The sequence below is a fragment of the Electrophorus electricus genome, chromosome 1 (assembly GCF_013358815.1).
Source record: "Electrophorus electricus isolate fEleEle1 chromosome 1, fEleEle1.pri, whole genome shotgun sequence".
NCBI lineage: Eukaryota > Metazoa > Chordata > Actinopteri > Gymnotiformes > Gymnotidae > Electrophorus > Electrophorus electricus.
The window spans coordinates 3,542,325-3,667,838 of NC_049535.1; the positions used below are offsets into that span (position 1 = coordinate 3,542,325).

Sequence of the window (125,514 nt, forward strand, 5' to 3'; positions counted from 1 at the left end):
CTAAATGTCATGATGCTGTCTGCACTACAGAGGGGACTGAACAAATCATGTCCGCAAATATGTATATAGGCTTTTTTTTGTTTGGTTTCAAGTACCCTCAAAGGCAGAAAATGGCAGCACTGCTGCTAGGTAATCTTGGCGTGTGATTGTAGCTCACCCATGGCTGTGTCTGTTCTGGAGTTTGCCTGGCTAACTTTGCACAAAGGGATGGTCCTGCACTCTCACAGAGCATGAGAGACTAACCCTAAATTAATCTCAGCCCCAGACAGCTTCATCGGTGACATCCCTGCAAGTAAGACAAGCAAGAAAACATTCTAAAGGGAATTAGTTTCTTTCTTCATCTCAGGCTAGACTGCTGTGGGCTGAATCGGTGGGGATATGTAAATGAGTTTATCACGACATCAGAGAAACGGATGTCAAAATGGGTTGTTTTGCATGGACCAGGGACGTGAAAGGTGGGTTTTGAACGGTGAACAGTATTTACATATTGCTTCAAAAATAAAGCAAAGGAAATTCAGAGGAGGGAGCCCTATTGAAAGACTGTAGCTCATCATTGGTTTACGTTCTGCATGGTCACATGGAAGTACTTCTTAAACTGTCAATCTCACTAGGCTGAACAAAATATTATGGCTAGGTTTCCCAAGTGTCATAACACAAAGATCATCATTAAGTGAAACAGGGCATGGGTTTCACCCAGTTTGACCTTTGTAGGTTTGATCAGATGTGATGGTGTTTTTCACTTGCATTCACATCAACTGGATCTAAAAACTGACATGTCAAACTGACATCACTTTAACTAGCTAAAAAGGTTACAAAATCCTGCACCAGGACTGCCCCCATTCGTCACTCACGCCAGATGAGAGAATGGTTAGTATGTCTTTCTTTAATTAACTTAATGAAAAGGTGAGCTGGTTATTATAATAAAATAAGCATCCATTATTACAAGAGTTATTTTTTTTTTATATCAAGTGAAGAGTAAATATGAGGTCCATTTAAAAAAAAAAGGCAAACCACACCTTGTTTCAGCTTTGATTTAATGCTGATAGGTTTTGTTCAAAATGTTTTTACAACTGCTGACATTTTCAATTCTGATAAGAAACATCTCAAATACTTTTCTCTCACTCACTCACACACACACACACACACACACACACACATATGCGCGTGCACACACACACACACCTCTGCCTAATGGATTGGACTGCTGAGGTGGGAGCATACACCTAATCTGGTTCTGCTCCTATCAGGGCCATCTCCAACAATGAAAGATTATATTTTAAATACCGTATGAGAATATAATTGAATACAGCTTGTCATTTTCCCCACATATACTGTTGTGTACATGTAAAAGCCAAGCCTTGTTCGCTGACAGGCACGCCGTCTTTAGCAGAACACCACAATGCCATATAATACCTTCAGGATAAAGCTTCAAGAAGAGCTTCGGTTAGCTCAGAAAAGCACAGTGGAGGTTCTCTGCGACTGGGACTGCGTAGCCAACACTTTGCTACTGCGCTGTGTGTGTGTGTGTGTCATTTTTCTGATATACAGACTTTAAAAGTCTGTTACCACAGTCTGGTAATCATACTCGTCAGCTGACAGAAAGCAGATTAAGATCTACGTCCCTTTGAGAACAGTGCTGCTAATGTAATCTAAATATGTAACACATTAATGGTTGACAGTAAATGACAGTAAACATCACTTTGTTCTTCACCCTCTGGCTCATCGGAGGCAAATCTGCATATCAACGTGAGAGTAGAGGGTAGGCCAGCTTTAGCAAAGCCACACAGGCAAAAGCTCAGTAAAATGATTAGAGGCTGGAGCATGTTATTAACTCCCACCAGTCACACACCGTAGTTAGTTTGTCTCTTTGCTCCGGAAAAAGAGTTGGGCACATACTAAACGCGTCAATGACTCATCAGCTTACACAAGCATGAACGAGAACAACACTGAGTTTTGCTCCAACACCAGTGCTCAGGGCCTGGCCGATGAGAGGGGATTTACAGTAGGCAGTATGACTCAAACACTTCTGATTTAAACACTTCCGAGTCTTCATTTAGCGGGATCCTCTGGCATTAAAACGCCAGCTTGCTTGGACCTTTTGATGCCAAGATTAACCCCCCCCCCCCCCAAAACAAAAACAAAAAGCAGCGAGAACTTCAAACACGTTAAGTGGTTCTCTCTCACACACACACACACACACCTTTCTAAAGTATTCTTAACAGGAAAAAAGATAAATACATGAATTTAACAACCCAGAAAAATCACTGGTGTTCCGGCTTTATACATTTTATGTCACATAATATTTATATAGAGATTTATACATGTAGCATGTAATTAAAATTTATTAAATAGGCTGGGGAACAAAATACATCCATGTAATTATAGAACACGCTGCTTACTTGGTTATAAACTGTAAACTTCAGAAGCAGCCAATGGTTTAGCTTAAGTTCAGTGGGTCTGCACGATCGATGGCTTTGTCTCCTGTGTCTGCAGCAGGACGTCCAGAGGCGGCGTTGCGGAGACCAGAGTGTTCAAGCTGGCTTCCCTTCGTCCTCCTCCACACCTCCCCACTCCACCCAGCCTCCAAAAGCACAGCCCTCTAAGCTGCGGCTTGGAACAGCCAAACTCGGTCATAGATCAGACAAGCAACCAAAGGGTGTGGCCCCCATTTGGGGTGGAGCCTCAACACCCCACCCCCAGCCCCACCCCTCTGTGGAAATGGCACTTGCGGACTGTTTTGGCTGGCGGGCGAACGCGGACAGGGTACTGTGGAGCGAGCTAGCGTAGGAGGGCAAAATCTCGGGACGGAGGGGCCGTAATCTCACACCATGAACTCGTTGGAGCCATACAACACTAGCTGCTGTGGTGGCAGGTCTGGCTCCCTCTTGTGGCTGCCGCCGTCCGGTGGCTCATGGCGCCTTTGGGAGGAGTGCTTGGTGCCGTGCAGCCTGTGTTTGCCCTTCTCGGGGCTGAAGGTGCCGTGGCTGGTGAACCGCGGCCCTTCCTCGCCATCCGGCTCGGTCGTGTCCCGCCGGTCGTCAGCAAAGCTGGAGCAGAGCGGTGTCTGCGAGGGAGGCTTGGAGTGCGGGCGGCCGGCGGTGGCCAGCAGGTGCGAGCGTGACGGCGACGAGACCGAGGATGTGATGGAGTCCGCAGAGTCCATCGAGTCAGGCTGTCGTTGCAGCGTCCGCCGGCTCTTCCCCTCGGGCCTCCGGCGTCGGGCGCCAGCCTCCGCCGGGCCTCTCTCTGTTGGCACAGGAGCAGGAGGCGGTCAGTGACAGGCGCACAGAAACGGAGTGAGCAAGAGACGGGTAAATCCCCCCCCCCCCCAGGCGGGCATGAGGACACGTACCGGAGAAGTCAGAGGTGGCTTCTTCGGAATCCACGTTTAGGTTCTCGGAGCTGTCCGCCGTCCCGATGGACGCCTCGGACTCGAGGGTCTCGTCGTCGGACGCCCGCGGTTCCAGGGACAGCATTTCAAACGTCAGCTCCTCCCTGCGGACGCAAGCAACCAGCAATTAGGTGGTGCCCCCGCCCGTCTGCTCATCAAGGCCCCTGCCTGCGGCGTTCAGCCTAGTCGGGTCACTCACTTCTCTTTCTGCAGGCTCTCGATCTGTTCAGTCAGCTCGCGCGCCTCCTGCTGCATGGCCTGCTGCTGCTCTGTGACGCGGGGCTCGCGCCCTGCATCTTCCTCGCCACTCTCCTCCATGGCCTCGGGCGCAGTGGGCGAATGAGGGCTCACCGGAGGGGACGGCGTGTGGTACCTCGCCTTGTGCACCTGCCCCTTGCCCTGTGGACAGCAAACACGCACAGTTCAGCCTTACGACGTGTAAGGAGCGGACGTGGGCGGCTCGTGGGTCGCTGGAGTCCAGCTCAGCGCCAGAGCTGCTTTCGCTGCGAACCATGCTGTCCAATGGTATGGTTTTATTCCGAGCTCTCACGCATTCTCGCTACAGACTACAAAAGCAACAGCACAGACGCACTTCTGAGCATTCTAGCTGTTACCTTTCTGGCCGCGTTCGACTGCATGTGGCCAAAATCGAGAAGGGAAAGGGGGGGGGGGGGTTACATCATATCCTGTGGACTTGAGACGGGACACCTATGACGGACAGGGTGGGGGACAGGCTGCGATGGAACACGGCACCATGAAATGGAGGCGTGGCCAGCGATGGACAGCCACCTTCAGAAACCAAGGTGCCCGTGGTACAGTGCCAAGTTACGGTAAACAAATCGGCTCTCGGTCAGCACCGGTGTAGATCCGACAGGGTGCGACACAAACAAAGGAGCCAATCACTGGCGTGCCGGTGACGGAGAGGGAGCACACAGACATGGGCGGACGGCACCCACGGGACGGCTGAGTGAGGCTAGGATGTGAGGGTACGTACCGCCACTGCAGTGCGGGCTATGCTCATAAACCTAACTGCAATTACTACAGGCTTCTGGATTAGAGAGGAGAAAGGAATGGAGAGAGGAGAACATGGAGTTAAAGAGAGATACAGGAAGGAGAAACACACGGGGTTCAAAAGTGCAGGCGCAGGGTGGGAGACGTGCGTTGCTATTACGCAAAAAGGTCTGGAGGTCCCATGAGCGCCGCTTCACTCTCCTACTCACCATGGAGCGGCGAATGAACGTGAGACGGCTCTTGGCTTTGTTCTCGGCAAACTCCAGGCTGTTGATGTCCTTCAGCCGAGCTTTGTACTTGTTCATCTGCTCACAAATGATCAGCTCCACACATCTGAAGAGCACGCACACACACACACACACACACACACACACACACACACACACACACACACACACACACACACACACACACACACACACACACACACACACACAGAGAGGAGACATCGGATCAGTAATCCCCTGCCACCTACATCAATCTTGTTGGCCCAAAGCAGTGGGATGCTGGGAATGACATGTAGTGTCTCGTCACTCCTCATCTAAACCCGTAGTCTAAGACTTGTGTCATACGCTGTGGTTTTGCTGATGTCCTGCACGCTCTGTAGTGGGTCAGTGCTATCGGGGCAACGCAAGATACAGGGTGCAAAGACGATGGCCAGGGCGTTGGCGGACATGCGGTTGGTCTCCTCTTGCAGGGCAATCCTGGACAAAGCACAAACATGTGACAATGTTCAGAAACATGAGCGATGCCTGCTGGAAATGAGACCAGGAGATCAGAGCTGATCTCTTACCTGACCAGGTGGAACACGAGTCTCTCCAGCGTGTTCAGGTGGGTTCTGCTGAGCTGGTCGATCACAGAGTAGACCCCTCTCAACACCTCCTTCTTCTCCTGGAGGCCTGAATCCATTAGCAAAAGGTTAATTCTGTTGCTTGTATAGCAAATCCTTAACACTATCAACAGAATGGCCATTTTTCTCCACTCTGTGCTCAACAGTTAGTGTTCAGTTTTGTGTTGTATATGTGCTGAGCCAGGCTAACCGCTTACCCATAGCTCTCAGGAACTCCTCATAGAGTTCAAAGGTCATAAGGGGATTGGGCAAATCACGCAACCACTGCTTGAAAACGCTGGCGATGACGTGGATGCTGTACTCATCCAGATTCATACTGCTCACGTCTGTGGGCACGCAACAGGGAGATCAGACACGATCCGAGGGCACGGCCGTGCCACCGCTGTGCCTCTGACCGCCTGTTTGAGGGCCCTACCTGTGTCCAGGCCCTGCTTCAGCTCCTTAATCTTATTGGTGGAGCCTGACTTCCTGTAGATGCCCTCCGTGTAGAGGCCATGCATCTCGATGTAGTTAATGAGCTTCTCCACCACCAGGGGGACGGAGCGCTCATCGGTGATCAGACGAGACACCTCCACGCCAAACTGCCTCGGGGACAGCTCAGGATCGTACTATAAATGACACGCACACTCGCACTTGAAAATGCTGTAGCTCCCCTCTGTTCAAGAAATTCAAGCAAAACTGCCCAACTACTGCACTTTATTGGCTTTTCTTGTATGACAGGAATTACACGGGATGCTTACCTTCTTGCTGCATTTGGTGAGTGTCTTCAGACAGCATTTCTTGTGGCAGGCGTAGCGGCACACTGCACAGGAGACAGATATCTTGGTGAGTGTCGTTTATTTGCTCACCCTCAGGTCTCGGATACGTCTCATGGAAAAGCAAAGACGACGCATAGGAAACGGCTCGTTAAATCTGCCTGAGCCAAAGCCAGCATTCCCGGCATTGTAATGGGAGCGCGCGGGAAACATCCCGCCTAATAAAGCCAAGCTGTTCCAGAATGGAGCGGATTGGCCGGAAGAACCGCGGGTTTGGCCGTAAACGATGTGTTTACACTGGCCCGAGGGCGGGGCCGCTTTGGCGCATGGCGGGAACTCACGCTTGCAGACGCACGCCCTGTCCATCATCCAGATGAGGGACGAGCAGTGCTCGCAGTACGTAGGAATGCTGTACTGCGTGGACTTGAAGATGTGGCCATTGTGCTCCTCCACCTGCAGGCAAGAGAAACAAGCCGCACAAACAAAAAAAACCAACCATCAACCTTGCATCCGTAGTTCATTTGTCGCAATTGCATAACGCGCAGTTTGCGATTGCACTCACAATGTCTGAATCCTTTTTTCTCCTCTTTTTGCGATCCGGTTTGGGAGCCTGCGAGAGACACACGTGCATAACGGGGAGATGAGTGAAGGAGGCTTCAGTGATTGGTTCTGGCGGCACGTGAAGCACGTGACCTACCTTGCTCACGCCGCCGTCCTGCGGCTTGTGCTCGGTCATGAACTCGTCCAGGAACACCTTGAAGGTGTTCACCCACACCCTGACAGGCGACTCACTCCAGTCCCTCTGCTCCTGGCGCATGGTCTTCTCCAGGATCTGCTCGAAGAGCGCGTGGAGGTCCTTGTAGCGGATGCTCTTGCCATCGTCCATCTGCGTCAAACATGGAAGATGGTCAAGGCACAAGCACAAACAACTGCCAGGAAGACATATCCACGTCTGTAGAGGAACGGTAGGGTTGTGTGTACTGTGTATCGGTAGCGGAGTTGTGTGGTGTGCTCGTGCTCACGGCCAAGGCTGTGGAATAGGAGTTGAAAATGTTGACGCGGAACTCTTTGAGTGCCTTTTTAAAGACAACGTCCACCATCGTATCCTTCTTACTGTTCTCCGTGTCCAGATCGGTGATCTGTGGAAATGCCAGGTGAGACGCACCGAGTCTGGATTTTTCACATTTATTTAAACGCACGTCAGCCGGAGAAAGCAGACCGAGGAAAGCCTGTGCCCACCTTCCTCATCAGGAACTCGTTCATGCTCCTGTAGTCGCTGGCGCAGGTGAGGATCTGCAGTTCGTCATTCTGCCACTGGGCGGGCTCTAGAGCCACACTGCTGATCTTCACGCTGCGGCGGCGCTTGACTTTGGGTGAGGGTTCCTTGTTCTCCTTGAACTCCCGTTGGGCGCTGAAGTCTGGGCTCCGGGGGGGCGACAGCCACTCACCTGCGCACAGCAAGAAAGGTGAGCAGGCTCTCTAGCCTGGGAATGCACTCGGGATAACGGCCAGCACGGTCGGCCCTTCCGCTCACCCTCGGCCATGAGGAGGGCGGTGTCAGAGTAGTCCCCGTCCGGGGCGTCGGCGGCACACGCCAGCCCCTCCCTCGACGGCTTCTTTTCTCCCTGCCTCGCCTTTGACCAGAAACGTATCTTAGCCCGAACCCTGAGAGCAAGGACGTGTTTGTTTATGCGCAAAGCCAAAGGACATTGGTTTAAAAAGTTTGTACTGTTGATTCAATAGTGATTTCTCTAACTCAAAAAAACAAAAAAAACAAAAACAAAAAGCAGGCATTAAGTCATAAGCACCTTCCATCTGCCAGTGCAAACGTTCGGAGAGTTTCGCTCTTTCCGAGGTCCCCAGACGACATGGTCTTGTGCTTCAGCTTCTGCTCTTGAGTGGACGTGCACGGCTGAAAACAGAGTAGGTGGTTTAAAAAAGGGAAGAGAAGATCACCACGGTTACTCCTTCTCAAGCATCGTATTAATTAAAAGAAGGCAGAGTCACGTCACGTCAAACACAGGAGCATTCATTCTTAACCTGCCATTTCAGCAGGAAACTCCATGTGCCAGTAGGTGGTGCCATAGCACACTGAGAAAAGACCTGCATCTCTCTTCATCCACTTTAGTTACTGCCAATTGTTTAAAAATATTACAAATGTGCATCTGAAGACCAGAAACATTAAAAGCTTCTATACAGCATAAAAGCAAGGAGAGCTCTTGTTGGCTGTGGATGGAATGTGCGAGGGCCGTAGACGAGGAGATGAGGAATGGTGAAATGGTGAAACGGTGACAAAGACGTCTGCAGGGTGAGGGGGAGGCTCGCGTCGCAACAGGGAGCTCTGCCGGTGTGGACAGAGGAAGCTTTAGTCGAAAGCATGCAGCAGTGACGAAACCCGAGGCAGAACCTCCGGACGCCACGGGCCCGAGCTGCACGGTGCCCGTCGCAGTCCCGCCTAGCTCAGTGATCGGGGTGGGGTGGGGGGGGGGGGGGAAGCACGGTGCAGGGTTAACGCACGGAGCGGACATTCACGTTGAGAAGGGGAAACACGCTTGTGAAAGGCATCGTCCAGGTCCGTGTGGCTGAAACCTTTAAAGCAAAGGAACTTCCGTGTGGGTACTGAAATGAATCCCATCAGTGATGCGGACTAATTATCATTAAAAAAAACATTTAATAATTTGAAGTATTAAATGTTACTACTACTACTAAATCCAAGATATATTTGCTGGGCCTATATTGTAATAAAATAGTTCAAATATATACCAATAAAAAAGTTCAAATATATATTGCAGATTTTATATATATTATATTAACTTATCCATCTACTTCTTTTCTTAAATGCAGAAGCAGCTACATGGAAGTAGAACACAAATATGGCTGCCATTACAGATGAGGACCAGTTTCAGAAGGTGTTTCCCAAACCTTGTAAAACTACAGTGTTTGGAGAGGCAAGCACAGAGGTCTGTGAGGAGCTTCTGGAGAGGTTAGAGGCAGAGAGGCGCCACATTGTCGGGTCGGGCTCCATAAGAGGGCTTGCTCAGGCCAGCGTCGGCCATTTCATTACCATTTCTGAGTCACTGTGACAAGCCTCTAGTGACACCCCCTCCAAGTCCTGCTTGGGGACGGGTGGGCCAGAAGCCAGAGGGCTCTCATCATACTCTTCCTCCTCTGACTCCCCCTCCCCCGGGGGATTTGAACCACGGGTCAGGAAGTCTGAGCGAGTCCGAGCCATGCGGGCTTTTTTATGGCCTGGTCTGGCAACCTGATCAACCAAACAATAACACCACAAGTAAAAACGCTCCTTGGACAAACCCGTATGCAAAGGCGTTTACCATGTTGGCGTGTCCAGGATCCAGAATGCTCGCATATTACAACATTATAATGCATACACAAATGCACCAATACAATAAAATAATGTAATATACTGAGTCCTTGTAAGGATTTACAAAGCTGGTAGGACCAGGTGGTGTTGAATGCAAGATCAGCTTTGTCTACGGTTTATTTCTCACCTCACGACCTTTCAGTGCTTTTAAGGATGTGAAATCTGAAGGGGTGGCCTCCTTCTGAACTCCCGCTGACTTCCCTGGGCTGGTGAATTCCTTCTTAAATCTGGAATACAGTCAGTTATTAAGTTTCCACTAAATTCATTTCCAGGTAAAAATAGAGTTCTGAATGACACCCGACTGAGAATCGAAACTCAGTTCTTACTCTGAGTGGTAACCCTTGTCTTTAGACGAGAAGAATATATTTCCAGGCTTCTCAGTCACGTGGATGTTAACACTCTTAGCAGGGGGCTTCTTATGTGGGAGCCCCCTTACTCCAACTAGTCGAGACTCCAGGGTGAGCTTCGGTGCCCATCCGTCGGGCAAGTTGCGTCTGTCTTTCGGCCTGTCCCTGATGGTGGAGGGAGGGCCACGAACGTCTGGAACCCGGAGAGCAGAGGTCAGGCTCTGGGTGGGCGGAGAGCAGAGGTCGGGCTCCGGTTGGGCTATCGGGGCGAGCCCCGTGTCCAAGCTGGCTCCGTCCAGCGTGCCCCTGGGGCTTCCCTGCCTCCTCCGCTCAATCCTCTGCAGGGCCTCATCCCTCTGCTTCTCCAACATCGCCTTCTCGTACTGGGCGAAGGACTTCCGCTGCTTCTCCAGGATGTCCTTCTGCTGGCGGATCTGTTCCATCATCACCCGCTCGTTCTGCTGCTGCTGTTGCCGCTGGCGCTCGCGCTGCTCCTCGTTCATCCTCTCCAGCCTCTCCAGCGTGGCCTGGACCGGGCTCGGGGACTCTCGGGCTTCCGGGGAACTGGCGTCCCCTTTACCCCGGGACGTCTCCTTCTGCATGCGGATCGCCACTGCCGCAGGCCGGCGGGAGGACTCCCTCGTGTCCCAGGTAGGCTTTGCGGGACTCCCGGGCAGCACAGCGGAGACATCCACGCTGGGCCTGGTGACTGAGGGGCTGCCGTCTGCCGGAGGGATGTAGAATGTCGGGAGTGTGTTCTCCAGCCTTGGCAGGGTGGGCTGGGCAGCTGCACCTGCTTTCGGGCTGCTAGAGAGGACGTCGGGTACAGGAATGTTGGGAGGAAGGGATGATTTACTGCAGAAGTCTTCGAGTTGGTCTGATGCGGAGGTCGGCGAGCCCAAGTCCTCGGGCTCGGCGTATGGCGCCCTGTCTTTCGGATACTCATCCATGCTAAGTAGCTCGAAACTGCCTTTGGAGCTCTGGCTGTCCGGTGTGCCCTGAGGAGAGTGGACGCCCTCGCAGGACAGCTCCAAGGACCAGCGCCTCTCTTCGGACGGGGACACCGTGCCCGTGGAACGCACCTTCAGCAGCTCCAGGCTGAACTTGGCCTGCTCCAGCTCCCGCATCCTGCGGCTTTCTCTCTTGGCTCGGTTCTTCAGGCTAGGCTCCTCCAACGTCCGCGTCCTCTCCCTGAGCACCGGCTCGGTCGTCTGTTCCCCTCTTGCCTCCTTGTCACCGTGCTGCGTCTCCTCCTGTGCCTCCTCCCAAACCTCCCTGTGCTCTTGGTGTCTCTCCTGTTCCTTTCTTTGGGGCTCTTCCCCTGTGCCCAGATCCAAGCCCATGATCCTTTGTTTCTGCTCCTGCAGGGATGGGCCTGCCTGGCCATTCAGCAACTGGGAGGCTTTTAACTTCTGCTGTCTTAGTTCTCTTAACCTACAGGAAGGAAACCAAGAAGGCTGTGGATAGAGAGAACTCACTGCCATGGTTTGAGACTGCACACAGGCTGTTCACAATATACAATGAAATACTTGAAATACAAAACTAAACCTTTAGCTAACAAATATCCACAATTTAACAGCATTTAAGCCATTATAAGGCTACTGTACACCAACATACTGCACCTCATTACTGCCAGAGCGTTTGTGCGATATTAGCATGAACCAATCAGGTGATAACCTGTTATATCTGGGCATGAACAAGTTTAGGTTATGGACTCGAGACGTAATCCATTTCAACTTCCCCTGTTACTAGGCAACAAGCCTAAACAAAGTGTCCCTCCGTAGTGAGGGTAGTATCTCACCTCTGCTTTGACAAATAACTTCGGCACGCCGCTTGGAGTAGGATGACCGTGTGCCGTTGCTGGAGGTAGCGTTCCCGGGCCCTGTGGCCCCTCCAGGCAGCCTGGATGACTGAAGCAGCCCGTGCCCGCCGGTAGAAACACAGCCTCCAGTTCCTCTGGATGACCACTGCTGCTGCTCTCCACAGCAGGAACTGCCGCCCCTCTCGAAACCCTCGCCAGGCTGACTGGATGCACACCGCTGCCTCCTGCTGGACGCCGGGATCACACCCCAGCTGCTCCTCCCCCTGTCTAGTCCGACAGCGGCGCCACCAGTCCTGCGTGCGAAGGCGTATGCAGCGCGTAAGAACCGGCAAGTGAAGCAGCAGAAATTTGCTTTGCCACACGCAAAATGTTATAAATGTCACAATATGCTAGAATGAACTGATTAAAATGAACCAGCCCGAGTGAAAATGGAATATTTTTAAATGATTTCACTGCCTCGTGGGAACAAGATTATAATAACACTTCACTCTGAACTGCTTCTGCAGCTTTCCCAGTCAGCATTTCTCGGAGCGTTTCACTTCAGTTCTTCATGGAACAAAAATAAATAGGTTCAATCAGGAAATTTTCTGTGTACTTTTTACTAAGCCAACAAGCTTTCAACACAGAAAACCGCCAGTGTAGTCAGATCCCCTTCAATATCAGTCAAAGACACTTGCCAACAAATCAACAGAGCGGAACAAAACGACTGAATAAATAAGAGCGCGTTACAGATCTGGGAAGAATGACCCTTAAAATACAATCATTTACAATCATCTGCCTGGGGGCTCGGAAAGGCGCGTGGTGAGCGGAACCGTCAGCAGCGTAGAGCAAGCTGGCGCAGGGCTGCGAGGCAGGAACCGTACCTGTATGAGGCAGGCAGCCCGTCTCATCCTCAGGAAGTTCTTCCTTTCCAGCAGGGCTCGGAAACGGTGCTGGAAACAGACGATCCTTCGCAACACCTCCTGGTGGAGGAGGTCTTGCAGCTGCTGACGTTCCACCTCACGCAGGAACACCTGAGACGCACACACAAGCGTGCGGTGATGTTCTGGGCTGTGCACACCACCACGTGGTTCAGGACCTCGACTTATAAGGCGAGGGAGTGCGTCATCCTTCAGGTATCAAAGAGCTAACCAGAAGCCTCTACGGTTCGTTTTGTCTATGCGACGGGACATTTTCGCAGCCCTCAAAAGCCGGACGGGGGTCCGGGTCATACCATAGTGCGGCCCACTTGGAAACCATCGGGAGACAGGTCCGCCTGGCGCAGGTAGCAACGCATGCCGTCCTGGGTGGGTTTCAGGTCCTCCGGTAGCATCACATGAAAGTGACGGACAAACTCCTGATAGGCACATGAGGGCAGAAGAGGGGAATATATCAGAAGGACTTGCACACCTGTGACGTCTCATACGTGCCTCTGGAATATTAGGTTCATTCAACGCGGGCAAGATCACACAAAAATCCTATTTCTCTCATTCCAGAAGGAACACAAGCTTGCTTATGTAGGCCATCGGGGCGGAAGCAGGGGAATCAGACGCTCTGTGTATGTAATTATGCCACGCCACATTCATTACAGACAAAAGGGAGGCTGTGTGGAAGGCCAGACTGCCAAGGTGAGCACACTGTCCAGACATTCACCAATAAAGACTGCGTCCCACTTATTTGCCGGGAGAATTACTGACCGAGATGACACTTTAATGCAGTCATTAAGAAGTCCCTTGCTCACAAGGTTGAGGGGACTTCCAAAATTGCTAGAATGGCAAAATGTACTACACAGAAAGTTTAGGAACTCCAGTATACTTACCATTTCAAATCATGACATTTTGCTATATAGCATAGGACAGAATGAATCATTGGCCCTTGCGTCATTTGAATTATAGCCCATATTTTGAAAGTAGAATTCAGGGAGCCCTGTGAACCGATGGCAACAGTAACTCTCAATCGCTCTGACCACACCCAGGCGAGCAAGGGGACACACTGGAAACAATGAGTTCAGCCTTGGATACTACAGCCACGAGCAAACACAGGAAATTATATAACGCACAAACACCCTTCCACAAAGCGGGAAAAAGTGAAGCTCACTCTAATAAAGTCCTAGAAGTGAATCTGTGCTCATACTAGAATGTGGGTGTGTGTTTAAATACCTGAAAGGTATACTTGATGCTGTAGCCTGACTGTCGAATGCGCACGGTCTCCAGCATACCTGTGTAGCGAAGCTGCCTCAGCACCAGGGGGTCATTAAACCGCAAGGGCAGCTTAAGGCCAGAGAAGACAGAGAGCAAGAACATCAAACTCATTCTTGTGTCCTCCAGGCTGTCTGAGGGGTCAAGCAGTGGCATGTTTGCATGCGGGCTGGACGCAAACATACCTTCTCCGCGTTGGACCGGATACACTTCACAAAGAAGGGCTCCGACTGGCCGAGGGTCTCCATCAGCTTATTAAGGGAAGCCTTAAGAGAAAGCCAGCACAAACATCTCAACAAATGTACCTGAGATCAAGCATTAATCAGTGTGACCTTATTTCAACCCATATTGTACATTTTTCTTTGACTTTTTTATTTATGTCCACTTACATTGATTGCGTGGCTTTATGTTCCAAAACAATTTACACAACCATTTCCCACTTTTTCTTTATCCCTTAGAATTAAACAGAATGTTTCTGTCACTGTGCCATTAAGATAGATGGAGAAAAGTTCAATTAGCACTGTTCTGACTGGCTGCTTTGTTTTGTACCTCATTCAAAAAGCGATCTGAGCTGAAACATGCCTGCGAATGTAAGTGGGCGGGGCTAATGTAGCGTAAATTAGTTTGTTATTGAGGCAGCAGAGAAATTGATTTCAAAATGGATTAGATTTCAGTTATGGCCCTTATGGGCTGGAGGAGTGAAGGGGTTTCAAACCCCATTTACACAAAATGCTGACTTCAAAATGATTTCTTTTTTAAAAAATTTAGGAAAAATTCACTTTTCCAAGGTGGGGTCCCTTTAAATGTGAGGCAAGTTTAGAGCTTGTTTGCAATCCAGGATCTGTTGCATTATGAGCTGAGACGGAGCTAAAGTTGGAAAACAAATTCAGGCCATAGCGGAGGCCATGTGTGTGCACGTGCGCATGCATGCCAGTGTCTGGACTGAGGGAGGAGAGGCATCTATTTTAGTGGTCAGGAATTCACTTTCTCCTCTCCCAAACAAAACAAAACAAAAAACACCACATCAGGCCTACGACAGGATGTGGGGGGAGTGAAGTCATCTGCAAATGTGTGCGGGCATGCTGCCAGGGCTGCACAGACGCAGACGGCGTGCAGGCGTTGGGGTTTTTGCCACTCCCTCGCCACTGTGCAAGCCTGATGGAATGCATGTTGGAACGCATGTGTGCGGAATGGGGCGGTTTCACTCTAGGTTTAAGACCAGGGGCCGAGAGAGGAGCGTCTTGTCCAGCGTGTGGCGACGACCAGTTTAACCAGTGACTATCCTAATGAATGAGGATGTCTGTACTGGACAAAACACAACAAGCAAGCCATGGACGAGATCCATTTTCTGAAATCTAGATACCATACTTCGAGAAAAACACTGATCTAAAAAAATAAATGAATAAATAAAATAAACACCGATCTTCTCCCCACATGTTCAATAAATATAAAAAAAAAGAAAAAGAAAAAAAAAAATCCTTGTTTTAGCCAGGAAAGAGCATCATTTCCTTAAAAAAAAAAAAAAAAAAAAAAAAAAAAAAAAAAAAAGGCAGACATGATGTAATTAAGCTGCACTTTTGTTAGTGAATGTGAGCTGGGTGGAGAATGCTGCAGTTGGCCAAGTGCACAAACGGCAAAAACATCACGCCATACCCGTGACATACCACACCAAACCCACGCCGTAAACACGGATGAAGAGAGGCTGTCCTGACCTGGAACTGGGCGCTAATACTCGGGGGTTTCTTCTTCTTGTGCAGATGCAGCAGTGATTTGGTGATGCGATCCTGTAGGGTCAGCTTGCTCAAGTACTTCAGGGACTTCACGTCCAACAAGTGCTGAAGCACACAATAACGCACGTGAACAGGCACTGAAGGAAACAATATCAACGTTCACACGAACAGATTCATCACCACACAGGTGAACAGGTGCTATCCTGAATTACAGCCAAGTAATAAATCTGTGCTTCTGGAATATTTACCTTTGGGAGACTGGGCCTCATCTTGTAGTTTCTGTTCCTCCTTGGTAGGGAAAACAAACACAACACAGGAGCAGGTTAAGAAGGACCCAACACTGGCGAGTGCGCCGCTATGACTGCAGTGTGTAAGGGAGTCTCACATGAGGATGCCATGGGCGCGTTCCAGAAGCCTGCTGCTGGTGGAGTTGATGAAGATGCCATCCTCGTCGGAGGTGGACAGCCGGCTCAGTCTCACACCACGCAAGTTCCGGCCCTCCCTGCTGAACACAGCACGCGCGCACACACACACACACACACACACACACACACACACACACACACACACACACACACACACACACACACACACACACACACACACACACACACACACACGCTCAGAAACTGATGCACACGTGCAGGCAGGTGGAGTCCTGATCAGATCCAACACTGGACTCGCGTGCACAGAGTTCATCACAGACTCTTTGAGCATGACTCAAATGAGCAAGCGTCATTAGCGCAACGCACAGCGGGGATTGTGGGAAACGGACTGCAGATGATTATGCTTTTGGGCAAATATGCACCTCTTCTATTGCCATAGAGGACAACAAAGTCTCAAAGTCATACTTTCATTCACTCTTTTTAAAGCTGGATGTGTCTGATCCGAGTTCGGAAACATTCCTTTCGTTAGGCAGGGCTGGATGACTGCACTGCGAGTTGATGGATGTGGAAGTTGGAGCCTCAATTCTGTCCGACCACCCTCGAGCTGCAAGGTAAAGCCCGCCCGCCCAGCGAACCGGAGCCCCTGTATCTGCTTGAGAGGTTGGGATGGTTAACCCCAATCCCAGAGAAAACCACTTAGGCCTGCGCAAGAGTGGGGAGTGGGAGCCTTTGTGACGACCTAGCTGGGGAAGCGAAGGCCAGACGCCCTTAGCGACGAGGGCCGGCAGAGGGGCCGGAGGTGTCGAGAGGTTTACTTTACGGCCGCTTTACACTTTAAATTACAAAGATTTAAAGGATTAAGTATTCCAAGCATTTTAAGGACAATTTATCACACACATTTGGCCCTCCGCACCACAAGGTGACGAGAGCTGTTCTTTATTTTCACCCGTTTTGGCATCACATTTTGGTCTCCTTAACTTGGAGTATTTTAAAACAGCCAAACATTTTTTGAACCCAACAAAAAAAAGAGTGCATTTTTAAACAGTCAGATGCAGTGGTCGTCAGTAACCAGACTTCTGGGTTCAATTGGTTGACTGAAAATAGCGGCTCCTCGTAAATGCTTGATTGAAGTGGCACAGTAGTTTCCCTTACTACAGAGCAAAGGGGTGACCCGCACCCTGGAGAGGTCTGTGCGGCGAGCCTGTGCTGGACGCCGTTAGGCCCAGCATGCCGAGGAAAAAACGTCAGGCCCGAGTGAGCAGGACCAGAGGCTTTCTGACAACAATAACAGCTGGTCCAGTACCTCTGACTGATGTAAACCCTTGGCATGCACAGACACACTGAGCACAGGGGCTGTAAATAACAGAACTTCCATAAAGCAATACGAGCCAAAAGCAAATAAATTGGCTTCGCTCAGAGGCAGCGGTGCAGTCTGGGCTGATAAATACGCAAGGCAGAGACTACCACCCCTGTCCTGCTCTGTGTCTACAAACTAGCAGTGAATCTGGATGTAATGAGCTTTAGTAGCATATTATCGGTCTCCATGGATACCAAGATAAGAGCTGGGCATACCTACCACACTTGGCTTATGCTATTTTGAAGGAAAAAATATTCCAAACACTTGGAATGAAAACTTTACATGAGCTGCCCGGCGTATTGCCATGGAGTTCTTCCAGTGTACTTTCACTGCAAATACTTAACAACTCCCCCCCCCCCCAATCCTTTAGTGGTAATACTATAAATTCAGATTACTATTTACAGTAGGTTAACGTTAACCATAAACCATAATAAACCAAACGCAACGTTAACAAGGTAATTAATGTCTTCACTGTGCCCTGCTACATGAGCTGTGAACTGCTTTTATTTTGCCAACGACAGACTCTCCCTTGATATGCCTGCACAAGAACCTGCACACTTGAAACAAGAAAGACTATTTTGTATGTAAAAAGCTGATAAAATGGCTAGCTGCAGAACAAACCGAAGCGGGGTGACTCCGGCCTCTCGCATCGCCGCTCACTTGATCAGAAGCAGATGTGGTGCGGAGCGGCGTGGGGCCCGTTTCCAGAGCAAAGCCCACTCGCTCCGGCACGGGGAGGCTGTTAAGTCCATGTGTGGCTGGGAGTAATTTAGAGGCTCCGGTGAGCAGCGTGGGCGGGGCGCGGGACCCAGGGGAGGGACAGTGCGGCTCTCCGGAGCAGGGCCTTGCGGGGAGCACGTATGCATCAGGCTTCCGGGGTTGACCTCCGGGTGAGCACATAGCTGCACTCTGACATCACGCAGGAAACAGCTGCGTGGGGTTTAGCTATCACCCAGTAACCCGGTGTGCGCGGTTGCAAATCACATTAGGAGGACTTTAAGGGGAAACAAAAGGGCCATTATGAGCCTTTCGCAACAGCCCAGTTGCTGAGGACTCTCGGACTAATCTCAGGGCAGAGAAGAGGGGGGCTCGGGGTCACTGCGCTTATCGCTCCCCACAAAAGGACAAGGCTGGGTGCCCAGCTAGAGCAGCAAGCAGGGTCTCATCCTTGACATTTTTTTTTTCCATTTCTCACAGAAGAGACATTATCCATTTCTGAGTCACAGATGAAAATCAGTGAGGGCTACATAGCAAAGGGTTGCATCATGGTATTGTCGCTACGCAATGTTGAACTTAACGATGAGTATCTGAGGTCAGATGGAGGCGTGCAGCGTTAAGACTTCGCGTGTGTGTCCCGCGGGGGGGGGGCTCTTACCGAGGGGTGCACTCGTTGTTGCTACCCTGCAGGTCTGAGAGTGGTGTGCGAGGAATTCTTCTACTCATACCTGGGACAGAGCACAGAGAACAGGCCTTACAGAGGGCACCACATCTCACTCACACACTCACACACACAGATGACAGTGAGCGATGGGGTTACAGCCAACATGACAGATGACATGAGGGTCATGTACGTGATCAGGACTGAGCCGGTGTGGGCCGGACGAGCCACGTCACAAACCATGCCTTCTGCCGAGGAGGGATTTGACTTCATGCCTGCTAAAGTAGAACCACCCTGCTTAAGTTAAAAAATAAACGGCACTGCACAGCTCTTAAACTATATGGACCAAAGTATGCTGCCACTGGTACATAAAATTGTGCAAAAAGAAAATTTATATATAATTTTTTTTTTTTTCTTCCCCACATTAATGCCCATTTCATCACTGGTGAGGCAAAAGTCAGTTTTATAGTTTTTTTTTTTTTTTTTTTCCCCTTTTTATTGTCCAGCACTTGGGTTATTTCTAAGCGCTACAGTCTCATGCTAGCAGCAAAGACACTTGGCAAACCTTTTTTGTAAAAATCATGAAAAATAGAAAGGCGTGTCCCATCAGTTTTGCTAAAACATAAAATGTAGTTAGTAACAAACATGCTACAAACATTTTATACAAATTAGATTTACACAGTAAATGTATCTGACAAACTCCACAAGAAAGCGGCAACTAACAACACAATTAATGGCCACGTCATGCATGTCCTAAAGAGTGTCTAATGCGTGCCACAGCAAGACTTCTCCCGGGGGAGGAGTGTAGAGAGCGTACCTCGCGTGGGAGCAGGCTCCAGGTGGGCATTAGCTGTGGGGTGCTGGAGCAGCATGCAGATTGCACTGAACCCACACATCACACAGACACACACACCCACCCACCCACCCACATTCACGGCTGTTAGTGAAAGACCAGACCAGCCCAGGGTGACATCATGCAAGAATGCATATGGACACACAGACAGGTGCAGGGCTGAAGGGCTCAGACAGAAGGGAAACACCAGCCAAGTGGAAAAACCCAGACTCAACGGCGACGGATGGGACACAGGAAAAATCACACCGGTGCCGAGAGACCGTCTGCGGTCAGAACTCGGAGCCGTCCAGGTACGATCAGGGTCGGTGAACTAGCGCAGCCTGGACGCCGGGGTTTGGCTGGACTGCTCGCCCAGCGCCGAGGCCCTCGGGTGCGTGGGGGAGGGGAGCCTTACTGTTTCTCTCCTCTTTGCATCTCTGCAGGATCTCTAAGCTTCGCTGGTGCACAGGGTGATGCAGAAAGCTAAAACTATCCACGCTTTTCAAGGCCGCACACGGAGCCGCATCACCGTGCCCTTGGGAGGGAAGAAATAAACCAGAGAGAGATGGAGACAGAAAGGCAGATTAAACAGGTAGGAGCTGCGCAATTACTAGAGAATCACCTGTAAGGCGAGAGACAGACAGACAGAGAGAGAGAGAGAGAGAGAGAGAACCCATACCCTGCAGTGGCTAAGCTGGGTCTACCAGAGTCTGACGTCTGGCCCCAGGTGCTCTCCCTGGGGCCGTGGCCCCTCTGCCTGAGTGCTCTTTTAAACATAACTGCTGTTTCAGTGATAATGATGTCAACTATAATTATCTCTTGCTTCCATCCGCCCTCCACACAAAGATGAAATACGGCTTTGAGAGCCATTTCATTAAATTAAACGAAGCCTTCCCTGGGAGCACTTTTTTTTTGGAAGGGAGAAAAAGTAATCAAGACCCAAATATCGGGCCATTTATCTCTAGAAACACATGTCTTGTGATAATGCAGTAACGGTGGGGGTGGCACGCACATGTGCAGGGGTTAAGAGGCCACGTCTGACTGGGATCTCTCAGAGGGCGCTCTGGAGCGAATGCCATTACTCAACTGAAGGTGGGTGACTTCTGGAGCTGAAGACAGCACTCCCCTGCCTCTACTGTTGCACTTAAAGCACCAAGCCCCTGCGTTCCGTCTCGCCGTTAGCCTACAGGCTGCCTTCGAATCCCAATACAGCGAGAGGGGAGAGAGCTGAAGCTCTAAAGAGCAGCAGAGCAAAGGTCCAAGCGATAGGAGCTGGGTAGTATGAGCAAGTTCAGAAGCTAAGCTACCACAGGCCGGCTTGGATGCGCGCACACAGACACAGGATCGCACTGCAAATCACTACTGACCCCCAGCTGTGAGCACGCGGCAGCAAAAGTGCCTCAACATTACACCGATGACTGAAGTTACTGTGCTGCGTTGAGCAATGAGTGCTAAACCATCCCACAATGCTACTCTGTGCTGGGTGAAGGGACTGCCATCAGTGACTGTCCTAACTATCGTTCAAATGCAAAATCACAGTATATGCCAGCGGCTAGTTCCTTTTCTGGTGTCGGGGCCCCATGCATCTGTGTTTGGCTCAGCACAAGTCTCACCACTCCTCTTCTCAACACGTCTCCTCCCCGCCTCTCGGAAGGCCACAACGGCTCGGAAGTAGGCACGCAGCACAGCCCAGCGGAACGTGGCCACAGGGTCAATGCCAATCAGGCCACCGATGAAAGCGTTCCGGCTGCTCTTCAGAAGGGCCACGATGTCCGGCCGCATGTGGTCCGTGTTCTTCTCCCGGAAATCCTGCCGGAAGAGGAGACAGAGGTGAGACGAGGGCAGCCTCGCGGGGTCCGAACACCAGTGACGCAACCTGGGGTTGCGTCAAGGAAGCACTCTGAACGACTGTCATCACCATTGTGGGGGTTCATGCCTAGTGCGGACCACACAGTGACATTCAGAGACATGGTGATTAAAGGCTTATTTACAACCCAGACACCTCAGGTCACACAATGAAAAGCAACAATATCAAATTATCGTACTGACAAACATCGTCATCTCCCAGTTCAGCACATGGCTGGACATGGGACACTTTAAACCAAGGTCCATCCACAACCCCAAATTATAACAGGGTTAGGGTTCACTGCATGTAATGTAACATTCAGCATAATCATCGAGGAGATTGAACAGACTAAAAGACGGAAAAACGTCAAAAAACAAAATACTAATCTAAAAATCAACACTCACAAATACCACTTTTAAAACAGGCTCAATAATTAATATATCAAATAACTAAAAATAGATTCTCACAGTTGGCTGTGCGCTTTTAAAACATAAGGCCTGCAACAGATTGCACGGTGACCCTTGCAGACTCCTGTTATGCTGCTCCACATTTTGGTTTGTAAACATATTACTCAAACAGCGGCACATAAACGTGTCTACTGCCTTCCGAGCGATTGCTACGCGGACTACTGCACGGCACCAGGCGCTGCGTCTTAAAGATGAGAGTCCGGCAAACATCCACTGCCCCCAACATAACGCTGGACGTGCTGGCATTGGTCAGGGCCTCGCGCTCAGTTTGAGGACTGCACGTTTGGTGAGGTTGCATCAGCGTTACTGATGTTTGTAGTCTGCTTTGCTTCGACGGCCATCATGAATTTCAAAACGCTTCCCGGCCGCAGACATTCCACACGCTCCGTCCGCGACGTCTATGCCTACGCAACGTGACAATCGCATGACATGACAGGACGCCATTCAAGCGCGAGCGCGCGAGCGAGGCGTCGGACGAATTACGCGTCCGCCGTTGAGTTGTAGCGCGTGACGCGAGGCTCCGCTCCGCTTACCTTCACGCCGTACTTGACCTTCCCGGCGTAGTGCCTGATGATGAAGGCCGGCTCCATCACGGCGGGGAACTCGATGTAGCTGTTTCCCTCATGCTGCCGCTTGAACTTGTCCAGCAGCGTCTGGTTGGTGGCCTGAGGGAAGCTGCGGTAGGACAGGCAGGGAGAGCGTTAGCGCCGGGCCTGCGTGCGGGCACGGACGCGTGGGCTGGAGTGGTTTGGACGGTGCCTTGCGCGGGCTGCGCGCTTGGCGCTGGCCCTGTAAATACAAAACACTCCTGTGTCAGCGCCGGGTTCCTCCAGGAGCAGCGTGGCCTGGCCCGGGTAGCACTCATGAGCACGTCCATTGAGGAAGTGACACGCTGCATGTGGCAGAGTTCATTAACACACACACACACACACAGTGCTGATTAACCCAGCGGAGACAAAACGCCTCAAAAACTACAGCGGAAGGACATCAGCTGTACGCAGAAAAACCCACCAGCCTGCAGAAAAACGTGATGCTTTTGTTTGAGTTCATTTGAATATTTTTAAATACGCCTCATCTGAATCACCGGAGAAGTGTCCCAGTGGTAAAGAGCGCTTCAAATTGGTATCGTGGAACTGGGTCTCAACACCGGAGAACGCGCAGGCTTGTTAAGTCTGGTCACCTGGGCGGCGGGGCATATGACAGGCACACAGTTCCTCTGGCCTTGAGGGGATGACTAGTGCTGCCAACACACGGAAAAGCAACAGGAAGAGGAAGAATGTGCCACCAGAGAGCCGGGCTATGAGCCGCGCAGACCAAGATTTCCAGCCATGTTAAGGGGAGGCGACTTCGCCTCATTTCATCCCACAAAGGAAAAAGTGCGCAATAAAAAAAAAAAGGCTCCAGTTTTTATCTTTGAAATAAAACGGGCTTGTCTCCTTTTTGACGGAAATGCAGACATAAAATCACTGAGACCGTCAGGGATAGGTGAGTCCCCGGTGCATCGTTTCTGGAAGCGTCACTCACTTGCATTCTTCGTCCAGTAGGTGGAAGAGCGCCGTTGGTTTCTTGCTGATGAGGTTGATGCAGCCCGTGTTGTCGATGTAGTCGATGTTATGCCAGGTGATGCCCTCTGCCCTGTACTCTTCCTGACGACAGAGTGAAAACACAAAATAAACATGCCCCTGAAAGAAGGCGGGACAAAGCATCTTACTGTCTGAAAAGTCCCCCCCCCCCCCCCCCCCAAAAGCGTCTCAGCTTGACAATACGCTAAACAAGGCCCCGCTGGAATGAAAGCTACAGCAACAAAACGCACAATATGACTCGTTCTTCACACACACACACACACACACGAGTATCGATTACACGGATTATTCAGCCAATTTACTTTTAATATGCGTCGTTATGCAACCCACACGTCTCCACCCGGACCCTGGCATTTCTTTCATATCACCTTTGCAGCTAGATCAACAGCCTGCAGGCCAGGGAAGCGCTCACGGCTCTCTGGCCGCGGCCTTGCTACTTTAACATAAAGGCATTTTTCACATTTCACTGGCTTTAAAAAAAAAAAAGTTTTAATGTATTTCACGTGTCCGTAGATTTCGGGACACATACATAGAACAGTCAAACCCGTAATCCAGTAAAGGTTTCATAAAATCATTTTCTTCTTAAACGTAAAAGTGTAAAATTAACAATGTAGTTTAGTGTTACAGCTAAAGTACACGTACAGTAGGGAGTATGCCTGAAGAATCAGAAGATCGCCGCCTTCTATGTGCCAAGATTGATACAAATATTTAGGAAAATAATTACTGAATAATAAATGACTAATAATTCTTCAAACCATGGTCAATAAATATCATAAAGAAATACATCCACGCACAAACAGTAAAACAAGAAAGGAATTATAGGACATATTGACCAATTAAAAGGTTACATTAAAGAAAGTAGAACATTGATTTATTTGTTCTTTATTGCTATTTGGAGTACAATAAGGGGTCTTGAGGCAGGGGGCAGTTTATCTGATCTGTTTAGTCTTATAAAGACAAATGACGATCCAACAAGCTCCATCCCCCTTGGCCCCCCAAGTAGTGTCCAGGCAGGGGCAGGGGGCCGCCAGACCCCAGCTCCCCACCCGTGCACAGCGCCGGGACCTCCGACTTCAGCTGCCACTTTTCACTCGGGGCCCCTTTTGGCTGTCGCGAGGAACAGGCCCCAAACCGCTGCCAAAGGGAGACAAATAAAACAGGGCTAACTGCATCTCCGTAAATGGCATGAAGGTGGAACCGAAGGGCGGGAGGGGAAGAAAAACTGCCATTAAATGGCCTGCGGAGAGAGGGCACGCACACGTGGCACGCCCGCCTTTTTCCAGAGACACTCCAGCATGCCGGGATTTATGGGCGGCAGGTGGCACGCATGCCAGGCGTAGCCGAGGGACAGGCAGGAGATCTCGCAGGCGAGGCCGCAAGTCAGCTACCGTACGGGAGGACTGTTAGTGCTATTAAAATGACTAATCGCTGCTCTTATTACTAATGCTACTGCCATTACAAAAACAAAATAACTTCGTTAAGAATTATGCAGATATCCTGTCTGATCTTAAGTGTGACAAAGGACAGTGGTGTTTGAACATGCTGTGGTTGAACCATTGAAAGGAAAAAGTCTGCAGTAGCCTCAAGAGTTCATTCAAGTTCGGAATGCGGTACATTTGGGAAAGCACTGCAGACTCATTCCTGACATTTGAATCTAATATTTTCCATCTTTCTCCACAATTAATGCATGGAGCTTGGTGTAGCATCCCATAGCCGGTATCTTAGAACCCAGGGGTGCTGCCATCATCACGTCATCAGGAATTCTTCCCCTTCTGGACATACAGAACAAACTTCTCCCCTTTTCTCATGAATAAGAGAAGCAGACTGCCTCTGGTCCTGCCGAGGCCAGTGAGCAAGCACACAGCCTGGCTAAAGCACAGGGCCCAAGACAAAGCGCTAGGCTGTTTCTGCAGAGAATTCTCACTTGCACATCGAGTCTCTTTAAATAAAGGCAAGGGTTAAGTTGATACTAGATAAAAACACCTAATGTCCTCATAATAGAACAGTGTAGTACAGCAATCCAATATCCAGCCTTGCTGGGCCTCAATTTTACTCATTCCATCCAAAAAAACAAACAAACAAAAAAACCCATATATGGCTCGACCCTGAAGCCATTCTCACAGGTTAAACTCAGACCGCCAGCGAGCGCGACAGTTCCCACCAGGGCCGCCTCTTGCATAAAGAGCTTCTCTTTTATGGGCTGCTGGCTGCAACTTCTCCTGTCTGATGGGATAATGGAAGCAGTCTCTGATGCAGGTCAGATCTGATCTGGCACACAGGCGGGCGGGGCGCGCCTCGGCCGTCCGAGCGGCGCGGTCTCTGGATCTCCGGAGGGAGACAATACCACTTCAGTCGGGCCTACGAGACACGGCAGGGACGACAGCGCAGTTGGGGCACACAAGGGCCCACAAATGGACACTTACTCCAATGGCTCTTTTAAAAGACAGTCTGAAATAGCACAAGTGGTCAGCTGTGCGTCTGAGCGTTCTCGCCGTGTGCACAGACTGTTCGACCAGGATTTGAAGGGCTGCTTATTTGGGCTTGATGTTCAGGCCTGTGAGCACTGCCAACCTGGTTCTGCTCCTCACATTACGAACTTCTTATTGCAAATTAGTGAAAGAATAAAGGTTGTTGGTGATCTTCAGTTATCTGTATTTTGACTTGGCGAAAACGAAGGTGAACCCGTCAGAGGAGACGCTGTTCAAGTAGGTGCCCGCGGAGAAAACTTAACATGCCTTCTCTGAACCAACATGTGCTTTAAAAGGTGACTCACAAAGGCACTGCTTGGACAGGCTGTGATTACAATGATTTGTGGGCGCTGTAGTTAACCAAGGGGAACAGCAACACTGGGCAAATGATGTTATCGAGTACAACAGAGCTTCTCTCTCATTGTGCCGTCATGTGTTTACAATTCTCAGAACATTTACAACGACAATGCCGTTAACCATTAGAAGTCACCCCATGCCAACTTCTTGCCACCATGTAAACCAAGAAGCACACTTGAGATTTTCGGTCATGAGGCATGCACTCCGTGATGGCCAAACGAAAAACCGTCCTCCCTAGCAGGCACTCCTGCTGATCCTGAAGACAAACAGCCATCTGAAGTGGGGGAAAACTGAGACAATAAAATGGATCAAAAGAGTGAGAAGAGAGAGAACTCTAGAGGAAAAGTAGTTTGCTCGTCACATGAAGCAAGAGTACAAGAGCATCCAGGGGAAGGTTCCCATACAGAGAACATAGCATTACTTTTCACTCTTTTTTTTTTTGTTGTTGTTGTTTTTTTTAAGTCAAAGCAACTTAAGGCTATAATTGCTGGCCAAAAAAATAATCTGTTGTTATTAGCAGGTAACGTTGAGCGGAGTGTGTGAAGTGGGAGTGACGACATTCCCTGAGGTCCAGATGGAAGCCTGGGTGGAAAAAAAGGCCCACCTGTTCCAGTTTAAAGATGTGCTGGTTAAAGTAGTGCTGAAGCCTCTCGTTGGCAAAGTTTATGCAGAACTGCTCGAAGCTGTTGTTCTCGTAGTCTTCAAAGCCAAAGATGTCCAGGACCCCAATGGACAAGATCTGGGAAGACAATGCAGGAGTCATTATAAACCATGCAAGCCAACAGAGTTTTCTCTCCTCTCTATTTGCTCTGTGAGAACACAAAAAAGAGAATTTTATGTAAAAGTAAAAACAACCAGCTGCATGCTTTGTGGCTGAAAAGATCCAATTACATAATGTCTGCATCCATAATTCCCAGATTAATACAGCACTCTCCAGCAGAGAGGGAACAGCGGAGTAGCATGGAAAATCGGCTTCAGATGTGCTCGTGCTGCGTCTGAACCGAGCTGGCAGGGCAGCGGCCTGGAGACCCGACCCGCGGCCATCGTGCGCCAGACTGCTTCCAGCTACTCCTGCACCCTCTGCCCCGCTTTCCCTCCTGTAGTCGCAGTAACGCAAACTTCTGGGTAATCCCGCATACCTTGACCGACTCCTCCAGGTCTCGGGTGTTGAGCAGGGCGTGATTGATTCGGAACACGATCCAGTCAAAGAGGGCACTGTAGAGGGACTTGGCCATAGAGTCACGCACTGTCCCAGCCTGCAAAGGAACGGCAGACACTGGTCAGCGTGAGCCCGTCTGGCGTGATCTGGTAGGACAGCACTGCGCTGACCACCCTGGGCCTGCGTTCCTGGGGGGCCCCCTGCAGCACCATCAGGGCGTTATACGTGATGTGCCCCGGTCCTCTTAAATCACAGTAACCAGCTAGTGGTTAGCTAGTGCTGTAACAACAAAAAAATAAATAAATTACATACATACAGTTATAGTGATGAAGCCTCTGGAGTAAAGAGAGGAAGAGGAGTGAAGCGTGGTGGGCAGTCATCAGCCACATCCACTGGCATTCTCTCTTACACCTTCCTCCTCGGGGCCATGAATAGCAGCATTAGGAGCTTAGATGCTAAACCGCCGGCACAGCGTAGACCATACAGGGATTTGATTTGTGTAAACTACTGACAAACGGTTCCTGATGAGCACACCCCCACAGCTGCGCCTGTAGACAACAGCCACTACAGCAGTGATGGAGAGAGTCGAAACGAACCGACATGTTATTGTTCCATGGCGTAAAACAGAAGAGGTACAAAGCTTGCAATGCAGGAACATAGTTAAACAGATAGCAAAACTGTCTGTCCCTGGGCTGTTAGAAGCAATGATCCTAAAAAACGGATGACTGCAAGACAAATATTTTGTGAAGGGCCACCCAGAACACACTCCCGAGTGATTAGTTGCTTCAGAATTTGATGAGCAAAGAGAAGCGTCTGCGCTGGTTTTGATTAACGAGTGTTTAACAGCCTCAGTGACAGGCTCTTTGGTGGAAAATGTGCACGCACACACTATTATATATATAAAAAAATCAGCAGTAAGACACTTAGCCGTTTGTAAGCCTTTGTGTTTGGGGTGTGTATGCACGCATGTGTGTGGTCAGTGAACGTCAGCTGGAATGTCTCCGGCAGCCGTGCCTTGTGTTTGTTTTTCAAACATGCCCTAATGAAAACTGGGTTAGCGCAGAGCGTAAAGACCCCTCAGCCTGGCATTCAGCCCAGTCCCTCCTCTACGGGCCCTTGGCCAGGGGCCTCCGCCAGGGGCCCTCAGCACACCTTGCCCTGCCTGGGAGCACCTGAGAGCCTACTTATGGGGTCAGTCTCCTGCTCAAGTGGCCTGATCCCCCTGAAACCGGACACGGTGCACACAAAGGCTGGACAGAGGTCGTCCCGGCTGCCTTCCCTTCAGAGTGCTTTCCTTTGTAACTTCTCAAAGTTGTGCAACCACTTTGTAATTTCTGTCTCACTTAGACCAGGGGAAGAAAAAAAAACAAAAAACCCCCCCAAAAGTATCCCCTCCACCCCCGCCCCACCCCACCCCGCCCCAAGGGGAGCTCGGGGAATGCAACAAGTTTCAAGTAGACCTACTCAACATTTTTTTCTCTCTTTCTTTCCTACATGAAGAGATTTTGAGAAGCCCAGTGGGGAAGGTGACCGGAGGGGGTGGAGAAGTCTCCCACTGAAGCGTGCAGTTGTTCGGCACGCAGCACGGCCGTCTCGGACGCGCAGGCTGGAGCAGGGACACTGAGCATTCTGTCCGTCTGAACGCTGCCACGTTTGAACTTCGTGGCCTCTGTGTGCGCGCGTCGAGGGAATGCTGGCATTATGCAAGCACTCCGTCTCTGTGTACACTAGACGCATGCGAGACGCGTCACTGAAAGGCTCTGTTACATTACGCTGACCTATTGACCCCTGAAATGTCCATAATCATGCACCGCTTTTCAAGTTTGTGTAATAATTGCATACAGCCTAGCATTGTTATTGTTTTTATTAGCTTTTTTTGGGGCTGAGCAACAGAATATACTGGATAAACAGGCAATGACTGGTCACACCAGGCCAGACAGGGGTTTTGTTACCATAGAGTGAGAGGAGGGAGAATTAGGACCAAGATCCAAAGCTGGCGCCCGTGTCTGATGGGGCAACGCCGGCCACGACGCAGTTGGATTTCAAGTGTGCTGCCTTACCTCAGCCAGCTTGTAGGGCACGATGAGCCTCTCCCCGACGGTCACCGTCTTCCGCGTGGTCAGGGCTTCGAACAGCGTCTCCTCCTTTACCTGTAGCAGTGGAGATGAAGGGTGACCAAGTGACGCGGTTTATCTGATCGACGCACAGCGATGGCTCCTAGCAGGACTGCGCACAGGACTGAGAGGCAGTCTACTCAGAAAAAAGACCTCTCACTCAGGCAGTGCTTACATACACGCATGGAAAAGGGCCGTGAGAAGTTACACGCACCATTGGTCGTGAGAAAGATTCATTTCTTGGTATATACTTTGGGGTCTGTGATTGTGATCATAGAGCTATAAAACATCTGACAGCCCGCTGCTATGGTGGGTCCACAGTGACCAGAAAATTACCCTCATCATCTATGGCACAACGGAGCACAGCGATGCATCGATACTGTACCACACTACATGCATACGTGACAACTGTGAAACTGGATTTGTAACAGAACCCTGTGTTCATGTTCAGAGCCAAGGGCAATGTTTACAACAGAGGGCCCAAAATCAAAAGGATCAGCACAACAAAGCTACTGTTCAGCTCAGAACGTTTGACAGCTCTGGAGCGCAAGAAAACATGCTATAGACACTACAGTGTGCTTCTGGCGCAGAAGCTCACAGACTTGCAGCATCCTACAGCAGGCCACTTACACACACAATCAGAATCACTCAATGGGCCGAATAAAACATACGCCAAAAGACTCATTCTAGGCAGCATGGAGGGAAAATAAATGTGTAGTGCATGATGGTGAGAGCCAGAGGTGGACAGATGCCCTCCACTCCAATATCCTCTGCCCACCCCAAGCCCCCCCGACATCCTTAGCCATGCTGTCACAGCAGGAAGACCTGGGCTGATAAGATTTTAGGCCCGATCCCGTTCTTCCTCATGGATACGCTCCCAGGTGTTCCCTGCATCAGGGGAGATTCCAGCTTACGTTCATAAATGTACAGCACAACTCTAAATGGGGTAAATCAAGCCATGTGTGGGGAATAAAGTCAAACTACCTTGTTATATGCCGCAACGTGCACATGAAAAGAAATTCCACCATCTGCATATTTCGAGCTCAACAGTCTCTACTTTATTGCATGGACTGTATTTTATAGGGGGAAAAGGATTAAATGAAACAGAACAAACTTCCTGATGTCACACTTCTCGTCTTCTGCTTTCATTCTCCACACCCTGGAAGCCTGAAACTTTCTCCAACAGCGGTTTAGCCATCAGACGTCTGACAGCTCCGAGAACTCCGACGCCCGTCTACGGAGCGGAACCTGCCAGCCTGGCAGCGTTGGCACGGACAAACACATTTTAACGTCACGTCCCCTTCGGCGGATAGATTTACACCTGGAAATCTCCTCTGCGGAGAACGGGGGGGGCGCGCAAGCCTTCTCCAGACTAAGGAGAAGTGCCTTAGGCAAAGATGTACCAGGCTGTAAGCTCAGGGGTTTGGGCCCGGACAAAGCGGGTGAGCGGGAGAGAAGGGGAGCAGTGCGCCTCCATCCTGGGGAAGGTTGCTAACAGCAACACCTGACAGAGGCCCTGGAACACACTGTGTGTTTATTTGTGTGTGCGCTGCCAGAAAGACGATACATCGGGAAAATTTTGGAGCGTGTCTAGAGCCGGAATAGAAGGGGAAACGTGTCAGACTCTTTACCTCCAGCAGCTCGGAAACGACGGGCAGGACATCAGGATTGCAGATGTCGATGGAATCATCGCGGTACGTCTTCTTCTTATAACGGATGTTCCCTAGATGAAGGATGGCTGACAACAGAGAAAAGATCCTGCAAAGAGGAGAGGAAAAACCATACAGGTTAAAAACGCGCACACACACGCAAAAATGACATTTACCTTGTGCTCGTTCCTAAAACTAATCGGCACATGAACGAGTGAGTGTGTTCACGAGGGCTGTGTTTGCAGACCTTTGTGGAGCAGGTTGTGAATGGACTCACTGTTTGCGCGTGGCAGGCAGGAACCCCACCATCTCCATGGCCAGCTGCAGCCGTTCAAAGTCGTGCTTCAGATCCTCCCCCTCCACTGTGAAGCCATCCTGCTGGGATCAACAGTGAAGAGCACAGAGTCACTGGCAGTTAAACGCTTCTCCCAGCGCGCTCCAGCCGTGGAGCGACTCTCGTCTGGCCAGAGCGCGCGTTAACTCGACGCGGACGCCGCGTAACGGGACGGACACGTGCGGGAATGCAGAGGCCACATGGTTCTTAGGGCCAGAGCAGAGGGACACGGAGCAGTCACGGTCCCCTGGTCGCAAAACAAGGGCCCCGGTGAGAGTTCTGTCCACACAGCAGGGAAGAGGCCCGCGGGGCTTTTTACACGCATGAAAACGACAACGGGAGATGAAACCACCTCATCAGGAAGGCGAGATGCTTACTGAACCTGCAGCAGGGCAGGGCGTCGTCTGTACAAGAGCCATCAGACAGCACCAACACGACTAGTGGCTCAATGCCATGAGTTCGACGCCCTCATCTGCATCAAAGTCAAAGGTGGCAGCTTCGTCTCATCCGAGCAATTGAACAAAAGTAAGCGCAACCCCTCTGACGTGTTCAGGTCGGATGTATTAAAGATACCACGCGCACAGCCGAAGACGCAACGGCCCTGCAGTCTGCGCTAGCATCTCTTTTGGATGCAGGGCTTCTTGGAGAAGAGTGGGGGTGTTGGGCGCGAGCGAGGCAGGTGCGGGAATGTTGGCAGGGATTTGCTGGAGCTGGCAGAGCCTGCAGCTTCCTGCCTGGGAAGATGCGGACAAATTTACACGCGTGTCCTCCCTTTCATGAGGCCCCATCTTCGTCACCTAGCTTCCATGGCCAGTGCCATAATTCTAGCATTCCAGAGCAATGGAAAGGCAAATGGCGCAGAAACCGCCATCTCCACAGCCAGCGTGCACACGCCAAGCAAGTTTGCGTCGGTCCTCCCATGTTTCAGTGGAGAAAATGTACAAAGGGCCATTTCTCACGTTAAACGCCGAAATCCTTCCCAAGCAAAACGGGGTGGACGACGCGCAAAGGTGCTGGGCTTTATAGAAAGAGCACAGCTACTGCGGAACAGTTGAGGCCTGTAGACCCACGCGCTGTTGAGGCTACTGCAGTTCCGCCCGTGCCTTATGGCGCTTCATGCAGTAACGTTGCGCGCTCGCCCACGTTCAACTGAAAATTAAAAGTGAAGGGGTGGGGGGAGGGAACACTCACCTCTTCATCATCATCATCTCAAATATTCATGAGTGCAACCACACCGATATGCTACACGCTACATTCGTGCGTGTGAAATTACTGCACATGTGGCACAGACTGCACAAGAGGAGCATGAAAGCCCACCCCAGACGGGCAAACTGCCCGGTGCCCTTTTTGGGCATCGACATGAGTCCCGGGGGCACCGCACGAGGATCTCGGTGTGGCGTGCGGAAACGGGCCACTGTCTGACTGGATCAACAAGCGTACAGCTCTCCCGACGCAAATAAGAGTGTGTTTGTTCTCTGGCTTATCGGCCTCTCGTTCAATCTTGAGTGTTTGCTGCTAGACAGGGGTCATGCCCACATGAGAGGGGGTGGGACGTGGGGAACAGGGTCAGCTTAGTGAGCTGCGAGCTCTAGGTTCAGTTTAATACACAAAGGAGCACAGTGACCAAAACACAAACAGCCCAAGACGGCCCTGTGGACGGACAGTCATCTGCCGGGCAGACATACAGATCACACACACACACACACACACACACACACACACACACACAAATCACTCCCCTGCTGCGTGCACTACAAAAAAGGGGTCACAAGGAAGCCAATAGCCCATACACCATATCAGTAGTACAAACTCACACACACGTGCCCCCTACCCAAACACATATCTCTCCCCCCCCCCCCCCCCCCCCACACACACACACACACACACACACACACACCACGTACTGTTTACATACTGACCGGATCACTCTCATAGTAATTTTCCCAGTGAAGTCTCTGAGGTTTCTTTGTCATCTGGAAGTAAGGTAGAGGGGTTAGGCAACATTCCTCCTGCCGTACAATGAACACATAAGGCATGCTGTTAGCTCTGTGCGGGCAGGTTAACATTTAACATAGACGCATGCACACTACACTATAACTCACTCCAAAACATGCTCACACACGCTCACACACGCTCACACACACACACACAGGACTCAAGTAAGATTTGTAAGATTAGAATGAGTAAAGCGAAACTGACCTATTCACTAACTTGATGCCATGATTATCCTGTTGTTTAAAGCCTTATCTTTGTATTTAAAAAGGACACGAACTTAAAAAAAACTAACAGACACTCAAGTATGGTGGAGTGTGTGTGTGTGTGTGCGCGCGCATGCGTGTGTATGGAACTTTGGGTATAACTCTGCTCCTTTCGGCAGGGCCTTGGAATACAGGGGGTTAGCTGGAGCATGACTGACAACTAGCGAGAAAATGGCTTGTATTCACCTCCAAACACTTCGATGCCTCTACACCTGCTGGCACGTTTCCACAGAGGTGTAAATATCCTTTATGATCATTTTCCCCATGAAAAACCTTCGAGAGCAAAAACACTACTGCGAAACACTCGACGGGCGAAAGGTGGCTCTCACTGGCCGAAGAAGCGACGGCAGCAGAGATGGGGTGTGAACACGCGTGGTGAGTGTGAGCTGAAGTCTGTGTTCACACTGCTGAAACCAGATGGCCGGTGAAATAAGGAGGCAATGAACAAAGGAGACCCACGCCTACACTCCCACATGCACGTGCTCACAATCTGCAGTGTGCACAAGCTGATGCGCTTACAGCCAATTAAAAATGAACATATAAAATACATAAGTAACTAAAAAAAAAAAACATCACATGTACGAGTAAACAGGTTACAGCACATGGCATGCGTGTGCGTTTGAGAAGCTCCCACAGAAAAGGGAGGTGAAGCAGGGATAGAAAAGCATGCATGTTTGTGGGTGTGTTCTGGGGAGCGATAGGAGTTTAGGAAGGCGGCGCTGCTCTGCCGTTATGCTGGAGCTTTCATGTGGCCCTGCATGCCATGCTATGGGATCTAGCGGAAAGGAATGTAGAAGGGAATGCACTTCCTCTGTACAACACTCATCCCCTTCCTGTCGGCCAGCGAGAGAGAAAGTGTGCCTGGGCCTCGGGGGGCGCACACACACACACACACACACACACACACACACACACACACACACACACACACACACACACACACACACACACACACACACACACACACACACACACACACACACACACGAAAGGGGCCCTAGGAGCAGCATCTCATACGGAGCTGCATCGACCGTCCTTCGCTGCTCGGACACAGCACTGAGGACACAGTAGGGAAGAGGGTGGGGTTTTGGGGGGTGTTTTTGGTTCAGACGCGCGCTCCTCCCTGCCTGCAGGGGCAGGTAACCAGAGCTGGCCTGTGAGCTGCGAGCCCTACCTGACTGAGGTAATGGTACTCTTCTGGCTTAAGGAGATGGAAAGCCACCTTCTCCTCTTCACTCGCGCCTGCCAGCAGGTAGTAGAAGACGTGATAGTTCCTGCAGGGGAAGACCAGCTGGAGTTAGGGACACACGCGCGCATTTTCCACTGATGTAGTGTTGCGGGTTCATTAATGTCTCCCAGGAGTGCAGCATGCAAGATGTGTTGCTGGAGGTCAGAGTGCATAGAGGGGTCACAACTGAGGGGGCCCTAAACACAACAGTCTGGAGTCTGCGGTCCACAGTTCATCTCAATAACGGGTCACGCCAACACCCAAAAGTGTACACACAAGCACACGCAAGAGAAAAGACGACAGCAAAAACAGATTTGCAACAGGCAGCCCTGCCAGGCGCAGCCTTTCCTTTTCTTTTTAAATTCTATATCTAAAAGCTTTCGAAGTTTGATGAAGATGAGGGGGAGGGGACACGCCGAGTGCTGTCGCTCACACTAGGCTGAAGACCAGTGCTGAACGCTTTCTGGCCTGGGAGGCACCTACCAGCGGCGGCTCAGATGGGACGTGAACCAAAGACCCTTGTTGTCATGAAACTGAAACCTCACACTGGAAAATCATGGTCTGGTCTCGCAAATTCCTTCACCACTTCCCAGTGTCCTGGCTCGCTAAAGCCAAGGCTGGCCTTTTCTCTGACTGCATCGAGTGGCAGTTGTGTGTGCGACTGGGAGGCTGTGGTATGTCTGGCAAAGGCTGCTTAGACAGCACTATCATTCCCACACACGACCTCTAGATTTTTTTATATAAATATATATAAGTCAAGTACAGTGTTTGGTTAATACAAACTAATAAATTGCTCCTTTTGGCAGTTCACTACTGACTTATGGTTAATAAAGGGAGATAAAACAGTCAGGCATATTTAGGGACAGCCACAAGGGGGCCTGTAGAAAGCACTCCTGCCTTTCGTTGTGCTCCTGATAGACGAGTCGGGACTTCTCCAGCAGGTACTTCTCCACGTACGCGCTGCGGAGGAGAAGGGAGAAAAATCGGTCAGAGCCCCACACCCGTTCTCGCATGCTCAGAAGCCGTGAGCGCAGTGCGGGACGGCGACGCTCGCTCACCCTCGGACGGTGCCGCTCTCCTGGTAGTTGACCTGGATGAACTTGCCGAAGCGGCTCGAGTTGTTGTTGTGGGCCGTCTTCGCGTTGCCAAAGGCCTGGGAGGAAGAGAGGAGAGGAGGACACCATTATAACGGCACAGGGGAGGGGAAGCAGGGGCCGAGGCGCAGGTGCGGGGCCTTTCGTTTACAATCATAGTCCCATACAACGAGAGCAAATGGATGCACGGACAGGCTAAAGCAAAAGGGCAAGTGGTACTCCGTATGAGGATGGTATTCCCTATATCATGGGAACAGCTAACGGCATCCATCCCAGGCGGCGCTGCTGTTCTTTTCTGAAGCCGACTGCTGCACACGACAGGGCTCTGCTCACTGCAGTGAAAGGACGCACATCTCTGCATTACGCGCAGGCCGCTCAATAACTGCTGCTGGATCTTGCCGGCGAGAAATTCGAAGCGCGCACCTGAGACCATGTCCTGCCGGACTCCCTCCCAGTACTGCCCTAGATCTGGTGACCGTCCAGCAGAAGGGGGGGGGACGACTGACACTGCTGTCCGTACTGTGCAGGAGTTTAAGGGTTTTAATGCTGACTATGTTCATGCTTTGAGCATTCGCAGTCGCTTTAGTTTACACTTCTAGGCATTCTCGGAAACGGGCCTGCAGGTTAAACGAGAAACAGCAGACAGTGACTGAATATAAATGGAATACTTTCAGATGGACAGAGCACACGTGGGAGCAGCTCACGCAAGACCCTGCATAAACCTGCAGCAGCTCCACGGCAGCTAGCCAACACCTCAGCGAGCCTCCCCATCTGCGCACTTGGGGGAGGGCCGCCTGCCCCCAGACGCCCCAGCCATGGATCGATCGCATGGCCCAGCGGACCTCTTCGCCGCCAGCCGCACCTCCCCGTTTGCGCTTCCACAGTGGGTTTTGGGCAAGGCAGGAAAAGCCAGGCCGCTCGGCCCCGCCACAGCTGCTGTGCATCAGGCACTGTGGGCACAGCCAGCGACCGTGTGCCTCTCCTCCTCCCCACCATGACGCATCAGTGAGGCATCACTGACTAATCCCCTCCAGCGGTGGCTTCCAGACAAAGGTTACGTCAAGCGCAGAGATAGTTACAGATGGCCACTGGATTTAGCCTGACATAAAATATATAATTCCCTCTTTGTGGTGAATTGGAGTATCCAGAAAAACTCACAGGGATGCTACACAGTTCCCTCCCGGACATGTTAACACAGAAGCTCAGGCAACGGCACCTCCAGTGGGACGGGCCTGGCTGAGCTCGTCCACCAAAGGCCTGTTGGAGTCTGGGGCAGGTTCCATTAGTGGCTAGGTACAGGCTTCAGGCTTCTGCCACACAGCCGTCCACCAGGAGCCAGCTGAAGTCTCGGCAGGCCGTGCATCTGAAGCTTTAAGCCGGATTTGTGCCGGAGCGGGAGTTGCGGCGGATTTGATGCGTCGTGAAAGGTTCATCCTGGTCCAGAAGGAGAGAACAAGGGCGGGAAAGGGGAAAAAAAAAAAAAAAAATCACGCAGGAACAGACCACAGCAGGACGGGTTGGGGCAGGCGTGCTGGCAGGCACATGGAGCAAACTAAAATGATTAAAGCAGAAAGATAACGTTTGACTTCTCCCTGCGCCGAACACAAGGGAATGTTTAGCAAACATTTTTGGAAGAGAACCAGAGAGATTTTCTGTGGTGAGAAGAGCAGTTGAAGGACTGGCAATCACTCACAGGGGATTTTACATGATAAAATATTACAGCTTTCTCTCGATCTCTCTCTCTCTCTCTCTCTCTCTCTCACACACACTTTGCAGTGAGCATGTGCCATGTAACCTAATGAACTTTAATAGTTCTATCTCCTGGCCAGAGAACTGAGGGTGGGAGAAGAACCAGTGTGTTGACAACATATTCATCTCCACCTGCGCTGCCACGCCAGGACATCCTCATTCAAATCAGCAGCGCCAGCACTGAACAGGGCGGACCCGGAGCCGCGGCACGTGGAGGGCCATCAAGCGCAGCGCCCACAAGTGAGGAATGCTTACTCCTGTATCCCAGAAGGCCAAAACCAAGCAAAAGCCATGGAAAAAGGCCCTGGCGTCTGCAGACGGCATCTACCAGGCTCCAGAGGGCCGCTACGGCAGGTGAGGAGAAGAGCAGCATGCAGCATGGGTAGTGCACGCTACTGGCCAGTCAGCACGCCTGGAAACTTCCTCCCATCTTATGGAAGGTTTTTCTTGGACCTGTGACAAAACACATCTACCAAGTACAAAGCAGGCGAAGTTTCAGAGGCGCTGGGGCCTAAACCCTGGCTTAGTATCAACAGGAGATTATGCCAGGTATTCTAAATCAGCAAAAGTCCTTCTGGACCCGAACAGCTGGAAAGCAGCCCGGGACCAGTGGAAAAGTAGAATGTCGGGGGAGGGCACCGGGGTTCCCTGGAAGAGGACGAAGGCCCAGAGGCTAGGCAGGATCCTGGCCACAAACCACCGCCTGGATCATCTCGCCGGGCTGCTCCTGGACCTGCACTCATGAATCCGACAACCTAGAAAGCTACAGCAGAGATAGAACCCCATTCCCCCCCCCCCCCCCATTTCTGACACCGTTTTCTGGATTCCAGCAGGGGGGAGCGCAAAAGGTGATGGTTTGTTTCACTGTGATTAGCGTTCTACATATGCAACCACATAGCTCATGGTCTCTTTTCCGCTCGTTCGTCAAAATGTGCATGGTGGGCTGCGTTTTGTCTGTGTTTCTCTCGCTGGCTGACCGGACCGGTGCAGGATCGGCCCAGCAACAGCTCCGGTGCCAGCCACGCCCAGCCACGGAACAGAGCTGTGCGCAAGCAGTCCCGCCCTCCGCCCTTCTGCTGAAACCACTTGAACTGCAAGGGCATTTCCATGTGGACACCCAAACGGACAAAGCTTCATTCAGTGGATAACGAGTCACGATTTTTGCTTCACAGCCAAGTCTCGGAGCCGTTACCTATGGCAGCACAGACCAAAGCAGCTGTCTGTTTCAGAGATGCTGAAAACAGAGGGAACGTTAGAGAGCGATAGAGGAGGCGTAGACGGCTTTGCCGCACTGCAGGAACAGACTCCGGTTTCTTAGTGCGTCATGTCTGAGCATGGGACCTTTGAGGAATTGGGCAAGGATTTCAAATGAAAGTCGGGAGTTCCGAGAAGCTAAATTACAGGCTTTGCAAACTGACTAGACAAGCAAGGTGTCAGATGCATGTTTCGTTTTGTGTTCGCTTCTCGGTAATAGACCCTAAAAGACTCACCGTCATACCCGGCTGCGTGCATACGGCAGAGCCTCCCTCTGATACAAGCAGAACAGCAAATGGAAAAAGCCATTTTGAAAGCTTTGGCTCAAATAAGTGCAGAATTCAGACTAAAGAAAGGTAGTGTTTCTGTGTAGCAAACACTCAAATACCCCACAAGACAAAGCACACTGCCCCTACCACGAAAAACAGTCAACTCCTCATAAACATCTTCTGCATGTGAATAGCAGTGATAGCATAGTAAGTTTGTGAAGCCAGCTGAAACAGTGCACCGTGTTTCGCGTGCTGCAGGAGCAACGGCGAGCAGAGGGGTAGAGCTCTGGTGAAGCTGCCAGCGACAGGAAGTACCCTTTCCCCTGAAGTAGGTGATGCAATCCCGTAACTGCCCTGGTTATGTAGTTGTGGCAGCTTGTTGGGCACTTCTGGGCCGTGAGCTCGTGAGTCAGCTCTTAAGCCCAACCCGGCTTGACACATCCTTCCTGTCCCTTTTTTCATTCATTCATTCTTTCCCTCTGATGGCCTCATGCCCATTACCATGTGTACTCATCCGTTTGTATCGCTTTCCTTTTGCCCTTTTTCCTGCAGCAACGCACACACACACACACACACACACACGTACGTGACGTCTGTCTTGTATCCTGGCTGAGCTAGAAGCACCAGAGCGGAGGCCTGGGCCTCCTCTCCTGCTCCGAGGATGCACGACCCTGTCAGGCCAGCTGCTGCTTTGCTGGAGAAAACTTCAACAGCCATGGTGCGCGCACACCCACACCCACACCCTCTCTCCTGCTTTTTTTGTTTTTTAACAAGCACGCGTGTTTGTCGTGTCTGGCCCGTAACGAGTGGACATAGCCAAGCAACTCCCCGACACAAAACATCTTTCTAAGGAACACTGAACCCCATTCTACACACATCCACACCGCAGGAGGAACAGGTGTGAAACGCGTTCAACAGAGCCGTAGCACCGCACGGTGGATGTGCATGACATCTCAGACATTGCGACTGTTACGAGCAGCACAAGTTATACTGCAGGTTCTGGTCAGGTTTTGACCAAAATTAATTACTGTTAGGCTTCCCCTTTGCTCTTCTGAGCCAGCTTGACTTATAACTGTAGTGGGAAAGGGGGAGTCTCATTCCTTTCTTGCCGGGCCGACCTGCAAAGGTAAAGGAGCAGAACTGCACTTGAATCGCCATTAGCCGTCTCTGCTGCGACACTCCCATGAAGCAGTCACGTGTCCCAGCAGGGTGGGGGTTTTGGGTGAAGCTGCAGCCCTGCCGCGGGCGGCCAGGAGCGGGGGGGCGCGCGGTCGCATACGCTGTCCACGCAGCCGCCGGCCAGCAGGCAGAAAGTAAGAACGAACACAGGCTTCCTTTCTGAGGTCCTGCCAGGAAGACAGGACCCCTGTCAAACCTGCCGACTGATCTGAGGCCAGTCCATAACCGAGCAAAAAGCTCTTCCTGATCGTATCGCAGAATAGAGCAGACGACCGGCGTCGTAAGCTCCGGTGGCTTATCTGATTCAGAAAGCTCTCCAGTCACAGGTCAAGCTATCATGGTGGCTTACTTGCACTGTGGATGGAACCAATTCTATTTTTCTTGCTGTTCTGTAGACACAGTGAATGCCGTCTGCAAAATACAAAGTTTCAGATTTCAGATTGCATGCGATACAGAAACTCAAACTTTCGACTCGTTACATAGGAACATTTAGTGTCCGGGCCGACGGAAGCCATCGGTCCTGTGAATTCTCTCCGACGAGAGACTTCCTTCCTACCTGGTGCTAAAAAGCATGGATATCCAGCACAATGCAACGCGACAGGCCGAAGAATCGCAGCGTGAACGGGAACGCTGAAGGACGATGGCTCTCGGATGGAGCATTCCACAGCACACAATGGGAGAAAGCTTAGGGGCAGCTCCTTTTCCCGGGAGAGGGCTTCACGGATTGGAGGCCAATCCGTGCAGCCGAGCGTGCCGCAAGAGACGAGCTGGAGCCGTTTTCCTGGCCCACGCTGCATGCCGGCAGGAAGACAGCCACTCCGATTGGGCATCTCTGGGAGGCGGCCATTTTGAGTGGATTCGCGTCCTTGGGCCTGGTGTTAACGCACCCGTTTTTTTTCCCATCATTTTCACATTTCTCCCCTGAATGCAAAGATTACAAAGTGTTTCGTCATTACGATCACTTAAAAAAAAAAAAAAAAAAAAAAAAAGGGGAGGGGGGGGGATGAAAGTTTTGGCTTTTTATTGGTTGCAGTAATGACCTAAAAATTGGTTTCATGGCACTGCACAGCTGTAGTAATAAGCTAATGAACTTTTCATAGCATTCATATCACAGCTGATCTCCTGGGTGTGTTCCAGTCATGAACAGGTCCCAGTTTGGGCCAATGTCGGGCTCTTAATACTCCCTGGAAATCTCCACGAAATCAGAGTTTATTATCACTAGGATTTAATGAGGTCTGTTGTCCATATCTAAATGCCTTAGTATTAGTGTGGAGATCAAGGTAGCAAGCGAATCTTACGAGGAACCAATCAAACCACATGAAACTCCTGCGATGAGGCTGCGCCGTTTCACTGGGCTGCTCTCACTGGTGTTCGCTTTGCATTGCCGTTACAGCACGAACTTCTCTAGGCCTGCAGCACCGATGAACTGTACACAGTGGAATAACTCAGCACAAATGAAGACCCACGGAAACGGCCACTCAACTCACAGGCTCTCCGAGAGACCAAAGCCTGTCCGCAGCTGCCAAACTACAGCACAACACCAGCAAGCCCCTCTAGGACTTATGATATCTAAATTTCTCACTACTGCAGACGATGGCTCTGTAAGCCTGCCTACCTGGGTTTGACACATCAGTACTGGATCACACTGTAGTGGAATGTGTCCTCCACTCACACGGCACATCATGTCAGCTGGATAAAGTCAAAACACTGACAGCATAGCCAGCCCACCGTCTGCCATATAAGCAGCATTTTCCCCCCCGCTCAAACTCCCAGCATGACTACGGTGTGTGTGCGGCAGGCTGGACGGGGCCACTGAGCCAGGGAAGCTGCTCTATTATGTCCCTGGGTGAAGGCGTGCGGCGTGGGACGTCCACGCTGAGGCAGGGAGACGAGATGATGGCGGGCCGGACCGAGTGCCAAGCGGCAGCAGGAAGTGGGGGAGGAGAACATAGCTGAGGAGTGATGCGCTGGTGGTGAGCCCACGCACACGGAGCAGAGAAGAAAGGGACCCTTTCAGATGAATCAAGGCTGCCGGCCTCTCCTCTGATGGGACCCTCCATGCTCACACACACACACACACACACACACACACCCGCCCGCCTGACCAAGTCACAAGGGACAAAAGCACATTGTCCCACGCAGCAGTTCCATCTGATGGGACCGAATGTCTTTCAAACTACTGCTCAGATAAAAAGGCACGTGAAGAGGTTTCTAAGAGGCACCATAAATAACTGCTTATTTAAGGCAGATCCACAAGAATCGTTTGCTTCCCCCCCCATTTCAGCTGCCATAATGGTTTCTTAACGCAGCAAACCTCAACCAAGCAGTAAAAGTGCTAAATCTTAAGACATGAAGACTGAACTGGGTAGGAATGATGGGTGGGTCCCTGAGCGTCCTCGTCCATGGTCCCTGCGTTGGGAGTGACGTTCAGAGACTGCCCGGGGCTCGGGACAGGTGAGGCCAGAGGCTGGCCTCTGCAGGTTCTCACACGGACGTCCAATCATGCCCTGCAGAACCTTGTGTGTGTATACACGTACATGCCAGCTTCGGCATGGTATTAGTGGAGCGCCGATTTGCAGTTTGGCTCAGCTCCAGGGAAGGCCTAAACCCACTGAACCCATGACCGTGCAGAGGCTCAGAGAGGCTTTTGTCTCTAGGTTTGGCAACAGTTCCTTCACACTGACACAGTTGCAGTACAAGGTGGCGGAGTGAGGGGGTAGGATCTGTTAGCAGATGACTGAGCGGACACACAGACATGTCATTTTACCGTTTGCCATTTCCATATAGAAGACAATTTCACAAATACTGCCATAGTTGCACATGCTAAACTGAACTTCCCTATGCCTCAGTGGACAAAGGTCACCTTTTCTTAGTGTGGTAACGCTAAGCCCGAACGGGAAGGTGCTCTCGAGGTCTCTCACTCCCTCGGTTTTCCAGGCCACTGTTGGCACAGCTAACTTATTAGGGGCGTGGACATGGAGTTTCTTTACATACCATTTCTGTAGAAGCTGCTTTGTGACAACATGCGTCTAACAGTGCTATACAGCCGAAAGGTTAATAAGCCTCATCCCCAGCTGATGTCAATTTTAATTGTACAGCATTTCTTTATTCCCACCCCAATAAACATTCCCAAAGAAGAAAAACTGCTTCACACAAATCCTGGCCAGTTGCCAAAACAAGAAGCCATAAAAGTCCTCAGTCACTAGCTCCATCTCCTCCGGCGTTTCAGCAGTCTCTGCACTTATCTAGCTCCTGAAACTTTAAACAAATCTGAGAGAGAAAACACTGGAAGAAAAAGGCTAAACTTGGGCAAACATCGTCTCAGATGCATTAGCTACATGTAAGCAAGGTCACAGTGCCAGAAGGACAGCATGTCCCCAGCTACAGGAGACGAACCGCGGTGTGAGCAACGGCCCCGTGGAATGTAGAGTCAGAGGGGAGGGTTTGTGGAAACTGCCACTCACCACAGTCTCTATCCACACCCACACTATATAGTCCACATGAGTTTGAAGGAAAAAGACCGCCCAGAGGAATGAGTGTGGGGAATGGGAATTTTACTACGAAATTCCCCACTTGCCCTTCTCTGGGTGATATTTTTCTTTTAAGTTTGGGTCCTCTATAAGAGGCCTGGGAGCTTGAGGGTCCTGCATAGCAACTTGGTTGTTCCCAGGACTGCACTCTTTTGGACGGAGATCTCAGATGTTGTTCCTGGAATCTGCTTGAGCCATTCTCTCAGTTTGGGGGTCACAGCCCCTAGTGCTCCGATTACTGCAGGAAGCACTGGTGCCTTCGCCCTCCACATCTTTTCCAGCTCTGCTCTCAGCCCTTGGTATTTCTCGAGCTTTCCGTGTTGCTTGGTTCTATTCTTGCCATCAGTCGGGATTGCAACATCTAAATCTCCATTTCCCTCTTCTGCAGTTCTGTTTATCCATCACTGCCATGTCAGATTGGGAACTATGCACATGCGCGCGCGCACGCACACACACACACACACGTTTGTGTGCGTGTTCGAGCCTGTGCATTCCTGGTGCACTGCTCAATGGCTCAGCTGTTCGTCAGTTGGACGTGGCTGAAAGGACATCAGTGCCCAGAGTGACGGCGTGTGACCATCCTCACTCATTCAGAGCGGGGCCACCACGGCAAGACGGACCTCGGCCTAGAGGAAACGCCTTTCAGGAGGGAAAAAGCCCCGACTTGGATACCCCTCGAGACCTGAAGTAGATACCTGCTTTCGCCGAGCAAGACTGGGAATGGGAGAGAGATTACTCCAGCTCAGAGGCCTCGTTTTCCTGGAACCAAATGAAAAGAGCAGGCAAACTACTTCACCTTGTTTTCCTTTCATATTTTCCTTTCATACAACATATAACGGGGTGAATTCCGCCCGCGACAGGGTGGCTGGATGCCCCAAAATCATCCAAATCTCATTCCCCAGGAGGAAGATACAGGGCATAATGTGTTAAACATGACACTGCTCTGTTCATGCAATCTCCTTTACAAAGAAAAGGCCCTTTCCCCTGGTGACGCGTTAGCCCAGAGAACAATCCCCTTACAGAAAAAGTCTGTGCTCTGATTGGAGGAGACAAGGCTGCATATTGTGATTGTTGGACATAACAATTGGATGATTAAGAGAAAACAGATGATGATATTGTTGGATGAGTTGATGATTTAGTTGGAAACCCACTGTAACCCACAGGAAGAACACTACTGAATAAACACACTCCAGGTGCTTGCATGTTTGGTTAACCTACAGTGTTAATCACTTTAAAGTTACAAAGAACTTGTGGGTGTCACAATCACCAGAACAGGACAGCCGGGCAGCTTAGCTAACTGAAGCTCACTGTCCAGTATGCCAGAGATAACAGTGAACAGCATCACCTTGACTGAATATACTTTCTACCATCTAGCCCTCAGCAATAGTATATAGTTATGAGTGATGACTGTCAGCATATCACAGAAAGACCAGATGCGAGGACCAGGTGAAGTGTTGGGGGTCAAAGGAGACTGAAGCACCAAGGATGCAAGCCTCGCTCCCGTACCGTCAGGCCTCACAAGACTCAAGTGTAGGAAAAACACAAAAGCTAGAGAAAAAAAAAAAGAAAAGAAAAAAAAAGAGGAACTTCCACATGAAGTTGGTGACAAACAGGTGAGCTCCTAAGAAGCCCAAGATTAAGTGTCAGTCCCCCCCATATGACAACTTCAAATGTCTGAACTTTTCATACTTTCCTGAGCCACCTCTACCTTTATACTTATCCATTTATTCTTTCATATCTTTTGAATTTTCCCCTATGAGAAAAATATTTAGACATTGCTGTCAAATCTAAATGTACCTTATCAGTCCACAATTCTGTTTTGACTTGCCTGCTGCATGTGGTGAAGTTAGAAGGTTTACGTCTTCCCTTCACCTTTATCAGCTATATTGCATCCTTATTAGAGCATTAAGGGACGTCTTGACTATCGGACTAACTGCTTTACGGAGGACAGGCACCTCCACCGTGCTCACCATCTCTCTCGCCCACCAGCAGTTCCATGCTGTTCCCTCGCCTGGGCAAACACAGCGTGGTTTACCTTGGATCAGGTCCCACGCCTACTCCAACCTGACTGTTTACCAAGCATTACGCGACTGCACTCGCTGCCAACATTCCTATGAGGCAGGCAGGAGCCACTCCACTGCCAGCTCCATAGGATCTCGCAGCTTCATCTGGTCCCCCCTTTCACCAACGGTATTTGAGCGTTTAGCAACTGAACTGGTCTTTTTTGAAGCGAAGTTCTTAATGCTTGTAAAAGAATGCCAAAGAACAGATGGTTATCAAGAGAGCTAGTCACAAGAATTATAGCCTACTGGCTGGCTGGGTAATCTCAAATGGTACTTGATATGGGACACTACAGTGAAACTGATAGGTTTGTTAGAAGAATTAAATCATACAGTAACCAGCCACGTAGTACACAACACAGAGCCGCCCATCCAGTCAGGATCCTGATTGGTCAATGTTACTATTTTTTTGTGATATGGTGGGCTTTCATTGCGGTGGCTAAAAGGGATTGCCAGAGGTGTTCCCAGTTATGCCGAGCTACCACCTGCTGCTGCCACTAAGTGTGGGGGGTGCAGGCGACGGATGTCACTGACATGTGCCACCTGGAGCTCGTAGAAAGGAGGCCAATCTGATTAGCCCATGATGCGGGGATTCCCTCCCAAACCCTCCCCCGCCAGGCTGGGAATCTCCGAAGGCATTTGCCCACTGCAATTTCGCCAGCACAGCCTGGCTGCGGAAAGAAAGAGCAGAGGGCCGTGCCAAAACAAACATGGCGTGGCGCAAATATTTTGCTATGTCATACAGATCACGTGGACCGATACTCCACCCACAGAGAAAAGGGAAAATAAACAAGTTACCATAACAAAGAAAGAGCAAATTATTACCTAGCCACAACCTACTCAACCTAAGTGCTAAAAACAAACAAACAAACAAACAAAAAAAAGCTGCAAAAATAACCAGCACCAATTATGTCCAGGCATCTATTACATAGCGCTATGTCCGAGTGACACAGCCCTACGAGCTTTTACTGAGTTGCACGTCAGGAGACGCCTAAAAATCACAGCGCGCACAAAAGCTTCACACCACAGCCCAAACAGGAAGTCCTTCAGAAAGCACCGGCGGACAGAGCTCCACGAAGGCTTCGCGGAGGGAGGAGCCAATCTAAGCAGCCATCGCGGAGCTGCTACCGCCCGTCTTTCAAGTCAGTGTTGTATACAGTGCACAAGTCATTTACTCTGCCGCAGGCAACATTCCAGAGAGACGAGCGCTTTATTCTTAGCACGGCCGTGACACCGATCCCCTTCTAGGCCGAGTATCAGAATGCGGCTCAAACAGTCGCATGCCAAAGTTAGGCAGGGACGTACACGGGGGGTCAGGCCGAGGGCTGCGTGGTGTGTGTAAGGGGGGTGGGTTGGGGTGTCAAGTCCAGCAGTATCAGCACCAGACTTGTCTGTTTCAAAATGTGCTATATGCTTACATGGTTACCTGGCCTAAATAGCAGTGTGCGAACTGGCTAACTGTGCTATTCTTAATCTGATGTAAAGCAGCAAGCGAAAGCGCGCACACACACTCTGGTTAAGAGGGACTAAGACTTCCACGGCATGCAGGAATGAGCTCAGAGCACACCGCAATCACCCAGAGAACACTTACAATCGAACCCCTATCGTGAACAATTTGAGCAAAACGACTCTGCCAATTACACTGATGGTGCAGAGCAAGGCTCTTAGCATAAGGGCTTGTTAAAAAGGAATTGTTCAGTGTGAGGGATGTGTGTACAAGACTGACAATTGCTTGGTTGTGAGGTCACATGGTGGTGCTTGATGGCGTGTGTGTGTGTGTGTGTGTGGGGGGGGGGGGTGTTGAAACAGCATCTGGAGTCACTCTCTTGGCCTAAATAAAGAGTCTGCAGGTCCCTCCCATTTGAAAGCACACTGAGGCGCAGAGGAGAAGAGCATCAGTGATGAAGGGCTGGATAAGAGCTAATTACTGCAACACCGCTCCAGGTCATACCAGTCCAGAACCGGGTCGGTGGCCTGGAACTGTCCAGGCAACATCGAATCCTTCAAAATATTTAATATTCAATATCAGAAACAAGCTAAAAGGAATCAGCCATGTGTAAACGACCTGATTCTCCGGGTTACAGGGCTTGTAAATCATTTATGCGTATCCAGTGCAGGTGTCCTCTAATGCTTCAGAGAAGTCGAGAAATGTCTGTCTAAACGTAGGACCTTCTACCAACGTAGGGGGGTTGTAAAGAAATGCAGTATTACTAGCGCAAGAACGGAATGTTCCAGAGACACCCTAACAGTCCGAGCGAGGCTCATTACTAGTCCCACTGTCTGGGGCTCTGACTGGGCTCGGCCTCTCAGCATGGAAGATAAGGCATTCCAGGGAAAGAGAAAGAGGATTTACAGAGAGACTTTGTAATGCTACAGCAAGTTGAAGAGCGCCATTGATCGGACTCGGCCGGGCAGAGTGAGTCAGCGCCACGTGACCCACAGTGGAAAGTCATGCGAACTGTTATTTAGCTTTAGCACAATTATGAAAAGCAGCGCCAACAAAGAGGCTTGTGACCCTGGCCGGTGCACGCTCAGCAGCACGTGAGGACCACAACGCCCTGCGCAACTGACCGACTCGTCGCCAGCTTTTGGGACTGTTTTTAAAGGGACGATAAGTGTGGCGGCTCCACTACTGTCCTTGGCATGCAGAGAGGAGGCAGGCGAGGAGGAGGTGCTCTGCGTCAGAATGGCGTGTCGGAACCGGCCGGCTCTGGAGCTTGAGCTGGGCTGATGGTAGAGCAGAGGCCAGCGCGGAGGCCTCTGGGAACTCCATCCCACCCGACCAGTGAGGATAAGGTCACCCTGCCTCCTTAACGGACCACCAGTGCTACCTGAATTTAATGGCAGTGCCATTGCGAATGACCCAATTACTATTTAAAAACACCCTACATACCTTAGAAAATGAAGCAGCTTCTTAAGTAAGCCGGCATAGCCCATGCACCACAGCGCTGGGGAGGTTTTTCCAAAGACGTGTGTAAAGTTTCCCCAGTCGAAGCTTCATTGCATCGTCAATGACGCTCGTCACAGAAATCCCATCAGATGACGCTCGAGTAGCCTGTGGTGTCAATCAGTTCCTACTTTCATCCGCCAAGACCATGAAAACTGCAGTTTCCCTCTACGGCAGATCCCTCGAGCTCTGCTCACCTGCACAACACTGGCCTTCGTTTACAATAACCCCGCTAGCACATCACGGCTAACGCCAGGGCTGGCCGCAGGGCTTGCAGGGGAGCACGCCAAGGATGGGGCCGCGCTCCCGGATGCTCCCGGCTGGAACGGTTCGGCTGGTGGGGAGCACACCAGAGCCTTACTCGGAATTGGAAGGCCACCGGAGAAACCTGCCAAAGCCCTGGAAGATGCTTCGCACTCACACATGCACACACGCTTGCAGCATACACACTTTCGTGTCTTTCCTTCTGTTCAACTGCTGTGTTTTTTGAGAACCATTTCAAAAGGTATGTCTTATAGTTAAGACATGTCTTATAGTTAAGCATTTTATATGGGCAACAATGACTGGGAAAATTGTAATGCCTCATAAATAATCCAAAATGAACTTAATTGAGAAGGCAGGAAAGGAAATCAAGGGTTCCAGAGTCTCTTCTGTACGAGAGAATAAAACTCATCTGACACCACAGACCTGCCAACCGGGCACCGAAAACAACGTAGATCTGCTCTACACGCAGCGGAGTTTAGCAACATGTCGGCTCGTTCCCACCAAACGAAATCCTCTTTTCTTTCCTGGAGACCCAGTGGCTCATCAGTAACGAGGTGCGTTGACCTGACAAAAGCCCTCCACCGCACCAGCATATGCACAGTGCCAAGGATCCTCCGAACGCCACACCGTACCGAACGGTACGCTGGCTGTAGACGATTCCGCCATGCGCATTACTCATTGCCCGGCTTCGTTTCCGTACATAGAAGACACCACCATCGAAGCTACCCCGCTGGCAAAAACCCAGGAGGGGCATCTTTGGAGCGAATATTCTTCATTGTTAACATAAATGGCCTCCAAGTAACTTTAAAAAAAACAAAACTAACAAAAAAAAAAAAACTTACAAAATGCCCTGCAGCAGTTTGCAGTGCATGTGGTTGGACGGGATATTTGCTGCAGATTATTTCCGTCGCGTTTCCTTAATAGTAGGGTAGTCAGTCAATGGCAGAGTGCTTGGACTAAAGGCCTAACTAACCATCTGTGTAATTCACACATGCGCCATTCTGCAGAACTGCAGCACACGAGTGTCAACTCTCAATGACGCGGAAAAAGAAATGAAAGAGCTGAGAAGTATGAAGTGTGAAAAAGAACAAAGAAGGAGAAATGAGACCTCCTCCTCACTAGACAGGGAGCAGCTCGCTCACGACGCAAAGCTCTTCATGTGCATTTCCCAGGAACATCGCTCCAGTCCAGCGTGTGTGTAGACTTTGGCAGCGCGGTGGCAGGGAGGGGTGGCGAACACGTCCCCTCCAGTGTGCATGGTAGCTGCCGTACAGGGCTGCATCCGCTGGGCTACGTTAATCAGTAAAGGTCCGATACGCAATCTCTCTCTGCAAACAATTATGGATGGTCCTCTCAATGGGAAAACCACTCAATTAAGCCCCAGGAGTTGATCATTAACCCCAGTGCTTAAATATAACCTTTTCTGACAGGGCATGCGCATCAGGAGTGAACGACAACAGAAGCTTACCAATGTTATCTACAATGACATGACATCTACTTTTAATGTCAACGTACAGTATCAGTAATTGTCACTGTCGTCCTTCAGTAAACAACATGCATAAACTGAAAAGCTAAGCCGAGGGAAGCCCCTTTCAGCAACTGCTTTGGGACCGGGAGAGATTCAAGCAGCTCAACCGCCGCTGCAGTGCTGTGTAAGAGCGAAGGTATCTGCAGTGCTATCAAAACAGGACTGCCTGTTTATACGTGCTATGCGGAATTTCCGCCGTCACCGACATGGCAACCCGGCGTGAGAACTTCTGAAACTGCACGGCACAGAACGTGCCGCGATCGTCAAGACTTGAGCTTCACGGAAACGGAAGCCGCGGCACGCGTGAGTCTGAGGAAACCCAAGCGTGTAAAATCCCGGCATACGCACAAGATGTTTGATATGTAAAGACAAACATTCCACAGAGCTGGGTATGAGTGGTGGGCTTGCCCTCAAACTACACAGCTGGTGCCTCAGCCCACAGCAGTCCTTACACAAGAAAATACCCGGCACCTTTAATCCTAGCGCAGCTGAGTTTAATGGCCGAGGGGCTGTCTGCACAGCAGCTGTCTTCTGTAATCTGTTTGGAAACAGTCACTCCTCCAGTACCAGGCACCAGAGAGCGCAGGATTCCTGTCGCTGTCTGTGGCTGGGATGGGCTACACACCCCAGAGCCGGGCTGTGCGCCAGGCAGACGACCTCACCCGGCGTCCAGCCTTTAACCTTTAGGATTCTCCTGCACCAACGCTGGCGCAACTGGAGCTCTGAAAGGAAACTGGTTCTTTTTGAACAATTTAAAAAGACTGACGCAGGAACACGTAGGCCAGCGCAGGCGGCCTCAGTTCTGAATGCCCGCCGTCTCCCTACCTCCAACACGGGTCCGGCTCCGAGAATGATTTGCTCCACACCGCTGGCGAAGCCCTTCTGGCTGAGCGCCGTCAGGTGGTGAATGAGGAAGTTGGTGCTCTGCGTCTTTCCTGAGCCGCTCTCGCCGGAGATGACGATGCACTGGTTCTGGCGACGCTGCAGCATGGCATGGTAGGCCACGTCGGCCACGGCATAGATGTGCGGCTCCAGCTTGCCCAGCTGGTGGTTGTCGTACATCTTCACATACTTGGGGTTGTAGATGGGCAGGAACTTGAAGGGGTTGATGACGATGAGGATGCTGCCCACGTACGTGTAGATCTTCTCCTGCTTGAAGCGCCCGCGCAGGTTGTCCAGCAGCGTCTTCTCGTTGAGGTCGGGCAGGCCGCACAGGTCATCGTGGTCCTTGGGCGGTGGCTGAGGGAGAAGGCCCCGCTCCACCAGCCTCCGCCGCTCCTCGGTCACGCGCAGCCAGCGCTGTAGGTTGCCATAGTGGATGGAGCCGTCCACGTTCTTCTCGCGCAGCAGGAAGCGATAGTCCTCACCGCCCAAGCGGTTCTCCAGGGCCACGCGCGGCCACAGCATCATGCGCTGGGCAGGGCAGTCGGTGGGGTTGAGAATCCACTCCTCTCCGCCGAACTCCTTCACCTCCGCCAGCACGTAGCATTTGGTCCGGTCCAGATGCAGACGCTCAATCACCTGCTCGATGGCCTCGGCAGCCGTCGTGTTCTTGCGGGCGGCGACCGGGCAGTAGATGGTGCCCTCGGCGATGACCCCGGGGTAGATGCGCAGGGTGAACTCGGACTCCTCAAAGCGTCGTCTCCCTCCAACATCATGCACACTCATATTGGAACCACGGTTCCCATCAGCACTCGGTGCACACGCTTCTGCGCCTCTGGACGCCGCTTCAAGACATCACAGCTGCCGGGGGACAGAGATGGAGAGACAGAAGACAGTAAAGACGGGGTTGGAACAGACATACTAGCCTAACCAATCAAATGATGGGACGCTACAAAGGCCTGATAAGAACAAGAGCTAGATTTCCATCTAGCGTAATTCATATGTTAATCATTCATTCATTTCCTACTTCATAATGGAACGAATGCGCTAATAAAGATAAAGCACGCTGCTTTGTAAGAGATAAAAACTGACTTGTAAAGCAGCTTCTGTTAACCAACACGAATGGTCAGCCTGGGACTGGGAGCCCACACTGGGCTACTATCTGATCACAGCCAATCAGCCGCCTGCCAAGATAAGCAGCCGCCGGCTCCTGCAGCAGACACACAGTAACCCGATTCAGAGTCATGAACTTAATAAAGGCCAAGAGCAGCGGCTGCACGGGGGACACTTCATATATCTGTACATCTATCCATCTCTATGAGAAGCAGTGTGGAAAACAAGAAATATAAGTGAACAAGTCCCACAAAATTGAAATTAGAGATGGTCTTTTTTTCCCCCTTCACTAGATCAGTCAAATTCTAAATAAACACAGGAATTATATTAACTACTATTACAACTTAAATATGCAGAACATGAGGATAAGCAGTCTTTCAAACAACTGCTTGGGGGGGGGGGGGGGTTACGTAATTGGCTGCGTAGAACAAACAGGCTTGGGCGCTCTAACGGAGCGGCTGGTGCACGCCCTGGCAGAGCGCTGCTCTAGTTATTTACTCTTGTAAGGCCCACTGTGCCTGGCCACACACACTCTGAATAGCGCACACCTGGCTGAAGAGAGCCTCTAGGTAACAGACCTGAGTTTAGACAACAAGGAGATGAACACGTCGGCCTTACTGCAGCCCAGGGAGGTGGGCTTTCACTCAAATTTGACTCCTGCAATAAATATTAAGCAATAACCGTGCAAGCACTATTAATGTTACAAACCTGAAGAGAAATCGGGAGCAAACAATGTTACAAAAAACCCCAAACGAAACACAGTAACTGAAATAACAGGTTATTATAATCCTTGTATCCAATATTTTCTTTTATGAAAAACACTTATTCAGGCCTCAATTTCCTTAGTGTGCATGTGTGCGCAAGTTTGAAAAAGAGCAAAAATCAATACTGGCAAATGACACCAGGGAGCATGACGATACAGCTAACCAATCAGCATCCAGCTCTCCTACACCCCGCCAGCCTATCCCTTACTGTCCAGACATATTGCTCTAACAGACCGCACGCACGCACGCACGCACACACACACGCACAGAGAGAGAGAGACAGCACCAGCCCTACCCAGGCTGCTTAAGGATCTTGTGCCCGGAGCACTGCCCTCTGCTGAGCCCTTGCAGGATTTGGGGGCCTCGTAGCCGAGCAGATGGCCAGTGTTCTGCTTAAAGGACGGCGGGAGACTTGGAGGAGGAGTGTGGGAGGAGCCCAGCCTGCTCAGTGCTGCTCCTCGCTCACCCCCCCCCGGGACAAAGGACTGCTGATCCACTGCTCTGCTGTCAGCCCCTGGAGGCCCTGCCTGAACATGGCGTACCTTGCAGAAGCCTCGGGAGCTTGAGAATGAGGAACGCTTTTGCTCCTTTGCCTCTCAAAACACAAGTCGGGCAACATTGCCGGCATTCCAGGCCTCCTCGGGAATGATGGACTTGGCACTGGCATCCGCGTGCTTTCTGCCCGAGTAGCTGTGCGTGCAAGCGCTACAGAAGCGCCGCAGTGCACACGTGCCCGTGTTAACAAATCACCCTCGTCTGGCAGCGGGACAAAAAGCCCATTAGCGGAGCGTCTGAGTGAAGTGGACGAGCGGTGATGTCATGGTGCCGCAGGGCAGGCGGAGGAGAAAGCCGGAACGGCGCTCCTGGGGAGCTGATAAGGAGGGAGGCGCGCCCTGCGACTCCGACTCCCCCATGGCGGCCCCGGAGGGAAAACTCCCGCCAGCCTCCCCAGCCTCTGCTAGAAATGACTTATTTACCCGCCAACAAGATACAGAGGTCCATTCAAGCAGCGTCTGGGGCATGATGAGTGTGATACAGAGAGTCAATTAGTGAAATGGGGCCATTGTTTCGACATCCAACGTGCGAGATCTCTTGCAGTCTATCTGCCTCCAGTGTACTCGGCCTAAGCCTTTTTTGAGCAGCACTGCCTAATTATAGACAATAGACACTCTGTTGGGAAACCAGGGACAAGTCTTCGCCATGGAACCACAGACCCAGACCCCCCCCAGCCAGTGAGGCTGAGCAGTACAGCGAGTACTGGCCTTGCAATGTAGAAGGCTACAACTGGCTCTGTAATGAATCAAGGCAACCCTCAGACTAACAGTCAACAGGACTGGTCTGAAAGTGTTCTGATAAAGTAAGCCATCTCAATGAATCATATATAATCCATGTTACATTAATAATTTGCTGTTGCAATTTTTTTGCAAGGCTCGTCGCAGTTGTAATACGTGGCAAAATAATGTATTTTAATAATGTACCGTTTCATCTAGACCACGTAGCCGGTGTGTAGATTTCGTCTGTCAAGGTCTCGGTTATGAAGCACTGGCCACCTCCACAGACGTGTATGGATGTAATGGGCCATGGAAAGACAGACTTCCCAGGATCTACGTACCCAAGCGCATTCCCCACTGCTTTTCCAAGGGCTCAAAAGCCACCGCAAACAGCCTATGATGCTCAGGAGACCCTCTAAGGAAAAGGATATTTATGTATGCAAAGTTTTTTAAAAAAAAAAGCAATGTATGAACAACTACCATCTCAAAAATGGTTGCTGCATTCTTCTTCTCATTATTATGACAAAGAAACAGCTTTTAAAGTAAGGGGAGTATCTTTTGGAATTCATATAACAAAAAGCTTTAAAAATTATTTGAAGACAAAACAAAAAACAAAAAAAAAAATGCTGAAATGTATCTGGAAGGAATTAAAAGCCCAGGGCCCTTAAACCTGCCAATAGGCACTTCACAACACCACTCTGAGCCAGCTGGCAGAGGCACGTCATGGGCACGGCCTTACTCAATCTCAGGGGACAGCATCAGGCCGAGGGGAGGCTGGGGCCCTGAGATAACACAGGCCTGCAGGGCGAGATGACTGCACAGATACGCGCTGGCCGGCAGCTGCGTCTCCGGCTGAACTGGGCTGGGGGGGGATACCAGTCCAGACTTTGACATGGCCTGCGGATTACGAGCCAGAGCCAGCAACCCCCCACCCCAACAGACATGCGTGTGCTCGGGGAGATCTCAAGCCACCCCGGGTGCTGCTTGGGCCGATCAGCCTTAACGTCACCTGTGTGAGAGGTAGCGAAGACCTTCCCAGACTGGCGGCTCAGCATGCCAACCTGCAAGTCACCTTACGAAGGACTGTGGCAGCAGATGGACTAGACAGCCAAAGGATCATAGAGGACCCCATGCAACAACAACAACAACAACAAAAAAAAAAAAAAAAAAAAACCTCAGGTACACTTGAAGAATGATAAGGAAACGACAAATCATTCATGAAATCTGACATAGCATCACGGTTACCCAAGTTTGTCATTCCACTGATAACTACAGAGACACACAGCGATACAAGGAAAAACATCTGCTCTGAAAACTGATGAAGCAGACCTGGGTCATTCCGTAGCGCGACCAACGGGGTGTTTGTGCCGACTATTACAGACGGCGTTGTGTTTCAGAAGGCCCGTGGGTCAGGGCTGATGAAGAACAAGACATTTCCTGTGGAGAAAATGAAAAACAAAACCCGTTTCTGGGTTTTGATATGTTTTACATTCCTCTCGTTTATCTCGGCCAACGTAGTCCTGTCCCTGAGAAGCAACCCCCCCCCCCCACCCCGAAGCAAAAAGATGAGAACACTTCAGCTGTGGGTATCATGGTGGCTTTGATTACCAGCCAAATCCTCCTACTGATGTGCTCACTCTTCTTTTACTTGCAGATATCTAGTGAGGATAGGAGTGGGAAACACAATCAGTGTCTCGGGGAGTTAAGAGCACTACATCTGTAAGGATGGTACTCAGTGGTGCTAGTGCACTCACAGGACGTGAATCCTCTGATTAAAGCTTGAATACCCTGCAAACAGCTACCAGATCTGTGTACATGTGTCTGAGCAAACAAGCTCTTCCTAACTGCAGCACGGTTACAGCATGCAGAGCTCAGAAAAGATTCAAAGTCATGCGTTTCTCCTTTTGTGCCAAATTGGTCACTGCAGCAGTCTCTGCTTTTTTCTGCGATGTATGCTACACGTAGGTGTTCACACAGTGATTTTACTGCGCGTCCTTCCCGGCGTCAGCCTGTGACATTTCACTTTCGGAGACCGAGCCCTGGGAACATTGCCATGATGTCCACCCTGCAGGCAAGCCAGGCAACCCCCGGAGAAGCGCAGCCAGCTGTTCAGAGCGCCTGACCGCAGTCCGGCGCAGAGGCGGTAGAACACTGCTGCACTCCTGCTCTGGGTTCTCTTCCTCTTATAGAGTCAGCCCTTTCGACTCATGTGCTCAGCACCCAAGTGGCAGTGTGGGCGGACCCAAAGGGGCTGAAGGGAGGATACAGGATAGAGAATGGAAGAGAGCAGGATCAGGAAAGAGGTGAAAAAAAAAATGAGAGGAGGAGTGGGGGTGGGTTTTAGGGCCTGTCTAAAGTCAGTCAGCAGCTTGTCGAGGAATCACACACACACACACACACACACACACACTCCACACTCTATAAAGGGAGAGTAGTGACATCACTCCTCGCTGCTACTCCCATCACCAGCATTGGCTGCTTTGCAGACTGCAGAGAAGGATTTGCAAGGCGAATGCCCCCCCATCAGGCCTCAGCTTTGGCAGGCCCGTTAGCGAGCAGCACTTATGAAAAGCCCTTTGTGGGATATTCCCGGCTCTCCTGATTCTCCTGCCTCTCCAAGATTACCATGTCACAACAAATCTATTCTCGACATAGCGACGTCGCTAAGTGCCACGACGGAGAAACCCCCGCCTGTTAAACGACAGTCGTGCCCTGGAAGCGTTTTATGATGAGCCAACAGCATTTGGCCATTTCTGCCACAGAGGGGCAACTCCAAACCTGCTGGCTGTGCATCAACAAGTGAGACTACCCAAGATTACCAAGAAGTAAATATAGGAGCTATATTTAAGCGTGAACTGGCTGGGGAAAAAAAACAAAAATACATTAGTTCTATAAATATCCCCGTGACCACATGGTCACATGACCCGAGGACCTGTCTATTCATCATTAGCTTAAAAACACCCCAGGGTGTAGAGACAACAGCGGAGGCAAGGGAATATTACTTACTGATACCTTTATGAAACAAAGCCAACACATATCCACAGCTTTTTCCTGCATTTCCTGCTTCGAGCAGGAAACTGGGCATGTTTTCCATTGCCGATGCCGACACATAAAACGGCTTCAGCACTGGAAAGATGCTTTCAAATTAATTAAATGTAGAAATAAAAGCCATCTGTTCTGGAGACGTGTGGCCTACAAACAAGGGTCACGCTGAAAGAATCAGACTTGGCCATGGAACATACTGGCCCAAAGCACGCACCAGTCCACCTCATAAAAGCGAGAGCAGAATGCACGTTCATTACATGTCACCAGAGAGCACGCGGAGAAACCGATTCAGGCTCCAGAAAGGAATGAGTGGGCCATGCTGCAAAATACCTCCTTCTCCATCCGTCCAATACTCCATTCAGCACAGGGCTGCACATTAAGTGAACAGTTTGATGAGCAGACTTTAGCAGACCGCAGAACCAGACAAACACACAAGCCAGGCAAACGGGGTCAGATGGCCATGAGTGTGCGAGCGCTCGCCTTTTGGCCATGTCCCGCTAGAAAGCCGTTTATCTTCACTGCTGAGACCATCCCGGGGGGTGGGGGGCTAGTGCGGCTGATTGGGGGTCCGGAAAGCAGCCACACGCCACGGCCCTTGACCACTACGCGCGCTCAGCTGGGCCTGGCGGCGATCCAGCCTCAGCGCCGGTTATGCCGCACGCCGTTTTGTAATTGAAGAGGAGCGTGGGGGCCGAGGGCGGACCCCTCGCTCCACGTGTAAAAAGAAACCGCAGGACGGCGTGCCGAGCGCAGAGCTAAATGCTGCCAGGTGGGAGCCACGATCGTGAAGCCATCCAAAATCCAGCAAGGCTCCCCATAAAGTCTACAGGGCCATGGCGCGGAGGTTCGTATAGCTGAGTCTACAGGTGCAGAAGAATTAAAAAAATTATTCATGCTCAGCTCCGCTTCAAAACACAAATAACTGCCAAGGACGACGCTGAAACGTTTCCAGATCAGACTGGGCATGCTGGTCTGTGTAGTCCCTGTGTAGTTCAACATGACCGTTATTTGGACAGGCATCATTCTGGCTACACTATTATTTTTCTTTAACAGATTGAATTACCTGATGAGCCAAAAAAATAATAATTTCAGTATTACAGATAAAAACATTACGGCACACCAAATGATCAACTAGTCTCCAGAATAGACACTAGAAATTCCAGTGCTCCTGTGGAGCCGAGAATTCCTGCAGTGGTGCTGTGTTTGTTGACAGCAGTCATGCAGAAGGAAAAGGACTCGTGAAACTGAGGACTGAGGCAGTTCTGCCCAACGTGACGCTTTCACGGCCCGGTGAACCGAGGCTCTGAGAGTAACATCCAGGACTTTTCACGACAAGTCAGGACACAGTGTCATGAGAAAAGGATCGAGAGGACAAATCGAACCAGAGCTAAGGCTAGGGCTATGCATGGTTAACATTGTATGGGAATATAAACTAAAGACTGTCGCTTTGACTGCATCACAAAGTTAGCTGGTCCCCTCCCCCCAAAAACACTGTTCATGAAATCAGAACAGCGGTTCCTGAGCGGAGCTGCTATTATTACCGCAGGCTGCACCGGGGAAAGTGGTGTCGACAGGGCATGAGCAGCCGGGGCCATCTGCCCCTGTCTGTGGTGGAGCGTTTCCCCACCCCAGCATGGGCGCACCCACTGCCTGGACAATGACCCCAGCATGGGCGAAACAGGAAACATGACTAAACCTTCTCCGCAACCAAAATAATCACCAGACTCTGGCATTTCCGGGTTTGGCAACTTTAGAGTTGTACACCTTAAACCATCTTGCTTTACTAATATATATATTATATTATATATATATATATAAAAATAAAATTAAATGCATGGTATCAAAGTGATATCTTAATAGTGCAGAATAGGCTGCTTCTGAATGATCAAGGCTGACCAAGGCAAGCTGCGAAACATATGGAGTCGCCCGTAGCCGTGCGGCTGGGGCCACGGTCGCCTCGTCACCAGCTTTAGGCACACCCAATTTCTCCTTTACTCAGGGCCGGCCGCCAAGCCGGGCAGCCTCAGGCCAGCGGGCTGCCAGAGCAGTTGACCCAGTGTCTCCCTGCGGTTGCCCGGAGAAGGAACAGCTTGAAATGTGCCGTTGAGGGTTCAAATAGGTGGAGGTCAGCTGTGACATGAAGATGGCCCCGTGTTCTGGCTAGGAGGCAAGAGTGAGATGGAGGGTTTGAAGAGGGCAGTTTTTGGGGGGCTACGCCATCAATCTGCAGCATTTGAAAACAGTGGAGAGAAGCAGATGTTTCCAAATAATGCTGCTGTTGATTTTGCTCACCTCAGGGGGCTCTCCTCTCCGAGTGTTAGGTCACAGGCCTGCGTTACATGATCCCATCCACAGTATATGTGGAGCAGACAGCAAGATCATATATTATAAAGCCAGAGAAATCAAACCCAACATTTGAATATGGAAGAAGTGCGTAAATAGAGCATGATGTTCATATTTAGTTGCCGTCTGAAGACTGTAGCCAGTGCCGTGAACACTACCACATGCTGATCAAAACAGCTTTCCAAGGTATCAACAAAAGGATGCCAGATGCCACGTACATGAGGTCATTATTATTGTAGCAATATTTATAAAACCTAAACCACTGACCATATGTGTAGTTCAAAAACAATCTATACATCACAGCACTCAAGTTTAAGGAGACCCTTGAAAATGTAATGAAACTGGTCAGTGTCTGACTTCAATGAAATCAACATACCTGGTGGTCAAGACTGGCACCAAATTTCATCTAATGGTCACAAAGACGTTTCTGGTTCTAGATTTTTCTCCAGCCATCATCTTTCCTTCAATACTGAAAACACACTAGAAATCCAGGCAATTCAAAACAAAACTAACAAAACTATCGTAATGGCATCTTTTTCAACTGTCCTTCGTACCTTGAGTCCTTTAGAGTGGAGCGGTAAAGCAGAGAGCCATACCACAAACAGGCAGAGGATGCAGGCGACACAGGGCACAGTTGGATGGGGCAGTGCCTGCTCCTGTTGTCTTGAGAAGCAATGCCTTCTCCATGCCTGTTCTTCTGGTACATGTCAATCAGACCCATCTACCCACTTAGGCAAGAGATGCAATGAATTTAGATTTGTCTCAAAAAAAAAATTAAATATAAAAAAGTTTGAATTTTTAAGACGTTCTAAAACAGTTCTAGCTTGACACGGAGGTGTTGGATAACACCAGCATTATCTAACTATTACTGTAGCACATACAAGCAACATTAGGCCCTGAATCTTTTTCTTTAATTAACAATGAGGAAACAACTGAAGATTAAGGAGCTGTCTGACCAATATGCCAAGTTAGCGGACGTCTCCCCAAAAACTAGCAAGAGACGGAGCAGCAGTAGACCATCCTAATGACTCAGCTTTTTGGCAACAGGAGACATCACAGCAGACAGTCTGAAGTAAGCCAAGATGAAAAGTACAGGACTCCAATTGATTTACCAGATCCCCTGTCTAATTCACAATACAATCTGATTGGCTCATGACAAATCAAAGACCCATACAAAAACAGACCCAAAACCCAAGGAAAACGGATAGAGACCCTACATATTAACTGTAAAGAGAGAGCATTGTGAGAGCATTGTTTGGAATAACTGACGACCAGGTCTGGCATGACACGTTACTGACATCCTTCCCCATCTCAATTAGAGCTCTGGTTAGCAGCTGACTAACTGGCCGACTAAATACTATTTTGAGAGAATCGATATCGGATGACATTTTTTCTGGCATCAGCTGAAGGTTTGTTGTTTTTGGGTTTTTTTTGTTTTTGTGATTGTACAAAAGTTGAGTTTTTTGTGGACCTTTAGATTTCGTGGATACATTTTTTTTTTTAAATATTTAAAATGGGTGCACTGCAGAAAGAGTGCAGAACTTAAAGCGAGACAAAACAGACAATAGTGTTAAATGTTCATTTAAGTTAAGCAATTGTGTCTCATTTGTTATTAATATTAAATTGTTGAAGTTTACAAGATGCAATAATAAAAAAAAAAAAAAAACAACAACATTGGCATTATATACATCAGCCTCACTGCTCTCCAAATATCGGCCATTAAGAAATCTATATTAGTCCACCACAAGCGCTGACAGCAAACATCACTGCTACAGGCAGAGTTCAGAGAATGGAGAGGTAGTTCAGAGAACACCACTAGAGAAGGAGCGCTGCATTTCAAAGGGGCACAAGCTTTTGAAGGATATACAATGAATGCTACAAATCAAGCAAATTCACGCCAGCAAAGGAAGACCGTCTCTGGTAAAAGCAGGATGTGCAAGATTCTCACTACTGTGTGCAAACACAACCACCTGCCAGCTCCAACAGGAAATTAAAATGTTTACCTGGAATTGTATCAAACAAGAGGGCTAGATGAATGGACATGCAAATTTACAGTGATCAAAGTTATCCTGCAGCACACAGATTCACGATTTAGTTAAAAGTGCATGAGGAGAGTAAAATATAAAATAAAAAGGATACAATGCCAACAGGAAATTCAGATTCAGTAGATAATTTTGAACTCTGCTACCTTTAGAAGCTTAATTTGAGAGAAACATTTTCAGTGCAGTGGCGCTAAGCCTCTTTATATGGAAATCTGCTAATGTAAACCCAGCATAATAATGGCCTGTCCATTAGCGCTGAAGCTGGATACTGAACACCAGCATGTCTGATCGAGCCCTTCAGTACTTGTGTGAAGTTTCGAACACTTATATAAAGGAAGTGTTCAAGTCATAGCCCTTCAGCACAGTCCTGTCAATCTTAACAAACAAACCCTACCTCTTAGAAAGCAAGTGGGAAAAAGAAAAAGAAAAAATTCAGTACAGAGCACTTTGAGGTTAAATAAATGTAGCATTCTGAGTCCTTAAAACAGAATCCTCCCAGACCACACAGAAATCTTGGTTCCACAAAGCCTTACTAACTTTCTGTATAAAAGTTAGATGTCCAATATTTCCCTCCCCCAAAGGTCTTGTTATTGGAGTTATACAGCATTTTTCATACCAAGAATTTTGCACGCAACATTACAATTTTATGAGATGGGTTAAACTTTAGATACATAGCAACAGCAACCATACTGGTACATTGTGTGGCTTATCACTGCGGCGTGCAACTAATCAGCACGCACAGTCCTGATGGCTGCGTGCAGCGTCTCTAAGCCTGCCCGTCACGGACCTCCACGAGCACACCCCGTTTGGCGCGTTCTCTGCAGGCATGGAGGTCAGGCGGCAGCATCTGGTCCTACACCATCTAAATATTTGATGCCGTTTCAAACATCAGAGGATATTATGCACGGGTTCTTTTTTTGCTGTGTTTAGACTGCCCCAAGCATGACGTTACTTCACATTCTCTAGGTGTTGAAACCCGGGCTGGGCGCATGCGGAGCCACTGCTGGCGTGTTCGCAGTGGACAGCTCTCAGGGCGGTTCTCTGGTCTGATGTCGAGAAGCTCAGCTGTCGTGCTGATGTCAGCACCCTGCACCAGCTCTTTCAAACCACCTAACAGCTGAAGCACACCAGCGGGATTCTTCTGGGGTGACTCTTGTCTCCTGGTGTGGGTCTATTGAGAAAGACTGACACTGGGGTTGCAGAACAGCGCTTCATTCTTTTACTACACACACACACACACACACAGGGCAGAAGTGAAGACACATATTGACCTGGATCAAGTGGGCCTGGACACAAATTATGAGTTTGGAATGATTGACCTGGATCAAGTGGGCCTGGACACAAATTATGAGTTTGGAATGAAAGTTATCTTACATAGTATGAGCCGGGAAAGGGAACGTGCATTTGTTCCTGTCAAACAAATTGTGCACCAAATAAGGAAAACTGAATAAGACTTGGGATTAAAGTCTTGAGAACTTGCAAAGTATTTTAATAGCATTTTTGAAAACCAGAATTAGGTCACCGTTGAGCTCACCAGCACACAGTGCAAAAAAAATAAAAATTCAATTACTTCAGACAGACGCTACTGGGTCACTCAAAACAAAACGGCAGCCGGCCGGATGACTAGGCAGTTTTGGCACATCTTTACAGCACTGCCCTTACGGGAGATGCACCAACGCATCATCTAAGAAAAGTAGGAATACACCGACCTCTTCTAAATAATACATCATCTCCTCCGCTCTGGACATCTGTCACAAACTCACAGTTTCAGACATCAAAAAGCATCACGCTGTCAGCAGTTAACACGTGTGCTCATTCTAAAATTTCCAGAAGTCTAATATTCTTATTTCATAAGAGTTTCAGTGGTTAGGTTACACCCTTCATGGCAACGCTGTTACCTGTTGACAAAATCCAAAAATAAAATATTGGAAAGTAGCCTAATTAATAGGCATATTTTAAGAAACAAGATGCTGTCTACACATTGAAACAAATAAACGTCCCTTGTAAAACATAAAACCAAATTGAGATGAGATTAACTATTTAAAGGCATCGTGGCAGGGTAAATTCAGTCACTACTGAGACATGAACTTTAGCTGTTCATCTGGTCAGCTGCAGAACTAAATCAAACTTCGGCACAGTAAAGGAGCAATACCCACCTCCTAGAGTTGAAAATAATCCAGTTTTACTGACCGATGGCGGTCCTGGTTCCGGACGGAGAGTTCTGCTTGCGCCCAGGACAAGCTCACAAGTCCGCTGTTAAATACCCCGGCGTTCGATATTTTGCCCCGCTGTACCTCTCAAACTGCCCTTCACACGAACTTCCTTCTGGCAAAATGTTCATGGCACTGGGCCATTTTGTTTCACCACATAAAATGAGGAGGATCTCTTCGCCACTCACAGTCCGGGAACTGCGAGCGTCAAACTCCGCTCTCGGGCTTTTTTTTTTTTCTACTGAATCACTGCTGCTTCTCGCTTCATCGTGAACGCGCAGCGCCCGTACCCGCGACCACAAAGGGAGGGGGGGCGGAGCCAACTCGCGGCGGTGGGAGGAGGCCTTTTGAAAGGAGTCCGAGACGGTGATTGGTCGCGACGTTTGGTAACGACCCAGTCATCCTCGTGGACGTTTGAAGGCTGTGAGGGAGACTGAGTTCTGCCCCGCAGTGCTGTCGTAAAATTGTTTTGTACGACAGCTGCTGTGCGCTGCCGGCTCTGCTACGTCATTGTTGCGCTGAGAGGCGGCCGTTATGACAGCTAAAGTTGGTTAACCGTCCCTTCACAAGGTAACAGACAGTGACTGTTATTCGGATATTTGCTTTTAGACTTTTTTGAACAACTAACGTTAAAGAAATGTAAAAAAAAGTTAAGGTTTCCATCCTTTCAGAGCGTTGGTTGTTTCTAAACGGTGGCTAGCTAGCTTAGCTGGATCGCTAAGCTAGCTGGTTAGCAACGCATTGCAGCAGAAGAGATATTTTATATCTTATATATCTTACTCTTGTTGAATCTGTTTGTACCGCTATCGATGCCCTGGAATTTAGCCAAGAAAGGGCTTTTGTCTTTTTAGTGACATAAACTGACTTCTTAGATTTAGTTGCGTGTCTAGCGACTTAACTCTGATGTGTTCATGTTCATCCTCTAGTGAGCTGCTGCCTTCGGGAAGGAACCCTTGGAAATGGACCCGGTTGTGCTGAGTTACCAAGACAGCCTGCTCAGACGCTCAGACGTGTCCCTCTTGGATGGCCCACACTGGCTCAACGACCAGGTAATTGGTTTCGCGTTTGAGTACTTTGCCACAGAACGTTTCAAGAGCCTGGGCGAAATGGTATGTTTCATCAGCCCTGAGGTCACCCAATTCATCAAGTATGCATCCTGCCAAGAGGAGCTCGCCCTTTTTCTGGAGCCGCTGAGACTTGCATCCCGTCACTGGGTCTTCTTGGCCGTTAACGACAACTCCAACCAGACCGCTGGTGGCTCCCACTGGAGCCTGCTCCTCTATCAGCGCAACACAGGCCATTTCTCTCACTACGACTCCCAGAGTGGAGGCAACTCCTTGCATGCACGGCGCATCGCTGCCAAGCTGGAGACATTCTTGAGCACTGGAATTAAAGTGCCCTTTGTGGAAGAAGCGTGTCCCTCTCAGCAGAACAGCTATGACTGTGGCATGTACGTCATCTGCAACACAGAAGCTCTCTGTGAGAGTGCTCGGCGAGAGAGCTGTGCTCACCTTCCTGCCCAGACAATCACACCTACTTACATCACAAGGAAACGGACAGAATGGCACTCCCTCATCCAAAGATTGGCTAAGGACTGAATTGATACCCTCTAGTTTCACCTCGCCCCTCAGTGGGTAGCAGCAGTGAGTAGCTTTTTCTGAGCTGCTTTTGGTAGTGAGCAAAGTGAATACTTGCAGTAATAATTTTCTCCTACGTCTGCGGCGCAGCAGTCACAGTAGTTGGAGGTTTAAAGCATGCATCAATCAGAGGAAACTCTGCCTAACTCATCTCAACACAAATGCAGTGCACTTATATTCATACATCCATGAGAGGGTGGAAACTGATGGTAAATATAGTCAGCTAACAGCACAATAACAGACTGTGAACATAGACTGTTAAATACAAGTAGATGAAAGAAGTGAGTATGGCCACTTCTGTGACGTGTTAAAATGAATGTGATGCTTGTTTACAAGACCTTTTGCTCAGGGTTATTTTAAGAAGAAAAAAGCGAGAGAATATGATCTGTGTTCAGAAACAGGTTCGTACTGTTCGAAACAATGTTCATCAATTCCTTGTGAACACTGAGCCTAATATGTGAGCTCAAGTGCTAGCTGCAATGCAGAAACAATTTTCTGCTGCCAAAAAATGTGTGCATTTTAAGCCTAAAAAGTATAGATTCTTACATTAGAGTACAAGTGCATTGATGCTCTCAACAGACAAAATGCTTTCTGTCTTCACACCAGCAAATGCATGACCTTTTGTACTCCTGGTTGTTCTCATCAGCTCACCATTTCTCAAAATAAACCATCAACTGTATAGAAGGAAACAAAAGCTTGTATTGTGTGCATAGAACCATAGTAATAATGACCATTTAAGATGTTTTTGTTATTAATTCTAGTTGCAAGTTGCAACTAAAGTCTGGAATGGTGTTTGGATTATTTGACAGACAGCATAAACAATGGAAGAATAAATATTTGATTAACTATGACAATTTAATATTGGACTTTATTCAGTTTTTTTAAATTAGGAGTTGACTTCTCAGATTTAGAATTTGAGAAGTTTTGGGTGTGTGAAAGAACCTGCATAGTAAGACTGAGGGATTTGAAACAAATCAATGGCTCAGAGCAGAGACAGATATTCTGTTTCAAAGCCTGCAGCAAGCGAAGGTCAGTGGAAGCAGGGATTTTTCCATCAGGCTTGACCTTCTACTTGGACACAGAGAGCGAGGAGAGATTACTGTGTCAGCGATGTAGTGGTGCTGAAAACTAGCTCTGACACTGAACAGGCCCCTAGCTTGTTGCAGGCAACATTCTGCAGATAACTCACACTTACCAATACCTGAGAGGGGATATCAGCATTTTCAGGTAATGGCCATCTAATATATCAACGTCCCTAGCTCCATATTAGCTGAGCAGGAATAGCAGGACGATTAAGACTAGGAAGAAGACAGTCTATTGAATGACAAATAGTAATGACTTTATTAGGTTTTATTAGTCTCCCTGGCTTTACAGCGCAACATGCAGTAAGGTGGTGCATTCGCATGCCTAGATCGATGCTGCATAGTACAGTGATCATTCTCTGAGCTCATCCCCCCACAAGGAGCCCCCTGTGACTTCCCAGGTGTTTCACATTATCTCTTTGAAGGAACACTGACCTTGTTCCTGTGCTGTCAGGCCAGGACTCCTTCATACACATCCTCTCAGGCTGTATTGTAATATGCTGCAGATCTCTCTGAAGTGTAAACATATTTACTGCCTTGCCATCTCTCCCAGTGAGCCACTGGGACATCTAACTGTGGCCCTCCAGCACACACAAGCGCCCTTGATCCATCTTGGGGTGATGGCATGTTCATGTCTCTAGCAAGCAGCATCTGAAACCCACTAGACCCATTTGAAATCATTTATAGCTTATTTACTAAGGAGGAAGCCTCCATCAATGTAATGGCAATCCGTTGGCTGAAAGTCCCTCAATAATTTTTTCATCATGCATTTCTGTGTTCCAATGAAGAAAAGAATGCCTGATGCCACAAGACAGACTCACTCTTTGTAACACATACACTTTTTTTTGGCACCTTTATCATAAAAATATACTATTACACTGAGGTTTGTAACGTGAGGGCAAGTTTTTGAACTGCTCCAAAGACTATACATAGCATTTGCACACTGTCCTTGGCTTTATGATAAAAACATCCATGACTGACCCCAGTCTCAGTTACTACAAAGAGAGAGAGAAAACGATCATAAAAAGGGCTTCATATGCAGCTGGGCGGAGCTGGCCGCATCAGCAGGCTGCATGGATTGGCTTAGAGCGTTGGGCCTGGCATTCACATTACTACCCCCCCCCCCCCCCACACACACACGCACGCACGCACAGCGCAGACCTTCCGCACACGGCTGAGAGGACAGACCATGACCAGCCAATGAGATCCCTGTAGCCTTCCCCTGCAAATGCTTGCCACCGGGGTGTCCACATGCCTGGAGTATATTTAGCACTAGGTGACACAGCACGTCCCACTCTGTGTAAACACAAACATTCTTCTTTATTAGGTTTCCTAGCTAACAAAAATCACTGAACGTGCATCACATTAGCAGCAGACCAGGTAGGACCGCAGGTCTTTTAGCATTCCAGTGAGAAGCTGCAGGACTTCAGACGTCATGGAAATGATCTCTGGAGGTTATGGCACTATTCCCCACGAGAGCCTTTCAGGTTCGGGAGATAGATGAGGCAGACTGGGCCTTTAGGTCAAGTACATAATCATTATAGTCATGACTGCTGTTTTTGAAGACAACAGTGCACATGTTCACATAGAGGCTAGAAACCTTACAGTAATGGCGGTACCCTTTAAAGATGACTTGCATAAGATGCCATTCAAGTTTTTAATTTGCTATCTTGGTATTCCCACAAACGTGAAGTTGAGCCTTCTCATCTTAAGAAATCACATCAGCACACCAGTCCATCTTTAGCCAATTATCTGCTCTCAGCAGTCATCAGTAGGCTCAACCGATTCCCAGAGGTCACTGGGCTTCTCCAGATAACCCCCTTCCTGCACAGTCAGTCAGGTGCCTGTGTGGTTCAGACCTGCCTTATTACCAGTAACACTACCCTGGCGTAGACAGAGTCAGGGTGTAGCTCCATCGTTAAACTCGCATATGCCCCAAAACCTTACAAGGGGTGTGGGGAGCAGTCCGCTCAATACTACAGCACACAGTGCAGGACTTCTGAAACACCATTAATGAACAAATCCATATAGCTTTTTCATAATTAACAGATAAAGAACACTTGTGAACTAGAGTACCGATGAGGCCTGGGGGATGTTGAGACTGATTAGTGGTGTTTGTCTCCTCTAGGTGTCAGTGAGCGGAACTGCAATTTTCAAATCTGACACACTTGCTGTGCTTGTAAACTGAAACAGCTGATACATTTGAAACATCTTACTGATAATCCCCATTGCAAGGATTATTAGAAAATCCGTGCTTTATGCGGGTGTTTGGCAATTACATGTTAAGGCAGATTTGAATAAAGCTCAGCGGGAGTACACCAAGATCCCTTAAAGTGTATGGTTGAGATCAGCAAGGCTGCTTTAGCCTGGTCTAGGCTGCAGTGAAACCGCCACTGCGTTTGCTCCTTAGGACTCCAAGACAGCTGGAGCGGCACAAGCTGCTAGGGTCACAGCCCTACTGCGCTCCACATGGAGGGATAGAGAGGACCTGTGCACTGCTTCATCGCGGGTGGACGAAAAAGCACCGCAGCCTTTGAGCACTGGATTAAACCACACATTTTCCAACCAAATGCATCATTAAAACATGCTTTTAGTAGTCTCGACACTACTCGGGAGACAGTTTTCTAGAGCCGCCGTGCGCCACGGGTCCTTGAGATGTCCGACCAGGGCGTTACTTATGAATAATGAATCCGGCCTGAAGTCCATTAAGTCTAGAGCAGCCAGGAAACTGCGCAAATCTCAGGGGAAAATTCCTGCAGGAGTGCACAGAGAAGAGACATTAAAGGCCTGTGGGGAGAACAGCGATTAGGAGCAGCGAACCGTTTTGCTTATGTGTAGTAAGAGAAATTATAAACCATTCTTTTACAGAAACTCATGTTTGAGACCTACGGAGTTTCTCTCATACATCATGCAAGGCCTCTTATTATATGGATGCACTGTAGGGGACACCATCAATAATACAAATCAGGGAAAATTCTCTCAACATTTCATCTTTGGAACATGAAATACGCTTTGGGCCAAGTTATTTCATCATTGCGTAATGGGGCTTAATTTGTCACTCACTCACAGTTGATCTTTTTACTTCCCTTGATGCTCAGCTGTTGGACCAAGAGCAAGACTGGTTATTCATTGCAACATGGTGATACACGCAAGATTTCTGCTGCTGTGCAAACACATTTCCAGTAAACAGCCAGTTCCTCTATGGCATTAAAATGATTATAGGTGCAGTAAACATAAAATTATAAAAAAAAAAAAAAAAAAAAAAAAAAAAAAGCAAAACGATGTGCTTGAGTCAATTTACCTGTTCAAATTAAGCTGGTTAAGTTTTGCACAACCTAATTTTAAGTATCTGTGCTATATTATATACAGTATACACATTTTATTCTTTCAGGCATTTAATCAAATAAATATTATATAATTTATTTGCCTATATAATACATTTAATTAAGGTTAAATAGTCAAACTGGAGAGGGTATTTACCCAGATGCACAAGTATCAATTTTTTGAACAAGCATTAAAAATATGTTCATTTAGTTTAAAAATGAAAAACATGAATACATCACGTTACAGTCATAATCTCCTAATAACATTAAAAGACATCATGATGCATTTAGATTTGAATAGTTAATATTTTTTTTTGCCATCAGTCCTCTAGTTCAGATGTTCAAAATGACATACCTTAGTAAAGTTTCAGCCCTGACAACAATAAAAGAACCCTGAATACAATTTTTAAGAAATGCATATACAGTGTACATTATCTACAGATTCAGTCATTTGTTATACAGGTGTAGCAGTACTGGGACAGTGTTTACATGGTGTTTACCTGGACAACAGTACAGTACTGCAAGAACTCCTTCATGACAACTTCATGAGAAAGGAGTAGTGTTCCTGTGTTGCCAAGATAAGCTCAAAGTGCATTAGCATCTCATTTTCAGTCTGGCAAACATATAATGCTATCAACCCTGGTTATGTGATTCAGCTTAACATTGTAAAACTACAAGTTTACTATTGCTATTGTCCTGGATGATGGTATTTGTCCTGAGAGCAAGTGATTCAGCCTACAGCTTGAGGATGTTATTCATTATTGTTTTTTTAAAGGCCAATTCAATACAAATAAAGTTATATTTCTTAACTGAAATACTTAATTCAAACTGGGACAGAAGCAGAAAGCAACTCGCTTAAACCAAATATTTGGTTTGGCTTCTCCCCACTACAACTCCCATGGTGACATAGGGTAAGTCTGTAATGGGCTGTGTAATTACTTTGCAGGCAGCAGTTGACATGAACATACAAACATGAATACATATTGCTGACTGAATGACCAAAGTCTTTCATAACCTTGTTTGCTTTAAGAATCAGGGCTCTACCCGTTTTCTGCCTCCACGGTCAATCTGGCCACTAAACATCCCGCAACAAACGTCTGCAGTTTTTAATGCGGGTGAGCGAAAGGCGGCGTGTCCACGACTGCCCCCGTCATGAAGTCATTACATGTGGTGGGTGAGCGTGGTGCATTCTGCCGCGGGCAGGGCCATGTCTGTGCTTCACTCCCTGCAATGCTGGCTGGGCAGCCTTGCCTACGGCTCTGCTTCCCGTCTTCCTTCAGCCCCTCCATCCCGGAGGCCTGGGCTTCAGCACAACAATAAACAAGAGAGTCACTTCACGTGGACTCCAGCTGACCGCCACCGGCCAGGACATCCGATCTGCCCCGGTTACCTGCATGAGCAGAGTGTGGTATGGGAGAGAAGGGTTACTTGTGGATGGAACGTGGGTGTGGGTGTGGGTGTGGGGCATCGCTCACCTCTCGTGCACAGGGAGGGCTGTGTTACTGTTGAGGAAGGAGAGCTGCTGTTCCAGACTGCACACACGGAAGGCCAGATAACAGGAGGAGAGGATGAGGATGAAAAGTCTGCAGAAGACCAGCAGCAAGAGAGTCACATACGGAATAAGGACGGCCCATCTGGATGTCAAAAGTGCGCAAAGATTGGTCGAGAGTTTTCCCCTCTACAAGCATAACACGCAATATTCTGAGACAGACTTGTGTCAAATGTTCATATCGCTCATCTTTTCCAAACATGGATGTTGGAGTGAAATGAATATGCACCTTGTGAACACAAGAGGGCAGCACTAAAGGGGAAACGAGCTTTCAACTACAGGTATCTCAAATACAAAACAAATAAATCCAACACTCAGATGCAAGGAAAGTGCAGCCTCCCGTGAGCCGCCCGTAGCAAGCAGACGGTCGGGGAGGTGCGACGGCGAACGGCACGCCAGCGCCAAACTCACAGCACGATGAAGAACTTCAGCAGCTGCTGCTCCATCTGGCCCAGTTCGGGTACCGGCTCCGTGAGGAGGATCTTGTCGGCCTCTAGACCGCTCTCTGCACACAGAGCACACAGCACACAGCGTGGGCTGGGGCCCGGAGCCACGGCGTGAGAAGACAAACACACACACACACACACACACAGTGGCACAGAACACAGCTTAACGGTACTGCAACAAAATCTCTACTTTGGATGCATCATGTACTGTCTGTTCTCTTATCTGTAAAGGGAATTCCAAACCTGAGCACCTTGCCCCAGAAAAATACAGCTTCTAATGAGTCTGTTCTATCAACACTGCAGGGTCTCTCCTCATACTGCCAAGCCTAATCCATACGCACAAGTGCTGGGGAATTTCAGGCGCACCAAACAAGAAGTCGTTCTGTTCAATTCCAAAAAAGGACTCTCCACGTGCATTTATTACGTAAATCCATCTTATTCGATAGTTCAAACTATTACTGTGTAGCCATGAGGGGAAAAAAATACAAGGAACACTATGTGCTCCTGGCCCATCAGAGTGCCCCCTTGTGGATGAAAAGCACCATCACTAGCAAACTGCATATTACAAACACTGCTGTAATTTGAAGGTTTTACATTATTGGATGGTATATTTTTATTTTATAAACATGTCTACATAGGAATCTCATTCCTTGAGACCCTAGCACAAATATTTTCATGCCTTGTCTATATCTAATACATAGACACACTGAACCCCAAGGCTCCAGTGTCTGAAGGATTTAAGGCATGCCTCTTACTGTTTTGACTTGACACGCCAGGCACAATGCTGAATGACTTCTGTGTGACTGAAAATTGTGACTGAACATAGCAAAATGAAACCCTGCGCTGGCAATATGCAGAAAGTATTTCTGTCTCTGAAGTGACAGTTCCTGGTAATGCTTCATGCTGTCACTGTGGTTTATATATTAATAGATGGTGAACTCATAACAGTGTTTTGTTTTTCAGGTTTTACTCTTTAACCAATGACAAAGAAAGCTGCGCAGAATTTTTAGCCATTTGATTATTCAATCGTCCAAAGGACTATTTTCAAAAAGCACATCAGTTATACGGATTGGGTTTGGATGTCTGAAAAGCGATGAAATACAGATTAGCACAGACGGTCTGCAAAATATGTCGTTGGTTGGTGCAAACCAGGACAGGAAATACATCAAATGTTTTCCCCAGCAACCACAGTGTGAAAATGGGCCATGTTAGTCCAGTCTGTGTTTAACAGCGCTAGAGAGGCGTTACTGAAACATCAATAAATGAAAAGCGCAGATGTAGCATAATAACTGAATTACAGTGTTTACATTCTTTACACAGATTTCTATATTTCAAATATTTGAGAGATGTAAAAGCAGTTCATTAATTTCTTTTTGTTTGTTGTTAAAATAAAGTTAACGTCTGCACAGTTAAACGTTTACATTACATTCTAAACATTAACTAATGAACCTTCTGGTTTCGTTAGCATGATACTCTTCGAGCTAGCAGCATTATATATCATGATACATTATATATCACGAGCTAGCAGCATTATATATCACAAATTATATATCATGATAATTACCACTATTGATCAATATATTTTTTATATATCGCCCAGCCCTATTTTAGAGCAAATAAGTTGAATATTCAGTGAACACACTGCTATTATGTTGCAGATGGAGGCCCCCAAACAAAGTGGTTATTGTTATTGATGCATGTAGGCAGGAGAAGCCCTGCTGCGTCCGAGACCTCAGCACGTCTGCCTTCTCCCTCCTATTTTTGCCCCCAGCCTCCGTTCGTAAGCGCCAAACTGAAACAGACCCTCTTGAAATGGAAACGTGTTTCACATATAAATATTTAATATTTTCTTGTAGCAAGCTAAACCACCGTCAAGGTAGTACTGAGGCTGATGCTGAAGCTTTTTTCCCTCCAGTATTTGAATGCAGTTCAACGAACTGGTTTCTCCCAAATTAATTCCACAGTAAATTGATACTAGATCCAGGCATTCAAAACAACCCATCTGTGGCTCTGAGGGCATTTAAAAGACCTCCTCCTTCTGGTCTTTAGGTTTTTCGGCCATGTGCTAAATGTCACTGTAAACACGACAAGCATATGTGTGTATGTGAGTGTGTGCATGTGCGCGCGTATTTTGTTGCCTGTCACTCACCCTCCAGGGGCTTGTCGGCCTTGAAGGGCATCTCCGCGGCGCCCAGGCTGCTGCTGGAATTGCCCAGGAGGTCAGGCAGTGAGGAGGAGACAGACGCCACTGAAGGAGTCCTCCACTTCAGCACCGGGGAGAAGCCGTCCACAGCCCCAGGGTAGTCATCTGGGACCGAGAAGCCGTTCTGCATAAAGATATGAGAGTCAGAAAGGCCAGATGCACACACGCAGGAACCCATGCAGACATGCTCAAATGTGCGTGCGTGTGTGCGTGCACACACACAGACAGACACAGACAGCCAGACAGAGTGGAGTGAGTGAGAATGCAGTGCAACCTGATCTAGTGTTTTATTTATGAGGCCCAGGGAAAGGTCCTCTAGATGTAATGATCCTAACAGCTCCATCATGAACTTTTAATGATGGAACACAATAACACTCTTACGTCACGTGAGAATAATCCTATTAATAATAAATCACTGTGAAATTATACAATAGCTGACTATAGCAATCTGTACTTCTGTATCTTATCTAGTCTGTGTCAACACACGTGTGCTTTAGAGGAAAAACATCGTTCTGTGTACCATATATCTGTGCCTGCAGAAAATGGCCAGAGACAGTGAGCCAGTAGCCAAGACCTACCAGAGCTAAACAGCTGGGCTCCTCCATGTACTGCTTGAGGCTGAGACTCTTCTTGCCATTGACCTTAATGAGGTAAGACACCAGAAATGGTTTAAGTGCAAAACAAGCCAAGTCCTGGTTCTGCCTCTTATGGAATTCCTGACAAAACATTTCGGCGTGTAAATACTGCGCATCACACAATTTGGTCAAACACTGAATTGGGGGGGGGGGGGGGGGGGGGGTTGTTTGCTTACCTGTAGGTGTGTGCAGATTCGCCGCAGCACATCATACACGCTGTCTCTGGATAGCAGAGACACAAACACATACTGAGGGAGAGGACACAGACAGAAAAAAAGCATATCAGTGTTATGGCCAAATGGACACGTGGTCTGCACACCCATGCAATATATTGCATTCATATGAATAAAAAGATAATTATATGCATGTATGTATAAAAATAGTAAGTATAAATAAACATCTGTGCAAATGCACAGTTACTCAGATGTCATATCACATAATACAGTCATTAATAATCTCATATGGGAAAAATATATTTTTGCTGACTGTTGAGAATCAGGTCTTGTTACTGGGGGGAGAAGAAGAGTCTGAGGCTTAAAGGCTTAAAACAGTACAAAAACCAAACAAGAAACAAAAACAAAACATAACCCCCCAAAACAAACAAACAAACAACTATCACCTCCCACATTTCAGTTTTTATACCATCCCCTAATCTAGCACTAAATTCATCTCTAGGCATCTGAGAGAGAGGTTACTATGGTAATCTGAGTTACTGGCAGCTGGAATGATATCTAGTGACACATCAAATCTTGCTGATGTCAACCCTGGACAATGGTTTTCTCTCAAACCATTTCACTGCGAGTTATACTGTGTATGACTATGTATGTGACAAATAAACCAAACTTGAATTTTCATACAATCCAAGTGGAAATAAAGCAATGCTGGCATTTTAACTATATCAGCTTGTCAGGAGAGATTCATACATTACAGGAAAACGTTTTGGGCAAGGTGCTGGAGCACCTGGAGGACAGGAGCCAGCCAAGCTAACGGACTCATCACCAAAACCCAAAAATGAGCGGTAACACGATATTGATCCTGAGGGAAACTGCGGGTTTTTCCAGAACACATCCTATGCAGCCTCTAGGCCTTGGCCGGTCTCTCGGTAAGCATGTGTGAGAGGCCAAGTCAAATCTGCCCCGTGACCCAGAGGCCTGCAGTTCCTGGGCTACAGCCTGGCCCGCACGGCCAGCCCAGACGCACCTTCTGGCTGCTGTCTGTAGTGATGGCCAGGCCGTTGGGGACAAGGCCCGCGGTCTTGTGCTTCTTCACTAGCCGCACGGACACCACGGGGATGGCCACCTGCGTGGAGGGAGACCAGCAGGTCCGTTACCGCAGGGGTTAGAGAACGGAGTGAAGAAGGGGGAAAGAAGGAAGAAAGAGAAGAGAGGTTGCAAGGACAAACGCATCAGGTGACGGACTGTTCCTGTTAATCAAGCCTTAGTCAGCATGGTGTTTCCTGCCCTCTTAGAGGGAAAGGAGATTATTCAGAATTAAACATATTTACTTCTCCAGTGAAACATAATCCTGACTAACTACAACACAAAAGGGCCGTGTAACGTTACCTGTGCTCAACATAGCAAAATAACAATAGCCACCTATTACAGCTTCTAAACTTTCCAAAATTTTCAACTATCCAGCAGCAATCAGTCCTTTACTCATTAGTTGGCTGACTGTCAGGCAGATGGATTTGGCAGCATGGTTTGGCTTGATGGCATTTTGTGGGTTTCTCGGGTAATGTCCTTTCAGGCAGGTGTGAGGTGCCATCAGCCCAAGGGTAGGGGGTGGGGGGGTTGTTGGCAGTTTGTGAAAGGTGCCACTCACCTTAAAGTCCTTGCCAAAGAGGTTGGTGTAGAAACACAGCCAGTTTCTGGATATATAGAGTCTTCCCTGCAGGAGGATGTCTCGTAACAGGGCGCACGAGTACACTGGGGAGGGCACACGGGCACTTAGCAGCCCATCAAGCACAATACACAGGGCAGCACTTTTGAGGAAGGGTCAGAGGAGCCTTATGACCTTACGACCTCGGGTGCGGCAGCGCAAAAACATGAGCTGCGGCTTTCACCTCAGGAGATCTAACGTCGATATAGTTGATACGATTAAATACGTTAACTTGTAAATGTCAACAGAGTGACATAGTAGCAAGAACCAACAAAAGAGGTCACCCGAGGGCTACCCAATGATATAATTCACATTCCTTTTAACATTGCAGCACTAACAGATATTGTTTACCATTTCCTGGGCTGAACTGGTGCTTTGCAGATGTTGTCTAAAGAGTTTTAGGCCTTAATATAATCACCATAAACAGCATTTACCCATGACGGCAGCTGAGCATAATAATATTAACGGATAATACAACGAGAGCTGCACCAGGGACACGAACACACTGAGACTAGCTTACCTTTCATGAGCAGTTCCTCCGTGGGTACGTTCTGGAAGAGCTTGTGGTACTGGGAATTGTACTTGCTCACCGTCTGGGAAGAAGAGGTGGTGTCAAGGAGGGAGGTGAGCTCCTTTCCACAGCCCCTGCGGAGCCTGCTCCCGTCTCGGAGCGGTCGTGAGCTCTGCACCAAGCTCAACATGCTGACACAACACTAAACAGCCCGTGCACCGCAAGGCTGCGTCTCACCTCCAGTCGGGCGCGCGCGTGTGCACAAGTGTGTGCGTGCATGCACGCATTGTCGGTGTGTGTCGAAAGTACGGTGTGTCTCTCAGGAGTGCTCAGCTATCTCTCTTCTTCTGTGAACCGATCCCGTCTCCTTACTTTGGTTTCACAAGAGTCGCTTTAACAATTAAAGCACTCGCTCGCTGTCCCTCCCTCTCTCTCTCACTCCCACTCCCCCCCTCTCTCTCTTCCTCGTTCACTCGCTCGCTCTTGGCCTGCCACAGACCCGCTGCAGATTCTCCCACAGCACCTCAGCGGAAAGAGCTTGCAAGCTTGCACTTGCACATCTACCCACGCTGAAGCTCGTGCTCACACTCGCACTTCCTGCTGCCTGACACTCTGGTGATACCCGCAATGAGCCTGTGCTGAGCCAGCCAATGGAGCGATCTGTTAATGCATAAGTCCTGCCATTGCACAACCTGGATGCCATTCCAATGCTTTACGTGTGGGCAAGGTTTATGGGCGGTAATCAAGGATTAGGGTCACCACTGATAATGCCTTCGGCTGGAGGTCTCATGACACTCGTGCTGTCGTTGGCCTTGACCCACACTTTAACTGCTCCCTGAAAACGCTACTGTGTCATAGCAGTTGTATAAATTATCCTTTATCAGAGAATGCTGAGATTTTGATGACAACAAAGCCCAAATAAATTCAGAGATAAAGACTAATTATCTCATCATACATTAAAAAACAACAACAAGAATAATTCAATCTAATGTCAAATTACAACAGACCAAAATGCTTCTCAGTCACGGTTCAGAAAAGTCATGATATGTGGTACTCACAGATCCTCTGTAGCATATCTTAACGTCCTCGTAGGAGAGGTCATCAATCAGCTGCACCCTGAAAGAAGAAAAGGGAAGAATTAGTGCAAAGATGATTTGAACTACTAATACTAATGCAGATACATCTAATACAATGTGTTAATACCACAAACTTCATCATCCAGATGGCCATGTTTTGAAAGGTACTGGTGAGTAATGCTTCTGCCCTGTATTATGGATTAGAGTTCAGGGATTTTCCCAAACCCATAAAACAGCTGAAAGGCGCTTGTGAAAACTAATAAAAAAAAACTGCACTGCAGCCTGGCACTCACACCATTGCCATTTAAACCAGTCAGTATATGGGAAACGGCTGTGAACTTCAACATGGTGCTGCTGACTAGCCACATATTAAAGCACTTAAACAAGAGCCAGCAATAGGCAGCCTTGTTACCCTACAGATTAAATTGGGATAGTGTCTGAGACAGACAGACAGACAGCTCCTATTACCCAAGACATGGAGATGAGCTTCTCCAAATACAATAATCAGGACAGGCCCCATTGCAGCTTAATACTCCAGTTGAAAGGAGTGTCTGCCGGTCATGTCTTCTAAAATCAGACATGCCTACATTATGCTCTGCAGTAATATTTAGGATACCCAATTTATTCTTGGTCAGTTTACAATTCCTTAACATATTAAAGTCAAACCATGTTTGTTTTGAGGGAAAAAAAATATCATATTGTAAAAAATGACTAAAAACAATTGTATGCTCATCTAAAAAAAAACAAAAAACACTTGCAGCTATAACTGCTGCACACACTTACTTCATATGAAGAGTCCGACATTCTATAAATGATTTAACCAAAAGCTGGGAAACGTTCCAAAATATGCTGATGGTGAGTCCTATTCTTTGAAGGACAGCTACTTAGGAAGACCAGTGTAAGGAAATCCCACAGCAAACATTTGAGGCATTTGCCTGTTAATTAAAACTAAACTAAAAAAAAGCATTTTGACATTTTATTCTGTGTGACTAAGACTCAGCGGTAAAGGTAATCGAATAGTAATCTGAACGCCTCTGGTTCAAGCCCTGCCACCAACAAGCTGCCACTGTTGGGCCCCTGAACAAGGTCATAATATAATAAATAAAATAAATCTAAATGAAATGAATATACAGACCAAAAAAAAAAAAAAAAACTTTTCGTTTAACCAACAATTTCCCTCCAGATAGTGACGACTCAAGATTCTTGCCAAAAAAAACAGTAGGTCACTCCTATAAAAATAACTAATATTTACTAAAACTATCACTATTTCCTGACAGTTAGTACATGAGACAGAGAATCTGCCCACGTAATCGGAATTCCACGTGTGCTTAATGTTCTTTTAACTTTGTATAGCTAGCCAGCTACATCCCGATTGTCTTTTCAGAACACCAGGTGCCCCAAAATATGCTTACTTTCTTGGTGTCATCGCAAAGCATCACAGCCCGCCAAGAAATTTTAACGTTTCTGAGCTCATAGTTTAACTTTATCTATGTTGACCAGCTAGCATTCCTTTCAGCACTGGAGTACATTTTAAGCATTTGACGTGTTAATGTATTTTTGGATCACTAAATAATTTACTTTGAAATGTAATATTTAATTTATAGCACAATATTGCACTGAAGCAGTTTAGGGAGTGTTCACTAAAGACTGTTTGCAGTTAAGAACACTTGCAGTTACCTTAATGAACATAGTGTTTTATGTATTTGTAATGCAGACTTTACTGTAAATATTCAATAAAACCAGTTAGAATAAAGAACGTTCATCATTTTACATTTTCTTATCATTATTATCTTCTTAAACACATCTTGTAGCATCTGCAGTGGTAGACAAAAAATATGTTTAGTAACCTTTAGTAAAAAACCTTAATGTGTTATATAGTCTTGATTTATTTATTTTTTTTTACTTCTCTTAATATATGTTCAGTGAAGTGAGGATTTATTTTGCTAGGGAAACATTGGGTTATCTAATTTAAAAAAAGCTGAACAAATCTTAGCAAGATTTTTCTTAGTACACTGTAGATAATCAATATTGGTTGAACAATCAAATTTAAGTTGGTTAAACAAACTAACCTTAGTAAGCAAAAGCGGATGTTGGGGAGACTCATCTTACTGCATCATGTAGCCTTAATCCTTAAGTTTTCTTCTCAGACACTAAGAACTAACAATGAACGACTGTTAGCTGTTCCACATTCTTGGTTACAACCTAAAGGTGATGATGCTTTCTCTGATGCTGCCCCCAGAATGTGGAACACGCTTCCTCTTAGTGCACCAACAGCTGAAAAGATTGTTTTTAAAACTTGTCTCCAGTTGTGTCTTTTCCTTATAAGACACATGAGCATGTTTAGAAATATTCACGCTTGGTTGTCCCTTATCCTCTTGTCATGATTTATTCTGTTTTCATATTTCTTTACTGTTTGCTGAGCCCTTGGCCACCACTCATCTCGGTGTCATTGGTTTAGCATATAGGTGCTCTGTAAAAATGAATAAACTTGAACTTAAAGGAAAAAACAACTTTTTTTGCTAAAAATGCAATGCCACAGGTGGAGAGATGTTCTCTCTGGGCTCCTTAAGAATTCCCGAGTTCTTCTAGACATTATCAGCCATCCAGTCCACATCCACATGGACTAAGAGGGCACAGGCCCCTGGCAACAGGAGGTCTACTGCTTGCCAGTGTGTCTCACTGCCTATCACTTCTCTATATGACCTTCTTTTGGCTGGCAGGAAGCAGGTAGGTGGGAAGGTCCTGTTGCATTAGTCATACACTTGTTACAACCCAATACAACCTTTCACCAACATCGTTCAGCACGTCACCACTTTATTTCGCTGTTGCTGCTGTTTCTACAAAAGCCCCCCCCCCCCACCTCCCAAAAAAAAGGGGAGACACTATATTGGATTGAAGTGTCAAGCTTGTGTATGTTTTGGGAGTCTTCACCAAAAACACGTTAGTATGTGTGTATATCACAAGGGCTTCAGGGTGGCATAATGAAGCGCATTCTGTTCCCTCATGAGGGGGCGTTCTGATAGCAGGCATGCTGCTCAGCTACAGTTAAGGGCACTGAAATACTCGTTATATTTTGATACACCATCATTGGCCAGTGCTTCAACACAGAAGATTCAACACAAAAAAGAGGCTTGAATCTTTGCTACAAAACTAACAGTTGCATGTAGTTGGTTACACCATGCGGTCACATACCGGTTCCACCGAGAACGCTAGTGCTGGCATGGAAAGGCCCCGTGCCAGTCTCCCGGGAAGTAACAATCCGCCCCTGGGAAAAGGCAGTCATGCTATATCGGTGGAGAGAGTTTCCGTCTGTCCTCTGAGCTAGAACTGCCAGGGAAGGTCACGGTTTTATCTGGATACTTGGATGACACATTAACTGCTGGGATGACAGGCTTGACAGCAGATGACCAAGCAGCGATATGTGGTGGTGTGAGGAAGGAAAGCAGCAATCTGTAATCAGTAATCTGGGTTCTAAAATAATGTATAGAAATATCCCGTTTCCACTTTTAGCTAACAGTGGAAAGCCATGTGTTTTTCCTCTTTAGAAAATGTTTTTTATAACATTTTGACGTTCCAACAAGAACCTTTTCTACCCATTACTACGCAACACTGCACGTACCTCTACCCTTGGCAAAAAAAAGTCAACTCGTTCTTTTAGTACAGTATGTTATCTGGAAAAGACACTGTAATTAATTAAACAGAGGCAATCATTTCGACCAATTTCACAACAAACTGCAAATAACCAATATAGGTTTGCACTGTTTAAGAACAAAAACTGTGATTTCAGTGGAATTTCAAAACCTTTAAAGTATTAAGTGTTTCTACTTCAACGAGCTTGATATAAGCAGCGTCTTATGGTGACAATCTTGTAGTACCAGCTGACTACTATGTATATTCATCTATAAATAGGCTGGATGCTGCTAAACCTCTATGCTGCACTGTTTCACAGACACTCAGACCATGTTCAGCTCTAAGGCTGCACAATAGTGGAAAAAAATGCCATTGCAATAGTTTTTCAGCAATACATATTGTGATATGAAAAAGTAAAAGAAGTTTCTCCAGATCATTTGAACAGATCTATTTGTCAATAATTAATCACTCTAGAATAATTGGGGTGATTTTGTAAGTGAGCACATCTGCATAAAAAATAAAATCAATGTTTTTTTAAAAGGCTGAAAAAGGACTTTTACATTGAAGATGAATAAAAGTACCTGTTTTTGGTCAACATCCTTTCTGTAGCTGAAAGAATTCCACACAATTGATGTTGTTGTTTTGTTTTTTTTTTGCAGACAAATCTTCCTTTGTGTTTTTCTCCTGATTCTTTCTTGTAGGGCTGCTTTCTTGTTCTGATATACTGATACACTGATGATAGTGGGTCCGTGCATCCAAGAACCCTTAAACTGGAGTAAATGCCGGACAGCAGCAAAGTTGTAGCATGACCTGTTTGATTTAATCTGCCTTAACATCTCATTTCCTGCAACATGACTGCTGTGCACGTGCACATCACGATGTCGATGTTGAAACGATATATTGTACAGCCCCTCAACATGGTGGCATACTTTTGAGATGTTTGTCATGATTTGCGAGCATCAAATAGCGTTTTTTGGAGAGTGGCATAACTAATCCTCCGCTCTCATTTGGCGCAGGCCGCCAGCCTGGGTAATGCAAGCTTGTCGCTGGCCACAGCGTCACACAGCAGGCTGAGAATAACCCAAAACACAGAAAACTCAAAAGGGAACCTGCCCCTGGGACAGTGAACAAAGGCACCACTGTCGATAATTCATCCGTGGCCGAGCAGAAAGGGCCAAGTAACATTAAACCTGCGAATTTACGGACGAAACCCAACCTGATCCGTGAACCGAGACCTGGCCTGAAGAGCAGTCGGACCCATGGAGGTGTGCTGCAGTAGCAGAGTACATTGCAGGCACACAGAGACTGGAGGCACTACAAAGGCACATTCATGGAGTCGCACATCCCAGGTGTCCTCTCCAGCAAAAGCACGCAGCGAGAGATTCAGACATCAGTCCAATCATTCAGACATCAGGACATTCATCTGTGTACAACTACCAACACCCTGTAGGGTGAAGTGCTTCTTACACTCATGAGAGCATTCATCCAAGAACAAGAGCTTTAGGTAAAAAGATTACAACATTCAAAATTCAAGCAAAATGGAATTCTGTCAGTAAATAATTTACAGTATTTCAGTTTCTCCATTAAACATTAAATTTTTCAGTTACTTTTTAAATTATACTTAAGTAAACATCCAGCCTAGTTGATGAAACAAACTCTGTACTTAAGGGCTCTTTTAGAGCACATTTCGTAGTATGGAAGCAATCGGTCAGCTACATTTCCACATCAACTCAATCAATCAGTCAACAACCAATCTAATGGTAACAGTGTGACCAATATACGGTGTATTTACAAGTGTGTATATAATCTGTATAAAGGTAGAGTGTATAATCTGTTACCAATTTAAAAAGGAAGACCACTTCTATTAGCAGAAATCTTGGACACTGGGTATTAAATTCATTCCTATGAAGTTCCCTTAGAAACCTTAGAAATCTTTTTGTTGAATTTCTATTACAAGGACAAGGTAGATGTTTACAGAAACCAAATCTCTGCAGCAATCGAACCTTTCCTTATACTGTACTACAGTGTCTGTCCTCAGTTTGAAACAACCACGAGACTCTGAACATATAAAGGGTCTGTCCTGACTTGCCTGAAGTGTGGAAGGCTATGTTGGTCTTCCTCCTTTGGTTGTTCAGACATATCCGGAGGCGTTAGGAGGCCTCCATCCTTGCCCCTCTCCAGAGCGTCACGCATGGTCTTGAGCCTGCATGAAACCAAATAAAATGACGTTCTCTCTTTCCCTCTTTCTCTCTCACACACTCTCTCTCTCTCTCTCACACACACACACACACCTTTTCATTTCAGCCATTTCCCCTATGGAGGGGGACGAGAACTTGCCATGGTCACGTTCATTCATCCACGCTCAAAGGGGTGTGACAAACGGGCTCACGGGGCTGCCAGCCCCACTGTGCCGCTGGGCTGACGTTAACCCCGCGCAGTCTCATCACCCCCCTCTCCCTCCTTCCGTCTGCTCCGGCACCAGCTCGAGGGGGCTACGGGTGCCCCGACAGGCTGCTTCCTGTTTTGAAGGTCAGACGTGATTCGCTACCTAAACGTGCCCAAGAGAGTGGGCGCGCTGCCATGCAGTAAACAACCAGAGCATGAGTGGAGAGGCAGGGCCCTCCTGTAAAATGCCCACTTAGACATTATTCCAGTGCTCCGCTCCTGTTTAGATTAGAAGCACGCAGGCCGAAGCTAATGGGATGAGAGAAGGGCACGAGAGAAAAGTGTGAAAGAAACGTCCCTCGAAGAGCAGCGTCGGCGTGCGGACAAGGCAGCTGGAGAGAAGCCAAGACGCTGGCAGAGGGAGACAGCAAAGACAATGAGACAGGACGGAATTCCGGTCAAAATCAATAAGCATGCGCGGGAGAGAGCAGAATGTGCCGACGCCGCCGTGCAACAGATGCAGTGTGGCAGGGTAGGGGCTGAGTTATGAAAGCATGGATCTTAACTCGTTCATGACAACATGGCCTCGGCCAGCCTAGCGGAAGTTAAACATGCCATCCACTCCACCTCTCTGTATTGGCGCATATTTACCCGGCAACGGCGTCATAGGATGACTGCTAATCCATTTATGTTAAACAGTGAGTCCCTGGAGTCTCTCTTAAAGGCACAAAGCCCACCCCCACATTTCCCCAAAGCTTTGCACTTGCCATGAACCACAAACGAACTCTGCAAAGCCACAATAAAAGGGTCAGAAGTGAAAGGGGGAAACCAGATTCCTTTCATCTTGTTTGTGTTGTCTGGTTTGAGACTAGACTAAACAAAGTCTGGAAGAAAGAGATTCACGCTCGGTCTGTGCATGTCGCTGGACATCCACTTTTTCTGTTGGCAAAACAATTGATGCATAACTTTCACATTTATTGCAAGAAGGAACGTGCATTCTACAAAGCCAAATAAAACCAGAATAATTAAAGACGACTCAGCAAAGGTTATCACTTAACAAATCATTAGCTTGGCAACACAGCTCACGTAAATTAGTGACGAGAGGGGGAGAAACACTGACTGAAACATGAACGGACAGACAGAGAAAAATGGTAAATAATAATCAAAAGCTACAAAAGTACAGCGGGATCCGAGGCCACTTAACCAGGACACGGTGGAAACGCATTTAGTGCATCTCTACATGCATCAAAACAAAACTCAAGTGTTGGAAGTGTTTAGGCTGCCGCACAACAAGAGACTATGCTCGGCAGCCACGGCGAGCCGCCCCACAAGAACCAAAACTGAGCAATGGGACACAGACAGCTGGTTCTGTTGTAGAAGTCAAGCTGGACACGCTGATATTCTTGCGCAATATCTATGCTACTGTGACGCTGCAATTTCCTTCGGGATCAATAAAGCGTCATCTCATCTTAGGAAAATGGCTTATTTCTTAAGCAAACTACTTAGAGATATGAACTAATGTGATGTGCTGGATGACAGACTGACCACAGGTTGACCATTCACCATAAGCGCCTTTGACCACAGGTAATATAGTACAGCTCAGATATTAAAGGCTAGAAATATATGAAGACCAAAGGTCTACCTCTGGACCTCAGTGGTACTGCTTAGACTGAACAGAATCTGGCACAAGGATTTAAGTCGAATTAGGTAAGAGAATTAATAGAAAATAAAAAACAGGCCTGCAAGATTTGAAACCATATGATTTTAGAAAGTTAAGAACTGTAGGAAAACATCTTAGACAACTATAAAATCCCTAAACTGCAAATACATTAACAGGTAAAATATTTCAGTATAGATCTAAATTAACATGTACATATGACATCAATTCTAAGGGTTAAGAAAATAATACTGCAATTGGTCTGTAGTGGACGTTCAAGGAAGTCTGATCCAAATACTTGATGGGCACTGTTAAGAGAGGGACGCTTCCGTGTCCCACGCTCCCGTTTCCTCTGCTCCTCTTCACAGCAGTAGGCTGAGTACAGTCACTAAACCGCAGGAGCTCAGAGGGCCCATTCAGACGGAACATCTGCAAACAAACTGCACCCCTGGCGTCCGCCACCGAATGGAGCTCCCTGATGGAGAGGCATTCATGTGTCATTTCCAGCGCGAGCACGGGGAGGCAGAAGCAGTGGCTGCGTTTGCCCTCTCCTGCACCGCCGGTCGTGGTTTAGTGGGGGCTTTGGTGCGCCAGGTGCTGCAAAAATAAAACCTACAAAAGGACTTTGTTCTGGGAGATGTCAACAATGCTTTGTTCGATTTTGTAAATGCTGGAGGGACTTCAAAAGAGCTTTTAGTGGTTATCTACGGATCAAGGTGTGGGACAAATGGTTTTGTATGACGATGAAAGAATTATTTGCATAGTCAGGGTATGACTGTTCTGTCAAAAAAAAAAAACAACAAAAAAAACCACCTTATTTAATAACCGTTTTACATTTAGGTTGCATGCAATGGACTTCTCCATTTCCAAACGCAAATTTTAAGATATGCAAATTATTATTTTTAAATAAATCTAATCCATTCCTCTTCCTGAAGAAGGCCTTGATGAATCACATTAGACCGAGTACTTTTTCAAGAATTTACAGCGTGTTCTTTAACCGTCAGGATGGAGGCAAATAATTTTGAAATAATAAAGCAATGACTTTACATTAAAGACAGTGTGTGTGGCTTTAGACGTGGCACGGCGGGTCATGAACGCAGTTAGATCAAAGCTGTCGCGTATTGGAGTCTATATTCAAAAGAGCCTATTAATCTCGGCACAATGCAATCCAATAACGCAACTAACAGCTCCAGCAGGGCCCAAACAACAGCACCGCTGCTCGGGTCAACACTCACCTCTACACGCCAACCCAACACGCTCGACTGCCGTGAGCCTTTTACCTGGCCGTTTCTGCCGACAGTCCTCGGGCGAGAAATGCACGAGTGCTGGCTAACCGAGAGCTCGGTGACGCGATGATTCGGCACGCGGTACGCACGCCCCGAACACCGCCTAGAACGCTCCTGCGAACGGGCTCACTACCGGGCATCCTAAAGAAACTGCGCGCGAACGCCGAGGTAGACGCCGGAATCGCGCGCACGTACCTTAGCCGGGCAGCCTCGTCTTCCACGGACGCGTGCTCGCATCACGGCGACGGCTCGACATATTAACGGTTATAGGGTGAAGGAGCACGAGCAGCGCTGCGGTGAGACGGGAGCTCGGCTGTAGCGGGTGGAGGGGGCGGAGACATTCTGCGCGCACTGGCTCCTCACGCCTCCAGACACAAGCTGTTGCCTCTTCAACGCGCAGGTTACGAGCCGATTTCAATGCACTTAGTCACATACCGGCGATTCCTTTTCTTGAAAATAAAACCAATAGCAAAATTACAATAATCATTTTACCTACCAACCTACGAGTTTACATGTATGACGAACTAACGAAATCCATGTCCGAGGGAATATTCTGAGAGAACCGCTGTTATATGCTGCAGCATCATTCGTATTCATTACATGGCGACACTAAGCACTTAAAACAATCTTTTCTAGTTTGGCTGTAGCCTGACAGGTCAGTGTTAAGAACACTACTTATTCTCACATGTGTATAGGTATTTGAAAGACTACATTCTTCTACTACTTCTGAAAGTGAATTTTTTTTTTTTTGTCAGAATCTCTTTAGTGAGAGTGGAAGAGAAGGTCATTAAGAACATGTGTTTTATTCTAATAACCCCCCTCCCCATTTAGTCTGCCACACTGAACCAAGATCAGCTGTGTTCACCTGTATTCACGATGGGTCAGAGATTAAACCAGAGGTTTTCATTCCAGTCCTTGGGCCATGAAGCCAGACCAGGTTTTTGTTCTTTTCCTGCTTCTTCACAGACCTGAAGGAGGTGAATCCAGGGCTACAGATCTCTGCATTATCTGGCCAAAGTGTGCTGGGAGGTGAAACACAGTAAACATGGCTCGGGTCTCCGTGGCCTGAACGAATAACTGTATATGAAGACAGCACTCGGTTAGCACTTAAAAAAAAAAGAAACCCCAACCCCCCACATTTTTCATTCTAACACAAAGGAAGCAAGAGAGTCACACTAGGACAGATGTGATTGTCTCATAAAAAGATTTATTTTTTTTGCCTAAATGTACAAAGGCAAGTTACAGTATTGTATAAAAAAAGAAACATGGTAATGTACACTTTACATACAAGAGGACAGTCCAGGAGGGGACAGGTCAATCCAAGTGATACGGCCAAGGAATTATTTCAAACGAAAACAATTTAAAAAAAAATGTAAACATCCTTTAGTATCAGTGGCTGATACTTTGTGAAAAGAAAGAGAGAAAGAAAAACAAAACAGTATGTGTGTGTTAAGAGCCAGGAGTGGACAGATGGGGGTCCAGTGTGAAGAATGATGCAAAGCATGCAGAAATGCACAGCTTCCACTTCAGAGATATCAAATGACACCTGCCAAGCACCACTGGAGCAGGTTTTACAGACTACACCAGAGAAACAAGGGAAGCCAAAAGGGAGATGACGCCTCTCTCTCAAGAACTGAGAGCACCGTCAGCGGCGCTCCAGTGTCCAGTTGTGGGATTCTTGCACTGGGACGTTTGAGGACGCTGGTGCAGAGGGTGAAACCCCAACAAGATGGAAATCCAAATGGGCCACAGGAACATTTAACCAAACTATCCAGTACGGAAGCTCTGGGGCTTCAACTCGAAACCAGCGCTTCGAGTTTCATGTACCTCGGCATCCTCTTGCTGGGGGCTTTTGGTTTCAAAACATGAAAGCCCTGCTAAATGACTTCTTAGAAGGCCAAGAGGTTGTCTCCTCAGAATCTCTCTGTGTAACTCACAGCAACCCATTCTTTCACTTTCAGGCAACCAGTTAAAAGTTATGGGATTGAGCTCCAATTTACCAACTTGGCATTTTAACTCAGTGATATTGACAGATGCTAATACTAACAGAATCTGTAGTAGCCCAAGTTCCCCCCCCCTCAGCATGGAGTCAATATGGAGGTATGGCAAGAACATTATAGGCAAAGAAGCAGGAGAGCAAACTAATGAGAAAACAAGGAGAAGCACTGAAATGGCTAAAACCACAGAAACACCGTAAAAGCTGACGGATCTCCAGTTGCATTTTTAAAATAGTTCCTCTGTACATCATATACAGACACCATACTATGTGTACAGAGCAAAGACAGCAATACAACAGCAAAAGGTGTAGAAACAAAGCTCGCTTTGCCTGAGAGGACACCGTCACATTTCTAGTGCTATAGTACACCATGCTGACCAACGTGACATACTTCCGCTGATAAAAACTCACGGTGGGCTACTGGGGAGGTAGGGGGTCCGAATCTCTCACACTTTTGCAACACATTAGAGCATCACATCATTTAAAAGACGTAGGACGGGAGGCCCCCATGCAAATAACTGCAGAGCAAACTATATTACTGTGGTGTCACCCAACCAACAGGTACACGACATTAACACAGACCACACACGGCTGTTAAAACACTCACTCAGCACCAGTTATGTCTCGTCACATCACTGACTACGCACTTCAGGAACCTGTGTGGTAATGACAGTACATCCAACACGGCAAGCCACGGGGAGAGAGCATTCAACGCCAAGCCATAGGAATACCTGACCCGAGAAAAGTCAAATCTCCTCTCGTATAGAGGACCACCCCCTGCCAGTGATATGCTACCAAAGAGAACTGTTGAACCACATGGCCCTGCTATGTACAGCTGTGATGGGCTTTTGCTCAGAGAACGAGAGCTTTCTCTGGGCATCAGCTGTGTCAGTGTGCTACAGCTGCTTACAGGAGCTGCAGGGGGCCAGGACAGATCTGCAGGCAGAGTAAAGGGGTCTCCACGAGCGCCATGTGCATCAGTCCAGTGAAACAGGGGGGAAAGAACAAAACAAAACAAAACAACAAACAACAAAACACAGCGTGCCAAGCTACGTCAATAAATACTTGAGAGAGGGGGGAGAGAGAGGGGAAAAAAACAAAAAAACCCAAACATTTTTCACCAGCTCCCATTCATGAACAGAAAGGAAGCAAATATATTAAGAACATGGCATTTCCTTTGTGAACATATTCATGGGGAGGACTGGGTAGGGGACAACAACTCTGACCCTCCTGAAAGGAAAAAAAATAAAAATAAAAAAAATCACACGCGCGCGCACACACAAAAAACCCAAACAAAAACAAGGCGTGTGGCGATTAAACTAAGTAGAAACGGGCGCTAGAGAGACATATTCATGAGACAAACAGTGAAAAGAACCAGAACCCCTCACTTACAGAATCCAGAACACGACAGCTGCAAAAACCAGGAGTCAAACAGTTAACAGGTCATCGAGAGTGCGTGCCCAAAGGAAAAGGGAAACGACTTCAACTATTTCGACGTGATAAACTCTGTTCAGTCTTTATTTTCTTTATTCGACCCAGCGCTATGTGCCTCTCCTCTTGCCACAGTGGAATTGTGGGAGTGTTACGCAGTCAGCCACTCTCATGATCAGGGATTTTTATTGGGTTTTACTGTATTATTTTTTAAAATGAGTCCTCGCACAGCAAACGTTCGGTAGCCAGCCGGGCAGAGCAGGACGGGGCGGGATGGCTTTGAACCTGGTCTCACAGTCCTCAGTGGGGAACGAGGTACGGATGCTAAGAAAACATCAGAAAAAAACCCAAAACAAAACTAAAAATATAGAAACACCATTCAACTGATGTCTAAATGAACTCCGTATGCTCACTCATGTGATCCAGTCACATGAGCATTTGTAAAGATGAGGTGAGGCAATCAGGGCTCCCTAAAAGAAAAGACAAAACACATGTACATGATTTTGAAACGACAAGGCAAGAAATATCCACATAATTCAAGATGACAGGTCTTTATTTGGCTGCAGTGATGAATTTCAGAGGGTATGCTTTGATTAACCATTAGGGGTCAGTATTGGCTCTCATTTCCAGGAGAGGCGGTTGATTGCAGTGGGGCTTGGGGCTGAGTCTCTTTTGCTCTCTGGAAAACACCAGCCTCAGTCTAGGGACTTTTATATAATCATGGTGCTTCAGAACAGATGGTGGCCTGTGAATCTCAGGAGTGTGTGTCAGAAAGCATTTTAGAAAGGGGCCTCTAAGCTGAAACAGCAAATACAGGGACCTCTCAGAAAAACTCAGTTGTTATCAGATATACAAGGCAGTCCACCGGTAGCCTCAGAACGAAACCCGAAAACAACGCTTGAACCTCTTGACATGCAAAGTAGGTGTCTTTTCTGAAAAAAGCACCTCGGTTAGAGAGTGTGAAATCAAAGGGAAATTCTCCAAACCTCAAAACACCCACCACCCCAACCCCCCTTTTCACACAGTGTGGCCTCTCCTGTGTGCTGGGCTGTCTGTTATCACGCTGCTTGTCTTACCATTCTCACCTACGTGCTGGTGGGTACAGGGAGGAGGCAGCAGCTTGCTGACTGGCAACAATAGCAGACGATGACAGGCCTGGGAGAGAGATCGGTAGGGGGGAGTCAGAGGTCTGCGGCACAGACCTGGAGCACCTCAGTATACTGTCAGTATACTGAGTACACTGTCATACTGGAACTCAAATCATTTCAAATACTCCATCTCTATTTCATCAATTTCCAAACAAAACATCACCCTCTTCTGAGAACTCCTCATTTTGCGACTTATAATGGCGGCTTGCTAACCTGTGGCATACGACAGGTCGTACTGGCCAGACACGAGGGGATAGCCCAGGTGGTGGTGAGATGCCATGATTCGCTGGGAAGGAGACGAACGCGGTCGGTCCACTTCTCTCTCCCTCTCCCGCTCCCCCATCACTCGCTCTCTGTCATGGGGCGGCTTCTCGCCGACTGTCGGGGACTTGCTCTTGTACTGGTTGGCGTGTTGGTGCAGGATGTCCAGAGCTTTGGCCTCTGAGGCAGCCTTGCTGACCGTGGGACTGGAGCGGGACTTCTCGCCCTCCTCTCCCGCGCCCATCTTCCCGCCATAGGGCGAAAAGGGATAACCAGCAGGCAGATAGGGACCTGAACAGGAAGACCACCCCATTGATGCACTGGACTTGTATTGTACTGTGCTTGCAAGATTAAAATTCAAGTTGCTTTCAGTAAAAGTGTTTCATTTCAGGGCGTGAACAAAAGGCAAGAAAATGGTGCAGGGCACTACAAATTTACACAGAAGCAATTAGGTATTTATTAATTACTTAAAAGCATTCAAAATGTGTTAAAGAATTGACTGAAAACTTAAATTGCTTACAAATGGGCTAAAATTACACCCCATGTGGGAAATAAAGCATGCAACAGTAAAGAAAAGCTCCTGCTACCCAAATACAAAAGGGCAAGTTCATCTTCAGGACTTTAATTCTCCAGAGAGAGCTGAAGGTTCACTTTGTAAGTGAACTGCTGCAAACTGATAGTTTGCATACAAAATCAAAAACTTCAGTTTACGCTTCTCTTGGCTTCTGAGTCTGCAGCAGAAGTTAAATGTCACGCATTAAGGTCAATGGAAACAACAACAAAAAAAAAAAATCCACTGTGGCTTTAAACTCACAGCTGATTAAGGTATTGCACTAGAAGCTGCTAGCTTGCATTCACACTGCTTTGTTTCCAGCTTGCATTCAAAGCGCTTTGTTGCCAGCGTCTTTGATGTTTGCAAAATTGATCTTGCATTATTGCAACGAATACAAAGAAGGCAAATACAGCAACTTTGGGTTATGTCAGAACGCAAGAAACACGTTTCAGTTGCCAGTCATGACTTAGCCTTTGGATCACTTATTTTGAGCAAAACACTTGCTATTGTTTGTGTAGGGGTGGGAGAGGAGGGGTTGAATGATTTTCTTTTTTCAACAACCCTGCATGTTGTGCTTGGTTAAACATGCAAATGGTTCCAGAAAATACCCCACAAAACGAGAAGTTGTTGAGAAACCATCAAATGGTTATACCTGGGTAGTTCTGCATCATGACCGAGGGCATGCCCCTGTATCCAGGGTGGTTGGGGTCGTAGCCTTGCCCGTAGGGGTATCCATGCATATAGTGCATGTACGGCTGCTGTTGTGCCAGGGCAGAAGAGAAAGTCAGGTGGGCGTTTGCCCGCGGGTCCTTGCCGCCTCCCCGGTAGTCTTCTGGGGCGGCAGCAGATGGGCGATCGGCCATGTCCTTGTTGTCGTCTTTGGGGCCGGCGTCCTTAGGCCGGATTCTCTCGTCTTTGCTTTTCCTCTCGCGGTCCCGCTCCCGCTCCTCATCGGCTTGCCTCTGGCTCTCGGGATACTGGAGAAGAACATTCACCTTGAGCATTCACCTTCGACACCGCTCGATGGAGCAAAACAAAGCTGAAAGACGTTTATAATCCACTTTCACGCAGCCTAATAAACTGAGAGCATATTATGGTCAACTCCCCTTTTAAATAAACAAGACAATTAGGTGAGCCTACTTTCACCACAGAGTCCTCTACTGAGAAGCATCAGTCATGCAAGTGTCAACAGTACAACACCTATGGTGCTAAACCACAGCTCACAATAAAAGATCTAAATCCCTCAGGCCTCTTGCTAATGCACATCTCAACAATGGTTCTCACATAAAAATACTCAAACTTGACACAAAATAAGACTGTAATTTATAATATAATTTATATTATATTATAATTTGGGTCATTGCCCTGCCCCCCCCCCAAAAAGTGCTTGACCGCAGTGTTAAAGTATGACTGATCTTTCAGGCTAAATACTAACTATCTAATAATGCATAAATATGCTGCTAATGGCATATTATAACTACTGAACACAAAATAATTTTTCAAACTGGACAAAGCAGAACATGCTAGGTTAATAATTACAGTTGTGGGATGTTTGTGCCATAACCTAACCTAATCTTTGTAACCTAAGTAGCCAGCAATTTATCTAAACCTAAATTAATCCTAATCCAAGTTCAGAAAGCCAGTATAATTGGTGAAAAATAACCATTCTTGGATTTAATCTACCAATATTTCAGCCTACTTAATAATGTGATTAATAGGAGAACAACAAATCACTTTTCAGTTAACAAGGTGTGTAGCAAGGTGTTTAGATTGCTAACTACTAATTTAATCAGATATCTTGGTAGCATGCCTCAACAATAAGACTCTGGCAATCCAAGCAAGCAAGCACAGATCTACTAACACAGGCAAAGAAGTGCTCCTTACCTGCCTATACCACACGGCCTGCTCCATGCTGGGCCGGACAGACTCTACTCCCGTTTTGGAGTCTTCTTTGCCATGATGGCCACCTTCACTGAGCTTCACCTTCAGGCCCTCGGCCTGCAGGGGCTGGAGCTTGGCCTCCTCCCCTTTGGGAATGATGACCGACTTGGCTGGCTCAGAAGCGGAGTCTCTCTGCTTGCTGGGTGCCTGGGACTTCCCCAGGTCCGACAGGCTGGGAGCTTTGGTGAGCCCCAGGGGAACGGGACCCTTCTGCTTCCAGTCCTCTTTCATGGAGGCCTCCCTCTCCTTCATGCTCGCGTCGGCCTTCTTCTCGGCCGCCCTGTGCTGCTCCGCCATCAGCCTCTGCCGCTCCTCGTACTGCTGCCGGTAGGCTGGGTTAGTGTTCATGAGGTGGTTGTGGTAGACCTGGTCTGGGTAGCTGTAAGGGGGTACGTAGTACTGGCTGTAGTAGAGCGGCTGCATGTACATGTTGGAGCGCTGCTGGATGACGGAGGCCTGCTGCTGGTGGTGGTGATGGTGGTGCTGCTGCTGCTGCTGCTGCTGGTGGTGGTGGTGGTGTGACTGCAGATGCGGTTGGCTGGGTGCGGCATCCGCCTTGCGCTCCTCCTGAACCTCCGGCTTCGCCTTCTCTTCACTCGACTCCTGCTCTTCCTCCTTCTTCACCTTCACGGCTTGGCTGTCCGCCAGCAACGCACCTGCACTAGCGCCGCCGGGGCTGGGGTGGGCGTAGGTTGGAGAGTAGTAGTTGTCATAGCTAGCATAGTAAGGTGACTCCTTATTGGGCGCCTGTGAGGGGAAGAGAGCCTTTTTGGCTCCTTCCCTCACAGGATGATCTTCTACCTTGGACTTCACGCCTTCCATTTTGCCCTCGCCATCTTCTCCGGCGTCAGAGATGTCTGAGTACGCAGGGCTGTTCGTCTTCACGGAAGCGCTGTCAGCGCCATTCTGAGTGACCACGTGGAGGGGAGTGAGGGGCTGGCCGCAATTGTCAATACGGCTCGCCACCCCAATGGACGGACTCGGAGCATTGTCCGTAAAGCTGTAGATCTTATCTGCTTCTGCCTTGATGCTGGCTAGGCGACTCTGATGGTGGTCCGAAGAGCCATTCAGATGGCCTTCGATGCGGCCTCCTGGGTCAGATGACTCCGAATAGGGGCTTTTCCCATCCTCAGCTTTGCCTCCCTTACCCGAAGGCTTGGGGCTGTCTGCATCCTTACAGGACTCTTTCTTTTTTTTGTCCTTTTTCTTTTTGTCCTTGGAGCTCCCCAGGACTGTGTTCATGGGAGACACGTCTCCAGTGGTGCTTGGCTTGGGCTGGATGCCTTTAAGCTGCGGGCTCTTGGGGATGCCCTGCATCATGGAGCTCATTCCCAGAGGATGGCTGGGGCTCCCAGAGCTGAAGGGCGTGGCCTGCAGGGAGTACATCTGCTGCGATGTGATGCTTGGGGCCATGGGCCTGGAGGACTTCACGTTCTTCTGAGACAGCTTGTCATGCTTAATGCTGCCGCCAGTGGGCTTTTTGGACTTCTTGTCCTCCATGCCATCGTTGCTGGCATCGTCGGTGAGGGAAGGTCCGTCTTCGCAGCCATCCACGGGAATGCTGCAAGCTTCCGTGTCCGCGTCGCCGTTCTTTTTCTTGGGCTTGGAGCCAAACTTGCCTGGGGAAGGAGACGAGCTTTGCACCTCAAATCCCCTTCCTTTAGGAGTGACTGACCGCGCCGGGGAGAGAGACCCTTTTTGAGAGACGGAGGCCCCATTACAGCTCCCAGGCTCTGGGTGGAGAGAGGTCTCCTCCCCGTACTCGCTGTCCCCATCCATGTCTAGCTTGATGTCGTCGTCGTTGTGAGCACGCGCTTGGTGGTACTTCAGCCCGTTGATGTGCTTGTACTTTTTGTTGCAGTTAGGATATGGGCAGTCGATAAGTACCGGCGACGGGCAGCTGCGGTCCAGGGGAGGGGGAAGACACTCGGTCTTGATGGTGGGAATCGCAAGTCCAGACGGCGTCGCCCCGCTGTTGGAGTTGGTGCGCATGCGCTTGTTGCCTTTGGTGTCCTCAGAGCTCGAGTTGGGCTCCATGTCGGATGCAGGCTTGTTCTTGCGTTTGCTGGCTGAGGATGGGCTAGCTTTGACGTCCTCCACGTTGCTGTTGGGTGGGGTCCTCCGCTCGGAGGAGTTCTGACTTCCACGCCGACCCTTGCTGTTGGAGCCTGCCCTGGTCTTGCTGTTGTTGTTGCCTTTGTTATCAGAAGAGTTGCTGTTCTCATTGACCGGCGTGTTGCTGTTGGGACGCATTCTCTTACCTCGGCCACGCCCGTTCCGCATCTCTAAATCACTTGTAGGGGATTCACAGAACCTAAAGCATTTGTTGAAGATCAGGATGGGGATTACTTATAAAATGAAGCGTGAACAAGTGTAATAATTTGGCACGATGTGATGCAAATTAATGTTCAATGTGGCATGTTCATTTTCAATTCGAGCAGACCAACAAGGATTAATCAACTGATTTCAAAGAAATCTCAAATGAACAAGGAAATCCTTTTACAATATGATTTATCATAAAATGCTTCGGAAAGCCCATAAAGTGCGACAGATTACAGATCTAATAAAACTGATGAGGCTGAAAAGTGATCAGTAGATCGAGTTGGCTTTAATATGCCTTTACAACGGCACGTCTCAGATGTCTGCAGCACATCTGTGACACATTTCAAAGTGTAAATAAAATGTTTAAATGAGGCTTCATTTTCTGTAATACAAGACTAATTGTTCCAGCACAGTTTTAAGCACAGTGGCTGACCTATTCATTCCCGTTGGGCTGTGAAAAGATCATGACGCATGTCAAATGGATTTTAAAACTTGCAGTGAAGCATGTTCAAATGAATAAATCACCATAATCCTCTTTGATGTCAAGCAATTACTGAGTACACCATCAACACTATGTTAATACGGCTCATCATTGAAGGGTGAAAATGGATTGGTACAATATTTGGATTTCTGTCTCCAGCTGGAGAGGGAGTGTTCTATTCTCGTCCTTTCCTGCTAGGCACGGAACAGACTGTGTCTGGCCTCCTCCCTGAGGCTTAAAATGAAGTGTGTGGGATACACCTGGCTTACTGCTGCCCCTGGGGGAGGCGGGAGCCGTGTCTAAGGAGAGCTGACAGACAGGCACAGGTTGTGCCTCTGAGAGAGGAGAGGGAGCAGAGCCAGGGATCTGATCGCACTCCACAGCGCTCCCAGCCGCCGTCAGTGCCGCTAACCGCCACGAATGCGGCGGGGTGAGGTTTTAGCTCTTTGCTTATTTTTTTTCTAAAGGACAGAATGTGTTGCTTAAATTTTGTGTAAAATGTCAGAATTAATTGCATGATAAGTCCTGTGTCAAAGACAAACATACAATGCTGTGCATGACCGTCTTGATTTGAATACGTTTCATTAGATGCATTTCAAAGAATGGTGCCTTGCGTTGCATGCTGGCACATACCTCGGGGGAGCCCAATCGTGGCGGGTGCAGTCCAGCAGCGTCCCAACGTACGTCTTGTTCCGCCATGTCACGTTAACCACCAGCATCCCTGTGAATAATGAGAGGGGTCTCATTATAGCAGGAAGACAAGTCCTTCCCCACAGTCATTTCCACAAAGGCACAATTATACAGCGGAGTTCTTCCTTCAACCTTGTGACTCAGCGCCAGCCCCCCCCACCCCGCATTCCATGCACAGATATGCCGGCCACGTTTAGGCCGATCAAACAGGGGTTTCTGAGGGCAGCGCTCTCAAAGCAGCCCTCCTGTTTTTTTTTCCCCCTGCCTGCTTCATTATTACAGCAGCCAAGAGCTGCGAGGCGCAGAGTGAGTCATTTCTGGGGGAAATGGTGTCCTCTGCCTGACTTTGCACCAGTGCTAGCAGCTCTTGCCCATCGGGAGATGTGTAGTTATTGTGCAAAAACAGCTGAAACAGAGAAAAGGGCACAAACATAGCTAGGGATCAGAGCGCCCCACTAGACAGACTCGTTTGGGTGAGGGGAGGGCATCGCTATAATTTTGCACTTTCATCGGAGCAGGGACAAAGAACCCAGTTGTCATTTTGTTTATGCACCCTTGGTAGTTCAGGAGACCAAACATGACTAAAAACGTCCCAGTTGCTCCTCTGTGGTGATGGTTTCAGCATGTAATGGATAATAAAGTGCAACAGGCAAAGACGGTTCCAGGCGCTCAACCTGAAAAATCATGTTAAGGGCTTTTAGCAAAACACTTTCCACGATACATTCTTTTGGCAGCTCAGTCCAAGAGAAACACACATTTCACCACAATCCATTTAATCTTCTAAAATGCTTGAATTATACACAAATCTTAGCAATTACATGTTTAGACAAAAACCTGAGATATACGAAATGCAGGGGAGAAGTACGTTGTTTATTTGACGCGGCAGTATGCTTGTAGCGCAGACAGTTTGCTGAAACGCTTGTACTTGGCTGCATCTGTCTTCACATGGTCAGCATTTCCCTGCCTTCAGACTCCTGCCAGAAGCAGCCGTCCCTCCGCCACTAACGCGGATAAACACCCTCCAAAAAAAGCCATAATGTCAGTTACTAATGAAACGTTTTTCTTAAAACATACCCTGTGTGACTCTTCCCCGCTCCCCACGCGTCGAGCGCCAGACCCCAAGAGCTAAGCTTACTGCCATTCCTTTGAAAAATATCAATGGGGGTCAGTGGAGGAGCACATTAGCAGAGAGCCCCCCCACCTCACCACCACCCCTCCTCTTTCACTCGGAGTCATTAGTGTTCCTCTGGCCACCTGTCTGAACCCAGGGGCTAACTCGGGGTGAATGGCCAGTCATTTCACCTCTCGTGCCCTTCAAAGGCTTTGGTGAAACAAACAGAAGCTTGGCATGCATCCTCCCGCGCCCTTTCACTCCATTAATAAATGCTTCTAACGCAGTTAAGGGGGCAGAGCTCTAGGGCCCTTCACAAATCCGGCAAAGCAAACCGGCCAGCTTCCTTCTGCAGCCACGTATGTATGTGCACAAGATTAAAATGAAGCAAAAAAACAAAAAGCCAAACAAAAAGCATCAACTGTGGGACTAAGTGAGGAGGTGAGACACGGTGCGACAAGGCTGAAGTGCCTCTGTGGGGGGGGGGAGATAGCGTGGAAAGAGGGGTCTGACATCAGTGCTCTGGCATGGACGCACTGGCGGAGCCCTTCGCTGTCTCCGGCGAGAGCTTTCCGGGCTTCGCTTCAAGAACAATAAACTTGCGAAGATTTAGGGGTGGACATTTGGAAGCACCAGCATGCGCGGCTCGCAAGCATGGACTCCGCTCTGGCGTGGCCCCATCAAGCCTCCGGCGACCCGCCACAGAGGGGATTTGGGTCAAAGCGAGGCTCAGAGACACAGTGCCCGGGACGTTGGGATTCCAGCGTCGGCAGAGAGCTGTCTGCTCCAGAGACCTCTCGATTTCACATGGAGGGCCAGAGCCAACGCACGTGGAGATGAACAGACTTATGGTTTGCAGGCGGCGCAAACAGGCATGAGAATAGAGTCGTGTGTTGCTTTGACATTGCTGGTCTGGATTCAGGAGAGCTGGAGGGAAACGCTGTATTTGATCATCCGTGTTGTAAATGAGCATGGTTACCATTAAGCCTTGGAGATGTGGATTCGGATTTCATCCCTGAACATGAACATTACTTTGTATAAATGACGTCTTTCAATTAGCATGGATTTCATAAAAACAGAAAAGCATTTTGCATGTTTCATAGCGATTGCTAATGGGTTCATCATGGGCTTGTATTTCTCCTCTGTGCCCTTTGCAGACAGAGATGTCTGCACAATCAACCTCTGCTACTAAAGTTGATGTGCAGCAAGCACAAACCAACATGTTTCTCTAAATGTATATGTGCTTGGTGGAAAAAAATGGCTTGAAAGCACCTAATTTATACTTGTACTCCTTTAAGTCTACCAGTCCAAAGAGCTTTGGAACGGTGCAGGCTTTTGAGCAAAAGCCAGCTATGCTGTGAACTTCCCAAGCTATGCACTCAATGGAGTACTTGGCAGACACAGTGAGGGGAGCGTTTCAGATACTCTTTAAATCCAGGTTAAAACAGTCACCTTCCTTTTTATTCATTAAGAGGGCAGATGTGGGGAAGGCTGAAAAACTCCTCTACATCAAAAAGCAGACTTCTGATGTCTTCAGTCAACATGAACCTACCACATTTTATACTGTGAAACCAAGTAGGCTAGATTTTTTTTAAACCAAACCTCAGGAAAGAAGCAGAGAGCTGCTCAGAAGCTGGTGCGCTGGTGGCATTTACAACAGCAGTGCGGGTTGCACCAGGACGTAACGACTCGAGCTCGAGAAAGATGTGGGCAGATAGGCTGTGACATCCTTATGGGAGTCGAGCACAACGGAAAGGCATCGTGGTACGTTTGATAGACGTGTTCTCTGCCACAAGATCTTGCTGCTCCACTTTCCACCCACACAGAGTGTCACCAAGATACAGATCTGTGTGCTTCTGCAGTTGGGGTGGGGAGCAGGATGACAAGCTGCGAGAAGACAGGGGCATAGCAGGGGACCCAGCGCACCCTCAGCTAGAGGGATGGTGGACCCAGCCCTCCCTCAGCCTAAAAGGGGTAGTTGACAGAGACCCTCAGCTCCTAGATGCTTTCCAGAGCAGGAGTGGATGAGGAGCTCCTGGGTGCCTGGCTTCTTCTCTCCAGTGGGTCAGGCAGGAGAAGGGCTTCAGTGGCCCAGAGGCTCAGGGCTGGGAATGTGTACAGCCTTGTTCTGCATGCCTCCTGAAACCTGGCAAGTGAGGCCAGCAAATCCCCTCACTCCCAACAAACACACTCTCGACCAAAAAACACATGAGAGGTGCGGGGTGAATGACAGCACCCTCAGACGGCCGAGGCGCTCGGAATGCCGAGGAGTGGGGCTCCTCTGTTCGCCACTGATCGGAGGCCAGCGGCAGGCGCAGAGTGGGCGGCTTCCTGCCATCCACCCTTGTGTCCCCTCCACCTTCTTTAGAATAAAGAAAAAGATAAACATACCGTCCTCTGTCTCCTGCCATACAATGCCCTCCAGGTTGACGCTGGTGCCGGGCTCGCAGGGGCCCAGGCACTCCGGCTCTGTGGCCGAGGCCACGTCAGAAGTGTTGACGGCCACGGATCGGGTGCGCACCATCAGCTGCTCGCAGGGCGACGCGATATCCGCGTTGACCCCCGAGCCGAGGAGGTGGAGCGGGGGAGGGGCGGGCGTAGAGACCGGAGACTCCATCTGCAGGGATAAGAGAGCAGGGTGCATCACAAAGGAGTTAGTGACAGAGCCTAATTAAATGAAATAAACAAATTAAAAAAACAAAAAAAACCCCACACGAGTGTTTGCAGCCTTGACGTTTACCCTCACCTGCTCCCTGCCAGCTTAGGAGGAAGAGGCACTTGGAGCCATCTACGTTACACTGCAGCGAAAGGACGAGGCCTTCTTACGGCACGAACACTGTCCGGCTCATTCAATTAAGGGCCAGGCCATGGAAGGTTAGGAGCAGTGGAACTGGGAGCTTGCGCTCTGTAATTGATTCCAACTACAACACATCCACAGTAGTCGGAGACAGGGAACGAGACAGGCGCAGACAGGAACAGGCTCTGGAGCAGAACTGGGCTTAAATTTGAAGACAGCTCCCCACAACGCTCTGCACTCCTCACAGCCAGGCAGCAAAGCGATAATAGAAAGCATTCTCGGGGGAGAAAAGGGCATTTTACAATTCTACGCTGAAGACGAAACCACTTCGGCACAAAATCAAGACGGCAAAAAACACAAGGCGGTGGTGACTGGAGGTCTTTGAGCTTGGCTGGAGTTCAGGTTAAGATGGGATCGGAACCACGAGACCACAGCCTCACCCTTAGGTGACGTCTAACAGCATAATCATCACATTCCAGTGAGAGCATAACATGCTCAGGCTTTCCATCACTTTACTCAAATGTAACACTGTGAAGAAAATCTAATGTCATCTTAACCACTCTGTGATTTATGGTGGCCGGTGTGGGAACAAAAGCGGACGAGTCATGGCCCAGCTGTCAGCTCTCGCAGAAAAATAGAGCTGGCCCTGCACAGGCTATGGGCCCTAGAGGAGACTTCAGTCTAGATTATTTCAGGCGTCTGCATCCATGGCCTATTAACATTTCTAATTGAAAAGAGTTTTGGCCTAATTCTCAGATAACAAATGAGTTCAGCATATTACACATTATTCAAGGGTGTGTGTGTGTGTGTGTGTGTGTGTGTGTGTGTGTGTGTGTGTGTGTGTTGGGGGGGGAGGGGGGTAAAAAGAGAAAAGGAGGGCAACGCAGCTGTCTAAAGTAAACGTCATGTGCATGGCACGGGCGGTCTGTCCTGCAGGGCAGACCTGTTCACACGCAGGTATCAGTCCCTGGACGTGCACTACCTTAAGGGTTCTCTCTACCTGCAGCAGTGCCAGGTGCACAAGCAGAGATGGTCCGTTCTTACCCTGACAGTCAAACACTACATTTGAGGCACTGATACCAGAACCCATGGAGCCAAGCTGAAATCACAAGATTCACATCAAAAACAATTAGTTACAGAAAATGGTCGAAAATTCCACGTATCCACAACACCTTTTCAGTGTCTCTGCCAGTAGGCCAAATTCCATGGCCCAATTAAATTTGAAGAAAAACAAAAAACAAAAAAACACAACATCCAAATTATCAGCACTAAATAAATCACTGTTTCAGCAAAACGCTGTACTGGTGACAGACTCGCTCTCTGTGGCAGCGTCATGCTGCTTCAGCACAACTAAACCCGAGTACCCTGAGGACCAACAGAAATGATAAATAACAGACTCTTCTCAACACTCCACACACACACACACACACGATTATTTCAGTTCTTCTTCCAGAGCACAAGTGTTTGTGGACCTTGTTTTCCTGCTCTGCTAGGCCCAGTGATGCTCCTTGGTAGAACTTGCACAGCAGGGGGAGGGTAAAAAGGCCAAACCTGGAGAACACAGCAGGGACGAAACGCGAGCTGGCTTCGCTGAGGCTGAGGCACGCGGGAAGAGGCTTTGAGGGCAGATGACTTGAGGGGTCTTCTGCACTAATCTGCCTACAGCGGACAACTCAATGCCCAGCGGAACACCAGGCCAGAGGCACAGCAGACAGGCCGTAGGTGCACAGTGCAGGCCTGTAACGGCTGCTGGGACACCAAACAACTACCTGTTTTTAGCTGCAAAAAAAAACCTTTTATTGTTGAAATTTAATATTAAGTGGAGGAACATTTATTTACCATGCTTGGTTTAGACTTTGTCTGCCACGTACACTGGCATAATGGCCTTGTGCATTCCACAGAGGTTTCCGCATAAACCATTAATATGGCCATTTTTAGCATTTATGTATTTGCGCTTTTAACCTTCTGCGTTACAGTGAGTCATCATTTTATTAGGGTTTACCTAATCCAGGCTGTTTAGTAGCCTGTATCCAAGACACTGACTCTCAAAAGTAAAACTACAATGGCACGTGGAGCGCATCGATACGGGGAATTCACTCTGACCATTTTCTCCATGCTGGGTGAGGGAAGGTACTCTGTGGTGCCCAGCACAGATCAGCATGGGGCTGAGAGATCTAGTGGAAAAAAGCAAAAACAAGCCAGAGGAAAGGCACGGGCCAAGCCTACAGGGAGGGGTGCCTGAATCAAAAGGCGCCAACATCTTAGCAAAACGTCTTCTATTATCCCAGCTCAGAGAAGCACAACTCATGAAACTGAACACGGAGGATAAGCTCTTCCTCGACAGGGAAACGGAACAGGATGATCCACATGATAAAGACATTCACCAAAAGCAGACAGCTGTTCCAGGCAGAGATGAATTCCCTTTCATCTCAAGCCCCTAGCAACAGCTTCTGGTTGTTCACCTGTTGCTAAGAGGACAGATTTTTCGGCGGTTCCCACTAGGCATCTTTAGGGGAAACAATATTGGGAAAATCCAACTCTCATTTTCTCAAGGCAGCAAACACAACAGCATCAATCAATCTGTGAATAATAGCCGTGCCAAGGACGGAGATGTACAAACAGAATCAATGCTGCCCATTATGTAGAGAATATGTAAATCAGATTGTGAAAGATCACTCGAAGTAGTTCTGGAAACAGGCATGCGTGCACATTTCATGTTAGCAAAGTCCTGTGGATTTAAGCAACGCAGAAGGCAGGAGTGTGGGTCATGCCTGTAAGGAGTCATCAGTCAGCTCTTCCCTGCTTTTACACCACCAAAGATAACCAGCCTGCACTCATCAAATTACTCATTTCAAGCACTTCAGATGAGCCCATTGTTCAAACATACGCTCATCAGATTTTTTCCCCTCAACAGTACTAGCTGCTAAGTGAACCTGACGTTCAATCAGGTACGACACTCAAGGAAATTGTATTGCTGACTCCCCCTCGTCTTTCTTGCTGTCACTAACACTCTCACCACCACTCCCACCCCCGCACGCAATTAGCAGTGCCAAAATCACAGCTGAATGTTTAACGTGTCCAAAACAGTTAGAACACAGAAACCACAGCCTCTGCACTGCGGGAGAGCAGCCGTCCAGAAGGATTAGAGTAGTGCTCCCGTTGGAGAGCTCATGGCAGACCCCAAAACATGCATTTCCTGGTGAAATGAGTTTGGTTTATTTTAAATGTAGAAGCCATTTTCTATAACTATGCCAAGTCTAAGAAAGTCAGCAATGGGAGTGGTTAGTGAACACCTTGTGGGCATCAGTCATCAGAAACTTCACCTGCACCTGAACATGTTGGGGGAAACCCTCCTCCCACCTTTCTGAACATAAAACCTTGAGAATAAAAGCTTAAAAATATCTTAAGATTTGACATCATCTTGAGCCATTCCAACCCAATATGGTAGAGTGTTTCTCTTCATAACGCTACTTACGAACCGATACTGGTTGTTCATAACGCTGCTTACGAACCGATGTCAGTGAGAACTGTAAGCTGCTGGATGGTCATCATGTCGCCCAGCTGCACAGGGGCCAGTGCTACAGCCTTTCATTGGAATACAATTAATCTAGCCGCGGGCTTGTTTCCTGGAATAACCCCCCCCCCGCGCAATCCCACCAGTAATAGAATACAATTCAGTAACGCTTGTTAAACAGCAAATGATTCATCAGGGATAAAGCTTTGCACATAATCTATGTGCCATCTGATTTATGATTAAGTAGTTATATGTACTGGTAAGAATTCCAAGCACAGCCCCAAGCACAAACAACGTAATTAATGAGTCATCACACTAGCAGTAACTAATGATCAACCTGTTTATGAACCAATAAAAGATGGGGTTATTTTAAGCAATAATCCACTTATACACAAAAAGTACCAAAAGTGTGGATATCATGAATTTAGAGAGTTACACAATTTGCTCATTTAAGCTGTGCTTAAATATGCAGGGTTTTTTTGGAGCATGCTAAAGAGTCCATTATCACATCAAGCTCCCCAGTACAACACAATCAATCACTGTAAGAAACTCTCCTGTTCTGTACTGAAAGGAAACCTTGGCAGTGTGGACCTGCACAGCCTGGAACAGAGGAGCTAAAATTCCAATTTGCTAGCACAAACAGTTGGAGCGGAGCAGTTGACAGCCATGTTCCTTCTACTCAGATCTCTTGGCCAGCTAGTAGGCTGGCTTTCACCCAGCAGGTGCTCCAAACATCATTCTCTGACTGGATCGCGGCCGACCCTCCCCCATTCTGCCTCTCTCTGCAATCCCTCCCCCTCGTGTCTGCCTGTCCTCAGTGCAGCTGGCTGGCTTACTCTGTATTGTTTACTGCCTTGGGGGAGGTGGGAGGTAGGTGGTTGTGGTGGTGGTGGTGTGTGTGTTGGGGAGGGTAGAGGCCCCTGGGCTGCCCTCTTTCCCTCAGCAAAAAGGGAGACCTGCATTCCTCCCTGAGAATGAAAATGAAAGCCTGAAGAGGGAGGATGGTGAGCGTGGGGGAGGGGGGGCAGTGCCATCAGTTTTTTTACTCGCACATGGAGGCGTACGAATGAGCACCGCGCCTCGCTGTGCAGCCTCCGCGACACGGCTGCCTTTGTGGCTTCTTAACATGGTGGAGAGGACAGCACATGTTTTAATGATGAGAGATGTTGTCAGTTAGTGGCGGATGCATTGTGTGAACGCAGGCCAAAAAGTAACTTTGGTCCTGTTCTTTGACATGGGAAAGCTAGCCAGCATTACCCAGCTTTAACCGCTCTGTCAGTCCATATCCCTGTGGGGGGGGGGCTTGGTAAGACAAAGAAATGATCCAGATGTCAAGCTAAAGCACTGACGAGATGCAGGACACAGTGGGAGTGGGGGGGGGAGAGAGAGAGAGAGAGAGAACAAGCACAAAAGCAGATGGATGTGTGTGTGTGTGTGTGTGTGTGTGTGTGGGGGGGGAGCAAGCACAAAAGCAGATGGATATGTAGGGAAGGGTAGAGTCCTCCCCTTCCTCCGTAACAACACCTCCCAGTGCGACTGCTAGCCATTCACCAACAGCAGTATCTATTACAATAATAATCCACATTCTTGTCAAGGTCACCCTCTCAAGCAGAAGAGGTTCCACCGGAGAGGAGAAGACGATAAGCAGCTCGGAGATGGCGAGGATTTCACCCTCTTTAGGCCACTGCTCACCCACACACCTTATCCCGCGCACAACCGAACCACGTGAAACAGCGGGCAAAGGGACCAGTGGGAGCGATACCGTGACGCGCCGTTGAACGACAGCCGAACTTCAAAGCGCAGGCAAACCAATCCGCTCTCGGGCCCCTCTGAAAGGAGGGCAGAAAACAGAGCCATTCATAAACACGTCATTACTATTCCCGAACGCATTTAACACTCCCGATTGTTTGAGATATACAGATGATTTCAGAAAGCAACAATGGCTTTCATTGCGCATTTGAGCCTACAAAGAACTTGGTTCACCCAGGACTCTGCTGGAAACAATTAGGACTGACTTCATTCAAGAAAGAAACATTCCTGGACAATTGCAGTCATCTCATATATTATGACAATGCTTATGTAACTTATTTGGTTTAACTTTACAACAATTACAGCAATTCCAAACCCCCCCCCCCCCCCCAACAATTGGACTTTTGTTTGGCCCTGCTGTTACATGAGAGTTGTTATTTAGCCAGTAAGATTTCCCCAGAGACCTCAGCCTCCCAACTATTTATAGAAGTCATGCATGTGCCACTTCCTCTAAACAGAGACAAGCCTCCATGTGGGTGGCACTACCTCCAACAGACACAACATATGTGGGCTGAAGTAAGGAAAAGCACCCCACCACCACCACCAAGCTTCTCGAGCAAATTTCATTTTACGTAGTGAACTGTCGCCCAGCCTTTGCAGTTAGCGTCGGAGGTTAGCTCCGCGGCTCCGTTGTTATGGGAGGCGACTGCCCTGCGAGCACAATGGAGCAAGCCTTCAGCTGTGCTGCGTGTTGCTATGCTCGCCATAGGTGTGAAGTCTTGTGAGAGGCTCCGTGCACACCTACTGCAAACCGACTGCCAAGCACATTCGTGCCAGTAACCGAGGTCTTATAAATACAGTTCGCTGCTACTGAAGTCAGCCAACCTAAAGGCCTTTTCCCACAATTTATGGGATGGCGCCGCTGTTGTAGTCAATAGCACCCACAGAGCCGCCGCGTACTGCGGGACTCGAGCAACTTGGCTCTTTCAAAATAAAGTTGACCACTTTTTATGAGCAGTCTGCTGTTACGCTTGTGCTTATATACTTGACCATTATCGCTGAAAACCCATGCTTCATGCACACTGGCTAAAACGGCTCCAAAATATTCCTACATGGGCCTTTTCTCAAGTTTCGCTGGCTGTGGAAGCAGCATTAATGACTTCTAGGGTTGATACCAGCATCCAGACTGCAGAATGGAGGCCCCATGCGTTAGCTGTGCAGGCAGGCTAAGGTTCTCACAGAGGTAATTCACTGGGCCACCCAGTAGTGTGTTCACTGCCGCTCCACAAGAACGCTGGACTCCCCTGGGACCGTTGAGAATGTAAAATGTTTGTTTTGAACAGGCATTTGCTTTTAATTAATAGCTTTCGAACCAAGTCAAAGCACAACACAGCCAGCCACGGGAGCTGGCCCAGGTAATCGTGAGTCTTAGGCAGGAATTCTTGAGGAGCAGCGGGCTTGCTTTTTCATTTCTCTCAGTGGCGTAATCTCCTTTTGGAAGCCTTTGTAGGATGAATTAGGGAGGCCACGCATTCAGAGTGGAGAGGCGGGGGCAGCAACTGGCACAAGGGCCTGCTTGATGCGGATTATCATAGGAAATAAACTCCTTTCATGCTGCCCTGTAGCGCGCTGCAGAGAGAGCAGTGGCGCACACAACAGAGCGCTTGGTCTGCGGCCATAATGAATCCCGGCTCGCTTCCGTGCCGACTGGCCGGCTCACGTCATGGGCAGCGCTTAACCACAGCCCATTTATTAAAAACGCAAAACTAATGTTTTCACATTTGATTCGATTTGAGATTTACTAATACACACACACACACACACACAATATCTATCTATCTATATCTCTCTCTCTCTCTAACTAACACAAAAGATGGTGTGCCATTATCTTTCGCTGGATCACAGCTACAAAGCAACGGCTGTCGTGAGCCTCTGCACAACAGCCCAATGAGCCTCTCTCCACAACTGCACGCCTCCACTACTGCATTTCAAGATTTATCAAGTAGTTTGGCAAAGTGAAGTTGGGGGGATGGCAAATTAATCAAATGTCTGGTAAATTAAAATCGACCATGATGTGCAGGGCCAGGTTTACAACAAAAAGCCTGCATGCTGCTTTAATCTGCTTTGAACCTAATTAGCGTAATCAGAAGAGTGGCACCATCTGAATGCAGGCTGCTCACACCAGCACGGTGAAGAAAGCCATGTGAAGACTGGTTAGCTCGTCAGAAACACAGTTTCTTGTAGACTCTTTTTTCCCCCCTTATATACATGACAAACTGTTTGACTTATCAGTGAGAAGAGGAGGGCAAAAACAGATTATGCTGCAATTAGGCTTATAGCACTTTTTTTTTTTTTACATTTAGGGCATTTAGCTGACGCTTTTATCCAAAGCGACTTACAATTATGACTGAGTACAACTTGAGCAATTGAGGGTTAAGGGCTTTGCTCAGGGGCCCAACAGTGGCAACCTGGCAGTAGAGGGGCTTGAACTGGTAACCTTCCGATTACAAGTCAAGTACCTTAACCACTGAATTACCACTGGCAAGCACAATTATATAGTTGCTACAATATGCCTTAGAAAATACTGAAATACGCTGGTTAGCCTTTGATAAAGAGACCCATTCATTACTTTGATGTTCATTATATGTTCTGTTTATTATATGTCTCCAGCTCCCATTACCAAAAATTCTCAGCCGTTGTAAGACAGCTCAGATGCAAGGTGGGTTGTAACTGTTGCATAATGCTGTGCTGTTAGGGTATAAATAGGCTACCCATCATGGAGACATGCAAATCCGCTACAGACAGTATGTGTACCTTTCAAAAATAAATGCCAATGTAGGTGTTCTCTCATTCAATCACACCTCGAGCTGGCCCACTGTTTTTAAATTAGCATGGAATTGCACTTAAACTGCTGATGGATATAAAGACAAGTGCAAAGAAAACTGCAGAACTGTGTAAGAGATGTGTAGCTCATACTAAAGGCTACCCCGTTCTACTCACTAAATCTTCCACAATACCATCTAATCTTCTTAAAGGAATCTTTCCTGTGACACTAACCTCATTAGGGAAAGAGTAATTCAATCCAAAGTACAAAGATGTCAAGCACAGCGGTAGACTTGTTAGCCTTTGGGTCTTTTTGCTGCTCAACATTTTGAAGGAAGGAAAAAAAAAAAAAGCGCTTTGGGGGAGGGGATACACACACACAAAAAAAAAACCTAGACCCTTTCACCAAATTAGAAAAGGCTGTCCATTGCCACAGCTGCTCGAACCGTATGCCAAGTGTCCACATGGACGCAAGAAAAACAACGGTCATCCTCTTAGAGCTCCATGTCCTCAAACAGGCTCCAAATGTCCACAAAACACCCTGACACTTTGTGGCAGCTGTCGTCTGGGCATATGCTGACCACAGGGGGAACAGTGCCTAGCTACTCCCTAAAGCTTGATATCTACGTTTCTAAATTCTCATTTAGTAAAGAAAGAAAGGAAGAAAAATATCTTTAAAAGCCTATTTTAATGGCTCTAATTCCCAGTCCTGGAGACATGGGGAACCTCAAGAGCTTGGTAATTACAGTGCCTCCAAATAGTATTCAACCCCCTACAGATTTTGCAAATTCAACAAGTTGCAAATAATTTAGAGCCTTCAAACTTTGAACAAGAGTAGCATTTATTAACAGATGCCCAAATATTAGAAACAAAAAGTACAAGTTGCTCAATTAAATTATAATACATTTTAAACATAAAAATTAGGGTTAATTATTCAACCCCTATGTTTAATATTGTGTGGAATAACCCTTGTTTGCAATTACAGCTATTAATCCTTTTTTTTTTTTTTTTAAGTAAGACCTGATCAGGCAGGCACAGGTCTCTGGAGTAATCTTGGCCCACTCCTCCATGCAGATCTTCTCCAAGTTGTCTAGATTCTTTGGTCATCTCTTGTGGACTTTGATCTTGAGCTCCTTCCACAAGTTTTCAACAAGGTCAGGAGACTGACTAGGCCACCGGAACACCTTGATCTTTTCCCTCTTAAACCAGGCCTTGGTTTTCTTGGAAAGATGAAAATGACGACCCATCTTAAGCTCCATGATGGAGGAGCGGAGGTATTTGGCCAAAATCTCCAGGTAGGCCGTGCTATCCATCTTCCCGAGGATGCGGACCAGTTAGCCGGGATGCAATGCCATCCTCTGGCCAAACGCCCCAGGTGTGGTCGGCAGCAAAGACCTCGATCTTGGTCTCATAAGACCAGTGATCCTTGACCCAGTCTACCTCAGAGTCCTCCAAGTGATCATGAGCAAACTTTAGACAGGCCTTGACATGACACTTTGAAAGTAAAAGGTACCTTACGGGCTCGTCTGGAACTGAGACCATTGCGGTGGAATACGTTACTTATGGTATTTATTGAAACCAATGTCCCCACCACCATGAGATCTTCCCGGAGCTCCCTCCTTGTTGTCCTTGGGTCAGCCTTGACCGTTCGGCAAGCGTGGCCTCAGCACGGGACGACACTTTGAAAGGCTGTCCAGGCCGTGGAAGGTTAACAGTAGTTCCAGAAGTCTTCCACTTCCGGATGATGCTCCCAACGGTGGAGACAGGTAGGCCCAACTCCTTGGACAGGGTTTTGAACTCCTTGTCTGCCTTGTGACCCTGCATAATTTTGTCTCTGATGGCCCTGGAAGCTCATTATTGTTAATACCTCAGTTACTTGAGGCAACCAAACAGAACTCTGGTGGTTTGAGGGGTTGAATAATAATTGACCCTCTGGTAAACTTTGCAAAATTTAAAAAAACAGAACAAAACAAAACGACAGAGAAATAAACAAACATTCTTTCTTGCTGCAGTGCATTTCACATGTCCAGGCCCATCTACAGTCCAAATTTCACAGTGCTAAGTTAACTCCAAATGTGTAAACCTGCAAAATCTGCAGGGGGTTGAATACTACTTGAAGGCACAGTATCTGAAGGAGTGTTTAGGGCACGCAGGAGCAGCATAGCGACTCTCTCCGATTTCACCAGCTCAGGGCAGCTGGGCTCTGACGAGCTACATAGCACGTGGGAGGTTAAATCCTTTATCCTTTCTCACCACTGCCTGCCCCCCCCTTCCAATTCATCTGCTAGGTGGCTCTTGCTCATCCTTCCAGCCTTAAAGTGCTTCCTTCTTTCAACAGAGCCCAAAGCACTGCTTCTATCCATCCAGGGATAAAATGCAAAAAACAAAAGATCCACTATAGTATGACTAAGCTTGTGGTTTATTATTAGCAACCAGATCAGACCAACTATGCATCCATCCAATACCCATTTAGAGGAGCTGCAGCAACTTTAAGGCATTCAACAGTTTTGGCCTTCTTTCAGCCATCAGCCTTAGTTTGTTTATCCCCCTGCTTTGCCCTCGAGCTCGCTCACCGCTCGCACTGAAAGGTGAAATGAGGCGTGCTGGAAATGCGCTGGCCGACAATGGCAGACAGCTGCTCGCGCTGCTCCAGCCTTTCATAAGATGAATTAGCAGCGCGAGCTCCATGTTTGCAAAAACCCAAACCCCTCCCACAACCCCCACCCCCACCCCAGGCCCAGTCACTCGCCGATCGGCATGCGCTTCCACTTCCTTTACAAAGCCAGGAGGGCAGGGAGGAAGGAGCTGGCTCGGCAAGAGAGGTTTTTGACTACTAGATCTGGGATCGCTTTGAGGCGCAATATCCATGTGTTTGCAACCTTGTGCGGTTTTCCTCCAGGTTGGTGAAGGACTGTTTAATGTGCTTCTGGGAGCCAGAACCAGCTCATGTGTTTTGTATATGTAGAAGTTTCCAAAACAAAATTAACAGTCTAACCAATCCACCTAAAACAGGACGGCTGGGTGGATGCAACAAATCTTATGTTTAGAGCAGAACTAATCATGTCGCATTGTGTGGCAGGGCCCTCAAAAGCAAAGCAAAATTATCTATGTATACACACATATATATATATATATATGTATGCATGCATGCATGCGTGCGTGCGTGTGTGTGTGTGTGTGTGTGTGTGTGTGTGTGTGTGTGAGAGAGAGAGAGAGAGAGTGAATGAGAGAGAGTGGGAGAGGGGGGGAGAGAGAGAGCTTAACATAGCAGAGATTTCACACTTCGGCCACCGGAATGCAGCATGAAGTCAACTAAAGGTCAGTGGCAGAGCGCCTCTCAAAATGGCACCATACTGACTCAGACTGAGACACCTTCACACATTTCACAACAGGAAGTGGTCAGCAACCTCCCGTTTTCACTACAGTATGACAGGGCTGCAGCAAACCTTTCGCAGTAATCAGCAAATCTGTTGATTGATTCTGATGAATCGTTCAAGCCTGCTGTTCCACTGGTACTCGTGCACAAAAATGTGGCTTTTTGTCTTTTCATGTATAAACAGTTCTTTCAAATATGTGGCTTGTATTTATTTTAGTAGTACAACTTTAGCACTATACAAAATGTCTTTACAAATGTATTGCTTGAGTCAACCCAGCTCTTTTTAAACAAAAAAAAAAGTTAGATTATGACCAAAACCTGACATTTTATTATGAAATCAGAGTGTAGTGTAATTTTTTACATTTCTTGCTCATACTTTAAACAGCACAATCAATTTTTTAGTTAAATATGAGAACACCATGAGAACATTTAATATGGTAAATGGGTCAATAGGTGGAATGGGAGTGCATCTCACCATTTTTGATGCTAATAAACACTGGCCAGTGATGCAACTACAAAGCTGAGTAGCACTGTTAAATGAGTTCACTGTTTAAAAAGACAACACTAAAATACTAATAAAATTGGTTAGTATGACCTAGCTACTTATAGATAGCTAATTATAATAATCAAGACCCAATATATTCATAATAAGCACTTTTCATAATTAGTCTGCGGTTTTTGTGTTTTTGTTTACATCTGTCTTTTAATGTTTCTGGTGAAGCTGCAATAAGTGAATTCAGCACAGTACCATTTTACAAATAATTCTGGCTACAAATAACGAGAGTGCGTCTCACTGAAAGAGTTCAATAACTGCTGCAATATTATACACAACAGCCATTTCAATGGTTTTGTTATGGCAAAAATAAAAGATATAACGCTTTTAAACAGAGCACAACATGCAACTCGAGCGTCAGTGTGATGGGAAAGACTGCGCTGTCTTCAGGAGCTTTGATCTCCCTGCATAGTTTTACCTACAGTTTCAAAATCTGGTGGTCATGTCACTGAGGAAGCCATTTGGGAAGCAAGTCTCACTGTCCTCGACCCAGTAGTTTGGTTAAAAGGGACTGTGGCATTCTTTAATGAGCCACTGAGCCATCAAGAGAAAACCCCTGCAGCAATCGTTTTTGCATCAGTGTTGATGAGGTCAACCAGCTCTTGCTGCCATAACATGTAGGCCTTCATGTTAAAATTAAACACAGTTGAGATTATAAATCCCAATAAATTAAATATTTGTACATTTAAGCCTGCTTGGCAAAACTGTTTGGTTACAATTTTATTTCCATTTTCATACAGAAATAATAGATCCAGAACTAACTTATTAACAATATTAAGCTTGTAGTAGTGTGACTTCAGAGGCAATAAAGCACTTGTGGTTTGTTTTTTAGCTAAACCACTTTTCTTGCACTTCCATTGTAATGAAATTACAGAGAACGCCTGCACTGACGCTTCAAGTTATCAAAGCATATTCGTGTTGCCGAAAGTGGGGCAACAGATAACTGAGCCATTCCACTGGCTTGCGTTCTCAGTAAGAATCAAGCAGATATCTGATAACTCGAGCCCTTACATTCCGGGCCTACAAGGCCAATTCTCTCTGCCGCCTCCAACGCATGGCACAGATCTATGTGCTCGCTGGCAACTTGGATTTCCTCTCGTTGGATATCTGGCATGAACAAAGCGCCCTCTTCAAGGGCCACTGCAGTGCTTTGCTGTCCTAGGCTCTCAGTGGTGGAGCAAGTGTCTCAATTTGCCCTGAACAACTCTCTCCAACCCTTCACAGCTTGGAGACTCGTCACTTCAGCCAGAGCTTACTCCAATAACCTTCATCGTATTTTTACACTTCCATGTTCTTACACTTCTGACAATGAATGTGTTGTTTTTAGTGTGCTGCCAATGAATGTTATGTTTTGTTATACAATCACTTTAGTAATCTGCAGAACAGACAAGACAATCAGCAAAGATGACAACCACATAAAAGAAGAAAGAAAAAAATCCATTAGTCTACAGATTGAAAATGACTTCTAACACTGCAGATACCTTCTGAGAAGGCACAGATTTAACTAGCTAAACACTAAAAGGCCCTCAAATCTCAGCAGCAGAAATGACAAGAGTATGGAAACATTTGCAAACATTCGAAACCTGGCCACTTTCACATTTGAAAAGCTGTGAAGATGAGCAAGAGCGCCTTGCAGTTTAAAAAGCCCTTCACACCAGATCCAGGTCACATTTCCTCCACCTACCAACAACAGCGAGAGCTGTCGGTGTGACGCTTCTCTGCAACCCGACACGTCCACACTGTAATCAAAACCTTGGCGGCTAAACGGCACAATCAAGAGGCGTGCACTCACCTTTTCGTTTTTTACCTTCTTCGCCACTCGGCACTCGCCATTGTCCAGCTCCTCGGGCTCCGGCTTAACAGCCAGCGGTACTATTCCCACGGTTTCCAGGGCGTTAATCCCATGCATCTCGGCCGACGCCAGGTCCGCGTTTGGCGCGGGGTCAAAGGAGGCGCCACGCGTGCTGTTCCCGAGTGCTTGAGCATTAGCAGCTACCTCCTTTTCAATGGTGACTGCCGCCACCAGGTTCTCGTTCTTCTCCTTCTTGGCTTTCCCAGCAGACGCCTCCTTCTCCTTTTTGCTGTTCGGTACTCCACGGGAGGCTTTCCCACCCTTCTCAATGCCTTTGCCAGGTGTGGCGTTGCTAGCCCCTCCGGTGCCACCAGTCGTGCCCGTAACCTCCCCTTGGGTTCGTCCCTGATGCTCCTTCTTCGCTCCATCTCCTGCTGGAGACTTGCTACTATTGTCTTTAGAATTTTTGTTGCGCTTGGATTTCGATTTGCTCTCTTTGCCCTGAGGGGCACCGACAGGGCTCACAAACTTGATATTGTCCGGCAGAGTTGCGACGGCGCTGGGTGGCGCGGCCATTCCCGCGGCCTCCTTCGAGCCAGACATCTCGAGCTTGTCCTTTTCTAAGTCGGCGTCAAGGTCGATAATCAGATTTCCGACGCCAATATCCCACTCATCACCGCTATCGTAAGTGTCCACCGCATTCGAGTCCACACCTTTCCCGCCTGCAGTGCCACCACTTAGGGACATTTTAGTGCCAGCTCCCCGAGTCTGTCACTTTAGCGTCTGATCTCTCAGACTTCCAGGGTGTGGGAAGAAGGGGCAACAGCAGCCTCAGCGTATCGATATCAATTTCCCAGTCACCCACATCTTGCCCTAAAAAGGGAAGAAGGCCACACAAGAGTTACAGAATGCAACTGATTCACATGAATTCACATGATGTCTACAATGTCAGAGAGGAGCCCAGATGTTACTAAGACTTTGTCTCGAAAGGTTTTGACTTCATATTGAGGTTGATAATATTAACAATAAATAAATGTATCAAATTTAGTTGTTTTAGGTAGAAATGAGACAAAAGCAAAATACATGGAGAAAAGATTGCCTTAAAAAAAAAATTTTTTTTAAATAACATCAACGTGTCCTAAAAACCACAAAATGTAACCTGATCAAACAAGAGTTAAATAGCAGCTCAGTATAACCAAAAGCAGAGAAGTGGAAAAATTCTTATGCCAGATATAAAAGTACAATTAGAACTGATATGAACACAGGAAGCGAGAGGAGTGGGTGGGGGTTGGGCAGCAATGCAGTTGGTGAAAATTGGTGCGTAGTGGAAGACTGGTGCCTGCAAACTAATTGCGCTAGCCATGCTTCTTCACAGGCCAGTGAGCTCAGAGTGGCTTAGCGGGACAAAGCTTGAAAGGCTAACCCTAGTCAGCGGAGCATGCCCTTTGACCCCACTCATTGTAAATAATTAACACTGACGTCTGTGGCATTCGTCTTTAGCCTGCGGGGCAAATAAAGGTAAAAACATATTAAAGCGAGTGTTCTGATCAATAAAAGTTTACCCTGCCCAGATGCCTAATGATCGGTTTAATTACAACATTTCTGTAGTCTCAAGTAGCATGAACCTACAGTTCGGTGCAGGTTCTTAACAGCTTGGATACATTAGACCCTTTCGTGTCTTTTGATCTTTACTACAGCGCATCCATCACCTCAGATGGCCACAGAGAGCCGGCAACGATCGGCAAAGACATAATTTATCAGTTACTGTATCACCACTAACAGGCCTGCATCCGCAGAGCTTCACACAAAAGAGCTCTCCGGCGCGGTCAACATCTCAACAGCGAAGATCATAGGCTACTGCTCCTCTTCACCGTGGCACACTGCTCTTGTCCCTTTAAATTCTCTCAAATTTTTTTGGTCAGTTTCTTATGACACCATCTAACGTATGTCCTTATTTCATGGCTTAATAATGTGTTCTATCACCGACCTCTCCCTGCAGAAAAACACACAGCTCCCTGCATCCACAGTGAGAGCAGCTCCTGAGTAACAAGTCTGCAAAAACACAAGACGTGAAGCCTCCGACTGATTCATTAAGAGTTAAACTCCGCTGAAGAGCAGTCATCTAATTGCTCACAGATGGTCATCCCTTCAAAGTGGATGAGGCTAAAAACCGCAGCTGCCCTCCTTGATAGAAGGCGAGGGAGGTCAGACTCCGTTTGTAACATCTGGAGCCATGCTGTGGTGTACAGCATACTTTAGAATCCAACTATCACAATCTGACACTTGCTGAATCCCACAAGCTTCCTCTTAAAATGCTGTGAATGGTGTTCAAAAACTAAACTGAGAAATAACAGGGAGAGGAAGACCGTCACTGAATACTAAAGGGTGCAGCTAAATGGCATGCCATCAAGGCACAACACATCCACTAGTATAAAAGCAACTTATTGTGATACAATGGAACACAGCCGGGAATAACATTTACCTGCATTTGTCACAGCGTTAGGTGATTACTCTAGGGGGTCATCTCAATTGTAAAATGTAACATTTACATATAAACTTAAAAAAACCCAAAAAAACCCCAGAATTTAGCTCTTTTTTGCAAGAATGGTAATGGATGTTTACTAGTGCTGCACTGAGTACACAAAGTGAAAAGAGATTATATTTGTGTGGTTTAGGTTTCCCATCAGCTAACATCAAAGCACTTCTCACTTCAGCAATGTGCTCAAGCCCTGCGATTGGCATTACTTCCCACCAATTCCAAGCTGATTTCTCAGAGGCTGCCGTAACACAGGACGGGGAAATTGTCAATCACAGCCAAGCGACGCAAAGCAGCAGCAAAGACCCGCACTCGCATACGTAACGAACCAAGGCATTAATGTAACAAACGTAAAGAGCAAAAGAGGCCAAAGCTGGACATAAGCGCTTGAAGTGAAAATGAAGAGGGGAGGGAGAGGCCACGGTCAGCCTTACAGGCAGCCCTGCCGCCAGCCCCACGGGTCACATGCTGAGCCAGGGCATCTGAAAGACAAACAATCGGCCTGAGATGGAAGACAGCGATCAATGATGGAACTGCTTTTGGTTTACTGCTGCCAATTCACTGCCCACATAATTGGCACAACAAAGCAGCAGACAGAAGGCCATAGCTGGCATCTTTCTGAAGATTCAAATGCAATGTGACTTTGTACACAAAACAAACAAGGCTAAAGGCATTTACAATTTTTTTAAATAAATAAATAAATAAATAGAATTTTAAAAAGATATGTCCATCATTTACAAATGCATTAGCATGGGTTTTAGGAAGCTGTCTTATTTGGGCCATCTTGGTTTTCTGGTTTTTTTTCCTTCAAATTTCCTGTCTTGCAACAAATTAAAAAGAGGTAGTAAACCCAAAAACAGAAGCACTTCACCCACATTTTCTTGTGATCTTGGGAGAATTTGATCACTAAACAGAAGCTTTTCTACATAAAATGTCTATATAAAGATCTTTCTGTCTGTCTGTCTCTCTCATCTTCCATTATGCCTTTGAAGACCAGATTTGTTTTTCATTACCTAAAAATTTTTCAGAACACCACATACAAATCTCTTGCACATTTTCTGGAGCTTCAAGACCTGTGGTAGAAGTGAAGCAATTTAAAGATGTAGGCATAATGTTTGTTTATATAGCCATAGAAGATTCCAGGTGAGAAACTGCAGTGTACTGTAGTAACAGATGTAAAGATATTCAAAACTGTAGGAAGCAATAGTACACAGAGCTTCCAGAGAAACGGGACATTTCAGACAGAGGTCTTTCATCAGCTGTGCAAGCAAAGTGCAAGAAAAAAGAAACTTGGTGTACTTCACTTTACAATTCTGAACAGCTCTCAAACAAACAAACAAATAAATAGATAAAGAAATAAATAGCAATTATATAGTGTGTGTGTATGCCTCTCATAAATCCTTATTTAACTCAAATACATCCATCTTTGTTACACTATTTGCAAGCTGGTAAATAAATGTTAAGAATCTAGTAATGAAATGACTTGTGCTCAGTTTTCTTAAAAGCTTAAATTCTCTCGTTTATCATACTCACAAAAAAAACAAAGTGTGTTCTACTACATATATGAAGCTGGAATTACATTGTTTTGTTTACTGTACACAATAACTGAGGGGTAATTACAAAAAACACATGATTCTGCAAAATCATATTACAGAGACCAATAGCCAAGTACATCTGAGCGAATTTTTAATTGCATCTTTGATGTTCTACAGGAAGACAGCTGGAAATTCTACTGTTAATGAAAAAACCCGCAGGCCATACATTTTCAGATTCCGACAGAGTACTAATGTAAAGAAGTCAATGCAGAATCATAAATGGGTGCCACTCTGATAGCTGTTTGAGTTAACAAATCAGATGTCATTCTGGCAGGACCACCTCTGGTAATTCAAACAGCCAACAGACGTAGCGGACTATGCTATTATGGGCATGTGTAAATGTGACCAACACCTGAAACCATTTGTTGACAACCTGTGTCAGTGAAAAGCCTGACGCAATTGTGAACAAAGTCAGAGATGATCAGGAAAATCAAACTGCAAGTGGATTAAAACAAAAAACAAAAAAAAACAAACAAAAAAAAGAGTTGTAGGGTTTTCTGGTGCATGCTGACTTCTGACCCTACATAAGATCTGATTGAGAATGTAGTTTAGCATCACATGTAAATAAGGTGTTACATTTTAACCTCAGTTTTTAGCAAGCAATTATTCATATAATAGTATAATGGCTTCCAAGGTACTGGCCTTGGTAATTTACTCATCAGCGAAAGTCATAATTAGGCTAATGCATTTAATTTAGTAGCTGCATGAAAACGGAGCATTCATATTTTAAGGATTGTGCTATACCAAACAAACAGCTCTATAATGAACTGTAGGAGAAAGACTAACCAAAACGTAATGTTTTATGAACAACAGAAATATAGCTGTGTGCAGCTCTGTCAATTACCTCGACAGTCATGGTTACACAAACTGACCAACTAGGGGGTTTTATGTCAAGTGAGGGGACTGGCTTAAAGGTGCACTGGTTAAGACTTTCCAATGATTTTGCATTAGTCTTCACATGCTTTGGAGAGTCAGCGTGCTCAGTGTTTATTGCTTGGTAAGTGTGTAGGCAGTGTTTAACATATTTATTATACATAACTGCCAGAGCAGCCACAGGAGCTCTGGGGATAAATCCCCATTAAGGAGTGTAATTTAGTGACTGTTTGCTAAAGATTTATCTGTTGTTTCTTAACAAATCTAAACTGTGACTGCCGTTCACTTGCAGAGAGGCAACACACAAGCTATTCATTTACCTTGCCCAGCTTGTTCCTTAAATACTAGTCCATATAACATGATATGCTGCTTAAGGGTTCCAAAAAGAACAGTCATGGTAGACAACACTGAACACAAGTAGGCCATGACAAACAATCATTTTAGTTGCTGTATTGAAGACAACCATATCTGTACACTGCTGTTCGGAGTGTTAGCAAAATAAAATGTATATATCTGAAGTAACAAAGTACTAAGAATTAACACAAGATCAGTGTTGTCTATAGAACTAACTTAATGTAGCTTGAATATTAAAAAACATTCACAAAACAGTCAATGGAAACTCAAGAGTTATCAGTATACTCACTGTTTACATAGTTCAATGGGATAGTACCAACAGTGAAATACAGAGAGGCATCTTCCGAAATTATAGTCTATACATGTGCTGGTTTGTTTGTTTATTTACTTAAATGTGTTTATGGGGGAAGCAAATGATTTTGGATTAGGCATTCTCTGCCCTTGAAATTATTTCAACAAAGTCAGAAAGCGATCAAGCTGGTGTCTATGCTACAAAGATCACTGATGACGGTCACAAATGTGTTTTACTTGACAACCCAGCATCATACAACCCACTGAGATAACCAGTACCACTATCCACCATTAAGAGTCCGCACAATAAAAAAACTTTTTGTGGACTTATGTCTGTTTGGAATTGCGGTTTCAGCTATATTTTATTGCGGTCTAACAGCAGCATATCGCTGAACGTAATTAACCATCCATGACCCAACTAGCTAGCTTGCTAACTGCAGAGGAACAAATCGCGATAACGATATGCGATTAATTGGGCGACCCTATTTGAAACCGCACACCATTGTTATTCGTAGCATTCATTTTAGGAGAAAAACGGAGTAAATTCCATAACACAGAAAGAATCCAGAAACTCAAAGAAAACCAGCCAACAAACTCTTTTTGCTTCATCCGAGACGAATTTCCCGTCTATGTAACTTAGTTCAAGCTAGGTTCACTAGCTAGCTATGCCAGGCTAGCTACCTGGTTACCTTGGCTACGTAGCTAGCTGAAGAGTTAACGTTGGTGCGGACTAAATCCTGACGCTAGCCAATGTGCTGAATGATATCCTAAAACATTAATAGTAGTCGTGTTAACGTTAGACAGCACGCTAATTAAACGTTGTTCGTCTCCAACCTACAAACTGACGATAAGTGAACAACACGTAACTAGCCGTGCTCAACCAGCTAACTAGCTAGGACAGCTAACGCTAGCTAGCGAGTATTGCTATAAATTTGACAGTTTGCTCTCCAATGTAGCTCAGGTTTTACCAAATATAATCAGCTAGGAACAAGCCAAACAACTGAGAACGCAGCGAGGTAGTTATGTTTTTGTGATATTGGCAACAATGACCATTAACCAAAGCAGCTACATGGGCATTAGTCGATGGTAAATAAAAGTTGTCCCTAACCTAGCCAAGTTACACATTATTGTTGTAGCAAGTACTTACAGCTAGCTGCACAAAAACGCCAAATCCAAAACTTCTTAACTAATTAACTCGCATCACTCGTACAGTTAATAGTCCACATAACCCCTTATATCTTCTTTATTTAACCGCATATTTAGTTACAACTTTTTTTTTTGTAAATGCCAACACTACGCCGGAATTTTAGACTGTTGGAAACCAGAATGAAACGTGCAAAGTAATTGTACTGAGCCAGTTAGCTGCTAGCTAGCAGGCTATCTCGATAAAGTAAGTCTCCATCTGCCTAGGTGGCGAGCTAGCTCAGGGCTACGGCTACCGAGCCCCGCAAACAAACAACTGGCATGCCGAACCAGGAGCACACCGCCACCGGGGACTCACTTTACTCACCCCACACTCACAAACTCCTATCCCGGGAGCGCTCATGTACACTCCATAGGTGTAGGTAGGGCCCGGTTGTTAGAAATCCACGGAAAACCCACGATACTCCCGAGACATCCAGCGACTAGAGAAAGGGAAGGCCAGCGACTCGCTGGACCGCAGCCATCACACTCTGGGATCCCGTTCAGAAATGGAAACGCCGTCCGCAACGTGCATGGTGGAGCCGCTGTCGCGGACTGGAATGAAACATCTCCCGTAAGGCTCCAGCGCGGTAGATCCGTCACGTCGTTTCTCGAGTGAGTTAATTCGTTTTCTTGCGGTCTGTCGCGGGTCTTCGGATCCTCCGTCTCTTTCGGCACTGGGGATACAATGTAACCAAACGGCAGCGTGAAGCGCCGTGAAATCCAGGAGAAGATTCCGCCCGGACTGGCAAACGGTGCGCGATAAGAGCCGGAGACTGGAGTGGTTTAACGTCTCCCAGCAGCAGCCGTCTGACTGCCACAAGCACCACTTTCATATCTTTACCATTCGCTGTAATGACTTCTGTGCTGATGTCAGTGCATAGGCTGCCGCTGGTAGCTCAACTTTATTAAACACAAAAAGGGAAACATATAAAATATATGTACAGGGACAGTTAAAATATTTTATTATTAAGTAATAATACGTAGCATTCATTTCCTTTCAAGTTACTGTTCTATGGTAACGTTATATTTCCATATTTTAAGTCAAAATACACATCCCAGTGTCTCACTTAGTGTTAATTTGGCTTACTTGAAATATTCCCAAATTCCTATATTGTACAATATGCTCAATAAAACACCGTGATAACGTTATGTGAAACTGTATATTGTTTTAACATATTTTTAAAACATTTTGAAGTATATTACTGGGCAAGTACAAAAAAATGATTAAATATCAAGACAGGCATGATACAACATACGTGTGTATTACATGAGTGACCTAGATTTTTAAAAATTAGATTTATTTAGAATGACCAATAATAGAAAAGCATTCGAAATGAAGGTTGAAGTGATGAGTATAGAAATGTGTGCTTCTTATCACTGAGCTAAGCTTTTACTTTTAGCCTTTATAACCCCTATCTGTTTTGTTCTTACACACTTCTGCTCTTAAAATGAATTATTAAAAGCATGCAGAGTGCACTGGTTTGAAGACACCAAATGGCAATTTCAGTGGGGTGGAAGGATTTTACCTTGGAAAGATCTTAATAATTAAAGAAGTTACCTAATTTTGTCAGCACAATGGAAAATGGCCTCTTCTGAAATGTACTGTACAGCTCAAGTGTGCAATAACAACGTCAAAAGATTTCAACCAAAATTCTACATTCTTCTTTTAGTCCATCACAACTCTTGTCATATGGAACCTTGCTTATGCTCTTATACCAAAAGGCATTTCTTTGTGGTTTTCCTGACACCTAGAATATGATAATGCTTCCTTTAAGTTGACTGAAAAGAAGCGTCTCAGTACTAGAGATAACAAGCTTGGCCTGACTAGGGAAATGAATAAGCTCACGTTCCCACAGAGAGCCGCACTACATAAGCCTTTTCATATGCACAAGTCAAATCAGGTTGGCAATTTGATACTAAGAACACCACTGAAATCATAGCTGAATGACTGCCAGCAGGACAACCATAAGCCAGTGGATATTTTATCAGGTTCAAGTCAGCCAAGTTTCAGTTTATTGGGGGCATTAAGCGTTCTACAAATTTATGGGAAAAAGACAAAGCAAGCAGAAACAGGTTTAACAAAATCTAAGAACTGAAGTTTTATACAAAGACAGACATACGCACAGACACACATGAAATAATAATAATGAGAAACAAAATTGACTATCAACTGACAATAAGACAGTTTTTAGGTATGTGCAGAGGAGATAAACCAAAACTGGTTACAAATATATTTTGCATTTTTTGGCAGTTATCCTAAGTAAGTGAATTACATACATGAACTAAACATCATAAATGTCTAGTAAAATTCATAAATTAAAATGAAAAGTGAAAAAAAAAAGCAAATTTTTTGGAGATCTTATTTTCTAAAAATATCTCCTCAAAATGTGCCTAAGGGCAGTTTTGCTTGAGTGATTTC

The 125,514-nt window shown here is 47.5% G+C and overlaps 4 protein-coding genes across 21 annotated transcripts; 1 reads left to right on the forward strand and 3 right to left on the reverse strand.

Moving 5' to 3' along the window:
* Nucleotides 1-1,017: 1,017 nt before the first annotated feature.
* Nucleotides 1,018-64,674, reverse strand: myo9aa (myosin IXAa). Of its 9 annotated transcripts, none has more exons than XM_035532149.1 (43): nucleotides 64,372-64,674; nucleotides 51,581-52,498; nucleotides 35,940-36,034; nucleotides 35,779-35,841; nucleotides 34,828-34,927; nucleotides 33,315-33,368; nucleotides 31,339-31,436; nucleotides 31,044-31,170; nucleotides 29,359-29,448; nucleotides 27,279-27,395; nucleotides 26,744-26,878; nucleotides 23,256-23,377; nucleotides 22,265-22,406; nucleotides 21,032-21,227; nucleotides 19,834-19,953; nucleotides 18,584-18,653; nucleotides 15,851-15,970; nucleotides 15,714-15,753; nucleotides 15,448-15,570; nucleotides 13,921-14,001; nucleotides 13,697-13,807; nucleotides 12,772-12,894; nucleotides 12,422-12,571; nucleotides 11,538-11,851; nucleotides 9,716-11,170; nucleotides 9,517-9,616; nucleotides 9,072-9,269; nucleotides 7,816-7,919; nucleotides 7,542-7,672; nucleotides 7,247-7,455; nucleotides 7,030-7,146; nucleotides 6,705-6,893; nucleotides 6,570-6,617; nucleotides 6,349-6,460; nucleotides 5,993-6,054; nucleotides 5,668-5,860; nucleotides 5,450-5,578; nucleotides 5,196-5,301; nucleotides 4,975-5,106; nucleotides 4,612-4,735; nucleotides 3,591-3,790; nucleotides 3,353-3,495; nucleotides 1,018-3,246 (listed from the first exon to the last, which is right to left on the reverse strand). In XM_035532149.1, exons 2-43 carry the CDS (start codon nucleotides 52,421-52,423, stop codon nucleotides 2,822-2,824), a joined length of 7,611 nt encoding a protein of 2,536 aa, XP_035388042.1. In that variant the 5' UTR covers nucleotides 52,424-52,498; nucleotides 64,372-64,674; the 3' UTR covers nucleotides 1,018-2,821. The 9 variants fall into 9 exon arrangements, with proteins under 9 accessions (XP_035388042.1, XP_035388046.1, XP_035388039.1 ...); XM_035532153.1 differs by having other exon boundaries at nucleotides 15,851-15,967; nucleotides 31,339-31,439; XM_035532146.1 differs by having other exon boundaries at nucleotides 31,339-31,439.
* Nucleotides 64,675-64,905: 231 nt separating this feature from the next.
* On the forward strand, nucleotides 64,906-66,921 carry senp8 (SUMO peptidase family member, NEDD8 specific). The gene is made up of 2 exons (XM_027010671.2): nucleotides 64,906-64,995; nucleotides 65,352-66,921. The coding sequence occupies exon 2, from the start codon at nucleotides 65,385-65,387 to the stop codon at nucleotides 66,021-66,023; it is 639 nt and encodes a 212-aa protein (XP_026866472.2). The 5' UTR covers nucleotides 64,906-64,995; nucleotides 65,352-65,384; the 3' UTR covers nucleotides 66,024-66,921.
* Nucleotides 66,922-70,549: 3,628 nt separating this feature from the next.
* On the reverse strand, nucleotides 70,550-88,028 carry gramd2aa (GRAM domain containing 2Aa). Of its 10 annotated transcripts, none has more exons than XM_027012426.2 (13): nucleotides 87,919-88,028; nucleotides 84,687-84,913; nucleotides 84,485-84,598; nucleotides 78,748-78,805; nucleotides 77,699-77,771; nucleotides 77,122-77,225; nucleotides 76,501-76,599; nucleotides 75,477-75,548; nucleotides 75,244-75,306; nucleotides 74,612-74,789; nucleotides 72,428-72,521; nucleotides 71,943-72,101; nucleotides 70,550-71,857 (listed from the first exon to the last, which is right to left on the reverse strand). In XM_027012426.2, the coding sequence occupies exons 2-13, from the start codon at nucleotides 84,749-84,751 to the stop codon at nucleotides 71,854-71,856; spliced, it is 1,083 nt and encodes a 360-aa protein (XP_026868227.2). In that variant the 5' UTR covers nucleotides 84,752-84,913; nucleotides 87,919-88,028; the 3' UTR covers nucleotides 70,550-71,853. The 10 variants fall into 10 exon arrangements, with proteins under 10 accessions (XP_026868227.2, XP_026868219.2, XP_035383568.1 ...); XM_027012418.2 differs by lacking the exon at nucleotides 87,919-88,028 and adding an exon at nucleotides 87,673-87,868; XM_035527675.1 differs by lacking the exon at nucleotides 87,919-88,028 and adding an exon at nucleotides 87,673-87,691 and having other exon boundaries at nucleotides 71,943-72,050; nucleotides 84,687-84,970.
* Nucleotides 88,029-88,910: 882 nt separating this feature from the next.
* Nucleotides 88,911-124,373, reverse strand: LOC113578070 (zinc finger protein 609-like). Its single transcript, XM_027011071.2, has 9 exons — nucleotides 123,421-124,373; nucleotides 116,262-117,134; nucleotides 102,049-102,274; nucleotides 98,490-98,577; nucleotides 94,997-97,367; nucleotides 93,765-94,089; nucleotides 92,512-92,850; nucleotides 92,227-92,305; nucleotides 88,911-91,620 (listed from the first exon to the last, which is right to left on the reverse strand). The coding sequence occupies exons 2-8, from the start codon at nucleotides 117,006-117,008 to the stop codon at nucleotides 92,232-92,234; spliced, it is 4,170 nt and encodes a 1,389-aa protein (XP_026866872.2). The 5' UTR covers nucleotides 117,009-117,134; nucleotides 123,421-124,373; the 3' UTR covers nucleotides 88,911-91,620; nucleotides 92,227-92,231.
* Nucleotides 124,374-125,514: the final 1,141 nt, after the last annotated feature.

Bases quoted from the DNA above. Each gene is read 5' to 3' on its own strand.
- gramd2aa (XM_027012426.2), bottom strand. From the start codon at position 84,751: ATGAATGAACGTGACCATGGCAAGTTCTCGTCCCCCTCCATAGGGGAA. The intron at 74,790-75,243 runs GTAGGTCTTGGC...ATCTTTATGCAG, and splicing joins AGCCCAGCTGTTTAGCTCTG to AACGGCTTCTCGGTCCCAGA. The intron at 72,522-74,611 runs GTGAGTGACAGG...CTCTGTGTGCAG, and splicing joins GGCCGACAAGCCCCTGGAGG to AGAGCGGTCTAGAGGCCGAC.
- LOC113578070 (XM_027011071.2), bottom strand. From the start codon at position 117,008: ATGTCCCTAAGTGGTGGCACTGCAGGCGGGAAAGGTGTGGACTCGAAT. The intron at 94,090-94,996 runs GTAAGGAGCACT...GTTCTTCTCCAG, and splicing joins AGGCCGTGTGGTATAGGCAG to TATCCCGAGAGCCAGAGGCA. The intron at 92,306-92,511 runs GTTAGCAAGCCG...TCTCTCTCCCAG, and splicing joins CGACCTGTCGTATGCCACAG to GCCTGTCATCGTCTGCTATT.
- myo9aa (XM_035532146.1), bottom strand. From the start codon at position 52,423: ATGAGTGTGCATGATGTTGGAGGGAGACGACGCTTTGAGGAGTCCGAG. The intron at 15,754-15,850 runs GTGAGACTCCCT...TTCCCTACCAAG, and splicing joins CGCGCCCATGGCATCCTCAT to GAGGAACAGAAACTACAAGA. The intron at 6,618-6,704 runs GTAGGTCACGTG...TGTCTCTCGCAG, and splicing joins AGGACGGCGGCGTGAGCAAG to GCTCCCAAACCGGATCGCAA.
- senp8 (XM_027010671.2), top strand. From the start codon at position 65,385: ATGGACCCGGTTGTGCTGAGTTACCAAGACAGCCTGCTCAGACGCTCA.